Here is a 144,179-nt window from a genome sequence, read left to right on the forward strand (position 1 = left end):
AAAAGTTGTGATACGTCACAATACGTCACTTGACACGACGAGTTTGACACCTGTGAGCTAGGTAGATTAATCAGCCAAACTTTAGTGAATCCAGGGAAGACAAAGACTGTTGGTAAGAGATCCACATATATATGACTTATGTAGGTTAGGTTTGTTCTCTTTGAGGTAAAGGTGGTTAAAATTTAGCCTTGCCTCTGGAGATCCAAATCTGTATCTCTCTGTATTAAGTAGCTTATCCTGGTGTGCCAGCTGTAACAATACCACAGAAATCCCAATAGCTTATTCCCACACTAAGCTAGAGATACATAAGGCTACAACTTAACATGGTTCAAACATTTAAGTTAGTTATAATATAGCCATGATTAAATTAAACACGATTATGAAACAAAACTTGCCATTACAGTATTTTCTATTTACCTCTTACTTACATTTCTATGCTGCTTCATCTTGCAGACTCTAAGTGGCGTTCAATCATTACAAAAAAGGTTTTTACCCTCCTTTTAAAATTGCACCCACATAAAACAGAAGCAAGCAATAACCACCATCTACCAGCAAACCAGATCTTAGCAAAACCCCCAAATATCTTGTCATAACCCTGCAAAAATGCAGCAAGAGATAACCAATGTTTGAGAGTTATTTCTGATCCTTGGCTCATTTCCAGGTACAAATCAAGTAGTGTTGCTACTTATCTGTAAAAGCAGGGATAAGAAGCTAAAAGCCAGATATAATCTATCCCTTCAGTAAGGTTTTTATTTAAAAGTCTCCTAGAAAGCAAAGAGATAACTGGGATGGTCTAAACATGGAAAACAAAACACTAACATGTATCTGCACAGATGCTAAAGTGCTACACCTATAAAATACACTCGTGTAAGAATGAGAAACCCATGGACTTACGTTCCTTCAAATAATCACCTCTGCATTAATATCTGGTTGATAAATCTGCATCAAGCCGTGAGAACTTTGCAAGACAGAAGGCGGGTAGGAAAAGTGCCCCTTGCATGAACTTGATATGGATCCCTGGGCTCCTTCTATCCCCAAGACTGATAGCAAAGATTTCCTCCCCAATTTATTTCTTCTGTTCCTCCTTATATCCAGCAAAAGCTACAACTATGATGTGTTGGAATGTCCCCATATGTCCCTTGGTATGCTGGTTTTCTATTCCATGAGACTTATAACAAGTGCATTAAATATGATAGCAAGTTGCATCCAACAGACATAATTTCTCCTTGTCTCCTTTGTGCGGGATTGCACAAAAATGAGGATTGCAAGGGAGAAAGATCTTTCATCCACAGAAGAATCTCCCTCAATTACTGGTCTGGCTGCAAATTGCCTGGCTTCTGGCTCCAAGTCATATCGAGCCATTACCAAAATCGATTCCTTTGGCTCTGTAATGCGGGCTATGGAGTATAGAAGCAGCGATTCTTTTTTTAAGAATTCCAAGCTACTCTGGAAATTGTTTCAAGAGTGGGATATAAATATTTAATAAATTGAGATCACACAGCAGCAAAATGCAACTGACTTTGTGGCTGCATTTTTAATAGTTGTAAATGTCTCCAAAATGACTCAGGAGGGGAAAAAAAAAAGGACTTTAGTTCCGACATGAACACAGCAACTGTCTTCTATTCATTAACGTACCTTCACCCTTTTCAGCCGTATGAGGTATGGATAGCCCTATTAAGCAGCTCTGCCCAAGGAATGATACTCTTACTAACTAGGACTTGGACAATTTTTGTTAAGAGTTAAGAAATGTAAACCCTTTCTCACTTTGGAAGGAGACAATCCGATAGAAAGATATAAGAATACACGAGTCAAATCTTGACACATTCCATGAAATGGACTGTGCTGCTCAGGTGGAAAAATGGTGATCATTTGTCAGTTCTTCTTTCTCCTCACAAAATGTTTCTTCGGGTATTTTATAGGATTTATTAATTTTTATTTATTCAATTTCTATAGCCACCCAACTCAGCCAAGTGACTCTTCAGCTGAAAAATAGAGATCACAAAATAATCGACTTGAAAAGCACTTTGGAGGTCCTCTACTCCAATCCTCTGCAGATTCAAATACCATCCTGGACCGATGGCTGTCCAATCTTTTCTTGAAAACCTCCAGTGATGGGGCTTCCATAAGGGGGCAGTCTCTTTCAATGTTAGATCACTCTCTCCATTAGGAAATCCCTCCCTCCTTTCATATTTGGATCATCCTCTATATAGCTTTCATCCGCTATTTCCTATCTTAACCTTGAATGCTGTAAAAAAAAAAAATCCGTACTCTCTTCCCTGTGATTGACATATCTTCATGGGAAGACTGCTATCACAACTTTCCTCCTATGGCAGAACTCAAGATATAAGAGCTTGGTATCCCAGCATAAAATTCATTTCCTACTTCTTTTGTCAAATTAGGTTTCAGAGTGGAGATTGGCAGCAATTATGGCTCCATGGAAGGAATACACATTTTGGTGAAATGGTTTTTTTTTTTTATATCCCAAAAGTTTTGTGAAGTTCTTGTTTATAGACACACTAAAACCTGAGAAAGCAAATGAAGAAACCGATCCACAAGCTGATCTGTAACCACATTTGCATACCTATAAGAATGTTTTGTTTCAGGGAATCATCCTGATCATCATGTTCATTTATTAGAACAAGTATATAAATAAGCAGTATCAAAATATGAGTCTATCTTCCAGTTGTCTACTGTGGTGATGGGCAAGTAAGACACAAAACTGTCATCGTACATATTATAGTTACATGCTAGGCAATTATTATCATTGCTACTTTTAAACTCACATCACAATAAATACAATCCAAACTGCTCTTATAATACTATAATTTCTTTAACTTTCTCCAAACCAAACATAGGAATGATAAAAAACATATTTCTTCAAAGCAATTCGTTTCTTTTCCCCACCTGGCAAATTAATTTTCCAAATGAAAGTAATTACAGTTTAGAATGGATGTCTTACTTGTCTTGGTAATGTTTTCTACCTTTATCAGTATGGCCACTATGTCTTAGTGGTTTACAATGTCGGCATATTGCCCCCAATAATCTGGGGTCCTTATTTTACCTACCTAGAAGGCTAAAAGGATGGAAGGCTGAGTCAACTTTGAGCCCCTTCAGGATCAAAATCCAGACTGTAGGCAGAGTTTGCCTGCAACACTTCATTTTAATGACTGTGGCACAAGCGTTCTTGGCACTGTGCAAAGGTTTTGCAGTAAAAGGACTGGATTCTTTCATGTTCTGGATACAGGATTCACAGAATGGATCTGACTGGCCTCTGTTTATTGTGTGTTTTATTCCACGGGATGTGTGTGTGTTTGTGTATGTGTGTTACAGAATGCTCTCAAAACACTTTATAGCAGGGGGCCCCAACCCCTGGTCCATGGACCAGTACTGCATGCCAGCAATTGATCCGCATAAACAAGCAAAGCCCCATCCACGAGGTGCAGGCAGCACATAAAACCACGCACCCTCCAGTCCACAGAAAAACCTCTCTCCACAGAACCGGTCCCTGGTGCCCAAAAGGTTGGGGGCCTCTGCTTTACAGGACCAGTGGTGTTAAAGTAAGGCTAAGGGAGAAACCATTTAAAGGCAGAACAGACAAGAAGAAAAGCAGACATAAAAAAGAAGCTCCTCCAATGTTCAATTATGATTTCTTATAACAACTCAAGAGGAGAAACAATAGTACGAGTGACCACTGAAGATGGTGAGGCCATTTTTCCCTTAGCCAAAGAGATGGATCACCTCTGCTTTTCCTCTAATGTGAGAGGGGTTCTGGGCCATATCAATAGTGATTTTATTTATTTATTTATGAGACTTATATACCGCTTTTAAGTGCGAGCACTCTCTAAGCGGTATACACCAGTAAGCAATGTGTGTGTGTGTGTGTGTGTGTGTGTGTGTGTGTGTGTGTGTGTGTGTATATTTACATTGCCCCCAACAATCTGGGTCCTCATTTTACCTACCCCAGAAGGATGGAAGGCTGAGTCAACCTTGAGCCGGTGAGATCTGAACCGCTGACCTGCTGAACACAGTCAGCTAAAGTGGCCTGCAGTACTGCACGCTAACTGCTGCGCCACCTCGGCTCTTTTGTGATATTATTACATCTTTAGAGACAATAACTTGTCAGAGGAAGTACTGCATAGGCTGAAATATAAAAAGTGAGGCAACAATTGTGGAAGAAAAAAAATTGAAGCGGGGAGTTACTTGCCGTATAAACAAAAGGAATAAAGTGGCTGAAAGAAAGCACAGGAGTCGGGAAAAGAATGAGAAACAATGAATATATTCAAATCAGATATAGGATAGCATGCGTGTTGCTATTTATTAAGTGAAAAAAAAAAGTCATCTTACCAACAGAACTTTTAAGCAAATCTGATTCTTGAAGAAAATGGAATCATAAGGTTTGTGAAAACTGTTTCCAGATGCCATGAACTCCACACATAACAAAAATGCCCAATAAATTATTTAGGAAGAAATGAAATGAAGCCTAAAAGCTTTGTTTTGAAAAAATCATTTAGATCCCCATAGTTTCAGTTTAAGTTTTTAATCTGTTTTGTTGAATAAATCCAGATCTTCATCTTCCAAGCCACTTAAGTTTGTTTCATCATCTCTCTCAAATATGTCTTTTCTGTTCTGCTGTCTTTGATGCTCAGTATGCTGTAGATTTGTCTGAATTCTGAAAAAAAGAATCACAGTAATATTTGTCAGGCTTTATTACTCGTAGGGGAAAAAAAGGAACTTTATTCCCCCATGTGGCACAAATTTAATGTAACAATAGACAGATTGTAATCTGGAGCCTGGTGAGGCAGACAGAGCAAAGCAATGTCTCATGTTGGCTAAGGAGACAAGCTGGTACAGGCATAACATTTTTTCTACCTATTGTGTTCATGTCCAATGCAACACTTCACCAATGACACAAGAGATACCATCTGCTTCTACCATGACACACTGCCAAAATCTAAAACTGTTTAGTGTTCCACATTGCCAAAATCATCCATAATTTTAGCTGTAGGTTATGGGTAGAAATACACCATGTATTTCCATGAATATATGTGTATCTCACCAACAAGAGAGAAAATATTATTATTAAATACTATTTTAAATGTTTAGAATTCTAAATGATAAAATGCTTATTATTTAACGGTTTATAGAAACAATACTTAATAATTTTCATCCCAAACTGGAAATGCGAACGATTTCAAGAATTATAGAGACACTGAAAGGGAGCTACAACAGATCTGGACAAGGAACCCCAGGAAAAGGAAAATGTCACAGGCCTGGGAGATTAAAAAAAAAAAAAAAAAGGGGGGGGAGAACCCTCTTTGTACTCAGCTACTGACCTTTCTATTTGTTCCTCTTGAACATACAGTTTAGTTCAAGGGTAGGCAACCTTGGCTCTTTTATGACTCGTGGACTTCAATTCCCAGAATTCTGGGAGTTGAAGTCCACGAGTCATAAAAGAGCCAAGGTTGCCAACCCCTGGTCTAGTTCATTAAAGTTGTTCTTAAATTAAGCCATCTAGAACTGGATACACTATTCCAAATTTGACCTAATGTTGAATGAATGGAATTGTTACTTTTTTGGAGGATATATTTTATTAGTTTTTATAGGGTTAGGAATAAGGGGGGGTTGGGATTTGGGTTAGGATTAGGATTGGGGTTGGGGTTTTTCCAAATAACATTCTCAATATTTAGCAAACAGCATGTCTAGGTTCATGTGTTTAACAAACAATAATAGATAATAGTTAATTATCATAAAGAATATGTTAATTAATCGCTCAATAGTCTTCTGGAACTGTTACTTTTGATAAACCATCAAACTTCCTTTAATTTTCTTTGTTGTTGTTTTTAGTAACTGTTGTTTCACAATGAGTTTACGGTCAATTAAGATACCCTGATCCTTTTCTACCATAGCATTCCCAAGCCAGATCTCCTAATCTGATACTTAGGTCTACTTTTTCCTAACCTGAACACAAAATCTTAACTTACATACATACTTCTCTTCTTATTAATTTCAGTACAATATCCTAGCCTCTTAGAATTCTTTTGAATATTGATTCTGCCTTCTCTGGTGTCAACTACCATTCTGAGCTTTGAGTTTTATGGAATCTCTTTATATTCACAGCTAGATCATATAGAAATGTGAGCATTATCTTGTAGATATAACGTAACATAATACGCTGAACATCAGAAAGTGGAAGTAAAAGTCTCATGGCATTCTATGTTAAGCCTACTCCCCATATGTTTATATTTGCTTAAAGTAGCATCCAAACAATACTTAGCCATCTTGTTTATAAGGCCATTGTTTTTAGCATCAAATGTATATATGTTTGTATGTATGTATGGTATGCATGTATATTAATATATTTTACCAAAATCATAGATTACAAATTTGAAATCAAAATAGTATCATACACTCAACTTCCTCTGCATTTGCATTTGCCTCTACTTCCACTCCAAGCAGGAAAATCCCAGGTGTCAAAGGGTTTCTCTCCTCAGCTTGAACAAAAAAGGTATGCAACTCAGATCCAATGACTGTGGCAGTGTACAAAATTGTCACAACATAGTACAGCAAGTCCTTGCTTAACTGTAATAATTGGGACCAAAATTTCCATTACTAAGTGATGTGGTGATGTCATATGATCAAATTGCTTAGCAACAGTAATCCCAGAAGTCCCTGTTTCCATAGTTAAGTGAGAATCATGGGTTGTTAAGCAACGACCTTGCATGATAACTTGTGACTTCCTGCCAACTCCCACAGATGAAATGTCCTGGCTTCTAACCCAATGTCCCCTCTCACCTTGTCTGGTGACAAGATCTTGAACAGGCCATCTCTTAATGACCTTCTAGGACAGACAGAATTATTATGTATCGTAAGGTAATAGTTAAACAGTTTTATGGAGTTATAGGAAATCTTACGGAATCGTGATGTCTTCCCTCTTTCCACACTTAGCACACAGCTCTAGTTTGCAGGCACATGACTTGCAGATAATATGGTAAGAATCCTTTACTGTCTTTTGCAGACATTTTATGCTATTAAGAGAAAAAGAATTAAAGTTGAATTAAAATATTTCATATGGCTACTTGACACAAAGCATTATCAATTAGCAACCTGTGAAGTCATAAATAGATTTTAGAAAATTTGAAATGCAGGTAATGGAAAGATAAGTTCTCTTGGGAAGAAAATGAAGTTGTAGTGCCTAATTTGTTATCAATGTAGCACCTGATCATACTTTATCATATACATGAAGTTTGAAGTAGCCAGCAATAATTTTTAATCATATATTCAATCTGTTCATAAAAATATCTATCTACAATTAATCTTCATTAGTTCTAAGTTTTTTAAAAATCACCAAAAAATTAATTTTAAAACACAGAGATACACAAAAGCAATGGCTAGGCCTTCAAATGAATTTATATCTATACATACGTACAAAGATTTAGTTCAATCTTTTTATTAAGTAGGTTTCATCATACACTGCAAAGTAATCCCTTATGGGATAAATCCAACTCAAGAACAAAAAAATTGGAAATTTTCCAAATTCCACATTTGGAAGTAATTTCCAAATTTTTTTGTTCTTGAGTTGGATTTACTCGTAAGAGATTACTTTGCAGTGTATGATGAAGCTTACTTGTGGATATGAATTTCACAATACCAGGGCATATTTGTTTATATTCTAGTGCATCTTTCAATAAACCTTTTGTCCATTTCTCTGGCCATATTTACTATTTGATAGAAAAATACTTAATTTTTCAAGTATCTATGAAACTGAAACTGTAAACTGACAGATTTAAATATTTAGTAGCAGTTGCCAACCAGTCTCTACTATTTTTTAGCAACAACTATATTAGGCATATTCATAAACTGCCACAGCTGATCGTAGAGCTTTTCTTTTTTTGGACAGCAGATAATCCTATTCATAAGTGATTCTGTGTCTTGACTGAACAGAATCTAAGGCAAGCGAGGAGTAAGAGAAATGTGAGGCCAATCTTTTAAAGGCCTTGCCAACCATGTTGCAGGAGCAACATGTGTAGCAATACATGTAGCCTGTGTCCTGCGAGATTTCTTTTTTTAGCTGCCAAAAGCCATTAATGCAACTCTGAATAATTTTCACACTATTTTGTTAGTAGTATTAAAAAAAATATCCCCAACGAAGTACAGAAGCTTCTTAAAGTTATGTTCTTCTTTGTTCTATGCACAGGATTGAATTAAGGCTTGTTTTGAGCACATCCTTTCTACTGGAAAATACAGACTTGAATAATACTGATAAGACACATTTTAAACAGAGTTAAGCTCAAAGGTTATTTACAACTCCTTTGCATGAATCACCTGGTGATGCACTTGAACAGAAATGCATGTTTACAAAGCCTAGATATGCGGGTTTTCTTAAATAAAAAACACCTCCAAAAGTCTTAGAACAGACAAGGGTCACAGAAAAAACTATCCTTAAACTATCTTGTGCAAAATTGCTTCCTTTGTTATCATGGAAAGGACTGATCATCTCTCACTGTTTTTGTGATTAAAAACATAGCCTCCTGAGGCTGCTTCTCAATTGCTCCTAAAAAATAGAAGAACCACTGTTACTTATTGAACAAATGTAGGCTTGCATTTTCATACTTAAACTATTTACCTATTTTAGGTTAAGGAAGGGTTTTATGGCTGTGGCTTAATTATAGTTTTCACCATGCAAGAGGCCTTTATGTTAATCTTGCCTTAGTGTACCTTGTTATTTACTAATGAAGCTTCATAAGTATACAGCAGTGCATATTTCTAGTGTAGGTGACTCTTAAATTATTTTTGCTCCCTTTAAAGCAGGGGTCACCAACCTGTGGACCACAACAGTGCATATTTCTAGTGTAGGTGACTCTTAAATTATTTTTGCTCCCTTTAAAGCAGGGGTCACCAACCTGTGGACCAGGCCACAGCTCATTGGCCACCGGGCCACGTGAGTGGCTGGCTGGTGCGTGTGTGTGCATACAGGAGTGCAAGTGTCATCGACATTCGTCGCCTCACTCATGTGTCACCAGGAGCCCATTCACACAAGCGTCGCCGTGTCACGGGCGTTTGCAGCCCCACTCGCGCAAGCATTGTGGGCATTCCCGGCCGCACTCACGCAAGCTTCACAGGTACTTGCGGCCCACTTGCACGAGTGCTTACGGCCCCACTCATGTAAGCAACGGGTGTTCGTGCATGCGCATGCGTTCTCCCCCTCACATAACCATCTCTTCTTTTCCCCCTCCCTGAAAGGTTGGGGAACTCTGCTTTAAAGGATGGGAGGTTCTACACAGTCTGATCTCCCTTCTCTTTGGCCACAATTGATTAGGTTTCCATATCTGCTGGAGTAACCGTACGGCTTCTACTATATTAAATAACAATTTACTCACCATTTTTTAGCTTGCGTTAATGGCTTATATTTGTTGAATTTTACCCGCCATTCCAGGACCTCCTTACAGTGTTGACAGAGCCCTTCATGGAGTTTTGCATTGATTTTCTATGAGAAAAAGTTGAAAAATCAGATTTAATTATAAGTACTCATACTTCAAATCAGTAACAATTCAATTTTAGTTTGGCTGTTTTTTTTTTTAAATACTTACTAAAAGTTTTCTACCACTAGACACAAACTACAAAACATGTATTTCCTATATCACATTTTTTGTTACAGCATATCAGCAGCCTGTCATTCCTGTGGAGCTTTCTGGTTAGGCATTAACTCATGGAAAGGACAGGCATGAGGAATCATGTTTAAATTCACAGTTTGATTTGATGGTTTGTTTTGGGGAAAGCTATTAGTAAGATTTTAGGGCAAAAATTAATTTTTATTTGTTTTTATCATTTTAAGGCCAACTCATCATACAAATTCAGTTTTATGAGACTGTTAACAAAATAAACTTACTATGAAATTGAAAGTAAATCCCTCTCCCCCCTGCTGGATTTTATATGGTTTCTTCCAAAAGTAAGCCTAGATATAAGTGCTAGATATACCTCAAGTAATTATGTGGATTACAGCCAAACAACTTGGTATTTCTAAGTCAGAATTTCTGAGTCACATTTCTGAGTTTCAGTCAGATTTCTGAATTTAAACTTATATGCTTATCTCATGCCATCTTACAGTCCATTTCTGAAAATACTCTCAAACTGAATTTAAAGAAGGTCACGTGGCATGGGAATTTATTCTTCAAAGAGCTTGAACATTCAGGTTTGCCTTGAAAGCACAATATTAGGTTTAATTTTTTGCATAGTATATATATAACTGTAGTGATAATTAGCTTACTTGGCACTTTACCATTTATAATCAGCCCAATTCTACCGCATTATCAAAAAAAAAAGTGAGCGATTTGAATAATTCAGAACCTAACAGCTATTCTAATCCTAAAATCAAGGGCTTCATACAAAAGCGTAAGCTTTCCTTGCCCAAAATCATCTTCAGTCAAGATTAACAGATAAAATTGTAAATGCTGATTAGTAACCACCATGTATTAATTCAATAGCAATATATTTACTACTACATTTCAAACAATCATAAATATCAAGCTGCCTTTTATGAGCTAAACCATCTCAAGTGGAACAAGCTACACAGAACAATACTCTTCCTATTGTATTATTCTAATCAAACTTGTGAAACTATATCAAAAGCATTCTTTTCAGAGCATTACAGCTTTCATTAGTATTTCGCTTTCATTTTCCCCCCATTCATCATAGTTGTTGAAAAGATTTTTTTTCTTGTCATCAAGAATGTGCAATACAAAAATAACCTTTGAACTCAACTTGATTTAGCTATGATGTTAGACTGACAGCATATTGTCTCCAAAGAAAGGCAGAGCTTTGCCCATCTTGGAGCCCAAGTGTCACACTAGGATCAATACTACTTCTGAATTATTGAAACTTACAGCAATTAAGAATCTTCTAAAGATTGAAGCTCATTATATTTCAGATAAAAAAAAAGACCCATTTTCTTCAGTGGAAAAGTGTAGGGTTGTTTGTGTTAAAATGTCCTCTTATGATTTTTGTGGTCAATCAAACATACATAAGTCTAATGCTGTATTTGTTGCAAATGATAAAATCTTATTATCCAGTAGACAGCAGCCCTTTTTCAGATACTAAAGAACTTTAGAGTCACTGACTCTCCCTTAATACCAACAAACCCAACCCACCTAATCATTGTGCATGTGACTATGCATGACACAATAAAAAACTACTTAATCTGGTGATTCTTGGAACTGTAATTCCCAGCACGCCCAGTCAGATTGGCTGAGGAAGCTTCCTGAGAGCACTCTCCCTTCTCTCTTGGCTCCAAATAAGTTACCCTCTTGTTTTGCAGGAAAATATCCAGATCATCACTGTGGATTTACATCAGGGAAGGGCAATCAGTAGCTATTGAGCATCTAGTGCATTCAGCTTAATTTTAATGCAGTCCTTGGCCTAATTTCAAAAGCTTTCTGTAAGACATCAGCCAGCTCTCTTCCATTTAAGCGTGAAGAAAGCAATGAAATGAAACAAGTGTAGAAAAATATATTACCTTGTCCCTACCCTCCACGTAGCTCCAACAGATTATCTGAAGAGAAACTGTGTCTTAATGGGATATCCCTTCCTGCTTTAACTTAAGAAGGAAGTGGCAGAAGTGACAAAAACATTCCTTACATTAACCATTAAATTATATAAATTGGAAATCCATTGGTAATCCTATTGGTAATTGGTTGGCAGACATTTTACTCAAGCCTGAAGTAGGATTTACTCTACTCCACTGCTTGTACTGAGAGCCAAAGAGAAAAGCAAGGAGAAATACTTTCCAGTTGTGGGGATTTCATGGATCATCATAAATCTTACTGTACTAGGGAGTATGATATATCCCATTTAGTGTTGGCTCTCAAGTTATTCTGGCAAATTTTAAACATTACTGTTCTTGGTTGATACAAAAAGCACAGAATTAATGCAAAGGATATTAACTCGGATTCAAGTTATATGCTTATTTTATTCTATTATATTTATATATCTGCTGTCTCACATACATAGCTCTGGGAAGCACACACCATCACTATGTTCTTAAGAGAAAAGAGGCAAATTAAACTGCAGAACTGAAGAGGGCATCCTGTTGTTCAGCATCTCAATTGTCTGCTCTCCTTACAACCACCCATCCTATCTTATCAATCTGTCCACCTTGAAGTCAGGTAAGCACTCCTGAAACAAAAACATTATCTCTTTTTTCATAATCTTTAAACTTTTTCTCTACTCTGGGCCCAATAGCTCGATGCTGGGCAACAGACTGCTTTATACAGCAGAAATAATTGTTTAATACCATAGTTAGGAATAGCACTTCTGCACTGATGCTTATGTAAAAGAAAACTAATGATGAAATTTATTTGGGAAACAGCATGATCACAGAAAAGCAGCCAATTGGGTTTGATGGTTAGGAAACCAGGAAACAATGAGTTCTAGTCACACCTTAGGCACAAAACCAGCTGGGTGATCTTAAGCCAGTCCCTCTCTCTCAGCCCTAGGAAGAAAGCAATGGCAAGCCACTTGTGAAATCAATCTAAGAAAACTTCAGGGCCAGTTTGCCCGGGAGGGAGGGAGGGAGGGAGGGAGGGAGGGAGGGAGGGAGGGAGGGAGGAAGGAAGGAAGGAAGAAAGGAAGGAAGGAAACCCTGAGTTCCTGAATTCTATCGACATCTAAAAGCCTATGGTGTGCTGTCCTCCATTATGGAGGGACAGTGAATCCTATGAATACCTGAACTGCATAACTCTGAATTAGAAGAGAAAGAAGACTGAATTGAGTGAAGAAGGAAATTATGAAACTCCTGAGAACGAGTAGGAGGCATATTCCATAGGGATATGCAACATGAGTCTTTTAGGCAAGGAAAGCAGATAAAAACGCTTTAACAGTCCTTCTGTTGGCTATCTCTACATCTACTGGTTATAATGCTCAATAGCTTTATATGTGCAGAAAATCAGTGCATGAAAGTCAGTAAATAACAAGTAGAAATACGAGCTGCTAAAAAAATAAAACATGACATTTGAACATTTGTGGTCTGAATTCCACATTTGTTTCATCTGTTATTATAAACCATAAGCTATGGCTGTGCAAAGCATTCAAAACACATGCTTTGCAAAGTTTATTAGCATAGCAAAACACATTTATTTGAACCATAAAAGCAGCCATCTCCTGTAGAAAGCTCATGTAGTTGCTTTGGAAATTCTCCTCATTTGTCTATGTACATATGTATACATTTCTGTCACAGAAGAGGATGTGTATATACAGCCTTGTATTACTGCAGTAAACTCTCTTTCAAGTGGCCCTGGAAGACTAATTCAAAATTGCAATTAATATAAAATGCATCAGTCTACCTGCTGATAGGTACAGGATGATTCAACAGCAACACCGTGTTTCCCCGAAAATAAGACCAGGTCTTATTTTATTTTGCCTCCAAAAGAGGCACCAAGTCTTATTTTCAGGAAGTGCCTTTTATACTCAACTCTGGCACCGACAGCCCTGCCCAACTGGCCCACTTCTTCTGACCAAAGGAGCAGCTTCATTCTGCAGTGCATTCCGGCCTGCATTTTGCAGTCAGGCCTTTCTGGAAGGCCTATACAGCCGAGTACTGAGCTATGGATTCAATCCACAGGTCGGTTCTCGGCTGCAGTGGCCTTCCGGAAAGGCCTGTGACTGAGAAATGCAGGCCTGGCTGCAAAAGATGCCACAGAAGAAGTGGGCTAGCGAGGAGAGACCTGGCTGCAAAGTGAGCGGGTGCGGGGCACATGGGGCAGCTCTACCCCTCTACCCCCAGCCTAGTTTGATGTTTAGGTGTGCGTCTTGCCCCAAAACTAGGACTTATTTTGGGGGGTAGGGCTTACACTAGGCCCACCCCCAAAAATCAAGCTAGGCTTATTTTTGGGGTAGGCCTTACTTTCGGGGAAACAGAGTATTTTAAAGGTGCTGCCCTGACTTCCTGTAAGTTTCTAAGTTCAGTTCCAAGTGCTGATTTCAATCTATTGAGCTTTATAGAGTAAAGTCCAAAGCTTTCTATTATAGATAATTTTTATTATTCTGTATAGCTGTTACATCCTCATAGGCCACCGATTGGCCCTGTGTATATAGCCAGAATAGTTTCAAGTGCAAAACCGTGTTTTCCATAAACATGCACCAGCTACCACCTCGTGGCATGTATCTTTCCACGGTTGTGACCTTTGTTTCACAAACAGTCTATGTTCATAAATGGCAACATTCTCAAAAATACTGGTAATAGCTTGTCTTATAAGTCTAAGTAGGATGTAGGGTTAAATATTAAACAGCCTGATTTGCAATCATAAGTAAAGCATACCTTTTTTGTTTTTTACAGGCCTCTAGAGACTAACAATTACATTTTGTTTCCGGTCTGATTGGTGGTGGGGTACTTTAATTATTATTGGATAATAACAAGGTTTATGTTTATGCTTTTTATTACTTGATCTGTGTATAATCAAGCACTTCCAAGAAGGAAGCTATGTAGCAGGATCGGTCTATTCTTTCCTTAAGCAGTGCAACCCAAGTACAAGAATATCAAACATGACCCAGAGGGTTACCAGAGTCAAGAACATATGTTTACAAAACATAATGGATTTGCCTTATTATTGCATGATTTTGGTCTTCTTTCATCAAAATAATGCCCATTTATCAGAGTAACTGAGAAGAGTGGCCTCATGTGAATTTAACAGTCAATTAAGAATTTCAACTCAGTCCAAACCTAACATCTTATTCAAGACTATTAACTGTAGTAAGGGAAACAGATGACAAAATTAAGAAATGCATAGAATTTCTTTTCTCTCTCATATACTGTAGTACAGTGGTTCTCAACCTGTGGGTCGGGACCCCATTTGGGGTCGAATGACCATTTCACGGGGGTCAACAAACAACGCAGTCCGCCATTTTCCCCCTTTTCCTTAGCTGTGCTGCTCCCTTTTATTCTATTGGCTTTTGAAAGCCAATAGAATAGACTCTCTTGAATAGAGTCTAATTCTATTGGCTTTCAAAAGCCAATAGGAATTGTCTAGGCTGTCTCTGCCCTGCTGAGCCCGCCAAAAGTCCCATTCTGAAAACGGTGCTGCACCAGTTGAGTAGTCCTCGACTTATGACCGGTTGAGTAGTCCTCGACTTACGACCGGTTGGGGGTCGCGGCATTAAAAAGATTGACAACCACTGCTGTAGTATGATGAATAAGTTAATGGATATACGTACAGCCTAAGAAAACAGCATTTGATTTGAAAGGCAAAGATCTAATATTTGGACGACAGCACTTTTATCCAAAATGTGAACTGCACATGTAAGTGACAGGGGCCACTTAAGTGGTTCAAGCTGTTGTCTCTCAGAGTTGACAATACTGAAATAAATTAAAAAATGATATCTTCCTATGTTATTTCAAACACATCATAAGTATTCAGAGTTTAATTCTTTTTTGTGGGGGGGAGGGGAAACCAATAAAATTTTAGTGATAATAAAATCTAAAGTTATCTATAGGAACCTGAAACCATGATATCTGTCAAAATTTTAAACAGCCTACATTAATTTGAGGGTTGTCCTAGAAAATTAAGGATGATTTATAAATCAAAAACAAGATTATTCAAGAATGCTAGATGGCCCTAACCACAGGTTCCAGTCATAACTACTACTCATTCAGTACTGTTGAAAGTTTGAACAGACACTGAACAGGTAGTCCTTAAATGAGGACCATCTAAAATCAGAGTAGGTAAAGGATGGAGCAGTACAAAACTCATGTAGATATGAAAAAGATTTAGGGTTTTTAACAAACTTCAGATACAGATAACACTATTTATTCTCCACAAAGATATATTTTTATTTTCACTGAGTATATATATTAAAAGTTAAGAAATCAGCTCACATCCAGTCATATATCACATCCTGTCAAAATTATGTATTTTGTTATTTTTAAAAAACTAACCAAGAAAATGCACATTCGTTTTGACATCTAACTCCAAAATATATTTATATATGTACATATATTTTGATGCAATAAATACTTTGGGATACTCATCATCAGACTCTGTAAATCATGTGCCAGTTTGTACCTATCATATTCTGTTGGGTGGAAGATACTGCTTTGCTTGAAATGAAGAACTGGCACCAGAGAGGCCCAGACTCAAGTCCACCCTCAGCCATGCAAACTCACTAGGTGTCTTTGAGTCAGTCTTTCCCTCTTAGCTCCACCTACCACATCTGGGCGATAATGGGAGAAGGGAGGAGCCCTATCTACACCATCCTGGGGGTGATAATGGGAGAAGGGAGGAGCCCTATCTACACCATCCTGGGGGTGATAATGGGAGAAGGGAGGAGCCCTATCTACACCATCCTGAACAAAGGTAGCTATACAAATTTATTAAATTAATAAATCAAATCCGTAAATGATTTCACTGATTTCCCCACTAAAGATTTCAGGATGAAGTCATCTACCCCTAATTTATTTAAAGAAGGCTGCTAGGAAAGAGATGCGTAGGCGAGCCTATCACCCTTCTTTCCCCAAAAAGTATTTTATATTAATTTTTGTATTAAAAAAATAACAGAATATTTTATATATTCCTGGAAGTACATCAGCGTCATTGACAATTTTGGGGAGACAAACAGCAAGCTTCAAAAAAAAAGTTCAGGACCAAGCATGAAAGAAATCTATGATGCTCAGCAATGATCTTTGGAAGAATAAAAACAGACTGAGCTTTCCTTTACTATTTTATCAATGGACTATAAGATCACAATTGAAAAGGGAAATGTTTCTTGCTAAATAATGGAGAGTCTAGCCTATAATATCTGAATGTATGCAAAAAGGCATGCCCAGGAAGGTTTCAATGTGTGCAGTTCTAAACCGATTGCATACTTTTTCCAACAGCTACTTAAATATCAATCATGTAACTTGTCAAACCAGAATCTATAGAAAGGCCAAGGTGCATTATTTTAATAGCAACATGAAATATTGCAATTACAAAACAAAAAATCTATCAGAAGTCATACTCCAGTTCCTTAGCAGGACAGAAAGGATAATATCCAAATCATGCTTCTATTTATGAAAGTAATTTCTCCAATGGAATTTGAAGAAGCAAACATTTCTTTCTCCAAGTAGCTTCCTATTCATTCCCAAATATTCTGAAGTGCTACCATGTCTCAAAAGCAGACCTACAGGGATGCAGAAATAAGGGAAATGGAGACCCACTGTGAAAGAAATCAATTTATATGACTCCAGGTTTCACCCAAAGTCCAGTTTAAGATACGTGAGACAGGAATTCAAGGCAATATACTAGACTATATATATACTACAGTCTAGTATTTATTTGTATTGTTACCAGTTTGGTCTAGTTGGTCTGGAAACACTAAGCAAGCATGAAAATTATTTCTACACAAATGCATCCAAAGTATCAGATCAATATATTATTATTCTCCTGCTCTGTTCCCTGTACAGTAGATCTTAAGGGTGAAAGTGACACAAATTTGGACTGAGGTGAAATAGTTTAATCACTAAAATATGCAGACATGTGAAGAAACAGACTAATTAAGGACTTAAATAGTCACACATCAGTTTGTTTTTCTAACACTGTATAATTTAGTATAGAGCAGTTTTGATCGACAAATGGCCAGGACTCTTTAAAAGATAGCCATAATTCTTGGTAAGCCATACACTTCTTGAATTATCATTTACAACTATTTGCTACAGGAAAAAAACCCCACTGCAAATACACAAGGAAAAATATGTGACTTCTATCATTAGAAAAATGCAAGAACAGAAATTTAAAAAGTAAGCATTACAGCAGTGCATAGTTGTGCCATATCACTGACTCATAGGAGGAAACTGAAATTTAAATAGGCCAACTGTAGCATATAAAGTATATTTCACAATTATCCTCCTCTTTATCTTTTAAAATGTTTGTTCCGTATCAATGACTATATTTTTTTTGATATATATATATATGGGTTTCACTGCCTTTCTATAATTATACAAACTAAACAACACAAGAATTTCCTTTAAATGCTTCCAGTGAAAAAATCATTTGTTTTTAAAGGGCTGAAAATCCAGTGCAACAAAGGCAAATAAGGAATTATTTATACATTAGCCTACAGCTATCTTTGAATAATGCTTAGGTGTACATTTGTTCTGTAATTATAATTAATTACAGAACAAATGTATACCTAAGCATTATTACCTAAGCATTATTTCAACCTATTTTATTTGCCACAGGTTATGACACTCCACCTTTGTTACTTGTTAAGCATAAAGCTAAAACTGGCTCTTCCAGTATTAATATTGTTCAGGAGTATGACCAAAATCAGGCTATTGTTTCCGGTGCACAAATAACTGCCATCATGCCATCTGTATGCAGTACTGGACAATGATTAATAAACAGAAAAAACACAACATTATTGGCTACTACATTGTTGCGCAAATAAATAAAGCATTTTTGGAAAAAGGGAAGGAAGATCTTTTAATAGGCTTTAACATACATTCAGATCAGCAAATTACATACAAGTGAGCATCAATAACATAATACTTATATATATTTATCATTTGCAGAATGTGATGTAGCTTTATACATTATACAAAATAAAGATACAATAACATATTTTTTGCTATTGTAGTATAATAATAGCTGCCTCTAGAATCATCCACGGAAACTGAATGATGTCAAAAGTAGGATAAACACATAGTTCTGAAATCACATAATTGAAGCTGCCTATCATAAAATGCAGCAGCTTTATGTCACCAAAGTTTACAGAAAGAATATTTACTGCTTTCTAAATAAAAACCATATTCTAGTTATTATGGATCAGCAGCAGATGATTATTGAACTTATAACTTGTTTTCAGACTTCCTATAGGCATCTAGTCTATAGAAAATGGAAAGCAGAATTTGGTAATAGGTAGGTGTTTACCCTGATGGAACACGTTAATTTGTAACAACAAAGCCATTTTTCATCTAGTAGCTACAGTTATATTGCACAATATTTTAAGGGAATGTGTAACAGATTCCTGATACAGCAGTTGTACACATCCTAAGTATGCACGCCCTCAGTCATTTACCTCAGTTAACCATTGTCATTCTAAATACAGAACAGTTTAGGCTTTAAAAAGTCTTCTGTTAAGGACAACAGGATAGGAAAGCAAACAAACGAACTTTATTTCTAGTTGGAACAAAAGCCATTATACATGTTCATATACTGATATGGAGCACACATGCATATATGTGCTTTATAGTACCTATATTCTAATTCTCCTGAATGCAGTTTGTTTCTTTTAATAGCTTTTTATATACTGTCAGAGTGCTTGTTAATGTAACAACAAATATGAAGGTTGGGTTCACAATTGCATTAAGCCATGCTTCTTTGTGTAACTATCTTGAAGGTGACTTTACTATCTAATCTAACTCACATTACATTTTTAGCCTCTGATCATACAACAGGTAGTGATGTTCTTGAGTTGAGCTGACTCCTGGCAGTTCTACAAACACAAATACAAAGAACTACCTTGCAACAGTACAGAAGCAATTTGACTTTTCTTCTAGGATACTCATTCTACCTCCCACTCTAGCCTAGAGCCCACATATTTCCCCTGTCATCTCTTATAAAGTAAGAAGCAAATAAGGTCATCCAAATGTTGCTACCTGCTATTTTATAGTCATTTTTTTTATTCTTCCACTTCTACTGAAAACCAGTAAGATTTAGATAAAGATTGACACAACCTCCTTATTTCTGATTAAAATTGTGTGTGTCTAAGAATTGCATCAATTCACAAGACTGCCAATGATAGATACGTTTCTCAGGCCTAATTCATAAAGTAAAAATTTCTTTTCCTATTAAACTAAAAATTGCCTAGAATTAGATGCTAGTAAGAAATATACAGTACAGTAAATAGTCATTGCCTTTTACATTTATACAGATTCTATCATCATATTTGTGTTTTCTTCACAAATGTTATTCATTACTTAGAAAAATAACATTTTATGCCTGAAATTTTTAGGCACTTAAGATTAGCAAATAAACCTCCTGATCACGGTCAAGGGCTTGTTCTTGAAAACATTCTTCTACCATCCTGGAAACATCTCTAGGATTTGAAGAGACCTTTTTTCACATGATATTCTTTCTAATATAAACTTTCTTACTGCCCCAGGCTTCTATAGGCCATTCAATTTTAAATTGATAGTATTTACTGCATTTCTACTGTTCTGCCATTATGTGTTTATTTGGATCAGATTCAGATTATATCCACTTAACCTACCTCCTTTCAAATGTACCAGGAATTAAATCACGAGTCCACTTTTGATCTTAATACTGCTTAAATCTGACTAATCTAGTTTGAATCTGACATTTTTATCTTTTTATCATTATAGCAGGATACTTATTTGTTAAACAAAAACATAAATTGTGATTTTGCAAAGGTGGTTATTTCATTGATGTAAACTAATTTAGTATGTTTTGATTCCTTTCTAAAGGATGGCCAATTAGTGGCTTAAGTAAATGTGTAATTCAATTTTTAAGTGAAACAACTTCCTCCCATTTTCTACATAGTATAAATTAGGGTCACCATTCTACCAACCACACCTAACTTCCACCCTAAGCTTGATTAATGTAGCATATTTCTTTAACTCTAGCATATTAAGTGGGTGGTTACAATGATGAGTATTTCAAGTGTATTCAAAAAACGCTGCTTTCTCAGCCATACCCATTTAGCCAGGCCGTTTTAATGAGGGTTCGTGCGTGCGTGCGTGTTCTAAAACAGACAAACAGAAAATGACCAGGTGCAATCAAAAATTTCCAGGCACTGTTCAAGGCACCTCAAGGCACACGCATCTTCTGCCTCTTAAAATAACTGCACGAAAACTCCCTCATTATTTTCAAAAAGTGCAGAACCTCCCAAGTTCTTTTGCAGGCCGCCCTCCTAGAGAGGGGAAACACCGCAATTACGACAAGTTTACAACCTGTGGACATGCCGGCTCAGGAATTCTGGGAGTTGAAGTCCACAGGTCGTAAAGTTGCCATAGATGCCCACCCCTGACATTAGGGTTTGCGCATCTAAATTAAAATAAACGAGTCTGGGTCCAAGATATTTGATCGACCCACGAAGAGATCTGCCGCCGCCGTCATTTCCAATAGGCTGAGACCGAAAGGAGGGGGGGGGAGAAACCTCCTGAAACCCGGCCTCATACCTTGCGTTGGGCGCTGGAGTCGTACTTATCATTCCGGAAGGCTTGAGCGTTCTGGTGCCGTTGAGCTCGCGTCCGAGACACGTTCCCTCTCTGCGAGCTCATCTCCCATGCCTCTCACCTCGCCCGGAAGCAAACCGGCTCCTCACATCCGGCGAAGAGATTTGTCGGAGCGCCTCAGGTTACCTCGAGTGGCAGAGCGGCTGCGATTGGCTTCAGTCAGGAAGATCCCGCCTTCCTGCCAGGAAATCTGACAAGAGCACACAGCTGGGAGATGTGATTTTATTGGTCGGCTCCCGAGGGCTACCGGTCAGAGAGGCTTAAGTCCCGCCCCTCGCCTCGCTTGGCAGGGGTCTATACCTCTGCTTCTCTCTGTGGCTTATTTTGTTTAGTTCCCCTTGGGGTGGGCTGGATTTTTTTTTTCCTCCCACGGAACGCGCACCGGAGCTTCTGCCGCGCTTTTAAGCTTCGTTTTTGTTGTTTTTTTCCTGAGGCGCTGAGGAGAGGAAGGGTGGAACTCGAGCCGGCGTTTTAGGCCGGCGTTGGAGCCTCGAGATTGCTCGGCTTAATTGAACCTTTTGGCTTTCGAACGGCGGCGCCCCGAGAGCTTTGGCAGGAGCGGGCCGAGCGCTGTGGGCGAGCCGGGAGCGAGCGCCGAAGCGCGCCCGCCACTCTGCTAGGCAGTTGGACGCGGCCGTGCGCTCTCCGCGGAGCGCGAGTCCGGAGGTGAGCGCCTTCTTTGTTGCCTCAGTTTGAGGGAGGGGGAGAGTCGCTAAAGATAGTGGCCTCGCGTCTCGCCAGCAGTCATGGCCGAAGTAAAGGCGGGGGGGAGAGAAATTCTTGTCTGAGGTATAATTGAGGGCGCCTGCGGTTCTGCGGGCTTTCGGGGGGATCAGGACTAGGACGCCGAGAGAGCTCTGGGAACGGGAGCCGCTCTGCTGGGCCCGCGAAATCTGTCCCGCATGGAGTGGATAGCGCCCTCCTCCGTATGTCCCCGCAATTGCCCTCCATCTCTCCCTCTCCCCTTCTCTCCTCTGCAATACACCGGCCTTCCACTGCGGCGCCAGGACGCGGGTCCGTGATTTCGCCTTCGTCTCCCCGCGAAATTCCGGGGTACCGTGGACGGAGCTTCGTCTCGTCTCCCGGTGTGAGCATCGACACGGCTTAGAGAGCCGGGCGGTTGAGCCAGGGGAAAGGGGAGGAAGGTGCTCGTCTGGCCGAGAAGTCGAGGGGAGCGCTGGCATGATGAACGTGTGTTCTGCAGAGGGGAAAACTCGGGTCTTGGTGGAGAGAATGACCTACGCTGTGCTCGTCCTTCTTTTGTATACGAGGCAGCCTTTGGAAGAGAGAGAGAGAGAGGATGAAAGGCACACTGTTCTAGGGGATAGAAAAGCGCCAAGTAGTGCTGGCCGTGTTTCTGAACAAAGCTTTTCTTCCCACTAGCCTCGCCCCACTCCTGCGACCCTGTTTGGATTTTCGTAAGATCTAAAGAAGTCTTTGGATGAGAATTTCTTTGAAGGACTATACTGTACTGTGGTTTTTTTAAAGACTTTTGTTGGAGGCTTATATTGCTAGCTTAAAACTAATATAAACAAGTAGGTTTCTCATTCTTATTGGGATCCTAAAAATTTCCTAAAAATTTAGCCTTTTGAGGGTGTAAAATGACCAATTTGGAATGACTAACATACCTACAAGATGGGGTTTCTGTTGTTATGATGGGGTAGATTGTGTTTCTGTTTGTTAACAGTGCTGTCATGTGTTTCTTTTGTATGTGCTAAAATTTAAACGAGTTCAGTTGAAACTCTTTAAGAGTTATTTTACTGTTTAAATTATTTTGGGGGAGGGTCTGTTGTTTTAAAATTTATTTCAAGAAATCAAGCATTTATGTAGCTTCACATTTTGTCAGGGTAAGACTGATATAGTCTAGTTTCTTATTTCTTCTGATAGTTTATCCCATGTGTTCTTTGATAACATATATCATCCAGTCATGCATCCTATGTTTGTATGTTACCAACTCCAAACTTAGAACAAATTCATATTTTACTTCCAGTTTTGAATGCATATTAAAAATGCATGACAATCTGTATGCCATGACCCTAACATTCCATTTTGATGACTTGTTCATTGCATTCTAAGGAAGAATGGCTAAAAGGAAATAGCACAAAATATTCAAGTTAGTTATGCTAGCAACTAGCTTTATTATTTATTAAAGGACTTTCAACATGCCTAGGTATCTGGTACATTATTTATTTGTAGAAAGATATTTGTGGGGAAAAATATATCAAGGTATTTCTCTTCCACAAAATACCATGCTAAAATATTTCTTTTCCACAAATAAGATTTTCAAAAAAATATGGTCCTGACTAAACATGAGAGTTCCCTGAAGCTTAACTAAGAAGAGCATGTACAATTCAAAATGTTATCTATAACAGATTTGGGCATTTTACGGCCTTGGGCCAATCTTTTGGCTGTCCCTATCTGGTCCATGTGAGGTTAATTGGAAATTAGAAATCAAATGTAAATAAGTGTATGCCATGCATGCAATAAACTGCATTACTTTTATTTTGAAGGAGATTACTGCTTTTTTAAAAATTTATGTATGCGCGGGTATGTGTGCCTATGCACTTTCACAGTCCTATTGGTTCAGCCCTCCACAACAGTCCCAGCTTCTTATGTGGCCCCTTGAGAAAATTACCTACCATGATCTACACAATGTTATCTGGGTCTGGCTATCTATGGAATTGCCTTTCTCCAAATGCCCTTCCCCATCCAATAAGATCTGACCATGTAGGTATGGTTCAGATCCTTTCAGTAAAACAATGACATCTTATGGGATCCAGTAGTGTACCTTCTCTGTTGTTGCTCCTCCTAAATATTTGGCACAAATCTGGCTCTAAAAGGTGTAAAAAAGTGACTGAGCAGACTATGGAATGAAGTGTTTGTGATCATGCTATAAGGTGATTGAAACTTTTTTATGTATTTCCCAATAGTGTTAATTTTTTAATTACCTTTTGGATTCTGGTTATTTTTATTGAGTTTTTAATGTAAGCCACTTTGAGTCTTTCCAGTTTGGCAGACATGTAAGTGTAATAAATGTTTAGTTTGCGAAAGCTTTCATTAAATGTGAAATGCTCATCATATAGTTTAATTAAATGTATGTTTCACACACTAAATAGAATAGTATATTTCTGAATTTGAATGAGGCTACCAGGAGAGAAGAGCCAGTTGCACTCTTACTGGCATTAGTTCTTCCTTGATTTTCAAAATTAATAAATGGAAAAAGGCACCCTATTTCTTCCTATATAGGAAGATAGGAGAGCAGAAATAACCATATGTAAAATAGTATGACTAGTTAGATATTGTAGAATAATCTAACTGAAGCTGATTGGCTACTAGGCAGAGTTATTTTCAAGTGGGACTGTGAAAAAGTGATAAGCCACAAAACTACAATTCAGCATCCTTCATTATTGCAATGGACATTGCAGTGAGGAATAGTGGAGCTACTGCACTTGAAGATAAAGATATATGTTGTTTTTGTTTCAGAATATTGTTAAAATGGAATTGTGTGGCTATACAGTACCCTCGTTCTTTGCAAATAAAATAAAGGTCTTTCCTGTTTCTTGTTGGAAGAATGGTGTTAAATTTCGGTGTTAAAATTGAGAGATACATTTCGTCCTCATTCAAAGTTACAATAGCACTGAAAAAAGTGACTTGTGACTGGATTTACAATCATTGTAATATCACCCTAGTCGCCTGGTCAAAATTTGGGTGTTTGGCAACTGGCATGTATTTATGACAGTTGCACTGTCTGGGGTAATGTGATCACCATTTGTAACCTTTCTAGCTGGCTTCCAACAAGCCAGATTCACTAATGACCATATGATCACTTAACAACTTCAGTGATTCACTTAACTATGGCAAAAAGGTTGTGAAATGGAGCAAAAACTCACTTAACAAATGCCTTGCTTAGCAATGGAAATTTTGGGCTCAATTGTGGTCATAAGTTGAGGACTCCCTGAACTTTTTGTTTTGTGCCTCTTTTATATTGATAACCTTTGGCTGTTTCACTTGTAGGCTGAAGCCATATCATATGACCCAGGGAAAAGGTTAGGGTTGTCAAGTGTGATATGTCACAGTAGGGTCAGGGCCTTTTGTGTATACTCATTTCTCATTCTCTCTTGATTCATAGCATGGATCTGTTTAGAAGCTTAGGAATAAAATTTAAGCAAACTTTTTGTAATTTCAAAGCAACAACTGGTCTTTAACTACTATGGCTAGAATATCAGAGAATGTCATTTCAGTATCTGCTGGTTTGAAGACTGAAAAAACTAGAATCTCATCTTTTTTGAATGTACCTAAAAAAAGTCATGAAAGATCCATCTGCTTTCTTCTTGTGCACACATTGGTGTTAATCCTGTTGAATTAAAAAGGATGTGATTTTGAATTGGGTTGATTTTGGGTTGCAAGATTGATCTATAATCCCTCCGTTTACTATTTGCTCAGGTTCTATCAAACATTCAAATGGAAGTCTTATAAATGGATGAGGTTGTGAGAAAAGATATATTTAATGAAATAGTCTTTTTTCACCTAATCTGTAGTACAGAAATGTCTCTGAATTTTATATTGTAAATATTAGGCTTCCATTTTTAAGCATGTACATTGCTGAGCTAACTGCATAGTGAGAATGTGCCTCAGTGCACTTTAATATTTCTTAGTCACACTTCTAAAGGAAGTAGTATTAGCATCATGGGTGCTGCTATCAAATTCCTTGTTATGCAAAGATGTTACACCAACTCATATTTAATATAGCACATATTGCACATGTGTTAAATTTGTTAGTAGCTAAATAAGAGAAAACAGATTTAATATCTAAGTTATTTAGCAAACTAATAGAGAAAGAATTGCTAGAATACAATTATACCAAGCAGCAACTTCCATGAGAATTATTGTTCAAAGTAATTATGGAATATAACATACATTTAGAAAGTACAATTTTTACCAGTTTTCAGTAAAAACATAATTTGAATTATTTTAACTAAAATTCATTTGTCTAAAACTAAATGAATTCCTTTTTCAAAAATGAAAGTTTCTGTTTCTATCTAAATTTCTGCTTAGTCCGTAAACTTGTTTTGGAGACTTGTGATATATTTTGTGTGATATTTGCTATTGTGTGGTACCATTGCTAGTGCTGTAATAAAATGTACTTAGACTTCTGAGAAACTGTTCATAGATTTATTGTGCATCTAATTTACTTTTTAAAGAAACCAGACACAAGAATTGCAGACTCCTCAGCTATGTTCAGCTTTGTTTAATTCCCGAGGCTCTTGTTTTTCAAGGAGGGGTAATAAATGCACAGCATAATTTTTTAAAAATACTTAATCAAAAGTTTTATTGTTAAGGAAGATCATAGCATTCTTGGTACAATAATATGTTCTGGTTAGAATAGTGTGTTCGATGCAGTGATCTTTTTTAAGATACCAATGCTATTAATAAGATTTTTAAAATTTATTACAAGAACAATAAAAATACAACAGAAGTTACAAGCATGTAGTTGAAACAGAATCAAACTAAAGCCAATTAAACGCCAAACAAAACCACTCTGGTCCCTAAAGTTATGTGTGAAAACAATAAGTAGTCAGTATTCAGATATAAAACAGACAAAAGTGTTTGGATTCAGCATAGCAACCCTGATGGATTCCTCTCTGTGACTGCTCCTTTTGCTGGTATCTCATGATTGCTGCATGGGTTTAAGAAAATTGGATATTAAAAAGTATGGTTCAAGCATGGTAACTATGATTAAAGTTACAATTTAGTTTGTTTATATTAAAAAGTATAGTTCAATCATGGTAACTATGATTAACATTGATTTAAAGTTACGCTTTAGTTTGTTTGAAATATTCACATGTACTAATAAATAGTAAACAAATGTGATGTGCTGTTGGAATTATATAAAATGCTTGGCTTGATTTCGGCAAATTCTTTTTCACCTGGTATATCTCAGCAACTCTTGCATTATTTAGTCAAACAGCACTTCCTTAGGTGGAAGTAGTAATCCTTTTGTCAAGTACTGTTTTGAAACAATTCATTATTCCCTGTTTGAACTTCTTAAAGAATTAACAACATAAAGATTTTTAAAAAGTTAAATTAAAAATAAAATAAAATAAATCTGATTGAGGCAAATGAAAATCATTTTTTTCTCCTAAGTCAAAAGGCCTCTTCAAATTAGTATTTCAGCTTGTGTACTATTCTGTGCATAAGGCACTCTTTAGCAGAATTGCTTTATTATTTGCTGTCTGATCATAGTTATATTTTATAATTTTTTTTCTAAGTTTTGCAATATATTGGCAGTTCCTGAAAAAAATGCATTCAAAAATTCAGTTGATTATGAATGTTACACCTGCTGTATTAATCATTGCTTTGTCATACTTAAGTTGGTTACAACTTACAAGTGGTTTCTAAATAACTCAGTGTTGTGGTGTTGATCTATAACTGAGCTATTATAAGTAGAAAGCTAAATAACATTCCTAATGGTGTTATTAGATTCCACTTCAGGAAAAAAAAAGGAATGAGTTTACCATTAAACCAGTTTTTTTTTTTTTAGAACACTAATTCCTTCTTAATCAAAATTTTGATTTGAAGGCCCTATGCTGGCTGTTTTAGCAATAATTATGTGGTATTGGTATTATATGTAAAAGTTCAATGTTTTACTGAAAATCATATGTAATGAATTTGATCTACTCCTTTTAAATTTTTCTAAAATTCCTGGTACATTAGTATTTGATGATGATGATGATGATGGCATTCCTACTGGAAGGTAACATCCTTTCCCTCTTATTTCAGATTGGAGGATGAACAATCTTTCATTTAGTGAACTCTGCTGCCTATTCTGCTGTCCACCATGTCCGGGAAAAATAGCTTCCAAACTGGCATTTTTGCCCCCAGACCCCACCTATACACTCATGTGTGATGAAAGTGGGAGTCGTTGGACTCTACATCTTTCTGATCGAGCAGACTGGCAATACTCTTCTAGAGAAAAAGATGCTATTGAATGTTTCATGACTAGAACCAGCAAAGGTAACAGGATTGCCTGTATGTTTGTGCGTTGTTCCCCTAACGCCAAGTATACTTTACTTTTCTCGCATGGGAATGCTGTTGATTTAGGTCAGATGAGCAGCTTTTACATAGGACTTGGTTCACGGATTAATTGCAACATATTTTCATATGATTATTCTGGATATGGAGCAAGTTCTGGAAAACCAACAGAGAAGAACTTGTATGCTGACATCGATGCTGCTTGGGTAGCTCTTAGAACAAGGTAAATAGAGTTATATTATTTTACAAATTTAGTAGAATTTTTGTTTATTCTCATAGTGAATTTGTGCGCATAACAGGCCTAGCAGAAGCCCTCCTGAAAAAGTTTATCTGAGCATCGGGAAAAGTCTGCAGAAAGGACCAATTGTGGCATGGGGACTGGGGAAAGGTAGAGTGAATGGCTGTGTGCCACAGTGACTGTAACTGTGCTCACATTTTTTTCCTTGCCAATCCCCTATTCCAAAGTCTATGTTATTTAGATTTTTTCAATCCTCAGGAAGGCTTTATTAGAGACTTGTAAAAAATAAGACATGAGGAAATTGGACTCTACTTGCCCTTGTTTGCTCAGCCGTTTGAGAGATTTTACATTAAAAATCTGTTCATATTTTTTTAATTCACTAAGTAAGGTAAGGGATATATTACTAATTTGTGATAAATAATGCTTTTGTTTACATTGTGGCAATGGAGTTCAGTTCAATAGAGTATAGATTAGTAAAATATTAATATTATTGATATATTTTTCATTGGTAAAGAAAATCAGGTGCTACATTCAATCAGTGCTTCAGATTAATTCATATCTTCAGAAAATAAATGATTGGAATCAAGCTAATTTTGCGTGGTAAGGATTCTACACTGAACGCTTCTTTATATTAAAGCATCATGGTGTAAGTTCCCATCATTCTAAGCCACAGGTGTCAAACTCGCCACATCACATGACGTGTCGTGATGTATTGCGACTTTTTTCGCATTGCCAGAGCTGGGGTGGGCATGGTCTCCGCATGTTGCAGCTGGCCTGCGGGACAGCAGTTTGAAACCCCTATTCTAAGCCATCATGTAGTTTATTTAGGTGTAGCACTGTATTACAGAAATCTAAACATTTTGATTTGTAAACCATGCTCTATGGCTTGTTGTTATATATGAGCTATATCACTAGAGCAACAATTAATTTAAAATAATGGCATAGTATTAACAGAGCTATTGTGGCTCTTCTGTAGCCTGAACATTGAGAATGAAAGTTTTAGGCAGTCATTCTAATATGCATATTTGGAGACATATTTAAGGATTTTTTTTGACATGCATATTTTTTAAATAAAAATCTGGCTACCTCACAGCTAAGACTTCTTATCTTTTTGCTCTGTTCATTTTTATGTTGATAAGATACATTCCAAATTTTTATTAATTCCTTTGTTTTCCTACATCCTTTCCAACAGCACCTGTGCCATCCTTTCCGCACTGATTATAGTACAAGCAGCAGCTGTTGCTGTTTTTAACTCAATGTGTGTACTACTTACCTGAATATTTCTGGTTAAACCACACATGCAGTTTCAGCATTATCATAGTAGATGGTTGCACTGTATTTTTCATTCTTGTGGGTGGAGAGGAAGAATATCTGTGAACAAGCTGTTGTTATGCTTCTGTTTATCCAGAGCAGTTACTGTTTGCTCCAGTTGGTGGTGGATTATCTTTTCTTGCTGTTACTAGGCATGATGTTTTTTTTTTTTTTTTTTTTGCAAACTAATTTCTTAACCTTTTTTTTAAGTAATCTAATTAAGACTGATGTTTCCAATGCATTATTTCTGTCTTCAACATTCCTACATTTTTCAAAAATATTTTTGCACTGTAAGGTCACTCTTCATGTTTTAATTATTTGGAAATGCATATAGAAATAGGGATTTGTTTATTTGTCCTTAAAAACTTGCATATGTTGACTGAATAACCCCTTTGATTTTATTGACTGTGTATAGGATTGTATGTAAGTCTTAAGTCTAGTAATAATTAAGTAATTATTGGGACCTCTAGTTTGAAACAAGATAAACCGGATCCTTGCCTAAATACTTATAAATTAGTAGGTCAGTGTCTCTTGTGATTTTATGGTGGAGTAGGGATAAATAATAATTTAAATCACTTTAAAGTTTGAACATACTTATATACTTATTTGTTTTTAAACAGTAGATGTTAGTAACATAGCAAATCCATTTTAAATGGCTTTTTATTCAGGTGACATTGAAGTTGAGAATTGTATACTCTCTCTGACTTTTTATAGTTTTGAGTAGTTCCTTGATCAGAATACTGCCTGATATTTCTTAATTAGAAATTGTGCAGTTACTAGTACACTTTTTGCACATGTTCTAAGATGGGGTGGGGTAAGGGTTACTGATGCTCTAAATCAGTGTGCTTGAATGGAACTGAAATTTCCAGGGTGTGTAGACTTCACATCACAGAATTCCTTAAGCAGATGACAGCCGATGAGAATTCTGTTAGTTGCTCCACACACCTAGAAGTTGCCAATTTAGGAAAACACTGTTCTAAATATTGAAATACTGCTTGCCTCATTGCTTGTTTGGCTTCCTGGCTGGCATTCTAGTTGGCATAAAACGGAAGTTATCATTCAGCAAAAAAGGAGCATCATACATTCCTCTCACCAGAAAGAATGAGGTGTGATTCTGTGTATGTAAAACCAGTTTAGAAAAATCTTAATTGGATTAATAAGCTATATGTGCTCTTAAATTTTCAGAAAGCAATATAGACATTGAACCGCCATCTGAGAGGACAGATATTTATCAAATGTTGAATGTCATTTTTATAAGCTCTTTTTTATAATCTCTGTTTAAAAATATACTAATGACTATATTTTTTAGTTTTAAAAGTATAATATTCTTGATACATTTCACTTAAAAGTATTTGCCTGAATATAATTGTACTTGTGAAACTTTTTACCCTTCATAAACGGGATAAAATGATTTATTTTTTACATTCTGTAAGATAGAAGATTTTACTATTTTATGTTCACTTGAATATTTACTTTATTCATAGCATATTTCATCACTGAAATTACATAAAAAACTACTTTTTCAGATATGGAATTCGCCCTGAAAATGTGATTATATATGGCCAAAGCATAGGAACCGTGCCATCTGTGGATCTTGCTGCTCGTTATGAAAGTGCTGCTGTAATTCTTCATTCTCCACTGACCTCAGGAATGCGAGTAGCTTTTCCTGATATAAAGAAGACGTACTGCTTTGATGCATTCCCAAAGTAAGTTGCTGTACTTTTTTAAAAAAATGTAGTTGGAAATTAGTTGTCTCATCCATGTGCTCTTTTACTTGAATGTCAAAAGAAAAGTCATTAAATTAGAAACCTGTTTTCAGTAACTGGACTTTGTTTTCACTTCAATCCTACTATAAATCAGACAGTTAAAATATATTAAATAAAATCTGTGGGTTGCAATAAGGCCTGCCCATCTTAATAAAGGTAGGCCTTGACTTACAGGCATTTTGTTTAGTGATTGTTTGAATGACATAGATATAAGTGATTATGACTGGTCCTCACATTTACAAGCATCGCGGCATCCCCGTGGTCACGAGAACAAAATTCAGGTTCTTGACAACTGGTACCGTGAGTCCCTGAAAGCAAGACCTACCCCGAAAATAAGCTTGAGTGGGTGGAGCTTACCATTACAGCTAGGCCTCCCATAGATCGACACTTGCCTCACCAACTCACTTCTTCTGCGGCTGAAGGAGCAGCCTCATTCTGCAGCTGAGAATGGAACTCCAGCCTGCATTTCGCAATCAGAGGCCTTTCCGGAAGGTCTCTGCAGCTGAGAACCGAGCTATGGATTCAATCTGCAGAATGGAACTCCAGCCTGCATTTTGCAATCACAGGCCTTTCCAGAAGGCCTGTGCAGCCGAGAAACGAGCTATGGATTCAATCCGTAGCTCGGTTCTCAGCTACAGAGGCCTTCTGGAAAGGCTTCTGACTGCAAAATGCAGGCTGGAGCTCCATTCTCAGCTGCAGTATGAAGCTGCTTCTTCAGCCGCAGAAGAAGTGGGCCAGCTGGGCAGGGCTGTCACCGTGAGGTGAGTGGAAAAGACACCCCCTTCCTGAAAATAAGACCTGGTGCCTCTTTTGGAGATAAAAAATAATAATAATAAGACTTATTTTCGGGCAAACACAGTAGGTATTTACAATGGTTGCAGCGTTCCAGATTCATGGGATCCCCATTTGGGACCTTCTCAGCTAGCTTCTGACAATCAATCGGTGGGAGAAGCTGTATTCACTTAATGACCACATGATTCACTTAACATTTGCAGTCAGTTGGTTAACAACCATGACAAAAAAGATTATCAAGTTGGGTGTGATTCACTTAACAACGGCCTTGGCCTTGTTAGCAATAGAAACTCTGATTCCATTTATGGTTGTATGTTGAGGACTACCTGTACTCAAGTTTTTACTTTTTGCAGAAAGAACTGGGCTACATGAAAGAAAGATAGGCCAGCAACTTTCTCCAATGCTTCCATCCTCCTCTAGTCTTCAGCATCATTAATATATTGCTGCAAAATGTCTTTTTCTTCTTTGAAACGTGAAGGTGGTGTTGGGAGCCTAAGGGGAGGTTAGGAAAAAATCTCACATTATACTGTTTCTCAGTACCAGGAGAATTCTGCTATATATACCACAGGATGTCAGTCTTGTATTTTTTCCCCAAAAGTTTAATTTCTACATGAATTTGTGTGTCCTGGTTTTGAATATCTCCACCAAATAAACTCTAATGCAGGGGTCTTCATACTTGGCCCTTTTATGACTCATGAACTTCAGCTCCCAGAATTCTTCAGCAGCATGCCTGGCTGAGGAATTCTGGGAGTTCAAGTCCATGAGTCATAAAAGGGCCAAGTTTGAAGACCACTGCTCTAATGGCACACTGTCAATAAAGCATAGTAAATTTTTTTAACTATATGCTCATGTAAGATATTGTGGAAATTTCTGTTATGTGTGTTATTTTTTTTCTGTGTTCATGTAGTATTGACAAGATATCTAAAATAACTTCTCCAGTGTTAATAATCCATGGGACTGAAGATGAAGTGATTGACTTTTCACATGGCCTAGCATTATTTGAACGTTGCCAAAGACCTGTGGAACCATTGTGGCTTGAAGGGGCAGGACATAATGATGTGGAACTTTACGTACAGTATCTTGAAAGATTAAAACAATTTGTATCACAGGAACTGGTGAATTTGTAAACTGCTTTGTTTAGTTACTTGTTGAATTTCATTGCTGAACTCCAGATCTTAATGGCCACCACGTAAAACCTGATGGTTTTGTTTTCAAATCAGGTCAGTTGCCTTCATAAATGTACAGGTAAAATGATTTGTAAACATAATTAATGAAGGTTTTAATGCCAGTATTAAGTGGAATTGTAGATAATGGAACAAAACCTGTGTAGTTTATATATTTTGTGCAAGTTTTCTTCTATACTTAAATCAATTTGCAAGTCTTTTTAAGATGTACAAAAATCTTAGAAGGAAGTAAAATTTTAATTATGTAAACTCTGATGCTATAAAAGTGTTGCCAAATGCTTTAGCATATCCCAAACAAGTTTATATACAATATTTTTAAAACATCTCAAAATGTACTGTGACATACTCTGTTGCACAGGTATAAGTGAAGCAGTTATAAAATACAAACATCCATTGCATTTGAAGGAATAAAAAAAGAATGAAGACAACCACTTGAATTTTACAGGCCTTATATGGGGAGCAAATCAGAATAAGTATTTTATTACCTTGTCTTCTCAGTGTTTTTTTCCCCTCTTTTCCTGACTAATTAATGGCCAAAAATGCTGTTTTCAAAGCACTGCTCTAAGGCCGATAGAAACTCAACAAAAGATGGAACCAATATCTCCATGATATTGGCAAGTAATCTAAGGAACTTTATATACAGCTATTTTAAAATAATCATGTAAAAATCTTCCCAAAAAATCTAAGGTTGATTTGATTTTTTTTATATAGACAAACATGCAAAGTTATAGACTTAGTTGACACTTGATTTGATTTGAATGTTTTACAATATAGAATTGTTTCAATTATTATGAAAAGTTTACTAATGTACTCCTATATAGTAAAACAAATGTTGACAACTCATCATAAAATAAGCTGCCTTTCCCTAGAATACATTTTTGCTTGAATAAAATTAAAATATAACCTGTCCTGTAAGCAAAATAATATTCAAATACACACTGTGTTTCTATTTTAAAGCCTTACTTAGTTAACCTGTTCTGCTTATTCTTGTGATTGTCTGAGAATATTGTATGATGTATTGTAAATGCTTAGATTCTGATGTGTTTAACTCTTAAGAAAAAAAATCTACAATTCTGAAGTGTTTGTGCGAAACATAAACTGTTCCTGATTAGTTCTTTCTCTGTGATACAGTAAGAGAGCACAATTTCTGATGTGACATCTTGCTAAAATCTAGTAATTCCTAAAATCTAGATTGATTTCTTGTTGCCAGAAGTTTTCCTACTTATATCATCCACTTTTTTAGGGGATAGAAGACATTTGACAAATGTACGCTCCCATTTTGAGCAAGCCATTCTGGCTTCTAATTAAATTGCTTTTTTGATTTCATAAATGAAGGACTTAATATATTAAATATATAAGGCAAAGTATGAGTTGTCACAATAGCTAGCAAATGTTTGTCAGTTGCAGTGTTAGATCTAGGAATGTAATGATTCAATCCATACTATTTAAAAATAATATTTGAATTAGTTTTAATATGTTTAATATACTTAAGCCAATCTCAACCTCTATGAACTATTTGTATCACATCGCAATTTGATCACACAGAGATTGAATTCAAGAAAATTAGCAACCAGTTCTTTGCTTGAGATGCTGTTTTACCAGTATAGATTAAAGGAAATCTTTTATTAGTACATTTAAAAATACATACCTTCTCCAATTAGACTAATGCACTAGCGATTGGATTCAGTTTTAGTTATCAGTCCCATAGACTTAATGACTTCAATGGGTGTATTTCAAAATCAATAAAATCTCAAATGCTTGGAGCTTGAACATTGATCCTAAAAATAGTGTTGATTTGAATGAAATACTGAGAAAATTAATTACATTTTGGTAGTTTAACTTCTTGACTTTCAGATTAAAAATACTACATCTTTTCTCTACAGTCCTTAATTCAAATTAAAAGTTGGTCCAAGAAAGTTCAGTTTAATCTCAGTGTTGTTTCATATATCCTTTCTTAGAACAGTGGAATAAATAGCGACATAAGTGATTATATATACCAGCCAAAGATGTAGATTGCGATTGATGAATATATGGATTACTGTTGTGTGCTGATGCAAGCAACTTGCTATTTTACAATAGGATGTTTGCAACTGTATGTATCAGTAGCAAGCTGATTTATATTATGATTATATTGCCCTACATTTCAGATTGTATTTATAAAGAATGTAGAATTTGCCACTCTATATGATTTGTTTGTTAGGCAATGAGTTCTCCCCTAGTTGCTATTACCAACAGTAATTTACAACTAGCTGCTCTGTCTTAACAATCAACTGCATACATATAGGAGAAGTATATGGGTAAAGTTGTGCATTTATTTACTAGTAGTAAAGAGGTAAGTACTGCCTCAAAATGTAGCAACTTAATATAAAAGATGTAAACACTATACTTCCGTCCATTCCATTCATATTGAATAAGCATGATATATTTAACCTTACCAAAACAAATTAGTGATGACTTTTAAGTAATCTGAATTATGTATTTTTGATGCACACTGGCTCTTATGGCGTGGGAGAAATATGATTCCTTCTAATAGGACGCAAGAATACTGTTAAGAAATAAATTACTTCAATTTTACTTAGCAGTAAAATTGTACTCCTAAAACATACTAAAATGTACAGTAATTTTTAGAAGATGAGGTAAAGGGTGGCAAATTGCCTTTTTTCACCAAGAGATTTTAAGAATTTGGTAAGCATTTAAGCAAATACTGACAATTCCAGATTGAATTTGTTTCTGGTTCTTCATTATTACTGACAGTCATGGTAATTTCTGCAGAACCTTACATGAGATAAAAGCCATTAGTGAAAAAACAACTTGCCATCTTTATTATGGAATTATTGTTGTTTTTTTAAAAAAAACTCTGTACACTAATAAATATTCACTTTTGTGCTGCATATTATAAGGATCACTGATACACTGCCTAATTGGGTTGCTATAGTTTGCAAGTAAATGGATGTAATTGTCTGGTTTAATACTGCACACTACCTCAAACTGACCTTATTACTCTTCGGTAGTTGAGCCTCCACTTTGGAAAGGTGGATACAAGGTAATTACAGATATATACATTATTCCAGAAAATAAAACAATTTAAAGAAGTCTTGTAAATGGAAACTATTTAGATGAAGTTAAATCTTGAATGTTAATCTTTACTACGTTTGCTTGTGTTTGTCCTTTTGTTTAACATTGGATTAATTCAGAGTCAAGGCTATCCGTAAGCTTTACTCTGGAGTTATTTCTATTTTAAAAATCCTGCTAATCATTGTACATTCAGATAGCTCAAATAAAAACCTAGCTTTTGATTACAGTGTTTCAATTTTTTATAAATGGTAATGGAATCCTGTTTTCAGCAGTATTGTTTTATAATTTTCACCATCATGTAATTTTGGTCTTTTTTCAGAAGATACCTGGAACATATCAGTATGGTCTAAATTTATGAGATATTGCTTATGGAACTTCTGTTGTTTTTGGGGGGGAAGGCAGTGCAATTGAAATTGTTGAAGTGGGAATAATTAAATTTCTTGAATGCATGCTGGTGTTGGCTGGTTGGCTATTAGCAGTATAAAAAAGTTTAATCAGTGGGAACAGTCTTTTTTTGTGAACTGTAAAATTGAACCTAATTATGGGAACTACTATACTGGTATAGTAATAAATGTATATACAGACTGCTGCCAGTGTGAAAAAATTCAGGACTGAGGCTAGGGCAAGAGGAAAAAAACCCAATTAAATGTATTAATATTCTCATATATTTAATGTCCCCTTTTTATCCATTAAAAATCAATTTGGTGATATTTTGTAGCCTATTATGTAGGTTTGCCGTTGGAGAGGATGAATCCTCTGTTTTCATTTATTCACTTATTTTCTTTTAAGCCAAATCATCTTTATGCTTATCTGGTAGTAAAATAAAATAAAAAATTTTCCACTGTTAAAAATTTGGCAGAGGAATCATAACTCCAACTCTTCCCTTCCTTCATTATTCATCTTCTTCATGCTACCAAACCTGAGTTTTATACTCTCAGTATCAGAATGCATGTATGAGAAGAACTTTCAGGGCTGAGTATTGCAATAGATTGTGTGTACTGAAAAATAAAACCCCATTAAAATATGTAATTTAATTAAGGCTTTCAGTTTAGTTTCTAAGTGAGCCCTTAATCTCATGGATGTCTCTGCTAAGAGAAACTTAAGTATATTTGTTGAGGATTCATCCGTTCTGGTTCATATTTATACTTGCATACAAAAATTTAGGTGCCCCAGGTAGATTTGTATGTTTCACTAAATTTCCAAGCAACAGAAGATAGCACAACCTTTACATGGTACAAAGTTAAACATTATCTTTTTCTGCAAATCAGTATGCTTACTATTTATTTGCAGATTCAAAATATAAGTTTGAAAAGGACTGCCTAAATTTTTTGCATGAAACTATATATGATTGGCAAGGGTTCTGTGAAAATGCTAAACAGTATTCATTTAGCAAAGAGATTCAAAAGGCAGGATGGACCATTAACAATGAAGAAAAATGAAAATTCATCACCAAAAAAGATCTGGTACAGAATATTTTTTTATATATACAGTGGGGCAAAAAAGACAATCAAACAACGTGATTATCTGGATTTGTTTTCTCATTTTGTCTCTCATAGTTGAGGTCTACCTATGATGACAATTACAGGCCTCTCTCATCTTTTTAAGTGGGAGAACTTGCACAATTGGTGGCTGACTAAATACTTTTTTGCCCCACTGTAGGTATGCATTATTGGAGAAAATGTCTTAATGAAATTTTAAAAGAGAAATACTGTACATCTCAGAGTGGAAAAAATATGAAATATCAAAAGGCTGATAATAGGCAACTTTTTCTTATACTTCTTCGAGAACTAAAGTTTGAATTGAACAAATAGTATTGAAAGGCATAATTGGATTAACACCAGAAAATGTATATTATGATAAGGCATCAGTATTTAAGCTAATTCACCCCTACAGTTTTTGCCATAACACACCAATTTTCTTTAGTCAAACCATTGTTAGGGTTATGTAAAGAAAGCATATCCATTTTGTGTTTTGTGCAACAGAAACAAAAAATGTCTTAATCATTTGCTCAGCAGTACATTTTTCACAAAAGCTAGTTTGGTGAAACAAGCTGAAATGAGACAGTAGACCACAACACGGCTATGCTTCAAGGAGAGATGTCAACTCAAAACTAGCAAAATGAAATTCTTTGCAAAGCTTGAACACCTGTGAAAAGGTGTTAAAATAAGACTGCATTTCTGAAAGAATGCAAGACTAAACTTCCTCCCCAACATTTCACTTTTTAGAGAAAGATAATTTGTCTTATTGCTGTCTGAATGAGACAAGATTAGTAAGAACTAGATTTTTATACTGTACCAGGCTTTATTAGAATATTTTAGTAGTAGTTCTTAGAATGAATGTGTGCCCTCTACTGACACAAATTTGTATTGCTTGGCTGGTTGGTATTTACCAGTATTTTGTTGCTTTACAAGATAAAAAAAGCTAGCTTAAACTCTGATTAATGATGCTTATTTATTTAAAATAACGCATTCTGGAATATTCTAAACCACATTATATTTCAATAGTAGAAGTATCCTAATGGGTTTTGCTTGAGTTTGTCTCATATTGCCATAGTTTTTAAAAGAGCAGTCTTAAATAATTTTTTCAAGGGACTGTATTTCAGAAAACAGCTTCTTCAGTTGCCTTAACTCTACTAGGCTATCATTTTCCTTTACTAAAGCATTGATCTCTTAATTATTAAATTATAACATAATTTAGAAATGTATTTTAATAATTGTTCTTTTAAGTTTTAGAAAGAGTACAAATATTCTAAAATTACCATTTCCATAAGCAACAAAGATTTAAAGAGTGAGTGCTTGGTTAGTCCAACTAATTATTCAAGAGGATGTAGAATTTTTAAACTTTCTTCTGGATTCTGCCAAATGGCAAAAAGTGCTCATATACTAACTGTTCACAAAAACAAATGTCAAGCTCTTTACTCAAAATATTACTTGTTTGTTATTTTTCTGTATTGTTTGGACTAGGGTTGTTGACTTTTTTTGGCTAGTAACAATAGCCAATGAAATATCATACTTTCATGGGTATTTTTAAAAAATATTTTCCTACCTTTCAGGGAGTTATACATTTTTTCTTGGGCTCATTGGTGGGATCTGGCCTGCTAGCAACTTCACATATATTAATATATCTGTTACAGTGTAGCCATGTTTCTACACAAACAGGTTTGTGAATGTCAAACATTCTGAATGGGAATGCTAAATAGCAACCTGTGTAATACATACACCGAAGTAGATGATTCTTACTCCAGTCTATGTTGATTGCAGAAGCAGCAGTATTTCAGAATGAGTATGATGAAATGCCAGATTGGTAACAGATCACTGTACTTCCTGTTTTTGTGCTACATTTGCTAACAGGAATGATGCATGAGTTTCCAATAATCCATTCAGTTAAGTGACAGTTGTAACCAACAGAATAAAAGGCACATAATGGTACAATGACTGTATAGAAAATGACACTATTGCTAAATCATATGAATGGCACAGGTAAACCGCAACAGGAAATTTTAATAGAAAATATGTGTTCCTTCAATGCTACACTATACTAGCAGCCACAAACATTTGTCATTTTTATACTTAGGGTAAGGAATGTTACAGAAGAATTAATTAAATAGCATGCATTGAGACTGGTCTATGTAATTTGTTTAGTCACAAAGAGTTAATTCAGTGTTTAAATTGAACTACTAAACTGAATTTTCCAGAACTATTTTATGGAAGTGATCATTTCTCCCATATTACCTGATCCTATTAAAGTTCACTATTATGTACCACAAAAATACAGGATTCCAGTTCCAAATTCATCCTTTTTTGAAGGATTAAATGTCATATCTGCAGAGATAATTATTTTGCATTTGCTTCTGCTTTTTTTATTGCATCATATACCATTAGCAGCATTTGTGCTTTCTAAACTTTGTCTTCTAAAATCCATTATCTATAATATAGGTAGCTATATATATTAATTGTATGTAAAGAATCTTTAAGGACTGAATAAGAATACATTATAAACATTTTAGCTTTAGGTTTACAAAAATGGTTGACAGTGGGTGTGCATAAAAGTTTTTCAGAAAATGTATTTTATTTGCTGCATTTTTCCTCTCTTTTGAGCAGAACATATTGTCTCATAGAGTACCTCATAATCATAAAAACATAGACAGGAAAAAACATACAAAACATGTGGTGTACTTTACAGTGAAGCATGGCCCAACCAAGTCTTGCAAAATAAACATTTATTATAGAGAAAAAGGAGGGAAAGCAATAAGGGAAAACAGATCTGGGCCTAGCTTAGCAAATATGCTGAATCATAATAGTACACTGAACTCAATTTAAAGAGACAAGACACTAAAGCAGGCATGTCAAACTGCTGGCCCGCAGGCCTGATACATCACGCTGAAACTGCACCAACCCCATTGCCAGCAATGGGGGAAAAGTCATGATACGCCGCGCGACATCACGAGTTTGACATGCCTGCACTAAAGAAAGCATGTCAAGGCCAGAAAGCAGTGAGGCATTTGTTGGCATTTATGTATAATCATTCAGTTCACCTGAGGGGTTTGAAAAGTTCATTTAAAAAGCAATTTGTTCCTCTTGTTCCTTGAGCCCAGGGGTGTCACACTACCGGCCTGTGGGCCGGATGCGTCATGTCGAGACCGTGCCCACACCAGCTCCGGCAATGGGAAAACAGTCACAATACGTTATGTGGTGAGTTTGACACCCCTGCTTTAGCCTTTGGTTAGGGCAGGATATGCTACTTTTCCAATGATTATTTTGCCATGTTTCAAATTGGAAATTAAAAAAAAAATCTAGAATCTACATCCATGGATTAGTGGAATTATAATTACATAGGTTATATATTTCTTAGTTACAACTAAAAGGGTCAAGAGGGATTCCATGTCATTAACATCTTTGAGATTCCTGCCATTGGTACTCAGATGCATTTTATTGCTGTATTGCTGGGCAAGCAATACAGAAGAATATGAATTAAAATATAGCTCTTGTATCCGAAGAATATGATGTGGAAGAAAAACATGTTTTACTGTGTGCTATAAACTCCAATGCAGAAGTTACCGGGTGTTATGTCATAGTGTGGTATCACGTCTTACAAGAAACTATGATGAAGATAAAAATGTGATAAATTATTTGACACAACAGTTTATGAAACCAGAATAATTCAGAATATGGGTTTTTCTTGTCATGTTACTTTAACATTCACTTAGACAAAGCTTCTCTTACAACAGTAAATTTTCTGATGCTGGAAGCAACATTGGGTTCAGATTATTTTAAAGCATAGTATTGCTTTATACCAGGGTGTCAAACTGCCGACCCGTGGGCCAGATGCGTCATGGTGAAACCGTGCCTACCCCATTGCCAAACAATGGCAAAAAAGTCACAATACGTCCTGACAAGTCACATGAATTTGACAGCCCTGCTTTATACCATAGAAGAAGAAGTCCATTATCTCTTTTCTTCCTCCCTTGGGGTGCCTACGTGACCACAGTAATTGCATTATTATTAAAGGAGAAGATATTATTTATAAAGAAAGCTGGATTTTGCATATGGTCCTATCTGTGAATGAGGGGGGTCGTTGAGCTTGGTTTTTTTGCAGACATTTCATTACCCAAACTAGGTAACATCGTCAGTGCTGAATGTGAATAAGCTCTATGTAACTTAGTGGACTCTCAATAAAAATGCATTAAATTACGCTGTTAAGTCACTTAACCTTGAAAAGTAAAATTAGCAAAGGTGGAAATGCTCGTGATTCTAATGGTTGAAAAATCATAATATTTGGCTCACACCAGGGTGTCACATGAGACAATTCCTGTTTTTCTAAGTCAGAAAAATAAGAGTTTGGCATGACATCCTGAACACAGAATCTGAGAGATAATGCTCTTCCTGTACCAGTGTCAAGCCTGGATATTTATTCTCTGAAAGCAAGGAGGACCATTTGCTTCATTGTTGACTACCCATATAGAGACAAACAATTAAAAGTCTGCTTCAGGTCTCTGCGTTCTCCTTATTTCATATATACATGCTATCATCAAGGAGGTAAGCATTAAAATACTTTATTCTACAATGTATTTTAAATTTAAGTCTATTTAAATCATGCAGTCTGATTTTCACAATTACAGAATATATATGATTCTGGTAACTGAGAGTTCAGACTTTTTATAAAGTCATTTTGTCTCAGAGGCTGTTTCTAATGTTCACAGCTGTTTGTATTCTTATGACTTTTCCTAGGTATTTTTTTTTCTTCAGATATGTAACCTTATTTGCTTTTGAAAATGTATTTTCAGGGGAACAAATAATATTGTTCATAGAACAGAACTGTATTTAACTATGTACTGAGCCTAGATTTCCCTCTACCTTGTATTTGATAGCTCTAATTTAACAAACAAATCATATATAATGATTTACATATTATATGATATGTTGAATGTGGAAATATATTAAAATATTTGAAAAACTCACAGCTATCTGAAATGCAGCATTTCCCTCCACTAAATTCCACCACTGAATTTCATTTTGTTAGATAACGCCTAGTGTTCAAGTCTGTCCAGATCCTCCTGGACAGGAGGATAAATTTAACATAATTTAAACTTAACATAATTAGTCTAAATAATTGGTATCTGTTTGAATTACGAATATCAATTTAAAGAAAATAGATTTTTGGAAAATATATGCTGGGTTATTGATCGTTTTTCTGCTCAGTGTCAATGTGGAACATCAAGAACAAACAAAATGTTGAGCAAATGACAAAGGACAAATGGATTTTTTAAATCATCCTCAATCTTGTGTAGAGTTACACTGGAGAATAAGTCATATATGCTAACATTCTCTTTAAAAAGAGAAGCCAAGCTATTTCTTTGTTTCAGTTATTGAGAAACTGCCTGGATATCCACTAACTTCACCCACTCATGGCCTTTAGGTATAATACGTTATTAATTCAGATAAATTGACTTATGGCGATTTACAGTAAAAACAACTCTGATCAAGTCAAGGATACAACTTTATGTTTCCAAGCAAGTCATTTGTTTTCTGTGCTCCTGAAAATAGACATACACAAATAGTGCTTTGTTACACTAAAGGCTGTATTTTTCAGAATCTTTATGGGGATTTTAGAAAGCTTATCAAGGAATCCTAGGACTAACTGATGCTGTTTGGGTTGGCCATCCTACACTGTAAGCTAGAAAGGGAAAAGCCAATGCTATCCCAATCAGTGGCAGCCAATGATCTGAAGCAGCAAAGGATAAAAGACTGCTTTGGGCTGCCATGAACTGAACTAACATGGGGCCTTCCATTCATAGGAGGCTATTCTATGACTACAGTGTGCTCAAAAACTACTAAATATATAAGGAAAATACTGGCAAAGTTAATACAATAAGTACACAATATGTGCAGTTGTTTCTTTGTTAAGCTAAATTCATTAAGGAATAATTCAGAAAATATATGAAAAAAATACCTTGCCACTCCCAAAAATATTAACAATGGGAGGAATAGAACATTAGTCTAAAGAAGGTTTATCCAGTTGTAATGTTTTTTATTTTTGCAATTGAAGTCCTTGATTTAAAACTATTTTCAAAACCTGGTTATGGGCTTGTTAATAACTGCATTAATTCCTGTGGAGCCATTCACTGTTGCAGGGCTGAGATAGTTAGGAGATAAGGTGCTTTCTGGACAACCCTAAACAGAGAGAAGTCCTGGATTCTGTAGTGCAGTGGTTCTCAACCTTTTTAATGCCGCAACCCCCCCCCCCAACCGGTCATAAGTCGAGGACTACTCAACCAGTCGTAAGTCGAGGACTACTCAACTGGTGCAGCACAGTTTGCAGAATGGGACTTTTGGCGGGCTCAGCACGGCAGAGACAGCCTGGACAATTCCTATTGGCTTTTGAAAGCCAATAGAATTAGACTCAATTCAAGAGAGTCTTTCAAAAGCCAATAGAATAAAAGGGAGTAGCACAGCTAAGGAAAAGGGGGAAAAAATGGCGGACTGCATTGTTTGGCGACCCCCGTGAAATGGTCGTTCGACCCCAAATGGGGTCCCGACCCACAGGTTGAGAACCACTGCTGTAGTGGCTGTGAAGTTAACAAGACCTGAGTATCCTAATAGAACCTGTTCTTTGCTAGTTTCTCTGTAGAAATTCAGGAAAACTGTCTCGGTTTGGTGGCAGTTCCTGCATTTGACAACTGGAGGTCATTGAGGGGGGGCCATGCGCCCCCAGAGGCAACAACCACAAAACCGGTAGCATGACAGGGTTATCTCAAAACCACTTGTGGGAGGGGAAGCCCTCGTCTATGGCCTTGCACTAACCAAAATTTTCATCACAACTAGCAGTCGCCTCCATCTGTTAGGATTAAGGGACAATAGCAGTCCTGCTAACGGGCTCCTGGCTCCTTACGCAAGCTCCGATTGCTTCATGTAAAAAACAAAGGAGCGAGTGGCGTTCGAGGAATAAACCCTTCCGTCGTAAAGCGAGGAAATAATTTTATAAAACGGGCTCGCTTTCACCACCGCGACGGGGGAAAGAAACAAAGTAATTAGTGGAAGATGAGTAGATCTTTTGTTAACTATGTGGAGTAGATTCAAGATTGGCCAGTTCTTTCGCACATTCTGAGCTCTGGAAGGCAACCACCTCAATCGTGAGCACGTTGCCTTGCAGGTAGCCAAGTATTAAATGCAGTGAAACTGCTTCCGATTAAATCGGGGGACGGACCGTTTATTTCAATTTATTCTCAGCTGCTGTATTCTCGCCCGGCCGCTTCCAGTCTTAAGGAGCCCGTAACCCAGGGGGCGGCGTGAAAACCGACGACAGTAGTGTAGGAGGAACGCGTGTCAATGGACTTAACACGCCACATTGTGCCTAGCCGTTGGTCAAAAAGGCATCAGGTGTTGTTTGAGGCTGTTTTCCGATCTTTAATCTCCCCATCGCTTCAGCAGCAAGTCGCTGCAAGACTTTGCATTGTTCAAAAGCCCTGCAAATCTAGTTTCGCCGGAGGCGAAGCAGCAGCAAAAACAATGCGAGTGGGCGAAAGCTGGCCGTGCCTTTTGCTTGGTTAAGGATTTCCAGATCGGCCGTGCATCCTTCACGCTCGTTGCAATCCGAGGAGCGCTGAGGTAAGAACCCCCCCCCCCCAAACACGCTGAGCCCTTCCTAGCTGGAAACGCGAGCGGTCGGAGTATTAAATCGTTCCCGAAGCCGATCGCGATTCCTCTCCCGCAAATAACCGCCGCGCGCCGCCCACAGCGACTCCTTTCCAGGAGAAGGGCGTGAAGCCTCCCTGGGCGCCGCTCTCCCTCTGTTCTCCCCCCCCCCACAGCCGGGGAGGGACTTCGCGGAAGGCTCCACCCCGCCAAGCTGAGGGAAGAAAAGAAGGCCGGCAGAGTCCCGCCGAGGACGCGGGCAAATGCTCTTGCGGGGAGGGGGGAGGAAAGAGGGCGAAGGAGGCGCTTGCAGCCGACTGGGCGGAGCGTCGGGCAGGGCTGTTTCTCCGCCAGCGGGGCGCGAGGTGGGGGGTTGGTGCCATTGGGAGAGGCGGCTGCGGTGTATGAGAGGGGACACCATGCCTCAGCCACCTCCGCCCTGAGCTCCTTACCCGCCGTCTCCTCTTCCTCTCGCCGTCCTCGAGGCCCCGGTAAGTGCCGCCTTCCTCCTTCCCGCTGGCAGGCGCTTCCCTCCGGGATTTTTTGGAAAGCAGCAACGCGCCCCGCATTCCTGGAGAGCTCTTCTGGGCTCCCTTCCCCCCCCCCCCGCCGCCGCCGCCACACCAACTGGACTTCCCGCTCTGCCTCCTTCCCCATCCGGCTCTTTCTGTCTTCCTCGGGATCTTTTCTCCGATACCTTTTTTTTTTGTTGTTCTTCGCTCGCTGCCTGCCTCTCGCCTCCCTCCTTGGCTGCAAAGGCGCCTGCTCGGTATCCCGCGAGCTTTCTTTCAAATGCAGAGCAGCTGCCCTGCCTCCTTGCAAACTCCGAAGGAAGAAAATAAAAAGTTGCCCCAACCCAGAGTTGGGGTCACGCTCTCGCCCTTTTCCTCCTCGCTGAAGGCCAAAATATGCCTGTTGTAGCAAGCGGTGGCCACGAGCTGCCCTTCTCTCCCAGGACTGTTTTGTTAAGCTAACCCCCTCAACAGTCCTCCCTTCTCTGAGTGCCCTACTCCAGCCTTTTCACCCATTTTCTCGTTGGCGGTTGGTGTCTGGCTTCTTGCTAGCAGCTGCTCCTACAGTACTGCTTAGCTGAGGGAGAATATTTCAGAATTCACTTTTTTTTTATTTATAAAGAATGTGGAACAAAAACATAAACCCATTTTTTCACCCCCCCCCTTTCTTTAGAAATTCTCCACCTCAGTTAGGAGGTCTTTGTGGTCTACAGCTTCCACATTCCTTACCAGTGGCTTACCTCAGGCAGCTGTGGCCACTAGTTGATTGATTATGTGCCATCAAACCCAAATCAACTCTTGTCAACGCTTAGGTTTTCTCCATGATGATGTGAGTCTCTAACCTGACCTTCCAGATCTTCCAATGGTCCAGCTATCATCACCGAAACTGAGTCCACCCTCCTTGCTGTTGATCTCTTTTTTTCCTTCTGCCTTTTCCAGTAGAGCAGTGGTTCTCAACCTTTCTAATGCCGTGACCCCATAATACAGTTCCCCATGTTGTGGTGACCCCCAAATGGGTGTGGCCACCAATAAGAGGGAGTAGGACAGCTAGGGAAAAGGGAAAAAATGGCAGACAGCGTGGTTTGGTGACCCCCGTGAAATAGTCGTTCGACCCCAAATGGGGTCCCGACCCACAGGTTGAGAACCACTGCAGTAGAGGGAAAAGACTGGACATGCCTTTTAAACTTACAGTTTAAAACTTGAACTGAAACTTAAGCTCTTGCTTTTCATCCAAAGATAATTGGGTCCTTTTTTTGAGCTCATGGAAGATCAGCTAAATGCTCCCACCTAATTGGGCTAATTGAATAATGTTGTTATAAGAACCTTGACATTCTGTGTATATACATGGTCACTGAACTCAAGAAGGGTATTGGGAATATGAGAAGAGTGCTGAAATTATTAGAAACTTAAAATATGTAGACTAGAATTGGCAGCTTTTACCTCAGGGGGAAAACACATGTGGTATGGAAAGAATTCTTTGTCTTCTCTCAATATTAAATCTTGGTGTCATCTACTGAAACTGAGATTCAAGATAAATCATAGAAAGTCCTTTTAAATCTGCCACAATTGATTGCACCAGCTTAAGTGGTTTTAAAAGGGGTCTACCCAAATTCATGGAGGATCAACTTCTGGTCTTGATGGTTGTAGCTTAAATACTAACCATTGCACAGAGTAGAAGTGGAGATATTAAATTTCTTTTTGTGCTTTTGACATGAATTGGAGGAGAAGTGGTGTTTTATGTTAAGAAAATCCTTTTAAGCTGCTGTTGTTGAGGAGGAATTGTCTTACACCCATGTAGCTTAATCCTGTCTATACCAGAATTGTATAGACTAAGGATTCCCAATTTAGCAATTTTAAGACATGTAGATTTCAGCTACCATAATTCTTCAGCCAGCCATGCTGATTGGGAACAACTGGTATAGACTATTAATCAATTGCCATTGATTATTGATTATACAAAGTGGGATTGATGGAAGTTGTAATCTGCATCTGAAGAATTCCAGGCTAATCCTGGATTGGGCTATGTAGCTTCTCTCAAGAATCTCTAGGAAAGAAACTCAACATAGAAACACACAAAGACATACACACATACATTCATACATACATAAACTCATACATATACACACATGTTCTGTGTGTTGTAGTCAGTCCATCTATTGCAGATGATATACTATTCAAGAATGGCAAATGGGATGTCGCCCGCAGATTGGTCCCCTTGATGGCTTATTGTCACAGGGCCACAATGCCAGCATTCCGTCATCTCTGCCATCTACTTTCCAGGATGGAGTTGCTAGGGAGCAATATGAGCACTTGGAAGTTATTGACCTGCCAGCATTTAGATCCCTAATTAGAGAGCCTTCAAACAAGCTCTTGCTTGATATTAGCTGCCCTACACTCTTGATTTTGGGAAAAGTGATAGATGGCCAAAACAAATGCATTTTCTAACATCCTTTTGGGAAAACCAAGAAATGGCCAAGGATAGAACTGTTCAAAATTCTCTCTATTAGACACTGCGTTTATACGCACAGAATTGAACTGTATGAAATACAGAGTTGTATCCAACAGACAGTGAAAGTTCTCATGAGCCAAAAAGCTATGTCTTTTAAAATTCTGTTAATACATCTTGAATTCTTTAATGGAAAGTACTACATTCCTTACTTGTGCCAAGATGGTGTGTGGGTACTTCTGGCATGTGCATTCTTGCTGAAACAAAATGAAGACTTTTCCTAGCCAAAACTAAGTAAAAATATTCAGTGTGATAAAATTAGGCAAAAGGAAAACTTATTCTTACAGCTTTTGAGATGTTCTTCTCATGTGGGAATACTCAAGCATTAGATAGGCTCCTATCTAGTTTTAATAGTTAGCATGCTCATTCAATTATAAAAGATAATACTGACAATAACGTGTAGAAATGAGTTTTACAGTGATAATGTAATATGCTGGCATTAACTATGACAGTATAAAGCTAATTGGTACAAAAACTGTGGGTGAAGGCATAATTAAGACTATAGCCAAAGGCTAGTTTGAAAGTATCTTTTATTTGCACTCAGCATGTGGCATAGTCAACATAGAATTTAATTATCTAAATAGGCTGCAAAGTTTAATTGATTAATTAAAACTTAATAGGAGTCCTTAATTCTTGAAACAATGCATTTTTAACACAAGTGCTTCAAATATTTACAAGTAGCTGATGCTGAATGAACAAGGATTCTCATTGGAAAGGAAGAAATTGCTGTACCTCTTAAAGAATACAATGTTGACTGTGGATAATCTAATAAGCACAATTGCAGTCAGAATTTCTGTTGCTAAGCAAGGCAGTTGTTAAGTGAGTCATACCAAATTTACAACCTTTTTGCCTTGTTAAGTGAATCAGTGTATTAAATTAATCATGTGGTAATTAAGTGAACTGGGCTCTCCCCTTGACTTTGCTTGTCAGGAGCCAGTTTGAAAGATTGCAGATAGCAGTCACATGACCCCAAGATTCTGCAACAATTGTAAATATATTCTGGTTACCAAGCATCAAATTTTGACCACATGACCGGTGGGGGGAGGGGTGCTGTATTGTTCTTCCATTAGCAGAAACTCTGTAAAATATATGCTGAAGCTTCTTTCCTTGTGTACACAACAGCATAAGATGATCACTCAGTGCCTCTCGCTTCATTAATTCATTCTGTTAAGCATCTGGGGCTAAATGTGTATATACATCTTTACGTCTAAGAGTGAGGGCTGTTTGCAATAAACTCTTAAGAACTGACAGTCTTTCAACTTTATCATTTAAAGAACGTTAAAAGTCTGATTGCACCATGTCTCTTTTGATAAGTGTTTGAAAATCAGAGTTTAATATTGAACAGTCTACTGAAACGTTCAAATAAGAATAGCAGAAAAGGTAATATCAAGGAACTAATTGTTCCCTTTGTTACCTTTTAGATTAAAAGCCTGAAGGTGGGAATTAGGCTGTATTTTTTTGTAAAGCCCCAGAAGAGCCTTTGCTCTGAAAAAGAAATTTCCAGAACTTTTTTCAGGACACAATGACACTTGTGTTATCAGCACATGTTGTAGTTAGAAATGCATGCAGTCATAGCTTAAACCTGTATTATTTTTAAAAGTTCTAAAATGCAATCCAATTAATTGTTGATATCAACATTGTTTCTTACTTAAAACAAAGGAATAATCCATATAATTTGCTTTCAGAATAAGCTATTTTCCCACCTATCCATCGGTCCCAGTGATTGAGGTTTTTTTTTTTTAAATTGTTCTTGAACTGATTATATATGGAAGGAAGTTGCACTTCTTTTTACTATTTTGTTCTGGGTGTGTGCCCCTCACAAACATTGTCTTCTCTGAGTTGAAACATAATGGTATATTTCCTAATACATCTATATTGATGAATTGCAATTTTGAACTGGCCTTTTTGATATTAAAAATAAAGCATGATTATACTTGAACTGTTAGACTTTATTGCAAACAGTCCTCACTCCTTAGACAAAGATATATATACACATTTAGCCCCAGATGCTTAACAGAATGAATTAATAAGGTGAGAGGCACTGAGTGATCATCTTATGCTGTTGTGTACACAAAGAAAGAAGCTTCAGCATATATTATATGGATCAACTGGAGCTGGAAGTAGCTTATTGAGAGAGTTCTGGTGCCATATAGTTCTTGCTGTTCTGCAGGTTTTAAAATTTAAGTCTTTGCATGTTTATAAATTTGAAAAGATCTGATTATATATATCCAATAATTTATGACTAGTCATCTTGTTGGTATTGTGAAACTTCCAAGTATTGAGTCAACCTGTTTCTATTTCAATTGCTGATAGGCTGTGAAATGGAAGGACTTGCTAATATTTCCATTTTTTTAAGTTTCTGAAGATTAGTTTCCTATAGGACTTCACCTTAATTCAGTAGGATCTTTATATAGTCTTTATGTCGGGGGTTCCCAACCAGGAGTGTGAGACGATCTTCCACAAGATGCAAAAACTTGGGCTTAGAAATTTCAGAATTATAGTGTATATGCATAATTTGTTGCCATTATTTTGAACTTTTGTAAGGGGTGCGAGAATATATCAGAAGCGTTCTAGGGGTGCAGGGTATAGAAAAGGTTGGGAACCACTGCTTTATGTATTCTTCAATAAAGCATGGCCTACCTTTAGTGAAGACATGTTACCGGTATATCAAATTAGCTTAAATATACCTTCCTGGTGCCTACTATATGCTAATGCAAATTAGTGAAGTAGAAAGGCCAACACATCTAGAAAGCACAAGCATGGGCAAGGTTGGTATAGTAGATTTATAGATGAATCTAAAAATTTAAGATCAGATAAAATCCAAAGGAACTATTTACTTTCATTGTGTGCCAGTATAAAACAATTATTTTACATTCAAATTTATCTGCTTTATTTTTAAGTCATCATTAAGACTAAGAATGATATTAAGAATGAAAGAATAGTAATATTTGAAGTGACAATGTCATATGTGATTAGAATATGTCAAGAAAAAAGTACACTGTTGTACCAATTTTGATACCAATAAAATAATTAGAATCTCTTATTTTCATGGCTTGGTAGTGAGCCAGACAATAGATTAGAAAATGGTATTATCAATCACTATTTCACCGACATCTGGTGAGGATTTTCTTGCCTTCAAGAAAAATATTCAGTAAACTAGTTGATATAAGCAAAGTATTTACATATTCTGATATCTATTCATGAGCTAGGACACAGATACCTTCTTAGATTAGCATGCAATTAAAAGAAAATTTATATATAAGATTTATGGTTTCATTACTAGACTTCTGTTCTGATCTTCACTGACCAAAATGACTGCCACACCTATATAAATATATACACAATCATAATCCATATTTATGATAATCATTTTCTCATATTCCAAACCCAATTTTTATAAGCATGTTTTAATTATTCCAGTTTTGAATATAATTGAATATTTGTTGAATTATTTTTGCATATATGGATAAAAAAGTCCACAATGACCTGAAAGGCAAAAAATATATATAAATCTGTATTGATTATCTAACACTTGCTTCCCTGTACCATGATAAATACAAAGTTTAAAACTTGCACCAATCATATTCTAAATAAATCACAGGCCGAGATAAAATTGTATTCAGAATCTAGAGTCTCCTAGTATTCTGTGCCATCATTCTAAATAGTTTGACAAAGAAAAACCTAATATAATTTAGGGTACATGAGGTAAATTTTGATAACACTTCATTAATGGATTTCTCTACCAATGGATAAGAAAGAATTTACAGCAGGGGTCCCCAATTCCCTGTCCACAGACCTGTACCGGGCTTTGGCCCATTGTGAACCAGGCCACACAAGCAGCAGGTGAGCGCACAAAGATCCATTTGCGCAAGCGGATGTGCATGCAAAACCATCCCCACTGCCGCCACCACTGCCGGTCCAAGAGCCAGAAAGGTTGGGGACCGCTGACTTACAGAACATCCCAATAGTGTGTCATATTATATTATTGAATATAGTGATTGAAATGGTTTAAATCAGTGGTTCTCAACCTTTCTAATGCCGCGACCCCATAATACAGTTCCCTATGTTGTGGTGACCCCCAACCACTTATACATCACCGGGTGCCAGGGGTGTGGCCAAAGAAAAGGGGGAAAAAATGGTGAACAGCCTTGTTTGGTGACCCCCGCGAAATGGTCGTTCGACCCCAAATGGGGTCCCGACCCACAGGTTGAGAACCACTGGTTTAAATACTTGTGAAATTTCCAAACATGTTTCTTCAAACCTATGTTTTTATTTGCTTGACAAATCTCCGCATATATATAAAAATAAATTGAGGTCAGGCTCAGCTTATATTGGAAAACTAGTTTCATGTTTTTTTTGGTATGTTATACAAAAGATGGGCCTCCTTTCATTGCGAGTAATTTTAGATTTTTCTTTGAAAATCATGTATCCATTCTTTCATCGCTGTATTAAGTTCAGGGCTGCTTGAATAATCCTTCTTATTCTGGTTCTAGTGATTGTATAACATGCACACCGCTGGTCCCAGGGGAAGCTCTCCTTCCTTCCTTCAGGCACAGAATGGAAGTAGCTACAAATCTGGTTACGTCCCAGGAAGAGTTGTCCCACTCCGTCCTCCACCACCTCCAAATAATCAAGCTTCAGCCAAATTTTCCTGTGCAAGACAGGAAGCTCGTGCCACAGTAGCCTCTCCAGGAGATCGACAACGCTATCAAGCGGAAGCAAGCAGAAAGAATAGGCACAAAAATACATTTATTTGCTTTGCCATGTCCAGCTTTTCATTTTTTATTGCACTTGGAATTATTTTGGGCATAGCATCAAAGTATGCTCCTGATGGTAAGTTTCAGTAGGTTATGCTCTTTATTGAATATTGCTACTGATGGGGGGGGGAACCAGTTTTTTGCTGTTATGTAAAGAAAACTATACAGATTTTAAGAATGCTATTTTATCTATGATAATAAAGCACAAATAATTATCCTTAAATTGGAAAATAGCAATTTTTAATGATGACAGTATTTAATAGATCTCATTTCTTTGATACATGAAAAATCACAGAAAATATTTTAATTGGTACAAGAGTTGGTTAGCATGAATAACATGAAAAACCAAAGTTAGTCTTTGGTCTTTTTCTGAACATATATTTGATGCAGTCTCATCAACACATAAATGTCTCTCTCTGAAGTACAAAACTGCATATTATACTCTATACTACATCACATTTGCCACAAATGCTCAAGAAATACAAGCTTTACCTTTTTTCGAAGCCACTTAATTAAAGAATCTGGAACTCAAGCCAGTCTCAAAAGGGCCACCAAAAGTTGCTGCCAAATTATGACATTAAATAATTGGGAAGATAACCACTATATTTAATAAAATTAATGTTAATTAGATTATAATGTAAGCTAAATTTAATTTCCATGCTTCTGTAACCTGGACCTGACTTATTTGTACCTGACTTTTTTCACAAAGTCCAAATGTCATTGGATATTTCCAGTGTAGGAGTGACTCTGATACTCACTTTTTAAAAAATGTTAATATACACACATATCCATACACACAGTTATATAAATATGCATACACACATAACCTACACACATATACACACGTGTAAAGGATGTTCAGTTCAAACTCATTTCCATCTGTCAGGCTTTTTGGAAGTGTAGAAGTGCAATGTGCAGCTGACTATGATTCATTAAAGCACCCGTATCTTTGCAGGAATGCATGGCTGCTATAGGGAGGCCTCCACATTCTGCATAAATCAGTGTTTGGTTTGAGGGTTAGCTTAATATGTAATATTAATATTACATATTAATATTACATATTAAGCTAATATTTAATATTTACTTAGTTTGAAAATTGGTCACCTAACATGATAACATGATTTGCATCTTAGAGCTCAGTATTTATTACACGGGAATGAAGACACTGTGGCCTTAGTCAACTTTGATTTTAAAAACATGATTTTAAAATGTTGATGCTGAGATTCAACATGCCTGCCCACATGCAATGCCTCTGTATCTTCAAATGCACTCTGAAATACTCTGATCAGCATGACTAAAGAGTATCAATTCTCTGCAACCTACCCCAAAACCTAACAAGCCATCAACATCTCTTTTAACAGTTTTCTGTGCTGATGGGTTACTTCGGTTTGGTTGGTTGCTTGAAAAACCCATTCTGGTTTGGTTTTGTTTTTTTAAATTTGAAAAACTAAAAGAAATAACTGACTAGTTTGATAAATGTTTAGAATTCATGTGATGACTCTTCAACCCTCTTTTTTTAGAAACTTCAGAGTGCACTTAAAAGTAAAAAAAAAAAAAACAACAACGACCTCCCCCTATTCTGATTTGTAAATTTAAAAAGTGCGACGTCTGTGTTACACCCTTGTGCATAATGGATGCAGTCTTTGTTACAGTTTGCTGCAAAGATTCATTTGAAGTTTTTCTATCCCTTTCACATTTTAACTGCAAAATAAAGAGTTACAGTACTTTGCTGAGTAAGGATGTACCCATGATTAGTAGGGATTCCTTTGTTTTGTCTGCTACTAAGCAATGTAAATACAGGCAGCCCATCAGGAAAGGGTGACTTTTTTTTTGTTGATTTTCCAGGTGGAGACTCTTTCCTGGCCATAGCAGCTAACAATTCCTTCTGTAATTTCCCATTCTGTCAGGCAAAAATTGCAATAGTTGAGGGATCTAGATACATGACTAGCCTATCAATGAGAAGGATTAGTGGGGACATGATAGCTGTCTTTCAGTACTTGAGGGGCTGTCACAAAGAAGAGGGGATTGACATTATCTAGGGCAGGGGTAGGCAACCTTGGCTCTTTTATGACTCATGGACTTCAACTCCCAGAATTCCTGAGCCAGCTGGCTCAGGAATTCTGGGAGTTGAAGTCCATGAGTCATAAAAGAGCCAAGGGTGCCTACCCCTGATCTAGAGCAACAGAGAGCATGACAAGAAATAATGGGTGGAAGCTTGTCAAAGAGAGATATAACCTAGGGGAAATTTTCTGACAATGAGAGCAACCAATCAGTGGAATAATTTGCTTCTTGGGGTTGTTGGGTATTCCATTACTGGAGGTGTTCAAAAATAGACTAGAGAGCCATTTGATCAGGATGGTATATGGTCTCCTGCCTTGAACAGGAGATTGGATTAGAAGACCCTTCCATAGGTCCCTTCCAGCCCTATGATTCTATGATTTTTTACAAAGCCAGTCAATGCCAGGGTGATGGGGGGGGGAGAGTAAACCTGCAGGTGGTTCTTTAAATGCTTGGGATAGGAGGAGCCTGTCTTTGTTCCCAACTAGGTAAATGTTCTTGTGTGCACAACTTAGGTTGTATATTTGTGCATGTATGTGCTTCAAATGTATTTGCAACATTTGAAACATATACATGCATATACCATTTGAGTTAATAGACTGGTATTCATTTTCTGGCCAGGTGGTCCTCATACCCCAGATAAAGCAATTGATTTGAAAGTTGGATGAGAATAAGACAGGGGAAGAAGTCTCCCTATGTTTTAGAGAACCAACCTAGTCATGTCTCTTCACATTGCTTCAGTTAACACATCCCAAAGAAAAAGAAGAAAGTTAAAGCAACAAGGTGGAGGGGAAAGAGGAGAAAACTAATGGAATTTTTTTAGAAAGTACTGAATTTATTCCCCTATTTATTCCAGTCTTTTTACAAGGTAGCTCCCTGGTAAAATTCAGCACAAATGTCCTGCCTCATCTATTAGGATCATAAAATTAAAAAAAAAGGTAAAAAAGACTTCTGCGTTACCATTGTTTCCTATGGTCCAAGCAGTCAAAACATCTAAAGTTTTGTTTCATCATATGTGGAGGCACTTAAATTTTTCTGCCAAACCTCAGGCAGCTTGACATGTTTTAATGGAATATTTTAAATGAGATGCCTTGTTTCAGGCTCAGAACAAAACACATTTTCCCATTTATTCATATTCCTGTAAGCCAATATGAAATGTAATATAAAGTGGGAAGTCCTGTGGAATCTTAAATATTTTCGGATTAGGCGTTTAGGATTCAGAATGTTTTATGCACAGAGTGATGTTCAACTATTCTTACATGTTTATTGCATCTGTTGCTAATTTATTGCATCTATTGCTAATACCTCACAGATAGTTAACAATAGTTAACAATGTAACAATCTCTCCTAGTGGGTAGAGAAATCTGTTGGCATTCATTGTTCAAATAATCTTTTAACAAAAAAGAGTTATTTTTATTTTGTATTGTTTAAAGCGAAGCTAAATTAGTATATGCATGTCTGGGTAATAAGGATCTGGACACCAGGTTTGTTTTTTTTTTGTTAAAAATCTAAAAAATTATACAAGACCTCCCCAGGAAAAATAATTACTACAACAATGGCTTCCAATCTAGGAGTATTTACACAAATAATGCTAAAATTGAGAGTGAAGAGACGGGTTTTTTTCGGATGTGAAATACATATTGGAACAGAGAAGGGGACTACAGAATTTAGCAATTTCTGTCACTAAACAGTTTTTAAGATCTTGTAGAATAAAGGCCCCTAATGCCATGTCAGAGGATCTTCAAGTGACTTTAGTAGTGGTTAAATTTGTTTTTCCTGAAACATTTCCCAAATGCTGAAGTTGTTAAAAACTGAAATTATTTTTAAAAGCAAATGAGTTATTTTATTTACTGATGAAAAACCAAGGGAGGACCTCTTAATAGTTTCCTGCCTAAATTAGAGGGGTCCTAAATTAGTAGAGCTTGTTCTGGAAAGAAAGTTTGGGGTACATACCTACTTCAGTAAGACTTCTCCAATCCGCACCTTCCCTGTCGGTACTTGTTGAGAATGATCCTTGTTGTCCCCAGTCAGGACTTCAGCTACATTTAATGACAGCGGTCACATCAGTCAGTGGCTATGGCATTTGTAGATGATTGAGAATTTAGTCCAACATGTCTGGAGAAGACTGATCTACAATGTAATTTGATTTCAGTACATCAATTGCAAGAAAGGGCACCTTACTCACCAGACAAGGTTTTGTGGGATATTCAAAATTTAGTGGAGTATAACATGAAAATATCCATTCATCTATAGGAATTCGTTTTCAATTGTGGGCATTTTAATTTGATTAAAAATTAGCATAGTTGGTGGTGTGTTATCACTGCTGTACTACTTTTCTGAACACTATAGTACTTTAATTGTAATTATTATCCCACTGTATTACAGAGAATTGTCCAGATCAAAATCCACGCCTTAAAAACTGGAATCCAGGACATGATAGAGAAAAGAGAATCGTAGTCCAAAAGGGAGATCTCTTCCGTCTGAATGTGGATGCCACTGTGCATTCCATAGTTATACAGGATGGAGGTATGCAAAGCTGTTCATAATGCTAAACTGAATGGGACGAGGGCAAGTATTTTTATTTATTTATGTGTTAGCTGCAGTTATTTGCTGAATAGACCAGGCATCTGGAAAAAAAATCTGCATTGTGCATTAAAAGTTATTCAGGTGACAGAAGCATAGTTCTCACCCATCGTTCTTTAATCTATGAAAAGTTTTCCCCAGCTTCATTCATTTTTGTCCAGAAAACTGGCCTTTTGGGATAAGATGGGTAAATCCATGCTCTTAATTTCTTTTACAAAAAATATCTCCCTTAGTTTTATGCCTGAATTGGGCAATCATGTACAATCATGTACACAGTTAATGCATTTGTCTCCATTATTAGACTTTGGCCCTTGACATTGTCTTTATTTTATCTGAATAGTTGTGTGTAGCAGTACTGCTATTAACTGAAAGGAAGAAAAATGAATAATTTTTTTGCCAGTTTTCTTACAATAAATAACATTCATTGGCACAAAGGTTCCATTTTTGTCATTGTTATCTACAAAGAAACCTATTTTGCCAGAGAAATCCATAGAGTCTTATGGCAGTCCTAGCCATCATGTTGCATTTTAAAATCTGGTATGATTAAAAAGACCAGGGAAACATTCATTGAATTAACGTAGTATGAATTGGCTCATTGCTAAGATTGTTTTTCTCTACTTTGGGTAGTTACAACAATTATCATGTTCATTGTTATTTCATTTGACATCTTTTGAAAAACTATCTGTTCAGGCTATTAATAGAGTTCCAAGAAATTACAGCTGTCGTGCTGCCAATTACAAAAATCCACATATGTCAGGATTGCTGTGCATTTTGGCAGTTATCCATATTTACCGCAAGTGATATCTGAAGAAGGAAAAAATGGTTGAATAACCACATAAGTTTAGAACAGATACTTCAAATAATTTTATCCAGAAGGAAGTCTCCTCCCAGTTCATTTCCTGTCCTTTGGAGAGGAACACACAGCTAGTCTGATAAAATATAATGGTGGTTGACCAAGCTGTCTCCTAGAGGGTTTGAAGTGAGAATTTCCAATGTTCCGAGCCAGTAGAAACAATTTGGAAAAGTTGCTCAAGAATATTTCTGGGAAGAAGCAAAGGGAGAAAATGCACACTAAATTACACCAGTAAACTCTATAAAGTGTAATGTAGAAAACAATGGCAAATAAGAAGATGGGTTCCCCCTCACCCTGATTATTTGTCCGAGAACACTGTTTTTTCTCTTTTTCTCATTTATATAAAAACTCTACCAGGTATTCATTTTATAACTTGTTTTGTTTCTGCCATTTGTAGCAAGTTTTGTAGTAGTTTTCTCTTTCTCACTCTGACTGTAACTGTAGTAAATAGGACATCATTAAGTAGATATTAAAACTGTCTATCTCTAGCCAATCCCTTTTTTTATTTAAAACCATCTTGGTCTATACATCTGCATATGTATTTTTTTGCTTTGCCCTTTTCTGCTCTTGTGTCTATTTTTAGCCTTTATTACTATGTGGAATCTTTTATTGTATGCAATAGTGGCAGATATTTGTAGCTCAGGTGTAGGATGAGGGTGAAGGTTTGTTCTCCAAGCATCATCACTATCATCATCATCAACAACAAGTTGGAAGGGACCTTGGAAGTCTTCTAGTCCAACCTCCTGCTCAGGCAGGAAACCCTATATCATTTCAGACAAATGGTCCAGTCTCTTCTTAAAAATTTCCAATGTTGGAGCATGCACAACTTCTGGAGGCAGGTGATTCCACTTGATTGTTCTAACTGTCAGGAAATTTCTCCTTAGTGCTAGGTTGCTTCTTGTGGTTGAGCTTGTGGGTTCGTTTCCAAACATTTTGTTACCAGGCTAGGAAACATCTTCAGTGGAGTTTAAAGGATGTCAAAGTGTCAGTGTTCTTCTGTTTATAAGGGCCTCAGGTATGGGTGTGTCGAGTGAGGGTCTTGAGATGGGTATTGTGATGGGCCAGGTGTGAGTCATCAGTGAGTCTTTTAATGGGTCTTGTGGGTTATAGGCTGGTTGTAGGTCAGTGTGTCGATGGAATTGTTTGTGGTGTGCTAGGCCCTCAACCAATCCACGCAAGCCCCCCCCCAGCAGTTTACCTCCCAATGACCCTGACCTGATGTAACCCCCCCACAAGATCCATTACAAGACTTACTGATGACTCACACCTGACCCATCACAAGACCCTCATTCTACACACCCATACCTGAGGGCCTTATAAACAGAGCACTGATACTGACATCCCCTAAAGTCTGCTGAAGATGTTACCTATCCTGGTAATGAAATGTTCAGAAACCAACCCATAAGTTCAGAGAATGAACCTTCATCCTCATCTTTACTGTATTTCTTGCTGCTCTGCCAGATATACCAAGCAAATTAAATACTGCTTAGCCATCAGTGTTTTAGGAACCTTACACAATAAGCTTGACTAATAACTTTACGAGACTGTGACCATATTTAGCAAGACAGCATACAATATATCTTTAAATTTTAATGCATATTTACATTTTTCACTGCTGTTTAGTCCTTGTCCATCATTTGTATGACCAAGCCTCAAGAATGTACTTCTTTCATACTTTGAATTAAATCCACACTCATTCATTGCCTATTTATTATAGCATATTGCTTCTTCTTCTACCACTCACGTTTCTCATTGCTTTCAACTTACTTATCCTGATACGTCCAGTTCTCACTTCAGCCGAACAAGTCGGGCAGAAACATTCTCTTACACATTCTCCTATCTTCTTTGCAAAAGATCACAACACAGTACTTTTGAATCTGCATTTCAATCATCATTTGCAGACCTTAATATTTCTCTATACATTTCCCCATCTTTAAATGAAATTTTACAAAAGGTATAAAAATTTGTATCCTTATTCTAGATTTTTGCATCTAGCTAAAGCTTTCAATTCATCATTCTACCAAACATTTTTCATACGGCCCATTGGCGAAACTCAGTATTCTTCTATGGCAGGGATAACCAACTTTGGCTCTTTTTTTTTTTTTTTTAATTTAATTTTTTTCAAAAATTTTACAAATAAACATCCACCCCCCCCCTCCCAAACCACCCCACCCTCCCCCCCCCTGACTTCCCAGAACTGAATATAGGATTATTGAACAAATTTTAAAAAATAACGTATACAATTTATAAGATAATTAATAATAATAATAAAAATCATAATAATAATATATATAATAATAATATACGTAACATAAACTTTAAAGTAAATAATATATATTAAAAAAAAGGGAAGAAGAAAAAAGGGAAAGAGAAAAGAGAGAGAGAAAGAAAAAAGAAAGAGATAGGCGAAAAATAAAACATATATAAAAAAGTATATAAATAATAATACAGAAGAAGAAAGAAAGAAAGAAGAAAAAAAAACAATCATTACAAATTATAAAAAGGCTAAATAATATTTTTCCATATCCAAATTATGTTGCATAAAATTTATCCATTTTTCCCATACCGCAAAAAATTTCTCTTGAGATTGCTCCTTTAAAAAAGCCGAAATCTTTGCCATTTCTGCCAAATACGAAACTTTATAAAACCACTCTTGTAAATTAGGCAAGGATTCCTTCTTCCAATATTGTCCTATTAACAGCCTAGCGGCTGTAATCAAATTTAGCATCAATATAACCTCCCTAGCATCACAATCAGTAACAATACCTAATAAAAATAATTGCGGAGTAAATTTTACCCTCCTTCTAAAAATTCTCTGAATATTCCACCATATCTTAATCCAAAAAGCTTTTATATGCTTACACGTCCACCAGATATGATAATAAGTAGCATCCAAGTGTCCACATCTCCAGCATTTCGGCTGTAAATTAGAGTACATAATGGACATTTTCTTTGGATCAAGGTGCCATCTATAAAACATCTTATAAAAATTCTCTCTTAAATTTTGCGCTTGTGTGAATTTAACATTTCTTATCCAAATAAGTTCCCAAGTATCCATTGAAATCGATTCACCAATATTCTGTGCCCATTTAATCATACAATCTTTAACTAATTCAGATTCTGAATCCAATTCCACTAAAACCCCATAAACTCTCTTAATATGGGTTGGCCTTTGATCTCTTACTTGTTTTAGGAGAGTTTCATCTTCTCTAAGCCAGCCCATTTTACAATCCATCTTCCATCTGTCCACTATTTGTCTATATTGGAACCATGAATAAGTTAGATTTTCATGTATTAGTTCTTCCAAAGATTTTAACTGCCAGTCTTGGCCATCCCATCTAAGTAACTGTGCATAAGAAACCATATCCATATTAACCCCTTTCCTTATACCTTCTATGGCATGCCGAGGTATAGCCCATAATGGTATTTTAAAATCAAATTTATAATACTTCCTCCACACTCTAAGCAAAGAGATTCTTATAATATGAGACTTAAAAACCCAATCCACTTTTTTATTAAATATTAAATAGGCATGCCATCCAAAAAGTAAATCCCAACCTTCCAAATGAAGTATTTCTATATTTGTTAAATTCACCCAATCGCTGATCAATGTTAGTACTACAGCAGGGGTAGGCAACCCAAAACACTCAAAGAGCCACTTGAACCCGTTTCCCACCAAAAACAAAACACCGGGAGCCGCAAAACCCTTTTGATATCTAAAATGAAGATAACACTGCATATATGTTTTTTTACCTTTATTATAGGGGTGTGTGCATGTGTGTGTGTGTATGTATACACACACACACATATTAAAAATAAAAGTAAAAATATGACTCTTGGGAATATCCATACTATTAAAACAATGATCACCAACAGAATGCTTTAATGCTTTAAGAGAATAAAATTACATACACACACAGGTAAAAAAAGGATATATGCAGTGTGATCTTCATTTTAGATGTCAAAAGGGTCTCTCTCTCTCTCTCTCTGTCTCTCTCTCTCCCTCCATCTCTATCTGCCCTTGGTCTACCAGTCCTCTTCCCCCACTCTCTCTCTCTCTCTCTCTCTCTCTCTCTCTCTCTCTCTCTCTCTCTCTCTCTCTCTCTCTCTCTCTCTCTCTCTTTCTCCCCCCCCCATCTGGTGCTCACCTGGCAAGCTTCAAGCTGTTGTCCAACAAGCTCAGGGATAGAAAACCTCGTCTCTTTTATGACTCATGGACTTCAACTCCCAGAATTCCTGAGCCAGCCTAGCTGGGCTAGCTAGCTCTCTCCTGCCCTTCCTGCTTCCTGCTTCCTGCAGAGATGCAGCAAAGGGAGGAGCTCCGCCCAGTAAGCTTTTCAGCTCCTCGGAGAATAATGTGAGTGCACTCTCTTTTACACATACACACACACACACACACACACAAAACACACACACACAAAACACACACACACAGAGAGAGAGAGAGAGAGAGAGAGAAGCAGGGAAGCGCAATTGCCTCTCTCTGTCTCTGTCTCTCTCTGCAAAGGCAGAGGAGGCTGGGAGCCACAGGGGAAGGCTCAAAGAGCCGCATGCGGCTCCGGAGCCGCAGGTTGCCGACCTGTGACTACAGCATCATAATACAATTTCATATTTGGTACCTTGAGTCCACCTCTCTCACGAAAATCTTGCATTATTTTAAGTTTCACCCTTGGTTTTTTCCCTGCCCAAACAAATTTATTAATACCTTTTTGCCATTCATCTAAATTACGATCACTCTTTAAAATAGGTAACATTTGAAACAGAAAAATAAACTTTGGCAGGACATTCATTTTAATAACTGCAATTCTACCCATAAGGGATAACTGTAAATTGTTCCAATTTTTTAAATCCTTCTGTATCTCCGTCCACAACTTTTCATAATTATTTTTATACAGTTTTGCGTTGGAAGCAGATAATGTAACCCCCAAATATTTTACCTTATCAACAATTTCAAAGTCTGTTAACTTAACTAGAACCTGTTTATCACCATTAGTCATATTTTTAGCTAATATTTTGGTCTTATTATTATTAATTTTAAAACCAGAAACACGTCCATATTGTTGGATCAATTGTAATAATTTTACCACCGAACAAATAGGTTGAGACAAAGTAACAACCAAGTCATCTGCAAAGGCTCTTAATTTATATTCTTTTTTATTAATTTCTATTCCTTTTATTTCTTGAGACTCCCGAATTTTAATCAACAATATTTCCAATGTTAAAACAAACAATAACGGGGATAACGGGCATCCCTGTCTTGTACCTTTTTCTATTACAAAAGCCTCTGACAAACCCCCATTTACAATAAGTTGAGCAGTCTGTTTTTGATATATATTAGATAGTACTTGTAATATATTTTGTCCAAAATTCATCTCCTTAATTAAACATAACATAAACTGCCAGTTCACTTGGTCAAAGGCTTTTTCAGCATCCAAAAATATCAAGCCTGCAGAGACTTGGTTATTCTTTTCTAAATACTCTAATAAGTTAATAATTTGTCTAACATTATTTTTCATATACCTTCCAGTTATAAAACCCGATTGATCCTTATGTATAATCTGCTGCAAAATCCCCATAAACCTATTAGCTAAAATTTTTGCAAAAATTTTATAATCCACATTTAAAAGAGATATAGGCCTATAATTTTTAGGCAATGTAAGATCTTGATTGTCTTTTGGAATCAGTGATATAAATGCATTACGCCAAGATGGAGGGATCTCTAACCCCTGTAATAAGTTATTAAACAATTCACACAACGGTTGAGTCATCTCTTCTACTAGAGTTTTATAATAAATAGATGTCAACCCATCCGTACCCGGCGCTTTGCCCAATTTCAATTGTTTAATAGCTGTAACAATTTCTTCCTTAGTAATTAAACCATTAATCTCTTTTTCCTGATCTTCTGTTAATTTAGGAAAATTAACTTTACCTAAATAATTGTTTATATCTGTAGTTTGAATATTAGTACTCTTGTATAATTTTTGGTAGTATTCTAAAAAAGATTTCTTAATCAATTCTTTCTGATAAACCAATTTACCATTATAATTTATTTTATCTATATTCCTCTGTTTCTGTTTCTTTCTTAACTGATAAGCCAACCATCTCCCTGGTTTATTAGCATTACAAAATGTATTTTGTTTCATAAATAGTAAATTGGTTGCAACTTGATCAGCCATCAACATGTTAAATTGTGTTTTTAACAGTTTTATAGCTCCTTTCACCTTTTCATCTAAAGGATTTAAAATTAGAAGTTTCTCTTTTAATTTAATCTCCTCTTCTAAATTTTTACGTTTCTGAATCTGTTTCTGTCTATGCAAGTTATTCATTTTTATCAAAATACCACGCATAAAAGCTTTACTTGCATCCCACACCATTGACATTGATGTTCCCTTATTCATATTTAAAGCAAAATATTCCTTTAAACATTCCTTTAGTTTATGGACATTTTTTTCTTGTTTAAATAAATTCTCATTCACCCTCCAGGATCTCCTGTCTTCTTTCTCAGCAAACAGTTCCATCCAAACTGGACTATGATCAGACAATGTCCTAGGAAAAATTTTTACATTCTTCACCCTGTTGTATAAATCTGTTGTAATCAAAAAAAAAATCAATTCTTGAGAAAGATTGGTGTCTATCTGAGAAGAAAGTAAAGTCCCTTTCTTCCTGGTTACGTTCACGCCAATAGTCTCTCAATTCCCAATCTTCTTTCATGTCAAAGAAGGCTTTAGGTAGCTTAGCCTGTTTAAAAAAAGTAGAAAAGCCTTTTTTATCCTTTTGTATATCTAAGACGCCATTCCAGTCTCCCATTAAAATCACAGATCTATAGTCCAACAAGGTTATTTTCTGATGTAGCAACCTGTAGAATTGCTCCTGTTGCTGGTTTGGTGCATACAGCCCCACAATAAGAATTTTCTTGCCATATAAACCAAGTTCAAGCATAACATATCTTCCATGAGGATCTGATTCTAACAGGATAGCAGATAAATTCTTCTTAACATAGATTACCACACCCCCTTTTTTCCCAGGGGCGGGAGATACAAAATGAGATCCCAAACGAGGATTGTTTAAGTATTTTTGGTCTTTAGATGTAATATGAGTTTCTTGCAAACAGATAATATCATTGTTGTGTTGCTTTAAATAATGGTAGATTTTTTTTCTCTTTTGAGGAATATTTAATCCATTAACATTCCAGGTCAGGAGCTTTGCCATCTCCCTTGGCCTTGAGCCTGGAGAAGATCCCCTCAAATTCTGCTACTGAAGAGTATGTTGCAGAGCTTTTGGGTCTTGCTCCTCCCACCGGCATTGAGACAATTTGCTGAGTAGATTCTTTAATTTCTTTTTCTTTTTTCTGTTGTTCTTTTTCTTTGCGTTTATGTGCTGCACGGGTCATTCTCTGTTCTTTAACCTCTGCTTGAGACATCCATACCACCTGTCCAGCAGTCATCACACCTGTACCTTCAGGTTTCTGTTCCATCTCTTTATCACTCAAGACTTTGTGCATCATGGGCAGAGGTGAGCCTGCACCCAGGACCGTTTTGTAAAAATCCTTAGCTTTAGCAACTGTATTAAGTCTGTAACGTGTCCCCGCATGGCTCAGGACAATACCCATCGGAATCTCCCATCTAAATGGCATCAGTCTTGCTTTAAGTTCATTTGCTAAAAAAGCAAAATCTTTTCTGCTTCTTAAAATTTTAGGTGGAATTTCCTTTAATATAATAATATCTTGGGCAGCAATCTGGAATCTTTTGTTGTAGAAAATTTGCAAAATCTGGTTTCGCAAAGACTTCTTAGCAAAATATATCACCACATCTCTAGGCAGATTCTTCTGTTTTGCAATCCAAGAATTAACTCTATAAATTCTTTCCACTTCCCCACGTAACTCATCTTTATCTATGTTCAAAATAACAGCCAAGTCATTAATCACCATTTCCATCAAGTCTTGGGTTTTATCTTCTTTCAGGCCTCTTATTCTCAAAGCATATTCCATCTGTCTATACTGGAACATAAGAATATCATCTTGTGAAGCTTCCACTTTTTTCTCCATATCTTGGAATTTATAATCCAAAAGTTCTACTGTTTCTTCAATTTCCTCCACTCTAGAGTCCAGCTTCACAACCACTGAGGCCACTCCAGATAAAGCTAAAAGTATATCATCCCTCAAAATAGCATTATTCTGTTCTAAAAGTTCCTTCATCTCTTGCTTCATTTCTTCCTTACTTTCAGATTTATTCTGTTCCAACAATTGCTTCATTTCCTCCCTAAACTGTGACACAGCATTTACCATTATTTCTTTAATGTCTTGTGCTGATGTACCAGATGGGGGAGGTGAAGGTGGAGTAGTTTTAGGTTGCTGCACTGAGGGTATTATTTTAAGTTGTTGTTGCCCAGTAGAAGTAACAGGAGAAGAGATTACCTTAGGAGCTGTAGTAGCTGGTTGTCGTTTTGAAGCCATTTTAATTTATCTTCCTTTCTTCATAAAAATACCAGTAAAAAATAAAAAATCCAAAAGATTAAAAATAAAATAAAATAGAATAAAATAGAATCAATTTAGAAAACTCCCAGAAGATAAAATAAACTTAAAAAAGAAAACAGTATTAAGCAATAATTCAGCCAGTCCGTCTTTCAAAAGAAAAACTTTCAAAACGCCATTTTACTTTCACTCTCACTTTTCCGCCCGCAAGAAAAAAAAGAAAGCTCAAAAAATAAAAAAAAAATCAGCACATACTAAATTAAGTAAACTAAAAAAAAATAAAATAAAGCTAAACTATAAATAAAGTCCTTTAAACAGTTCTGTCCGGTTTAAAATTACTCACGGTTACTTTAAATACGGAGATGGTAGCGGCGTTTCGCTTTGTTTCCGAAGAAACAAAGACAGCTGAGAGGCGGAGAAGGCAATGAACTCCGAGGGAGCACTCTTTCTACCCCCCTAAAATAAAAATCCAGGGAAGGTTAAGAGGTTCTACCTCTATTCATGCGATCTCTACCCCTTCCCTTCGCCCGGGAAGAGGATTGCGAGCCGCGGGCCAGCTGATGAACGCTGTGCTCGGCGGATCTAACACCATCTCAGGAGGACGGCTACAAAGTAGCCGCCATCTCCACCGCCTTAACCACCGGAAGTCCAACTTTGGCTCTTTTATGACTCAGAAGATTCCTGAAGAACAACCATAAAGAACCTTACTACCCACCTTGCTTTTCGTAAATAATTTTATAAAGAATAGTCTTAGGTTTTTCAGCTTTATCGTACCGATGCTATATTAGCATTTATGGCTAATAGTAAGAAAAAGTTACCAGTTTGTTTGGGGATATTTTGGCAAGTATGCTACAAACATATCAAAAGCTCCAGTTTAACCCCAAATGTACTCATGGTATTTTATGCAACCTGGGATCTCTACTCTAAAGGTTATCTGTGTAGTGCTAGTCAGAGAGTACCCAGTGATTTGCAGTCCTCACGTAAAGCAATATATATGTTGTTGTTTCATATTTAAGAATTGCTTACCTAACGATATTATTTCCTACAGGATTACTTGTCTTTGGGGATGATGAAAATGGATCTAAATATATTACCCTGAAAACACGTTTTATCCTGATAAAGGATGGTGGAATGCTTCATATTGGAGCAGAAAAATGTCGCTATAAGTCCAAAGCAACTATAATCTTATACGGCAAATTAAACGAAGGTGATTATGTGCCAACATTTGGTGAAAAATTTGTGGGCGTGGGCCCTGGTGGAACACTGGAATTGCATGGCTCTCAGAAATTATCATGGACTTCTCTGTCAAAGACTCTGTATTCTTCAGGGCTGGCCTCTGGATCCTACACATTTGAAAATGAGTTTTTCCGAGCTCTGCATGTGAGAGTGATTGACCAAGACACTGCAGAGGTTTTGGAAACGGAGAGGTTTGATACTCACGAATCTCACAATGACAGCAAAAGACTTGAGGATTTTCTAAAGACTCAACATTTTGGTCGCATTGTTGCTATTGCTGTAGCAGACTCAGCTGCTAAAAATCTACTAGAGGAAACCAAAAGAATCATTCAGGATCTTCTGGGAAGTAAGCTCGTTAAAGGATTGAGTTATAGGTAAAAAAATGCTTTTGCAAAAAATCTCTTGGTTAACCAATTCTTTTAAAGGTGGTCCTTATATTAGTTGGGATCTGACCTCAGCTTATTTTAATGCATAAATATAAAGACTAAACACATTTCTGTTGAGTATGATTTGCAGAGCCGCATCAGGAAATTTCATAACAATTATCAACACTTCACAATTCTGATAATCCTTACAAAAGACATTAAACTACCCCTAACTCCAACCTAAGTGATAAATTTATTTTTTGATGCACATGGCTAGCCACTTGCCATTAAATTCTGAGTAAATAATACCTGGTTGAAGTGAGCAAAAGCAACAAAAATAAATGTATACCCTCTAAAAACAGCGTCAGACAACTTAACTTTCCTGCTCCGCATCTAAGGAAAAAATTATATATTTCCTACCTCCACCCCAGGCCAATTGATTATGGCATGAAAAATACATAAAGCAATTCCATGTTCCAAACCCAATTGCACAGTATATATTTAAACAAATGCTGTTTATTTTCTGTTCAAATTCACACCCCAGTCTCCCCCCTCACATTTAATGTTACTGCATTTCGCATTAAGTATTAATGCTGATTGTTGAGAAATGGTTAAGCAGAAATATCTCCATGTTGGTTTCTTCTGAAAAATTGAATGCATACCCATTATTAGGCAGTATTGATCATTTGGTATAAAAATAGATTTCCAGGACACATTCAGATATCCAGGACTTCTCCCCTGATTGGCAATAAAAATGTTCTTTGAAAGATAAGAGGCCTTGCTGGGTAGAAATGATTGAAGACTTGGGACCTAAAGGGGAAGGATATTGCAGGATAGTGGGCAGGGCATCCTCTATAGAGCCAAATATATTGTTGCCCAATTTTATTCAATATTTCCCTTCCTATTTTGTACTTGCAGTTTAACTAGTCTGCTCAACGTTGTCTCTAAAATTCAAGAAAACACTTTCAGGGTTACTCAAAATAGGAGGATAGGATAAGAAAATTTTAGTTAGGTTAATGCCTAGATTTAATCCACAATATTTTCAGTTACATGTATTAGCCTACTCTGGCAGTAGGCAAAGAAAACAGACTCTTACCCTTCTATTTTATTTTTATTGCAAACTGTTTTATAATCTGTATGATTTGATTATACATTTTAATAGCCAGCAGTGTGAAAGTCAGTTCTGCCCTTCATAATGCACAAGGCAACCAGATGTTTTGGCTTTGACAATTGGGAAATTAATGACTCTACATGTACATCTAAAGGAGGCATGCACAGATGGATTTGTTAAGAGTGGCATTTAAACATATTTATACAATCTAAATATGTATTTATTGCCTACTCGGGTATATCTATTCTGAGAAATCACTTAAAGACATCGGCCTGATTTTGAAATTATTCTTTTAATGAAATGTAGAATAAGAGTACCTCTTACACTAATTTCCTTAATATTCTAAAAGAGGATAAAGACCTATTAAAAGGGTTTCTAAGAAGATAAAAGAATGAGAATCAAGCATCAGTGAAATAACATGTTATGCCATGACTACATTTATCTTCTGTAGTCCTTAAAAGAAGATAAAAATCATCAGAAAAGCTTGGTTTGAATGTCACAGGTCATAGATACAGCTTCTGTCTGTCAGCAGCAGGGAGATGGAGCAGAAGGGATTTCCTTCCTCCCCACATCCCCATGATGCCCCCCTCTGTTCTGGAAGGTTGATGAACATCATAAGATGCTGTAGTTAAGGATGCAGCCCAGAGCTATATGGAAGAATGTCCAGCTTGAATATTTTGTACATGTTATGATAATAAACTGTTCCTTAATATTTGTTAATGCATCAAACAACAACCTATACACCACACACAAACACACAGTAAAATAACTGCGCAGGAAAAGAGAGCAGCTTTAACCTATTTGTAATTTTTTTAAAAGTGGGGAGGGGAACCAACCAGCCTTTGACAAAAATGCCTAAAACCATAAAGTTTCTTTCAAAAGCTGTGGTGTTCTTTACCAAACTTTTGGGTAATTTTTCTTAGCATCTAGGAAACCTGGTATTTCAGGAATAGATATTGCTGCTTGATTTTAGTGTGGCTCCATCTTTGGATGCATTTCTTGTGTAAACCGTTTGATCCTTGCAGAGGAAAAGTTAAGAGTTTAGCATGTAGGGTTGTAAGGATGTAGTTAGAGCCCTGTAAAAGCTTGATGTCCAATTGCACCAGTTTGAATTGCATGCCTAAATTTTCAAGGCTGCCATTTATCTTGCCTATCTAAGAACCAGTATGTTTTGCATAAGAGTATAAACTGGTATTACTAACTCCTTTTGTCCTTCAAATTGAAAGTAAAATTGCTGATTAGTCCAAAAATCTTAAGCATTGGAATAAACTGAGCAAATGCTGATTCTTTAAATCTTCAATCATCTCTCTCTTTTCTCTCTCCCCTTTGCAAATTATGTACAATTTTGCTTTGATCAAGTATTGTGATGTTCACAAAGCACATAGCTTTCTTTTCACAGTTTGATTGGTCCTAATATTGTCTTACAGTGGATTTCTTCAAAAATTTCACTGTGCTATACAGGTAGTCCTCGACACAATTGAGCCCAAAACTTCTGTTGCTAACCAAGACAATTAAATGAATTTTGCCCTATTTTACAAGCTTTCTTGCCACAGTTGTTAACTGAATCACTGCAGTTGTTAAGTTAGTGACACAGTTGTTAACTGAATCTGGCTTTCCCCATTGACTTTGCTTATCAGAAGGTCACAAAAGGTGATCACATGACTCCAGCAACTGCAACAGTCATAAATGTGAGTCAATTGCCAAGAGCCTGAATTTTGATCACGTGACCATGGAGATGCTGCAATGGTAATAAATACGAAAAACAGTCATAAGTCACTTTTTTCAGTGCTGCTATAACTTTGCACGGTCACTAAATGAACTGTTTGTAAGTTGAGGGCTACCTTTAGTAAACTGTTGCTTTCAGTAAAATAGAATGGCAATTAAAATAATCTTTCCCAAATCAGATACTGTACATTGACTATAATTCCAAAATTTCTCAGCAATGATTATATTAATTAGGGCAGAGGCCCCCAACCTTTTGAGCACCAGGGACTGGTTCCATGGAGAGAGGTTTTTCCGTGGACCGAAGGGGGCATAGTTTGTTTGCATGGACCGGTTTCTGGCATGCCATGGACTGCTGTCGGTCCATGGATCAGGGGTTGGGGACCCTTGAATTAGGGGATTCTGAGAATTGAAATCTACACTTCCCAACACTAGGGAAAGCTGTTAAAATGTGTGGTTTATAAATCAATAGAAATAATTGAATTGTAATTATAATGATTGTACAAGTGACTGAATATCTTCAAGCAGTTGTTATTTCTGATTGATTTGTGGGGGATTATTGTGTTTGATACATTCCTCACTGGAGGAATTACTTCATAGCAACATTATTAGTTCTGACTGCTGTGGGATTTGTTGAGCTGTAGAGATGAGCCATCTGTTAAGTGGAATGAGTTTAATGATTACTTAAGCAGCCTTTCCTACTAACTGTTTAAAGATAAATTAATAATAATAATGCCTAATCCCAGAGAGAAACATGTTAGGATTATGTGCTATACCCAGAAAAAAATGCTTACATTCCATTATTAAAAATAGCTGTGAATTGATTATGAGACTCTCTGTATCTTAATCAAACCTGTGCACTGCCAACACAAAAAGGGGGGATGTGTGTGTGTGTGTGTGTGTGTGTGTGTGTGTGTGTGTGTGTGTCTGAGAGAGAGAGAGAGAGTAGGAAGGAAGGAAGGAAGGAAGGAAGGAAGGAAGGAAGGAAGCAAGCAAGCAAGCAAGCAAGCAGAGAAAAGATAAAGAAGGAGGAAGAAAATTGCAAATTCAAATGTGTTTTCAGGACATCTTAAGAATCTATATCAGGCCATAGCTGAAACAGTCAAGCAAACACAGTCTGTTTAGAACAAATAAATCATAAATCGGGCCCCAAAACATGGTTTTCTAACTCATGTAATTCCATAATGATGATGTGCAAATTGCGAAGTTATTTTGGTAACATGCAAAGAACTATTTTGCATATTGTTACTTAACCAATTTTTGTGCTTTACTAATGCTTTGAAACACTCAATTTGAGATAGCCCTAAAACAAATAGAAACAATCTGGGTGATGTGTTTTAACTTATTTTATTTGGCTTATAGGCTGCTCAGTTTGCAAATGACTCATGAAAATTCCCTGAACTAATTAGGATTTGATCATAAAAACCATCATGTTCAGTGTATTAAATTTATTAGAGTACCAGTGGCATATTTCTGACAATGAGAGCAGTTTCATTAATCCTCCTCTAGAAATTGAAACTGTAAAAATGTATTTATTCTATCCTCAAAATTAGCTATGTCCTCAAAATTAGAATCAGAAAATTCCACTTTTCAGAGCAGATTTTGAGAAGTGGGAGAAGGAAATTTTATTGTGCTAGAGTTTATTAAAATTAGACTGAATTCCATCCACAAATGCAATCTGTGGTTTTTTAAATCCTTTGGCTCAACTGAATATTCTTTCCTTTTTAGTTCCATGTTGTCAAAACAGATTAAATCATATTGTTATTCCTCTTTGCATCAATCTGCTGCCTGTCATCATCTTGACTTTGACCTGGAGTTGAGGGTCTTGGAAAATGAGGTTTCATTTTTGCTTTAAAGAGGCCTGAAATAGCTGTAGCTTGATAAGCTACAAATCAAGCATCTCTTGGGGAATTTTTTTTAGTTCAAGAGAAAAAGGCAGTAACTTAAAACTGTGGGAAATTTTAACATCATAATAACACAAAGTTATTGTATATTCTGACCGTGGTCTCTTCTAAGCAACCATAAAATTTAGCCAAGAGTATAGAAACTGAGGTACCAAATTCTAGATCCAATATTAACAAGAGAAATAGTTATATGTAAATAGAAACTTGTTTTTTCCCTATTTTTAAAAAAATGGTTTGATGGAAACAGAAATACATCTTACTGTTGCATTTGAAAATTGTATCTTCAGCAAAATAGGAATTGTAATGGACTTAAACAAACATCAACTACATTTCTAAAAGTTATTCATCATTGTAAAATAATATTTTATAATTCATCCTATTTCTTAATTAAATCCCTGAAATATTATTCTATCATTTCTGTCCTAAAATTGCTCATCTCTTGTATTTACAGAACCAAAGTTATAGTAGTAGGATTCTTTTCCTCTTGTGTTTAAGACTAAAACAGGTTTTTTTTTTTAAGTTAATTAGATGGCATGTTTGCCAAACAATTTTAAGGACTTTTTTTTTTAAATGAAAACAATTCCTTCCCCAACAGCTCTAGATATTGTAAGTGAAATCATTTGCTAGAAATGTTAATACCTGTAAGCACACAATGAAGGGGGGGGAAAGGTATGGTGGAAAGAAAATGGAATCTCTTCCGTTCTGGTCTTATGAAATCAAAGGTGTCTTAAAGTAGACCCAATATAGAAACCAGGAGTAGCTGTAAAGACCAAAACTTCATGTCAAGAATTTATAGATTTTCAGGAGATAGGGAGGAGTAAGAGAGGTTGATCTTGGTTTACTTTCTAGCTTGAAGAAGTAATTTATAGGGTATCCACAATGAAGCCTTCACACCAGCTGACACAGACTGATTCATTTCCTCTCTCTCCCCCGCACCCCACCCCAGGAAATGGATAGGATATTTGGGGGTATTTATAATTTTGTTCTTATATAATCTCCCTGTTTGAGGAAGTATCTTCAGTTCAAAGTTGTCTTCCTTTTGGGTAAACAAGCATGCACAATGCTTATCTCCATACTAAAAACTTCCTTGACACATACTGCCTCCATCAATCTTTTACAATATTTTAGAAAGACTAAACCAATAAAACAGTGGTATTTTTTTTTTTTAGAAAAATGATACCCTTTGGTCTTTTACTAACTTTGTTTTATTATCATAGAAGATTCACATATACAGTAGTGGGTTTTAAGTTAGAGTAAGTGGAAAGTGCCAACTTCCAAATTGTGAAATTATTTGAAATCTAGTATTTCTCTGTAAGCACCTGTAGCTTGTTTTTTTGAACTTAAGCTTTTATCTCTTTTGGTTTGCATGTGAGCTTAGGAATGTGAAGACTTAAATTCAAAAGACTTCTACAGTCCTTTCTCGGGAATTAATACTTGACTACATCAAAACAAGCTTCTCCAGCCATGTGACTATCTGATATTTGTCAAAATGAGAATATTACAATTACCATTATGCCCCAGACAATATGTCAAGTGTTTATGACTGGTTGGTAGTCATATGACCATAATAAAAACGGAAGCACACTAAGCTGGGGAAAGCTACTTCTGATAAATGAAATTGAACAACTAGAAAGTATTTCTTAATGCATCGAAATGAAGAAGTATTTTTATTTGGAAAATTAATGAGGGATTTTTTTATACTGATATTTTTGCATGCATTATTGTTGTTTTTTAAAGGAACCCTGTTTAGGATAAGTATTAAAGCTGTGCTCTCTTTTTACAGGCAAGCCTGGGCTTTAGTAAGTGTAATTGGTGACGGAAATTCATCTTGTAATGAATCTGTGAGAGACTATGAAAACCACAATACTGGAGGTCAGGCTCTTGCAGAGAAAGAATTTTTCACAGTGGATGGCCAGAAATTTATTGTGAGGGCTTTCAGTGAATGGATTGCTGGTAGGAATATGCTATTTTTATTCTTTTTCTTTTAGAAAACCAGATAACAAAAAAATATTTTGGTTATCTTGTGCAGCTAGCTTTGCTATATTTTGAATACCTCTTATTGCTATGTACCTTGTGTTGATCATAAGAAGCTGTAATCTGGAGACCAGAAGTAAAAAAAGAAAAATCTAAAGTTTATATAGCTATTTTATGTCTTTGTTTTAAGAAGCACATGAAATATGGAATGTGGGGATAAATATAAAAGTCTACTGGCAAGAAAACCCAGTATTGCTTTGCTGTTCAGGTTTTTTGTTTGTTTGTTTTTTGTTTTTTTTGAGGAGGCATTTTTTTTTTACAAAACGTCAACGTTTTTAAATTTGTGGAAGAACTGTTAACTTGTAGCTATCATATAAAATCTTTTTTTTATCTTAAAAAGGAATAGAAATTAATTAAAATGTTTTTTTCCATATGGCCATATGCTACCTTCTTACTTTTAAATAGGAAAAATAAATCATGGCTTTGGTAGCTCTTTAATCAATACACTTAAACCATAATAATTTATTAAATATTCTTAAATTAGAAATGAGCTTTATTGAGATATATCAAGCATGAAAGAAAAAATAGGTTCTTAGATTCTTGTCTGTTACAGATAGGCAAAATTGGAAAGCTCATAGCCAGTAGCAATCTAGATTTTAAATTCAAATGCTTTGACTATATTAATGAATATCAGGTATTCCAGTTACATTCTGATGTGCATTCAGTCATATTACATACAGCACTCCCTGTAATCCAGGGGTGTCAAACTCAAATTTCATTGAGGGCCGCAGCAGCATTGCGGTTGCCCTTGGGTGGCTGGGTGGGTGTGGCCAAGGTGGGTGCAGCCTACTGGGTGGGTGTGGATGGAGTGGGTGTGGCCTACTGGGTGGGCATGGGCAGCTCTACATCGTTCACGTCAAGGGTGCCTGTGGGAGCCTGGGTAGGAGTGGGACAGATCTGAGGGTCTCTGGCAGAAAGGGGTGAGACTGGGGCAAGTGCCAAAGCATGGTGCATTTCTTCATTCCTCACAAAGGGTGACACTTCCCCAGCATACACCCAGGGGGCAGAGCCAACGCAGCAGGGGCTGGTTCCTCGCTGTTTCTGGACGGCCTTGTGGAGCTAAGACTGAATGCATTTCAGCATAGATGGCCACCACAAAATTGTACATTGGCTCCCGCCGGCCTGAGCCAGGGTCAAGGCAGTGGGGGCCGTTCTCTCACTGTTTCCAGGATGGCTTCGTGGGCCACATGAAACCATTTTGCGGGCCGCATACGGCCCCTGGGCCTTGTGTTTGATATGTCTGCTGTAATCCCTTAATTCGGGGTAGAGTTGAGCAGTTGGATAGAGCTGAGCGCTTACTGGTCAGATGTCCTTCCTAATGCCACAAGGAGTTCACAGCAAATAGTTTCTTTGCACCCTAGGAGAGAAACATCTGCTGCTACCTAGGATTGAACTTGTAACCTTCCGAGTGGGACGCGAGTGTCTTCACCACTAAGCCACCATGCCACTCAATATTACATACAGTTCTGGCAGATTATATTGTGAAATAAAAATAATATGAATTTCGGAGTATTCTGCCAATGCAGCCTTGTTTTTTCATCTAAGCAATCATTTTCTGTGTTTGCTGAGACAGAAATGGGTTAAGTAGTAATGACACCTGATGGACTGACTAATTCTTTCCTCCATGCTTTATTGCTTCTCCCCAGTCTGAGTGAGGTAGCCCCTTAGCATTAGGTAAAAGGAAACTTCAGCTCTGCCCATAGAACCAGGCCTTAATTTAAATGGCATGGTACAAGGAAGGGAGAAGATTTATCTAGGATACTGCTGAGAATGTTGGACTTGAAATCCATATATCTTGGGAACCTCAAATTGGAAAGACTGTTGGAGAGCTTTTCTGACTTCTCCATAATGTTGACTTGGCATTCAAAGTTATGCACATAGCAGTGTAGCAAGGAGAAGGGTGAAAAATCATAGGGAGTTACAGAAGAAAAAAGTACTTAACAACTTCAACTCTAGCTCTGTGCAACCTTTGGTCTTGCTATTTGATTTGCATGTACATTAAATTGTTTTGATATAATATAGTTTGAGCATTTGCAAAGGTGGTCACTTTTTTAAAAAAAATAATTGAACCAAGAAAATTATTAATTTTTTGCTCCAAGGTGTACCAAAATGGGGTTTTCAGGTTAAAGCTGTGCATGGAGTGATAATGGATTTGTCAGAAGATGTTAGCAGTTGGGAGCCTGGAGACCAGATTGTTGTAGCAAGCACTGATTACTCTATGTATCAAACAGAGGAATTTACACTCCTTCCTTGCCCAGAATGCAACAAATACCAAGTCAAAGTGAAAGGTAAGAGCTGAGAAGTAAAAATGAATGTATCTAGTAAGCTTTGTATTTTTTCATAACGTATGGTTCTGCTATTTGACTTTTTGTTTTGAGAATATTTTTCAAGGTGCTTAATATCCACCACTGTCTAAAATCCTCAATTGACTCTGATGTGGCATGTGTGGCATTGATTCTGTAGGCACAATGCTTATGAAAGGAAAGACTGCTTTAAATTTATTTGCACGTAAGGTGTGAAATGAATTTGATTTGCTCTGGATGTCAATGCTGCTAACATCGGATGTTCTTGCTTTGACAACAGATGGGAATGTAGCCATCTTTTCTCTTTCTTTTTTAGAGTTAGTTGATGCTGGGAGGGGGGATGTGGATGAGAGTCCAGTTTAACCATAACAATAATAACTCAGCCATGGGAATCCAAGGTTATTGTGCCCAGGGCTGGAGAACTGGGGAGAAAGGCCGCACTTCAAGCTAATTGGGGACTGTGATTTATGACTGTTAATTGGAGGAGGGAATTGTGCTTTGCTACTTTGTGCCCAGGGGAGGGGAATTCAGTTTTTGGCTTTAACTATGTAGTGCTGATACTTTGTTTCTCGAATAAAAGATTCTTTAAAGTAAACAATGCCTCGAAGTTATTTTGAAGAGTTTCATCTGTCAGAACTATGACATTGAGTTGATTAAACTTTTGCATCCACATACACGTTTTTATAGTCCAAATGATGAGTCTGTTCAACTAAAATTGGATCAATGCCAATGCAAAAATGTCTATTATTTTCTCCAGCATGAGGATGGATAATCCACAGATGGGTTTCCTGTTGTCCTTTCTACCCAATAGACTAAGTCTGAGAGTTTGCCACGCCTCCCGCTGGTCTATGCTGACCCAGTTCCGACTTAGTCTGATACCCAGCAGGACGTGTTGGTTCCCTTTCAGTGGCAACAGGTTATATTATCTGTGAATTATCCTTCGTTTTCCTTGAGAAGCTTTAGTTTTCTCCAGTCTGTTTCTTTCCTTCCCCTTACGATTTTAGATCTGCCTCTTTCTTCTCTCCCCCTGCCTTTCTGAGCTACCTAAGCTCAAACGGCAGTTTAGGACAGCGCAGCCGAGCCGTGGCTCCGCCGATCGACTCAGCTAATCAGCGGACTCCGTGGAGCCCCTAAATTGCCCGATTATCAGCTGGGCTTCAGTCCAAAGATTTTCAGATTCCCCGGCCCACCACGCGGGTAGCAGCCGCCATTTTGGGAGCTGCAAACGGCCGCTTTCATTGATAGAAGCCATCCAAAAGGTTTTTTCTTTTGGCCTGCTTTTATAGCAGAGAGGGAGAGAGATATTCAGGATAAACACCTGACTTTTGGTAGGGGGCTTACCAAACTGCAAATTGGCTATTTAGAGTGCCTTAAGGAAGCCTTGTTATCGCCTCAGACGTTGACGGCCACCATTTTAAATAGCGTTTTTTTTCGCACCATTTTTATTTATCCTCAGTTTTACCTTCCAGAGCACTCAGGCCCATAAATACCCAGCCACATTGGTTTAACATTGCCTTTGGCAATTTTTTCGGCGATTTGGAAGTTCAAACCCTTCTTCCAATTGCAATCCTTGCCTTGCATCTCATGCCTTTAATTGCATCAAGGTGATCCAGCCCAATATATTCCTATTCCAATGGACATTTTGCCTCTCATAATACACTGTGATTCACAGTAGAATTATCAGGAGCTTACACTGGTTTTACCAGTTTTCAACAGTTAACAGTCCAGGCCTCAGCTCCTATTCCCATTGAGGTCCATTCTCAGTCCTGTACTGAAGGATCTCCAGCAAAATGGCTGAAGATAAACAACCCCAGATTGCCTTGTCTACTACCAGCCCTCCAAGTAAAAAGATGTGCAAATCCTCCAAATTGGAGGCGGCAGGGAAGCTGAAAGCTAAGGCCAAAGCGTTATCTAGCAAAGCCCCATCCAAAGCGGCCGAAAAGGAGGCCACAAGGAGACACCTGGCTCTAGAGAGACAATTTTCAAAGGCCCAAAAGGAAATTCCAAGGGAAATTCCCCTTCCTTCCACGGCTACATCAGAGGGCTCCCTCTTCGGTCCTCAACTAGCAATGTCAATTCAAGGCCACAGACCATTATCCCCGGACATAGAGACCGGGCAGAAGCCCATTATTCCTGTGGTTCCAGATCCAAACAGCAATTGGGTAGCCCTTTTGCCCAGTACTCAACCAGGGCCTTCAGCTACATTCACACCCATTGCTGCTGGTCTCTGTCCCGATGTTCCTCAAGCAGTATGGCCAGAACAGCTCCAATCAATGCTCACTCAGGTGTTAGCACAGAGCATTGCTTCATTGCAGATACCCAAGCCTTCATCCTCCACTCATTTCCACTCCAAGCCCCCGGAATATGCCTACTCCATTGCCTCTGATCATTCATCTCAAGACAGAGAGTCATATTTGGATGCTGAGGAAACACGGGACCCACCTTTGTCAGAGGAACCCTCTCCCTTCATGGGATTGTTTGATCCCACATTATTCAGATCCCTTCTATCTAAAGCCACCACAGCTGCCAAGATTGCACCCAACCAAGAACCACAACCCATCCCTTCCACCAGTCAAGCTCCAGACCCTCTATTCTCCGAACCGACTGTGACCCAAAAACACATTCCGTGCCCTCCCTTCTTCCTTAATACCATAAAGAAACAATGGGCTAGCTTCAATGCTCCCCCTGCCCCAGGGGTCACTGATAAAAAACTTTTCAATGTTGCTCCTTTGCTGTCAGATTTGCTAGAGGTCCCGGCGGTGGACACATCCTTAACTCCTATCTTTTCCCCCTCCACTATACCAGGCGATATGGTGGAAGCCTTGAGACCAGAGGAAAGAAAATCAGAATTTTCTTTGTGCAGGTCTCATCAAGCATCCGGCTGGGCAGTGAAGGCTTCCACTTCAGCATCTTTCTTTTCCAGGACCTCCATCATTTGGCTTCAAGAGCTTCAGGCCATGATTCCCCAGGAACAGGTACGGGCTCACCAAACTTTGGGTAAGTTGCTTGCGACGGCAGAATACATGGCTGATGCCACACTTCCCACAGCCAGATTTTCGGCCAGGGCAATTGCCGCTAATGTATCAACTCACTGGCTGCTCTGGCTGAAACTGGCAGGCGGACTTAAAGTCCAAGTGGCGTCTAGCCACAGCATCTTAACACTGGCAGTCATTTGTTTGGGGAAGCTCTCGATCCCTGCTTGGTGGAGAACCAGGACAAGAAGAAGGTGTTAGTCCACCAGACCAGGCGGGCGGACAAGAAAACTAGCCCATATTATCATAAACAGTCATTCCGCAGCACTTCGGGGACAGAGTGGTCCCAACAACCCCGATCCTTCCCTCCTGGGGCCGATCGCCAATCGGACCGATTTGGATCCAAACCCAGGCAGCAATTTCAGTCCAAACAGCCCTTTTGAGGTGCCGGGGGCCATCCCTTTAGGAGGAATAAGTGACTCCAGGGATGGACCCCCCCCCATTGGTGGCAGGCTTTCCCTCTTTATTCACAACTGGGAAGCCACAACCACAGACGTTTGGGTTCTATCCACCATAGAGAATGGCCTATCGCTGGAATTCCTATCCAGACCACCAGATTGGTTCAGACCGTGCCAAACCCCCCTGAACCCAACCAAGAAAAGCCTCATGAACGAGGTCATAAATCACCTCTTGGAGATAAAGGCCGTGGAACCAGTCCCAGCCGAACAGATAGGGAAAGGCTTCTGCTCCATCCTCGGGAGGATGGAGAGCCATTCTTGATCTAAAAAGACTAAATACCTACCTAATTTATAAAAAATTCAAGATGCAGACTCTACAATCTATTCTAGTAAGCATCAGAAAGGGCAAGTTCCTGACGTCTATCGACCTCACGGAAGCGTACCTACATGTTCCAATACTTCTCAATCATTGCAGATTTCTCAGATTCTGTTACAAGTCCTGTCATTATCAATACAGAGCTCTTCCATTTGGCCTGTCATCCGCTCCGAGGGTGTTTATGAAGATCCTGACGGTTCTGGCTGCCCACCTGAGACTGGTTCCAATACAGATCCAGTCCTACCTGGACGACATTCTTATACAGTCCAGGTCAGTTCAGACGGCAAGGTCAGACGTAGTACTCACCATTGATGTTCTTCAAAACCACGGTTTCTTGGTAAACTTCCTAAAGAGTTAATTCCATCCACTCGTCTCCATTTGGGGGCGGTCATAGATACGGAACAGTGCATGGTCTACTTGTCACCGGACTGCCAGATCAGTATCTGGACCCTGATGCATCAGGTCCAACACGTCCATGTTGTTCCTCTAGTCACCCTCTCCCAACTCTTAGGGAAGATGATCTCGTGCATTTCCATAGTGCCATGTGCCAGATTCCACTCCAGGGCCCTACAGTGGTTCCTTCTCCCCTTTCATTGGTGGAAACTCAGATTTTCCAACAGAAAAGTAAAGGTCCCACCTCAAATATTGAAGTCGCTCCGCTGGTGGTCCTCCCAATCGGTAGCCAGAGGTTCCAGTTTCAAGGAACCGACTCAACTCACCCTCACAACTGATGCCAGCCTCTTCGGATGGGGGGCTCATCTCCAATCCCAGTGGGTTCAGGGATGGTGGTCCCGACGGGATCTGAAGCACAACATAAACTGGTTGGAGCTCAGAGCCATACACATAGCATTACAGCATTTCAGCCACAGGGTGAGGGGTCAGCATGTTCTAGTCCTCACAGACAACATAGCGGCCAAAGCCCATGTGAACCGGCAGGGGGGCACACGATCCGAGTCACTCATGACCAAGGCCCGACTGCTTTGCTTCTGGGCAGAGACCAACCTCTCCTCCCTCAGGACCGAACACATCTCGGGAGAGACAAACAAGCAGGCAGATGCCTTGAGCAGAGCAATGGTGGTCACTCCGAGTGGCACCTGCGTCCAGAGCTATTCACAGAGATAGCGAAGAGGTTCGGCTACCCGACACCGGATCTGTTCGCATCTCTGGCGAATTCACAACTCCCAAGGTTCTTCTCCCATTTTCCATCTCCGGGGGCAGAGAGAGTGGACGCCCTATGCAGCCCATGGCCCAGGGATCTATTTTACACATTTCCTCCACTCCCTCTAATGCCAGCGGTCATACGCAAACTGTTACAGGAGAGAGCAGAGATCATACTAATTGCTCTGCACTGGCCAAGGCATCCGTGGTTTGCCGACCTCATGAGTCTTTCCACCTTGACTCCGTGAAGGATCCCTTCGGATCGCATTGCGCTCAGTCAGGGTGCACTTCAACATCCGGACCCGCAATGGCTCCAGCTAACTGCCTGGCATTTGAGCGGCAGCGTCTACCTCAAGAGTCCTACCCAATGAGGGTGATCAACATGATCTAGGCTTCGAGATGCCCATCTACCAACAGAATTTATGACTCCACTTGGAAGAACTTTTCCACCTGGTGTACCAGGAACCAAATTGATATTTCATCCATCACTATCCCTAGAATTTTAGAATATTTGCTGGATGGACTTGACAAAGGCAAGTAGCAGCCCTGGCTATGGTGCTGTCATGTGACGGTTCTTCTTCTCTGGCCCATCACCTGATGATCCGCTCCTTCATCAAGGGAGCGGTCAACTCAAAACCACCCACGGTCCCATAGATACCCCTCGTGGGATCTTTCTTGTGTATTACAAGCTCTTACCGCGACACCATTCGAGCCCCTTAAGACTTGTGATTTGAAACTCTTGTCCATGAAGGTGGCCTTTCTTATAGCAGTGACATCAGCCAGGCGTATTTCCGAACTGGCAGCACTCTCTGTCATGGAGAATCTATGTGTCTTTCGTAAGGATTGTGTGATCCTAAGATTGGACCCATCGTTCATTCCTAAGGTAAACACCTTATTCCATAGATCACAAGAACTTATATTACCAAGCTTTTGCCCTCGACCATCTCGCGACCTGGAGCGCCATGGCACACCTTGGATGTACGCAGGGCATTAAGACAGTACATCAAGCGGACTTCTGCCTTCTGCAAATCAGAAGCGCTTCTCATTTCTTTCCAGCCCTCTTCCATGGGGCAGAAGGTCTTGTCATCCACCATTGTCAGGTGGATCAAGGCCTGTATCGCCACGGCTTATCAATCCCAGTCCTTATCCATCACTAACCATTCCACCCGCAGTGCAGCAACTTCAGCGGCTTGGGCGACTCAAGCACTCATTGATGAGATTTGTCGGGCGGCGACTTGGTCGTCACTCTCCCCGTTTATAAGACATTACAAAATTGATAAATTTGCCTCTACAGACGCCTCTTTTGGCCGGAGGGTGTTACAACGAGTGGTGTCGTCCGGAGGGACACATGCCCTGACTATTTCCCCCCCCCCATACGGACAGAACAAGCTTTGATATGTCCCATCTGTGGATTATCCATCCTCATGCTGAGAAAAAGCATTCAGGTTAGACAACGCCCCTTTTGTTATCTGTAAATAAAACTTTCCCTTTTTATTGTTCCTGCCTCCCATGCATTTTCCTTATTTCGGGTGGCTGTCTTAAGCATTGAAGTATTTAGCATACCATTGTTTCTTTATGTAGTGTTTGTCTTATGCCTGCTATAGAGATAAATGACTTCTCATGTTGGACAACAATGATATTATGATAATTCACTCTCACATCAAGCAGTAAAACTTTAATACAGGTTTCTTCACTAAGAGATTGGGGTCATTTCCCCCCCCCCACTCTTTGCCCTTCTCTTATCTTGGATTTCTAACACCGCCTATAACTATATCTAAAGCTGGCTAACCAGAATTTGATGCAAATTTTTACTCAGAAAGACAGGTGTGTTCTTCACAGCCTAATACTTCTAAGATATTAAGAAATATAATATTCTGGTAGAGAAAAAACATGCAAAACAAAATAAACAATTTTCTATGAATTTTGTGAAATGTTGCAGAGGTTGGAAAATAGTGGAGATCTGCCCACTCCCTCAAAATCATATATAAGTGGGATAGACAACAACACCATCAGATGGATCTGTCGCTGGTTGACAAATCGTACTCAGCGAGTAGTCCACAATGGTACTACATACACATGGAGAGAAGTAAGCAGTGGGATACCACAAGGCTCTGTCTTAGGACCAGTACTCTTCAATATCTTCATTAATGACTTAGATGAGGGAATAGAAGGGGGACTCATCATATTTGCAGATGACACCAAGCTGGCAGGAATAGTCAACACCCTAGAAGGCAAGCTCATGATCCAAAAAGATCTTGACAAACTTGAACAATAGGCTCTATCCAATAAAAAGAGTTTTAATGTGGAGAAAAGCAAAGTTTTACATTTAGACAGGAAAAATCAAAGGTACGTATAGATTAGGTGAGACCTGGCTCAAAAAGAGCAACTGTGAGAGGGACCTTGGAGTCCTAGTGGACGATCACTTGACTATGACCAACAGTGTGCAGCAGCAGCCAAAAAAGGTAATACAATCCTGGGGCATAGAATCAAGATCACACGAAGTATTAGTGCCACTTTATAAAACCCTAGTAAGACCATACCTGGAATACTGCAACCAATTTTGGTCACCATACTACAACAAAGATGTTGAGACCTTGGAAAAGAAGAGCAACTAAGATGATCAAAGGCCTGGAAACTAAAACACGAAGAACAGCTGCAGGACTTGGGTTTGGCTAGTCTAAAGAAAAGAAGAAATAGGGGTGACGTGATAGTAGTATTTCAGTATTTGAGGGGCTGCCACAAAGACGAGGAGGTCAAACTATTCTCCAAAGGACCATAGGGAAGGATGAGAAACAATGGTTAGAAACTGATCAAAGAGAGAAGCAACCTGGAATTAAGGGGAAACTTCCTGACAGTGAGGACAGTTAACCAGTGGAACAGCTTGCCTCCAGAAATCATGGGCGCTTTTAACAAGAGACTGGACAGTCACTTGTCTGAAATGGTACAGGTTCTCCTGCTTGAGCATGGGGCTGGACTAGAAGAGCTCCAAAGTCCCTTCCAGCTCTATTCTATTCTTTTATTCTGGTCCTCATAATTATTGTTCTTAGCAAAAAGCATGGCTGTTTTAAAGTAACTGTTAAATGATCTTAAATGTATGATTTGAAGGTGTATTCAGATTAGGGGCATCCATTTAAGTTGAGTTATGCTAGTAGTAATTATAATGCCTAGATCGGGTAAGTGTAAATTTGAATTCTTTAATTATAATAATGGTGAATATGAATATAATCATTTATTTATCAAATTTCTATACTGCCCATCGCACTTGCATGATTAAATGGTTAACATCTGATTCTATAATTATTTTGAAAATTCATGATTAATATTTAGTGAAATCTAATTTTTAATTATGATTTGAAGGTTTAATAGTAGTTTAGCTTCTAAGAGAAGAGCTAACTTTTAGTGAACCGTTTCTTGCTTTATTTCTAATTTATCTTAAAAATCGCAAGAAGAATTAGAATTAGAAACTGGTGGACATGTCACCTCAGAAGTGATTTTGCAATGGATTGAATGTGTATTATTAAGGTTGTGGAGCCTGGATGTAAGAAAGCAGGAAAAGATGATGTCATCCCAGCCAGATTATTACTGTGGTGAAGAAGAGATTAGAGGGGACTGAAGATAACACAGGAATAGCCCTAATTATTGCAAGAATCAGTGATATTGAAATTTCTGTTTCCCCAATGCCTTTAATTTCAAGGGAATCCTAAATATTCTCGGGATAATTTTATGTTGCTGTAGTGAGCTGTCCCTTCTGCTTGAAATACGGATCTCATCCTTTTACTAGTGAAATTTTATTCTTTGCTTCTCTTAGTCCTCAGACTTCAGCATCTGAAGAAAGCTTGTGCTAGCTCTCTCACATGAATGAGGAAAGGCAAGCAAACTATTCCCATATGGAAGCAGTTCCTCGGCTTTCTATTCATTTAATATCCAGTTTCCTTCAGTGTTCCAAAAATCTGTCAAGAGCTTCATACCTTCCTACTTCGCAGGCATGTACAGTCAGGCTGGATTTTTGTGCAAGAAACCAACTTCACTTTACCTGTTAACATCCATCACAGCCTCTATGCATTAAATGTTCTTTTTTGTAACTGTTGTACTTTGCATGCTAGTATTAATTAATTCTGAATTAGATCTTAACATCAACTGGTTTGAAGGATTTGTGTCTGGGGAAAAATTATATTCTATATATCAGGAGTCCCCAACCCCCAGTCTGTGGACTGGTACTGGGCCACAGCATGCCAGCAACCGGTCCACACAAACAAGCAAAGCCCTATCCGCAGGATGCAGGCAGCACACAAAACCACGCACTCTCTGGTCCATGGAAAAACCTCTCTCCATGGAAACGGTCCCTGGTGCCCAAAAGGTTGGGGGCCTCTGCTATATATGATTTATTACCAAAAAAGCCATAATGAAGCCGCCATAATGAAAGAGCCATAATAAAGCCAAAGGTCTGCTATATTATGAATTTGCTAAGATTCAACACATTAGTCTTATTCAAAAATAAGATAAAAACAGCATGTTGCTTCTTTTGAATAAGACATTAGTCTTGTTCAAAAATAGTAATAAAAATGATTTTTCCATAGCAAAAGGTCTACTCAGTGCAAAGAGAATTTTCCGTTTATAAGGAAACACGACAATTGTATATTGTAATGAGGAAACTGCCATTTTTATGTAGAAATATTTGCTTCCAATATAGAAGATAAATTCATAAAAAGTAAATTGGAATGTTCATTACATATTTAAGTATTTTGATAATCTACTATTATTCCAAAGAGCTTCTCTGACCTATAAAGACACTTTGTTCTATTGCCTGTGGGTGTGTTCATTTGTGAGCGCACCTGTGTGTGAGCATTTGTATGTGTGCACGCATTATATGTATGCATTCTATTCTAATGTTTGGGGCATAGTTTAAGTTTTTAACACACATTTCAACAGCATATGGAATTTGGAAAAAAGTAAATCTTCGGTGCCTCATCAGATTCTCATTTTCAGTTGGATTGTTCATGTTTTAGTTGGTTTGTAGGTGCAGGCATATTGAAAGCTATTTTTTTCTGAGAATGCTGTCTTATGCAATTTTGGTAGTCCTCGACTTACAGCAATTCATTTAACAACTCTGTAAAGTTATACCAGCACTGAAAAACATGGCTTACACCGGGCCTCACACTTACCGCTGTCGTAACTTTCCCTCAGTCATGTGATCAAAATTCAGGCATTGGGCAACCAGCATGTATGTACAGTGGTTGCAGTGTCCTCACATCACACGATTACCTTTGTGATCTTCCCAGGGAAATTCCAATAAGCAAGTCAGTGGGAGAAGCTGGATTCCCTTAACAACTACTCCAAACAAGTTCATAAAATTGGGTGCAACTACTTAATGACCACATTGCTTAGCAACAGAAGGTCTGGTCCCTGTACGGTTGTAAGTCAAGGATGACATGAATGATGGATTGGTCTACAGTTAAGCATGTGGGCTAGCTGGCATTTTTTTCCCTTATGGCATCAACTCATAGAATGCACCTCTGCTGATTTTAATCCCTTTCACTAGTCAAGCCCTCATTCTATGTCTAGACCAGGGGTCTTCGAACTTGGCCCTTTTATGACTTGTGGACTTTAATTCCCAGAATTCCTCAGCCAGGCACGCTGTCTGAGGAATTCTGGGAGTTGAAGTAAACAATCATAAAAGGGCCAAGTTTGAAGACCCCTGTCTAGACTGTCCAGTAGATTTACATAACATAATTAGAGGGATAGAAATGCTATGATGGGAAACAAAGTGAGGTGACCTTTGGCCACTCTCATGTACTTCACTGGATCTAACCCACCAGGAACATCAATAAAATAATGAAGTTTTGAATGGTCTTTATTCAAAGTTTTAGATGGAGAATTGTACGATTGTAATATTTCTCATCAATTCAGATCAATAATCCATGCATATGTATTATGCGTTATTGCCTTGAATGCATATTTCACATCACTCTCAAGTTGAAAACAATTCTTCCATTACACAACCTTTGCTTTGCAGAATTTCTCAAAGACAAGGCTGGCACCTGTAAAGTATCTTTATCTACAGTCATTAGCCCTGTGCTCCTTCACATGCATCTACATGTGCTCCTGGTCTTATATTGGATGCTAAGCTTTTTGCAGATTCTCTGCCTTCTGGTGTTGTATTTCTGCAGGCAATTGCAAATCTAAGGAAATTGCTCAATCAGCAAGTCCGAGAAATATTGAAATAAAATAGCTAAGAATCTGAGTGGTTAATCAAAATGTTCTTGGCTGTAATCTTGCTTTAGCATTAAAGTGCCTTTAAAAGCGTCATTTTCCTTATTCTCAGTCACTCTGTCTGCTACCCAGGACAAAGTAGTGACTTATAACACAATTGCAGACTGCTTAAACCAGAGGTCCCCAACCTTTTGGGCACCAGGGACCGGTTTCGTGGAGAGAGCTTTTTCCGCAGACCGGAGGGTGCGTGGTTTTGTGTGCTGCCTGCATCCAGTGGATGGAGCTTTGCTTGTTTGTGCAGACAGGTTGCTGGCATGCCACGGCCCGGTGCTGGTCCACGGACCAGGGGTTGGGGACCCCTGCTGTAAACCAGCGGTCCCCCGCTTTTTTGGCACCAGGAACCAGTTTTATGGAAGACAATTTTTCCACAGACTGGGGGAGGGAGATGAGAAGCACACAACCTAGATCTTTCACATACGCAGTTTACAGTAAGGTTCGTTTTCCTATCAGAATCTAATGTCTGATCATCTGAGGTGGAACTGAGGTGATGATGCTAGTGCTGGGGAGCGGCTGCAAATACAGATGAAGCTTTGCTTGCTCGCCTATTAGTCACCTCCAGCTGTGCAGCCCAGTTCTGTGATCCGGGAGTTGGGGAGCCCCTCCTGTAAACCTAAATGGAACAGAACCCTAAGTACTATGATTGCTAACGTTTGTATGTGTCCTATGAATTCCTGCCAAAATGACTACTGTGCAAAAAGGTCTATTACACCAGGTTTGTGTAAGACATGCTTGAGCATTACATCAGTATAGACACATGTTGTGTGAATGTACAGGTAGTCCTTGACTTATAAGAGTTCATTTAGTGACCGTTACAACAGCACTGAAAAAAAGTGACTTACGACCATTTTTCGCATTTACAACCATTGCAGCATCCCCATGGTCACATGTTAAAAATTCAGATGCTTGGCAACTGACTCATATTTATGACCGTTGCAGTGTCCTGAGGTCATGTGAGAATGACGTCAACGGGAAGCCAGATTCACTTAACAACTGTGTTACTAACTTAACAAATACAATGATTCACTTAACAAATGTGGGAAGAAAAATTGTAAAATGGGGCAAACTCACTTAACAAATGTTTCACTTAGCAACATAAATTTTGGACTCAGTTGTCATTGTAACTCGAGGGCTACCTGTAATTCATTGGAAGCTTGCTAATGAGACCAACTTTATGTCCTATCATTCCAGTTAAAATGCCAAAGATCACAGAATTTGCAGACAAAAAATCATTTTGTATCAGCAAGGGCACTCTCAAAGGGAAATCAACAGACAAACTGGATATTCAAGATGTGGCATTCAAGACCAAAAAATAATTATGGATGGTCATTTGTTGATGGTCAACAAAGCAGATGGTGGCCCAAAACTTTTTCACAGTATTATATATTATTGTTCTAGGACATCACTTAAAACAAGTCTATTATTTTAAGAAGTCACTCAGGTTCCCTGGTAGAACTTCTATTCCCATAGTTTTCTTTCCTTTCTAGCAATCATTTTCTATACGAAGGATTAGAACTTTAACATTGCTTTCATTCCCACTATGGAAACATTTTTCTTATTCTCAGAAGAACCTTTTAGCTGTATATTCACAAATAGTATGAATAACAAAGAGATTCTAATTTTGCGTAGTCTTGTCATAGCATGCCACAGTCTTTGCATTCCTGTTGCTCATTGCATTCATCAGCTGGTGAATGAGACTGTAAGTTCTTCATGCTTCAGATAAGGTGTCAGTCAGTAAAGCATTTGTTTCATTGTTATTGAAAATAATCATTTTTCCTAACTGGGGAAAACTTGGAATTTAGGGCCTGCCATTAAGAGATGATGTGATATTTAGTCAAGAACAACTTTTTTACAAAAGCAATCATGTTGAACACAACTACACTATGGTAAGCTGCAAGATGGAGAGCAGAAAAGAAAAACAGATAGACATAAGAATGTTAACATATAAATAAGATATCTCAAGTGACCTATAAACCTAGATTATGAATAATATTCTAAGCCTGGTAAAAAAAATTTTTTTCCAAAGAACAAGAGTTCATGTAGACAAAATCCACTTTTTGTCATGTACTAAATGAAAAATATATGTATTGATAGTAATGGAGGGTGTGTGTCATTTTCACCCTTTTCTCATTTGTGTTCTCTTTTGAACCAGAAATGCCTCAGTTCTTGCATATGGGAGAAATCGTTGATGGAGTGGATATGAGGGCAGAAGTTGGAATTCTTACCAGAAACATCATAATCACAGGAAAGATGGAAGATTCCTGCTATACTGGCAAAGACTGCAGATTCTTCAGTTATGATACTTTTGGTGGACATATCAAGGTATGGAAGAAAAAGTTTAATTTCATCGTATCAAGACACCAGTGGCTTTTGATCTTGCAAATAGGACACAGTGGAGGGAATTCCATCCTGTTTCATACTATTTAATGCCTGCTGCCTGTTAAGCATTAGGTTGAGCCAGCTGTGTGAAATATTGATCATGTTGCAGCATCGGTACTTCCAGATCCATTCATTAAATCTTATTGATTTTTATGGCATGAAGAAGTAAAGCTGCCTTTATACAGAAGCCAAATTTAACCCACTAATTCTATTCTGCAACAACTCAGTTGCAGTGATACTTCATTTATATACTGTAGAGATGATGCAGCTTATGATTAAACAGAGATTATTAAACAGAGGAGCTTTCCACCTGCTGTTCTATATTTAATTTCAGGGTTAGGTTACTTTAAATATTATGTTTGTGGTTTTATTAAATTAATACATCAATTAATTGTTAGTAGGCAATACTTAAAGCAAGGTGTACAGCCACATCATTTAAAAGGAAAAAATCTCTTCCCATGTTACACAGAATTCTTATAGCAAGTATGAGTTCTCTTGAAAGCCTTTAAAATTACTGTCTGCCTCATGCAGTGACCAAATAACTAAAAAATAACTTTGCAAGCAATCTTTGCATTTATGATTATTGCAGCGTGCCGTTGTCCCATCTTCACCTTTTGTGTGTGGTGCAACTGACTTGCCACAAGCAGAGTTAAGTTTTAAGTCTTAGTCATGTCATGCTTCTCCTAATGACCAAAGGAGAAATAAGGTTGCAAGCTCAGTTGTGCTCATGTGATTTTCTATTTAGCGACCACAACATGGTCTCAATTGTCGCTAAGCGAGGACTATCTGTATAAGAGGATCTGTCAGCTTAGAACACTTTGGTATAAAATTCCCTTAAACTCCATTTTATCAAAGCATAAATATTTGATTATAAACAAATCATATATGGTACTAAACCTTCCTACAATTTTGCATTCTATCAGTCGAAGACTTTATAGATTATGTTGGAAGGACCACAATTAAGTTGGTGTTTGATTTTCTTTCCTGCACATGCAATTCTCTCTCTCTCTTACACACACACACACACACACTTCTTTTGATTGAGGAAATAGTAAACATTGCAGAACTTACTTTGGTAATTAATTCTAGTGGCTTTATTGCCCATCTTATAAAATAATACAGTGTGGAAAATTAAATTCATTTATTATTAAATAAACATTGAAAAAGTAAAAAAAAATCTGGATCATTAATATTTAATAAAGTTGGAAATAGCCCTGGCAGAGAAAGTTAACATAACAAAAAAGAGAACCCTAAAAAATCTTTTAGTTTAGGAATTTTCTCTTATAAATGGTCTCCTTTTTAGTAATAAGTTACTCTTTGTAATATTTACTTACCCTTTTTAGTACTGCTAATATAGTTAATCCTAGATTACTTGTATTTACCCAAATGTTAAGAGTTTAAAGTGGAAATTTAAAATTTGATATTTTGCCCTAATATCTCTCTCTCTCTCTCTCTCCCTCCCTCCCTCCCGTGTATTGGGGTGTTTTGCATTATGATGCATATATTTTTTAGTTTATTGATAATGCCTTGTTTGTTTAAATATTTTTCTAAGACGTACAAAGCATTATCATTGAAGAAAATGTGAACAATAAGTTGGATTATTTTTGCATATTCTTCCAGATTTTAAAGAATTTCACATCTGTTCATCTCTCTCATGTGGAGCTGAAGCAGATGGGTCAACAAATACCTGGCAGTTACCCTGTTCACTTTTACCTTTGTGGCGATGTGGATGAGAAAGGAGGATATACGTATAGGACTTACGTAGAAGGCCTCTCAATTCACCATTGTTTCTCCAGATGTGTGTCAATTCATGGCACAAATGGTTTGCTGGTAAGAGCAATGAAAGAATGAAAGGTTTGGAAACTGAATGTGCAAATAACCAAAGTGAAATAGGTCTTTCGGTATTCCTGATTTTGCTGCCTGATTTTGCTGATTGCAGAGGTACAGAAAGAAATGTTTTTCCTTTTTAACATCAAACCATTATGTTTATGACATTGCTTTGCTAACAATGATTTCCTCCAAACCACAGATTATAACCATATTTAGAAATGTAATTGAGATAACCTAGGCAGTGCTATGTTTATATTTCAAAAGCAAAGTGAAAAAAAAAACGTATGTATTAGAGGGCTGCCACATTCATAATGTTGTATCTATGACCTTTTCTAGATTAGAGACAAACTTTTAAGCCTTTTGATTCTTCAGCTTGCATTGATCATGCACATCATAAATTGCTGGAATCATCCCTGTCTATAGACTCAGGGGACTATCTTATTGGAGCAGAGCAGAACAGAATAGAATAGAATGGAAGGGACCTTGGAGGTCTTCTAGTCCAGCCCCCTGCTCAAGCAAGAGAGCCTATACCATCTCAGACAGGTGGCTGTCTAGTCTCTTCTTTAAAATCTCCTGTGATGGAGCACCCACAATTACTGGGAGTAAACTGTTCCACTGGTTGATTGTCCTCACTGTCAGGAAGTTTCTCTTTAATTCCTTGGTCAGTTTCCAGCCATTGTTTCTCGTCCTTCCCTCTGGTGCTCTGATGAACAATCTGATTCCCTCTGCCTTGTGGCAGCCCCTCAAATACTGAAATACTGCTATCATGTCTCCCCTTTTTCTTCTTTTTTTTAGACTAGCCAAACCCAAGTCCTGCAGCCATTCTTCACATGTTTTAGCCTCCAGGCTTTTCTCCATCTCATAAAAGAGAGAATATGGGACAACTCTTTGGCAAGAAGTATAAACATGATTTCTAACACTTTGGGACATTTCATGTGTTAACATGGCAATGCCATAGCTGTTAGTGACTAATTATTTTGTGAAATAAAAAATATTGTCAGAAATTAAGCTAGTGGAAACAGATTCAAAGACACCCTGAAGATTTGTTTACCATGGATTTATTTGGGGACATAGGAAAAACATAAGGAGAGCCGTGTCCCCATAGTTATATTTAGAACTACTTATACAGAGAGATCTGATGAAACATTTTTTTTTATTTCTGCAGATAAAAGATACTGTTGGATACAATACACTAGGCCATTGTTTTTTCATGGAGGATGGTATTGAGCAAAGGAATATATTGTTTCATAATCTAGGACTTGTCACCAAACCAGGCACCCTTCTTCCAACAGACAGAAATAGCACAATGTGCACAGCAATCAGGGATCATGTCTATGGAAACTATGAACCCGTACCAGCCACGGATTGCATGTGAGTAAGTTAGAGAGATGTTTGAATGCTCTGATTATGGTCTTGATGGTCTCTACATAAGACATTCTCTTTTGAGAAAATGTACATATCTGACATAATTGGAAATAAGGTGAATGGTATACTAAGTAAATCTAGATTCAAATCACATGTAATTCATTAGGAGATTTTAGGCTAGTCTGAGAGAGAGAATCTGAGTCAGATTCAGGTAACTAAATATACATTACAGCTTTCAAGGTCTACCTGAAGAAGAACCTAAATAGGGTGGCTCTTCCAGAATCAGAAGGACTCATTTCATTATCCACTATTCTGGTAGAAGGTAGATCACCGTTGGTCTACTTCTGCACTGTTCCAGAGGACTCACCAACCCTGTAAAGTTGATTTACAACAAAAATCCTTCCCAATGTTCTGAACAACATTTTCATGTATTACTAATGCAGTGGGGATGGTTCAAGATGGTTCATATCACAAATATGTCATATAATCCATTTATATATATATATTTAGTCTTTTATTCTCAACATTAAAAAACGAGTATTTTTGTAAGAGCAACATAAAGATCTCACAATCTTTGCTAGAAAATCGAATTGCTGGAGATCTCTCTTTGTTTCCGAATACTAATGACTATTGTTTATGTGACTGTATTTTCCTGTTACTACACTTGAGTCTTCTAAGGATCTGTCACTCCTAATTGTGTTTCACCAATTGTTTGTAGGGCTGTATCAACATTTTGGATTGCTCATCCCAACAATAATCTTATAAGCAATGTAGCTGCTGGCTCACAGGTGAGAGGTCTGACATATTGCAATAACTAATGGGGGTTTATTTTATTTATTTATTTATTTATTTATTTAATGAGACTTATATACCGCTTTAAGTGCAAGCACTCTCTAAGCAGTGTACACCAGTAAGCAATGTATATATATATATATTTACATTGCCCCCAACAATCTGGGTCCTCATTTTACCTACCACGGAAAGATGGAAGGCTGAGTCAACCTTGAGCCGGTGAGATTTGAACCGCTGACCTGCTGAACACAGTCAGCTAAAGTGGCCTGCAGTACTGCACCCTAACTGCTGCGCCACCTCAGCTCATTTTGGGGTGCACCAATATATTTATAAGGTCATTTGCTTTATTATGAATTTCATTTTGGTTAACTAGTTCTGTAGCATCCTAAATGATAAGCAATCTTTCTTAGATGTATAAAAAAGGTTAAAATCTATATTTGCATTGCTGATCATATATTTTGTAGAGCAGTATTTTTATCAGCATTTTCTGATATACAGAAATATATACCTGTGTGTCTTTCATATCAGTTGAATTGTTCAGCCAACACACTGAAATGTTCTGTTTCCAAAGAGAACAACTATTTTAGTTAAAAGTGAAGGCTTCAATTATTCATAATGGATTAAACTATTTCACACTTCCTGAATATCATCAAGATCTGAATGGACTGATTTATTTTAAAACATTTGACATTTTAAAAGTTTTAAAACATTTGAATTTATATTAATACCGATGAAACATGAACAAGCTATTATTTGTAAAAAAAAAACAGTGAACTTTATATAAAAAGTTTTATTTATATATAAATTATATAAATTTATTTCCAGTTGTGTGTGCTATTATATTATATTGTATACAGGTAGTCCTCAACTTACAACCACAATTGAGCAGAAAATTTATGTTGCTAAGTGAGAAATTTGTTAAGGGAGTTTTGCCCCATTTTACGAGTTTTCTTGCCACATTTGTTAAATGAATCATTGCAATTGTTAAATTAGTAACACGGTTGTTAAATGAATATGGCTTCCCTATTGACTTTGCTTCTCAGATGTTTGCAAAAGATAATCACATGACCCTGGGACCCTGCAACTGTCATAAATGTGAGTCAGTTATGAAGCATTCAGATGTAAATTGTGTGACCATGGGGATGCTGCAACGGTCATAAGTCACTTTTTTTAGTGCCGTTGTAACTTGAAATGGTCACTTAAGCAAACTATTGTAAGTCGAGGACTACCTATAGGACAGAGATCAGTGAACTAAATGCTTTTTTAATGACCTCCCAAAATCTTCTATTCATTTGTCAAAGTAAATAGTAAAACAAGTATGCTAACCCTTCCAGAGACTTTTAAAAATGGAGAGAAGTAAAGCACACACACACACCTCCCCCCACCTCCAATATAGTCCTAGCCTGCCTCAATATTAGACTGCTTAATAGCCAACTCTGTGTAGCTAATCTTTTGTAATGTTTCAATTTATTTTTCTTCAGCATGTGAGCAAGGCAGCGGTGCTAACATACACACACACACACACACACACACACACACACACACACACACAAGAAAAACCCCTGCTCTGGATTATGAAATACCTCAGCAGGAAGAATTGTTTTTTGCCTTATGCCAGAGAAGGAATGCAATTTTGGAACTCAATTTCCTCAGGAAGAGAAAATCAAAAGAGTCTATTGCTAAGAGTCTTGTAGCAGCTAGCCAACTTTGTCTGATCTTGAAAAGCTAAGCAGAGTTGGATCCAGTTAGTACTTGAATGAAATACTACCAGGAAATTTCAACTCTACACTAGCTTGGGAAGTCAAATAAACATCCCAGAAGGAGTCGGTGGCAAACCACTTCCTTATGTAGCCAAGAAAACTGTGTGCACATGTCCACAAAATCACCATGAGCTCAGCTCAATTCAAAGGAGGCTTTATCTTAAGAGCCAGAAAATTACCCAATAGATAGAAACCTAGTGTTTTCTTTGGCCACTGAATAATACCAATTGGTATTTTTTTTATTTTTTTAAAAAAGTATATAATTTTCAACTTTTAAAGAGAAGAACTGTGCTCCATTAACTGTAGTCCAGTATTTTGATCACTATGGCAGCTAACCACTACAGTTAATGATGATAAACCTTGTGGAGCCAAACTACAATTTGATTTTAAAACAGCACGGTCCTTTATTGTGTTCTGGTTTTCTTACCCAAAGTTAAATGCAAGAGTCCCAAATGGTTTAGTACTCTAATGATGGAGATAGAAATAGATCTGAATCAGGAGGTTGGCAACTATGACAACTTTATGACTTGCGGACTTCAACTCCCAGAATTCCTGAGCCAGCATGGAAATGGGGAATGGCAATGTTGTGTATATTATCTTGAACTCCTGGAGATAAAAATCCAACAACAAAACAAACAAAATAGGGTGGCATATCCCTGAAGTTCACTTTTTATTCCTAGGATGCTGGAATATGGTATATATTTCATAAAGTTCCTACAGGAGATTCCCATGGATTGTTCCTTGAAACAAAAGCTGAACTTACCCCCTTAGGAATTTTCTATAACAACAAAGTCCACTCCAACTTTAAGGTAACTGAACCTCTTAATGGTTTATATGTTTATGAATGTATCATGATCTAAATTAAACAAAACTGGCTGTACTCACGCAAGACAAATCATACAGTTTAACTAAAGGCATTCTTTAATATGTTTAGGTAAAAGGGATGTCCTGCTGTTTCACTATAACTTGTTTGTAATAAGTGTGGTTGGAATTATAATTATGATTCTCAAGCCATTCTGTGTTTCATTACACGGATTCATTTGTTCATTTTTAAATATTCATTATGTTTATTTATACAATCAACCATATAATACAGAAATGTAAGTATGCATGCTGCTAAAATCTTTACAAAGATTTACTATTTTTATATGCACATCTGATATGGTATTGTGTGCTTACAGGGAGCATCTTGTAGAAATAATTTCAGGAGAGGTTCCTAAAGAGCTTAAATAAAGTATAAATCTATATCGCATTATTAATCCTGTAGATTACATATATTAATACTAACTTATATTAATATAGGTAACATATATTAATACTAACTGAAACTTCATAGTCTCACTTGTAAGCAATCAGATACTTCTTTTAAGATTAGCTCATCTGAACATTTGACTGAAAATATTGAGCAGGCACAAAAAACCCAAACAGAATCATTTGGTTAATATTTACTGAAACTTGGTTATATACCGTATTTTCTGGTGTATAAGACGACTTTCTAAACCCTGAAAATCTTCTCAAAAGTCGGGGGTTGTCTTATACGCAGGAATATACGGGTAGCTGTTCTCTGGATTTAAAACCAATCTGCCCCCTAGTGGCCAGCCCTTTTTTTTTTTTTTTTTTACAGAAATAAGCACTAACAGGACAAAGCTTTCTAGCAGCAAAGGAATGGAGTTCCTATTGTGCTCATCTATAAACAGAAATTCAATATTGTACTGCATTTTTTGGCGTATAAGACGACTTTCTAAACCCTGAAAATCTTCTCAAAATTTGGGGGTCGTCTTATACGCCCAGTCGCCTTATACGCCAGAATATACGGTACTTTTTTAGTGGCCAGAACTACTTGTCTGATATATGCTTTGACAGTGGAATGCCTTTATCTACAACTTAACCTGTCGTATAGCTTGTTTTTGAACTTCCAGCAACATTTTATTTATTTTTATTTTTTATCATGTATCGCTCCAAAGGCAACACTAGGTGGCTTACAGACTTTGAATGAAACGCAGCATAAAACATTAAAACAATAAATAAGGATCTTAAAATTCAATTAAAGTAAAACTAAGCAGGATGGAGAAGAGAGGAAGCAAAGTGTGTACAGGGAGAAGGTGGGGTGGTTCAAAATACCACACACACACCCATCTGGGGCCCAGGCTAGTTGGCACAGCCCTGTCTTCAAGGCCTTTCAAAAGGCCAAAAGGGCAGACGCAGATCTGACCTGGGGAGGGCAAGATGTCTCACATGGCAATGAAGGCTCTTCTTCTGGACCCTGCCAGCTGAAATTTCTTGGCTGATAGGGCGCTCAGCATGTCCCTTCTGCCAGTGCGGATGGGATGGGCTAACCCCATTGGAGCAAGCCAGTTTCCCAGAGAGCCTTTGGGGTTCTTCCAACAGCAGTCACCATAGAAACAGGCTTCATATTGTTTTTGGCTAGCATACTTAAATTTTCAATGTAGGAAAAAAATGCACAATGATCTTTTCTAACCATCTTCTTTGTCTTGGTTTGGAATTTTAGTTAAGCATATATTTTTGAAATAATCTCTTCTCTACTGTACTCATAAATGGCTTTTTGGAAATAAGATGGAAATGGCATCAAATTCTAGTTAATCTTTTTTTTTTTTGAGATATTAGAATCAAAGGGATTGTTTTTCTTCCAAGACTATAAAAACCAAGACTATTAAAACCAGTGTATACGTTGCAATTGCAGTATAAATGGTCCTGTATAAAATACTGAATACTATTTTAAAGAATGTGCAGATTACATAGCTTTGTTAACATCAACCCAAAGTCATATATTGGTGAGTTTAAACAGGAATTAATGTTAAGATAGGACAATCATACCTTTTTTCTTTGTTCTTTTTATGCCTTTGCCACGTTTTGTTTTTACAGGAATTTGAGAGAGATTTTTTTTTAAATAAAGAAAACAATAAACTGCTCATATCCTTTATAATCCACAACTCATTATGTATAAGCATTTGTTAAGTATGGCTTCCTTCCTTCCTTCCTGAACAATTTGCCACTGGTTTCGATGAACATAATAAAAGTTATGTATCTCTACTTAAAACTAATCTCCACTGAATGCAGTGAATCTGGTCTCTGAATAAATATTGCAATGTGTATTCAGCATCAGGATATGCAAGAACAATCCATAGTTTCCCTAACATTTTCAGATGATCAAAAAACAGGATGGCCTCCTTGTCCCTATTCCTACCCTTAGGAATATTTTTTTGTTTTGTTTACATCCTTTCAATGAAGGTATTTTATAAGCTCTTTTTCTTTGAAAAAAAGACATCTTAATTAGTAGATAGTAACCTGGCACCTGGTACTCTTTTCAAACTCCCAAAGAAACTGATTTACAATCTTTTAAAACTTGACTTCGTAGTCATTTTCCTTTCGTTTGAATTAAAAAGGACAGATTAATTGCTGAAAAATTATATCACTAAAAATGTTGGTCAATTTAGATATGTTGAGTTTACCTGTAACTATGCCAATTATCTGGTTGGGAGGGCAGAATGGTATTATACAAGTTGTGTGTTCGGCTCAAAAGGAGTATCTGCCTCTTGAGTCCTTCATAAAGGGTCTTTCTGAAATATTTAGTGTGCGAGATAAGACTATTTTTAATATATGTTAATATGAAGGAACCTCAAGTACTTGGGAAACCTAGTTATTCCTTGTGAGAAGGCACCACTAAGATTCGCTAGATTATCCACAGATTTTTCAGTTGTGGAAAAGGTTAATTTGTCTCTTTTTTTTTTTTCCTTTATTGAGGCTGGCTTATTCATTGATAAAGGAGTAAAAATCACCAATGCAAGTGCTACAGATAAAAGGGAATACCTGTCTTTGGACACTAATGCAAGGTAAAATGAAATTTTGGGATGGGATGCAGAATGGTTAAAGATTACATCTGGAAAGTCTTGCCCAGAATTTTAATATCAAAAGACAAAGTACGTAGCAATCTTTCAGACAGAATCATAGAATGCAAGAACTAAATATGGACCATGAAGATTCTGCCTCTGGACAGTTCAGAGTCCCACTACTACAGTAGCCTAACAAATGGCCAGTCAGCTTTGGTTTAAATCCACTGAATCAACCATCTCCCAAGACAGCCTGTTTCATTGTTGAACAGTTCCTAATATGGAGAGGTGGGGTGATCCCCAGTGTCCACACTTTTAATTTAAACATATTGTTTCTTCCGGAAGAGCTACAGTCATTTCTTTCCCATCTTCTGTATGACTGCTCTTCAAGTGAAACAACCTTTCTTTCTCTGCAGCTCTTTGTTTCTCTTTGCTGGATACAACCTTTGTTTCTCTGCAGCTGTCTATAATCAAGGCACAGTCTAAAAATGCCTGTAACCTCCCACCTGTCCTCATGAACTTTCTTATATTTATTATTCTTATATTCTTGGTTGCTGCTCTCCAGTTTATCAGGGTCCTTCCTAAAATGCAGTACCATAACTTAAGTCTGAGCAACACAGAATAACTTCTCTTGATCTTGGCACTAATAATAATAATAGTAAAGTTGGAAGGGACCTTGGAGGTCATCTAGTCCAACCCCCTGCTCAGGCAGGAAACCCTATACCATTTCAGACAAATGGCTGTCCAGTCTCTTCTTAAAAACCTCCAGTGTTGGAGCATTCACCGCTTCTGGAGGCAGGTTGTTCCACTGGTTAATTGTTCTAACTGTCAGGAAATTTTTCCTTAGTTCCAGGTTGCTTCTCTCTTTGGTTAGTTCCCATCCGTTGCTTCTTGTCCTGCCTTCAGGTGCTTTGGAGAATAGCTTGACTCCCTCTTCTTTGTGGCAGCCCCTGAGATATTGGAACACTGCTATCATGTCCCCCCTCGTCCTTCTCTTTGTTAAATTAGACATACCCAATTCCAGCAACTGTTCCTTATATGCTTTAGCCTCCAGTCCCCTAATCATCTTTGTTGCTCTTCTCTGTACTCTTTCTATAGTCTCAACATCTTTATTACATCGTGGTGACCAAAACTGGATGCAGTATTCCAAATGTGGCCTTACCAAGGCATTGTAAAGTGGTATTAATACTTCACGTGATCTTGATTTATTCCTCTGTTAATGCAGCCCAGCACTGTGTTGGCCTTTTTGGCAGCTGCAGCACACTGCTGGCTCATATCTAGGTGATTGTCCACTAGGACTCCGAGGTCCCTCTCACAGTTACTACTATTGAGCAAGGTACCCCCTATACTATACCTGTGCATTTGGTTTTTCTTGCCTAAATGTAGAACCTATTATTGATAAAACCTAGGATTATATTTGCTTTTTTAGCAGCTGTATCATACTACTAGCTTATGTTTGGTTAGTGATTCATCAAGCCAGCTAGGTCCTTTTTGCAGGGTCTACTGTCTGGATGTTGTCCCTATCTTACACAGTATTTATGCCACTGAATTTTTTATCCAAATGAAGGTTTTTCCATTTGTGCGTCTTGAAAGAGTGCTGCCTCTGCTTATTGTTCCAAATAAGAAGATGCGCTTGAATCTTAATGCTGTTCTGTAAAGTATTTGCTGTCAAATACACTGTGCCATCTAGAAGTCATATTTTTAACATGTCATTTAAGTTACTTATGAATATGTTGAATGATACAAGGTCTAGAATGGAGCCTTTGATCTTCAGCCAGATGGTAATGTAGTTTCTAGTCTACATCTTGCTATCTTTTCTATTAGGGACATATAGGAAACTTTATTAGATGTTTTCCTGAAGTGAAGGTAATTTTGTCTACTGCACTCCACTGATCAACTAAAATTACTTCGTAAAAAGAGAAGTAATGATGTGGCATAATTTGTTATAATTATTGGTAGCTACAAAGCAATGCATTCTTTTCTGAAAAAAGATAAGTAGTCACTTAGACAAAAAGCCCTTTTTGTTGCTTCTAATTTGTTGCTTGTAATTTTGAATTACAAGCCCACATATTTTTTCGCAAGTTAGTGTTTATGATTTTCTTTCTGCAGATATTAGCTATATATTAGTTATTTTCTGCTGATACCCCTCAGCTAAATAATAAAATATTCCAGTTTTCATTTTTATTCTTGCCTCCTTGGTCTCTTTGAATGCTTTCTGCTGCATCTCTGATGGCTGACTGCTGTTATGAATAGATCTGTTACTGCATTCCACTCAGGTTTTTTGTCCCCTGTTTTTTTGTTCTCTGTTGAACTGCTAAGCTACTTGATGTCCTGGTGACCACACTGTTAGAGATTTGGCTTCTTCATTGCAACACATTGCGTTACGCCATAGTACATTATATTAGGCCCTCCGTTAGAGGTATTTGAATCACCACTGAACGTTGTCTACAAGTTAGGTGGTTGCTCATAACTTCGGTGTATCCCTGCTTTCTTATAAAGAAATTGGGAAAACAAAGAATATAAGGAGTGTAATGTATGTAAATATTATAGTGCAGAGTTCTCTTTATTTCAGTGGGAGTTTACTAGGAGAAAGTAAATATTGTTTAGGTGAGAGGGTGGAAGTAGACTGCTATTGGAAGATAACTCATGTTAGACTTAGCTAGCGTGGTAGTTTGTAGTTTAACAACTATGGTGCCACAAAGATCTTCTGTCTCTTTTTCCGTGTCAAACCCAAGCTAATCTTTGGTTCTCTATTTCATTTCTTCAGACATGTTTAATACTGGAGCTGATCTCCTGTGTCAAGCAGTAGTTTTAATATTTTGTTCATGTAGGCAGATTTGCTCACAGGCCAGTACAATTCTGTCTGTCTTTCATTTATCAGGTTTCGGCCTCATCAAGATGCAAATCCTGAGAAGCCCCGGGTTGCTGCTCTTATAGAAAGACTAATAGCTTATAAAAACAATGACCACGGGGCTTGGGTCAGAGGTGGAGACATCATCATTCAGAACTCAGGGTGAGTCCTCCAGAGCAAATGTGAGCATGTTGCTAAAGTAAATTATTTTGAACAGCAGAGCTGACTACATTCATTAAATCTATTTGCGTTGTACTTTCTGGGAAGGTAGCAGAAACATACTGGATGTGTGTGTGTGTGTGTGTGTGTGTGTGTATTGCTGTTCTCTGTTTTAAGTTTGCTTTGAACCCGCCGCTTGCATTTGAGGAAAATGGGTTCCACTGCCAAGCTCTGATTCAGCATTTTCTACCTTGCCTGGATCAAGTTCTGAGCTGCATTTTAAAAATGTATTTATTTTAATGCTAATCAAAAGAAGCTGTTTTCTAAAAACAAGTTATTTTTTCTCTCTCCCCTAGATTTGCTGACAATGGAATAGGCTTAACCTTTGCCAGGTTAGTACTGTTTGGCTTTATTTTCAATGGTTGCCATTTATTGGACTCCCCTGGACCATGTGTACACACAGAATCTCATTATATTTCGTTTCTCCTCTAAAATAGATCAGGGTAGCACACCATCTTCCTTAATTTCCTGACAATATTGCCAGATAGTGGGTTTCAAAAAATTTACATCTCACCAGATATTAGTAGCCTAGTTCTCTCATCAGGCCATCATACAGATGAGGTGAAATCACCAAGACAAAACAAGGCAAGAACCCGGCGCTGGTCATTTCTTCTGTTAAATGTGGCACGAGCCTTGCTAGAATTGGATCTTTTACATCTGCGAAAAGTCTTTGGTTTTGTTTCTGATAGTGATGGAAGCTTTCCGAGTGATGAAGGATCCAGCCAAGAAGTCTCAAACTCTCTTTTTGTTGGTGAAAGTAAGAATTACGGCTATTTAGGAGGCCAGAACAAATATTGGGGGACTGGAGGAGTAAACAATAAAACACGCACATTACCTAGAAACCGGTAAGTGTTCTATAGCCTGGATATGTGGGTTTATCTGACTGATTTTATTATCTGGCTGATTTTATGGCCCTAGCAAGGATAGCTTTTGACATGACTTTATTACTTAGTTAGAAGCCTACCACAATTTAGTTTTGAATTTATACTGCAGAATCCTCAGAAATTTACTATGATTGTTTTGCAAAAGTGAGATTCAAGGCAATTGCATCCCATCTGAACGTTGGGGGAAACCCTTGGCCTGATATATCTGATCACCTGTATGGGCTTTTTTTTTTTCATTCTTTAGAACAGTCCAGAGAGGATGTCCAGCTTGTTTAAGAAATTATGCATCTTTTTTTTCTTTACAAAGAGGACAGTATCCATTTCTTTAAAAGAGATGATAATCAAATAGTTCCTGAAGAAACTTAGGTTGCCCCTGCAAGATGTAAGTTGATGGGTGAATACCAGCATAGATTTCTTGACAAGGAGTTAATGTGGATGGTTGCCAGCCACTTTCACTCGTTCTTCTGTTACTCCTAAATAGAGCAAAGCATAGCTAAGATTTGCAGATATTACCATGTTATTTTCTCTTCTTATAATACTAATAATAATGATAAAGTTGGAAGGGACCTTGGAGGTCATCTAGTCCAACCCCCTGCTCAGGCAGGAAATCCTACACCATTTCGGACAAATGGCTGTCCAGTCTCTTCTTAAAAACTTCCAGTGTTGGAGCATTTACTGCTTCTGGAGGCAGGCTGTTCCACTGATTAATTGTTCTCACTGTAAGGAAGTGTTTCCTTAGTTCTAGGTTGCTTCTCTCCTTGATTAGTTTCCACCTGTTGCTTCTTGTCCTGCCTTCAGGTGCTTTGGAAAATAGCTTAATTCCCTCTTCTTTATTCTTTTTATTAACCTGTTAGTTTTTTTCAAGATTCCTAATGCTGCATTCATAACTGAGTCCATCCACTTTGCACTGGCCACCCTCTTCTTCTGTTTCTTTCCACCTTTCCCAGCATGAGAATGTTTTCTAGAGAGCTGGGCCTTCACATAACATGTCCAAAGTGGGATAATATGAGCCTTTTGAATTGTGCCTCAAATGAGAACTCACAGTGGATTGTTCATTGATGCATCAGTTTGTTTTCTTCGCATTATTGGGAGTCTTCTCCAAACCAAAAGTTCAAGGGCATCATCAATCTTTCTCTCCTGCTACTTCAGCTTTTTCTTCTATAGAGTGTAAATGGAATTCGGTGACTTGCTCTGATCTTTGTAGGTACAAGACCCATCAACACATCTGAACATCTTTTCCAAGGTTTCTTCCATGGCTGTTCTGCTGAGCGCAAGTCTGTGGCCTGTTTCTTGACTGCTTGTTCCTTTACAGTTGATGGTTGATCCTAAAAGGCAGAAACTAATATCATTTCAGTACTTTTATTTCTCTTGGATCTACTAATTTACCAGATTTACAAGATCTGTGCTTATCTGTTCTCAAATGGATTGAAAATATGACTGAAAATTAAACCATCCTCCACCTGTTCTTTGATATCTTTTATCTATATACTTATTCTTCCTAAGAAGCTTCAGGAGATTCAGTAGCTTCCACTTGCCATTAGGATAATCAGTGGGAGAAGAACAAAGATCACATTCATTAATTGCAGTTTTCTCATTGAGAGGGGAACTTTGTCTAAAATATAGATACATACGTATATACATTTATGTCATCCTGTCTGAAATTATTCCTTGGGCCAGGAAGGTCCAGTAAAATAGGGGCCAGAATAAAGACTACATTTAAAAATACAGCATGCAAATATTTTCATAAATTTTGCCATAATCTAAAGCAGTGGTTCTCAACCGTTTTAATGCCACGACCCCCAACCTGTCATAAGTCGAGGACTACTCAACCGGTCGTAAGTCGAGGACTACTCAACTGGTGCAGCACCGTTTGCAGAATGGGACTTTTGGCGGGCTCAGCAGGGCAGAGACAGCCTGGACAATTCCTATTGGCTTTTGAAAGCCAATAGAATTAGACTCTATTCAAGAGAGTCTATTCTACTGGCTTTCAAAAGCCAATAGAATAAAAGGGAGTAGCACAGCTAAGGAAAAGGAGGGAAAAAATAGCAGACTGCGTTGCTTGGCGACCCCCGTGAAATGGTCGTTCGACCCCAAATGGGATCCCGACCCACAGGTTGAGAACCACTGATCTAAAGCTTTTTTCACAGAGTCTCATTATATTTAATAGCTTTTATTCCCTAATAACTCTCCTCTTACCTGCTTATTCTGTAAATGTTTATATCAGCAGGGAAAGTGATGTTTCTAATCATTTTTCTGCTTATACAGGACTTACCCAATCCGTGGATTTCAAATTTATGATGGACCTATTCGCCTCACCAAATGTACATTCAATAACTTTGTGCCAACTACTGATAGATTCACTAGTGCAATTGGGTTCCCACTGAAAAACACCTGGCAAATTACACCTCAAAACAATATTTCCCTGGTGGCATTTGGTGAAAATGTAAGTTTTTTAAAAAAAAAAATAAAGTTGCTTTTTCCACATGAAAAAGGAAAGGATTTTGAAGACAATAATGGTAATCAGTGGCATTAGACTGATGTCTCTGTGAGGGAAATGGACAATTTATAAATTAAATAACAAATAAATAATAATGTACTTTTTGTCTTGTAAGGTTTCTTTAAAAGTCTTCTTTGGAAAACCTGGCCCATGGTTTGAAGAAGCTGATCAGGACGGTGACAAGAATTCAATATTCCACGATGTTGATGGATCGGTGACGGGTTTCAAGGACACTTACGTTGGTAGAATGGATAACTATCTGATTCGACATCCAGACTGTTCCAACTTTATCACATGGAATGGTGTAGTCTGCAGTGGAACTTTTGCTCAGGTTAAAAGGAAGATGCAAATGTTGTGTTGTATGCATGAAACATGAATAGCATATCCGATTTTCTAGAGGAAAAGGTTGAATGATTGATTTGCATTTACATTTAAATTCAGCAGTTTGAATATTTTTTAGCTGAGTATATATGTACTATCTTTCTGTCTTCTCACCCACACTCATACAATGGCTGTGTTTGAATTATTGTCTAAACCACAAATTATCCTCCCCGTTTTATCCTGTGGGGCAGCTAGTTATGGTTCAGTGTAAACCCAGAAGATTAAGTTAATTCAGGAAATGAGAAATAGGTTAACATGAATAAAAACAGAGCTACACAAAGACTGTAGAACCATTGACTGAGGTGGATGGCTATAGAACAGTGGTTCTCAACCTTCCTAATGCCGTGACCCTTTAATACAGTTCCTCATGTTCTGGTGATCCCCAACCCTAAGGACTCTCCAAGCGCGCACTGACGCCACTCACTCACCCGCCATGCCCAGGGCTCAGCACGCCTCGCCTGTCCTCACCTGACTTCTGAAGGTCGCCAGCCTGCTCGGCTCCAGCTGCCGGCTCCGCCCAGCCTGGTTGGAGAAGCGCCCAGGCAGGGAGAGGGAGAGAGAGAGAGCCAAGAGGGCGACAGCGCCCGCAGAACTTAGTTCAGCCTCCTCTGCAGAAAGGCTGCGAAGCAGCACAGCCTCCCTTAGGAGATGCTCGACGGAAATGAATCCGGCACTGGGACGGCCCCCAGCTCGAAGCCGTGCGGAGACAGATAGAGGAGCGATGTCTCATTCCTAAGACCATCGGAAATACGTGTTTTCCGATGGTCTTAGGCAACCCCTGTGAAAGGGTCGTTCGACCCCCAAAGGGGTTGCGACCCACAGGTTGAGAACCGCTGCTATAAATAAATCAAATTAAATAAATAAATGCATCATTCATTCACCACCATCTCTATTTCTATGTTTTTAAATAATACTAATTAATATAAAACACTAGCATGAATAAAGCAAATATAGGGTCAGATATATGAAGAAAGAATAATTCCATTATATTGTTTTTTCCATATCATATTCACAGTTTTTCTGTTCCTTAGGACATGAGAGAGGGAAGTATGAGTAACATGTTGATGTATCTGTGCTTGTTCTGTAATAATATTGCTTTGTTTTAATAATGCACTTTTCCATGTGTCATATTGTGTATAAAGATTAGAGTATTGCTATGACTTCACACGGAAGAGATTATGATGGAACTAATCCTGTTCAAATGTGGCTTAGAGGGTTAGAAAACTTAAATATCTCATAGTCTCTCCAGCATTCCTGACTGCGGTTTTCTTTCTGACTTTAGGGCAACCTAAAGCTTAATTGCTCCTCCAGTCATACAAGATTACCAGTCAAATCAGAAAAACAATTCAACCCATAACTTCTATTTTTTTTTTATTTTTATTTCAACGTATTATTAGGGTTCAATAACAAAAAAGAGAGAGGATAACTGCTGACAAGGAGGATTTGCTAAGCCCTAAAATCTATATCCACCCCATAGTTTTAATTGAATCATTCTTATTATTGTTTTCCTTAGATCATATAATTCTTTGTAAAAATAGTTTTCTTCCTTCAGAGTTCTTATGTAATTGAGATTTAACTTGTCTTACATCCAGGTCATTTATATTGCGTGTGTTTTTGATAGATCAGGTCTTTGTCATTTCATAGGACTTAGCATTTCCCTTTCTTCTTGTAGGTATACATCCAGACCCGGAACCCACAGAATCTAATCATGACTATGGTACGAGACGAATATCCTTCCAACCCTATGATACTTCGAGGTATTAATAATCAAAAAGCTGACTTCCAGCAATACCAGCCAGTGGTAATGCTTCAAAAGGGCTACACGATACATTGGAATGGACAATCCCCACAAATAACTTTCTTATACCTCATTAATTTCAACAAGTACGTTTGCATGTGGTGTTCTTTTGTGGTAAATTGCTATACTATTTAAGCATGTAATCAATAGTCTTTATGGGCTTTAAATCCTGTGGAACCTGACAGTCCTCAGGAAAATGTAGGTAAGGATCTTTATTGTGGTCAATCAAAGGTCCATAAAACATACTTGTGTATATATTGGTAATATTTGATAGCCAGTTAGATACACAGATCAACCCAATTTCTGTGTAACTTACATATTACACAAATAATTGCAACCATACTTAAGAAAATAGAATCATTTGAATCTGAAAGTTAAGGCTTTAAATAAAACTAATAAAAGTGACCAGGATATTTAATTAGATGTGGGGTAACGACTCATGACATGTACTAGCATTAAACGAACAGCATAATGAAACTTGTTCGGTGGTTTCAAAATCTTTTTCACCAGATAGGCAAAGTCTGAAATCTAATGGGATGCCTTCTATCTCCCCTTTAAAACCACTGTTAAAGCACATCAAATCATGGCAAAGTTGAGGTCCTCCTTTGAAAACAGAATTTGGTTAAATACCTTCCAAGTGTATAAGGGCTTTGAGGACTACATAGAAATACATCATGAGGAAGAGACATCTGCTCAGTCGGTTTCCCTAAAGTGTTGTTTAATTGTCTCTGCTGTAATTGTTTTTTCTCTGCCTCAGCCCCCTAATAAGTGGCACTGTCTTTTCTTGCAAAATTTCCAGCTCTCAAATAGTCTTTGCTGAATAAGAATGTTAAATGCAACAAAGAGCAAATCAAAAAATCATAAATGACAGTGTTTTTTATCAATTCTCTTTTAGGAATGACTGGATCCGAGTTGGCCTCTGTTACCCACCAGATGCCTCTTTTCAAGTAACCTTCGATGTATTCCAGAGACAGGCATCTGCTTATTATAATATGGAGGATTATGTTGCCGTGTCTTCAATGGCTGAGCTGCAGAAGAGACGAACAGAGAAAATTTTTTATTTTGATGATAGCACTGGGTAGATGTTTTCCATAAAATTAAAATAATGACTAAAGACTGTTTGGTCTGGCTGTCTAAGAGTTGAGAGATGTAGCGTGGATGCAGTTCTAAGAGAAATCCTTGTGGTTTGTGGTTATGAACAGATTTATGACTGAAGGGTCATTTTTCTCAAGGTTAGCACAAGATAGGCTGTTAAGAACGCCCAGAAATTATTTTCCATTCAGTTTGTCAATGTCATTGTCTATCTTAAATAATTCTATCCAGGACTGCATCTTGTCTCCTCCATGAGCTTGAATGTATTTATTCACACAAACATTGTTCCTCTCATCTACACATACATAGTGTGTTAGAAAGAAGGAGCTCTCATTTCTAGCAAAATGGCTGTTATAAATGGCAGAATGAATGTAATTCACAGTCTGAGTGGGAAGTTGATCATATTTCAACAAGAAAAATTAAATTAATAGCATTGGCAGAAGATGCATAAAGTAAGACGTACAAGTAAACAGTTGTGCCACTGTAGCATCCTGTGGAATGGCGTGTGCTGTGTTTAATATTTCTCTACTTCTGTATTCCTTGGCAGGCTGTTGTTTCTGTTCCTGCAAGCCAAATATCACAGAGAAGGGCACAGTTACTGTTCATCTCAGGGATGTGAAAGAGTCAAAATACAGGCCAGCTTTCAGTCAAAATCTTACAGTAACTGCTCAACAAACGCTTATCCAAAGTACTTCCAGAAACCAACAGCTGTGAAAAGAATGCCCACAAAAATAACTAACATCTGTCTGAAATGTGGCTCAGATCAGGTGAGAAATGATTGTGGAGGTAAGATTGTATGAAACAAAAATATTGAATGGTTTATTCCATGGTTATCTGTCAGGTTGGCAGGTGAGTTGCAGAAAGAATTGAATGTATTTTTCAAGGAAAATAGGCATGGGAACTGTCAAGCACAGTTCACAGAATGGTTGCTTGTGTTTAGTAGAACTAGAAAAAGATTATTATTTTATTATTACAAAATTTATTTGCTGTCCATCTCAGGTCAAATGATTCTGGGTAGCTTATAATGACATTAAAAAAACATTAAAATCATAAAACAAAGCAGATTAAAAACTCTTCCAAAAAGAATGGAAGAGTTAAGTCCAAAGTTCTTCCAGTAGAACCTGGATGTTCTTTAGAATAAGAGCAATATTTACTATTTGGAAGATCCTTCATTTCAGGTGATGATGCTGATAATATCCCAGGACCAGACTACGGAATGCTTCAGAGTACTAGCTGGTCCTAGCTTCCATCAGAGTTTGCATGGGTCAAAATAAGCTTAAGAAAGAATCCCTGCAAGATGGACATGTTATTTGTCAACATTTGTCAGTGTGGCCTGATCCAGTTCCAATGCTGGTTCACACTTCCACTATTTGGAAGTGGAAAATGTCTTCCCAAGGTATTCTTAAATCTGTAGATGGAGATCATCTACATGGGGTGGGTAGCCATGGGTTACTGTTGTTATTGGTTTTATACTTCAGTTGTAAACTACCTCAAACTCTAGGGTGGACTTTTGTATGTAAAGGTAAATAATTCCCCAGATATTTGACACTATAATTTCTACAATTCTTCTCAGGAATTTTGCCAATTTAGGCTTTGGAGTACAAAATCCAAAATAATTGATAATTATTAGATAGCTTGCCCTTATGGTGGTCATAAAATAGTGGTCAGTAAAGTAGAAAGAAAGAAGCAGCTTAATTGCCAACAAAATAATTTATTGTTGTTTGTAGAGGCTCTTTTTCTATATGTACTTTTTATAATATCATGACTTTTTTTCTGTATTGCTTCATTTCTGAGTTATCATCTAAAAATCTTTTCTTAGAAAAATTATAGTCCGATTTATATTATTTTTACAGTAAACCACCAGTTTAATGGACTCATGGGAAGAGTCGGTATTAGAATGTAATTTTATCCATATTATAAAATGACAAATGGGTTTTATACATATATAAAATTGAACAGGATTTTACCAATGTGCAAATCTGTACAGGATCCAGTACACCCCAGGACCACTATATCTTAATTCAAAGATGTATTTTTCCGTGATTCAACAAAAAATGCATTCTTTCTCATCTTACATGGATGTTTGTACATCTTAGCATGATTTTTTTTTTCGCCAGTTCAATAGTCTGTTCCAAAACGAACTGTCAAATAATACCCAAAATTACTAGTTTTAAATATATATGGTATCCTTAACATTCAGGTGGTATTTACCAGTGATCCTCATCAAACCTACATCTTTGTGAAAATCCAAACGTCAGAATCACAAGAATATTCAATATCTGTAAGTATTCTTGTTCTTTTCCTGGGCCTTACATTCCTTTCAGTGTGAGAAAGTATTTTAGAAACTTGTGGGGATTTGACAGCAGATGGTTAGGGCAGGGATGCAAGCCCTTGCCACTTCCCTGGCAGGGTGTGAGTTATCTTTGCTTGCCTTCCAAGAGAAGGCAAGGAAGCCGTGGCTGCAGACTACTTCCCCTTGTAAAAATCTGGCCAGCCCAGAGTACCATCTCCTGCCTGCTTCATGAACAGAACAAAGAAGATCTTGCTTCGTGAAAAGTAGAAATTTGTGCTTCTCCTTGCTGTAAGTTAGCTGCTCACCCTGCCTGATACACAAGAAAAACAACAGGCAAGAAACAGTCTGAAGCATGAAATTGAAGGAGGCTCCCAGGCATCTCTGCTTATCTCAGTCTGATGCACAGGGGATAAAGTGGACTCAAGTTAGTCTCTTCTCCTATAAGGAAGAGAGCTGGATTTAGCACATACACACAACACACACCGAACTGGATCTGCTAAAACTGCTTAATCGGCTTCACACATTTCTGCAAACAGGAGAAAGAAAATAAGTGAGGGGATTGACATTTTCAGCATGCCTGTTGCTGCCTATTTTGGCACGATTGGTTTTCAGAAGCCTTTGATAAATTTCCGTGGGAGAATTTCTACACTAACACACAGTAGTGACATTTTAATACTCCTCATTCTTAGAAGAAAAGCAGTTGTTTTAAATGGGGGGGGGAGGAGGTAGCATTAATTGATCTCCTTCCGTTTTTTCTACTTCAGGACTGAATACAGAACTTCAGAGTAAATCTTTCACTTAATTGGTATTTATGTCCTAGAGCTTAATTCAAACATTATCCTGACACTGTGATCAAAAATCAGGATTGGAGGAGGGAAAAAGTAGACTGGGGGTTTACTAGTGAGAGTTTTATTTAAATCACAGGGCAATTGAAAGGAAGGCATGAACTGCAGACCACAGTTCTACCATTAAAAATTCTAAGTAAAATTATCTGTACAAGGCTTGAAACAATTCTCTTTTCCAGGGTTCAAAATGGGTCCCCTGCACACACAGGTGGTTGCCATAAAACATAGTTTTTAAAAGGAGTCCATTAATAGTTTCTTTGTAGGTCGTTAATAGTAATTGTCCATGGTCAGAAATTCAGCACAGATAGTCCTCAGCATATGACTACAGGTGGAACTGGAACTTCCATTGCTAGACGAAGCGGTCGTTAAGCAAGTCGCATCAAATTCTACAGTTACATTTTGTGCAGTCACTAAGTGAATCTCAGGGTTGTTAAGTGAACCTGACGGCTTGTCGACTGTGAAAGTCCCAAGTGACCTTGGGATGCTGCAACCCTTGTAAATATATGGCAATGGCCAAGCGCCCAAATTTTGATCTGTAGGGGACACTGCGATGGTCATAGGCGTGAGGACCAGTCATCAGCCACTTTTTTTCAGCACCACGGTAGCTTCAAACGATTGCTAAACAAATGGTTTGTAAGTTGAAGACCACCCGTATTGCCATTTATAAGCCAAACCATGGTTAAATGCAGGGGCATTCTGTTAGTGGCAGAAGATTAATGTATTTACAAATAATTCTTATAGGCATGAGAAAATAAATGCTTTTAAGAGAGTTTTTTTCTTCCTTTCAGGTCAATGATGTCAAGTTTCCACTGAAAAAGGTGGGCCTTCTTGCCATAGTCATTGATGCCTGTTTGGGTAAAGTAACAAAAGAAACATTTTTTCCCGAAGAGAAGATCAAGCTCATAGAAAATTATATAAAAACTGGAATTCCCCAAAGGTAGGAAATATAGTATAAAGCTATAAACTAATGTAAGTGGATAGAGAAATGCAAATTTAGTGTTTGTGTTTAAAATCCACAAAAATGCTGTCAGAATAGTTAGGTGCTTTATAAAAGAATAAAGAACTTTCCTTATTGCTGTGAACCGGTCATTTTTTTAAAATTCAGAATGCTGGAAGAACTATCATACTCTTTTGTTAAAACTGCTTGGTCATGCGTGACTTGTGCCTGAAATGATTCTGCAGTTTGATCAGTTTTGGAAATTGAGCATATGGACGTATTGTTCTGTAGATTTAATTGTATTCAATAGATGGGAAGTCTCAAAACAGCACTGAACATTTCCAAAATCTTTTTTGTTTCCGCTTAGCTTCCAAGACCTCATCACTTTTTTTAAAGAAAAGAATCTTATTTTTTAAAGAAGAGAAAGAAAATAGAAATTCTAGTATTACAGAGAATGTACCATGTTATGTGTTAGTACAACCTGTAAAAGAGATTAATATTTTCAAAGCATATTGAAATTATTTCTGCAGCTTTCAAGATCTCCCACTCAAGATTCATATTTATTAGCTGCAATAAGTCAGTGTTCTTCTCTGCTCTCCAACTTCATCTGATCCACATTTTTCTCTTAGGTCTGTAGTTGTATTAACCAGCAGAGGGAACATAACAAGCCTTAACATTTCTGAAGCCTTAACGACCCTGGGGGTAGCAAAACCACCAAATCTTCACAATGCAGGTTTGTTTGCTTTTGTACATTTTTTTCCACAACTTTTGAAATCAAATTCTAAAGGGTATGCAAATTAGAACTGATATGTATTTTATGAGATTGGGGCATTTTTCAAACCTGCAGTATTACTAGAACAAAACTCTTTTTTTAAATGATATAATTATTTGTTGAGAATAATTATGTCGAATATCATTTAGACTTGTTATTATTTTTTCTCTCCTGTCTGTTTCAGAGACCATTCGTTTTCTGGGATTCAGAGGGAATTTTAAGCCATCTTGGGTCAAGTTCTTTACAGGTTCTGCCGAAGAGGACTTAGGTGCGATTGAAAAGTACATCCCTTTGCAACTGGAGGAATATGGTTGCGGCAGAGTGAATACAAGCAAACGGAAAGATCTTGAACTCCTAAAGCAGGCTCTAAGAATACAATAGGAATTAAAAGTGCCTAGGAGTACTGAAGACAATGTGAACTAATTTATTTATTTGTTGGGATTTTAAAATATATTATCCCACTTGCTGTTTTGATCTGGATATATGCCTAAACCAAATGCTTGAATGGCAGCCTGTGCACCTTTGGATTGTACAAAATATTAAAGAATAAAAAAGTATTTGTTAAGAATATGAGTCCTTTGGTAGTAGGTATGCTTCTGTTATTACATGTTTTGTTTAAAAAGTCTTTCATTTGAGAGATGGCATTATAATCTCAAGAAAAAGAAGTATTGGAGAATTAGGATTGTTTACTTTGGATTGCTTGAAAAGCTTAGCTAAAGACTGGCATATTAGTGCGTTATTCAAAAGCCAGTTTTATTTCCAGTTTTGGAGCTTATTTTTCTTTTTGAAAAAAAAACAAAAACAAAACTTATCTTTGTGGCTATGCACATGAATAATGAACGAGTCAGACAAAAATTTATTGTGAAAATAATTCTCTGGATGAGGAAAATTATGGATGCTGTTTCTAGAGCGTTTTGTCATCTCATTGGGGTATAATTGGATATAGATAAGACAAGTTAGGAAACTGAAGCCCTATGTAACAAGCAAAATGCAATTCAGTGGTGAGAAAGGTAAGGTTTTATCCTTAGGCAAGAAAAACCAAATGTAAGGTATAGAATAGGTGATACCTGGCTCAACAGCAGTAACTGTGTAAGGGATCCATGAGCCAACGGTGTGCTGCAGCTGCCAAAAAAGCCAATGCAGTCCTAGGCTACCTCAACAGACCAATAGTATCAAGATCATGTGAACTATTAGTACACTGATCTATAATGCTTTTGGTAAGACCACACTTGGAATACTGCATCACCACGATACAAAAAAAATGTTGAAACTCTAGAAAGCAGAGAAGAGCAACCAAGATGAGTAGTGAGCTGGAGGCTAAAACATACGATGAACAGTTGCAGGAATTGGGTATGTCTAGTCTAATGAAGAGGAGCACTATGGGTGAAATGATAACAGTCTTCCAATATTTGAAGGCTGTCACAGAGAAGAAGAAATCGACCTATTCTCCCAAGCATCTGAGAGCAGGACAAGTAGTAACGGATGAAAACTTCTCTAGAACTAAAGAGAAATTTCCTGACGGTGAAAGCAATCAGTGGAAAGCTTGTCTCCAGAAGTTGTGGGTGCTCTATCACTGGAGATTTTTTAGAAAGAGATTGGATAGCCATTTGTCTGGAATGGTAGAGGGTTGGACTAGAAGACCTCCAAGGTCCCTTTTCAGTTCTGTTATTCTGTTACTCTGTTTCTATCCTAGCAGTTGTATTGGAAGTCAGAACATAATAGGCCTAATGCCTCCAAATAATCAAGAAGCTGATTTAAGTACTGTAGCATACAAATTAGGCATGAACTTAGCAGATGATGCAGAAAGCTTGCAAACAAACCAAGGCACCTTAGAAAGATCTGAACTGTTTGCAGATAGTCTGGAACTAAATGCCAAGCAGATAGTTTTTAAATTGTACACAGCTATTCTGGGGTCCTAGTAGTCCTAGATTTTTTTTTTATAGCATTTTTCCTGTCAAATATTCCTTTTTGCACAAGATACACCAAGGTGCAATGTTGAATACGTCTCAGTTCTGCTGGATTATATCCTCCATCACTGTCAGTCAATCTGATATGGGGATTGTCCAATAAATTTGGAGAGCATCCACTTAAATATGAAAACCTTAAACACTATAGAACCTTGGGCATAACCAACAGATGTCTTGTAGTAATAGCTTCCTTTTATGCTAAAATGTTTTTGGCAAGTGTTTAACCAAGTACTCTGCAATCAGAATATATAACAATTCAAGCTGATGAGTCTTTGCTGATTATGGCAATATGTGACAAATACATTGCTCACCGGTTGAAATAATGAGGAAATAAAGGGTTGAACTGAGTTTTTACTCTGCCAGCGGGAACAAATGCCAAACAACATTTTGCTCAGAAAATGCCCTCTAGCAAAATAGCCAGAGACAATTCTCAGCTTTGAAGAAGACCTTCTATTTCCCTGATGCTGTATCAGAAATCTGCCACAGGTGCTGCTCATGAAAAGCTTATATAGATTCAATCCAAGATGATTCAGACATGAACAATTTGCCTGAAGCCTGTCTTGCATAAACATCACATGTATAACACAGCCATTATGACCGGCCTTCACTTTTGATCAGGAATGGTACAATAAAAAGGGGATGGACAGTGTGTTATTTTGTCTCCATTAGTGATATTAGGACAATATTCCCTGCCTTCAGTTTTCTACTAGATGAGTTGCAAATCATCAGCAGGATTAAAGGTCAGAAGAGACTGAAAAAATAATTAAACTCTTTTATCAGTTCATAGTATTGTACATACCGGTTGGTTGTTGAAGCTACTCTAGATGCATTTATTTAAAATATTTAATTTAGTGATCTAGCTCACAAAGCAACTCTGAAACCATATAAAATTATATTTCAGTAAAATGAGGCATTTAAAACAAGGATAGAATAATTAAAGTTAAGGCTGGAGGGGGGGGGCCTTCAAGGCACCAACCAACCTTAAGATCAAAATCATCCTGATAGTTGGAAATATGGAAATTAATTTGTTTCATTTGAAAAAGATCTACTATATTTATCAGTGACTGTAAAACCCTTATGAGCTATTTGCTGAAAAAAAAAATGTGATTTATGGGTTTGAGGATTAGAAAGGATTGCTTACGGAAAGAAGGAAATTATGATGTGTCCTTGGAGAAAGGGAGGGTAAAATATAAACACATAACCACTGTCAAATGGATTGGAAGCTACATCTTTATAACCTTTTTCATTTTTCACTTTCTCACTTATTCACTATTCTTAATTCCTGTGTTTCTTTTCTAATATTTGTATTTTTTTTAATCATTAAAAAAATCTTCAGTAACAGTATATTTAAAAAAATAGATCTCCATAGCTTGGATTAGAAATTCTGAGGTCTGAAACTTGAGTAAGTATATTCTATGAATTATTTTTAATATCACTGATTCACCTCTTGTACTAGTCTAGTTCCAAGATATCAACGTCATGACCTTTGTTCTCCTTCCACCCACTGTGGTAATCGAACCCCAAGTATATTCCTGGATTCTCCTTAGGCCAGGTGTGTTTAACCTTGGCAACTTTAAGATTTGTGGACTTCAACTCCAGAACTCCCCAGCTAGCATGGGAGTTGAAGTCCATTCTCCGAGTCCACAAGTCTTAAAAGTTCCCAAGGTTGGACGCATCTGCCTTAGGCATTATTATAAAATACAGATTGGAATTGGCTACAAGGTTGGACGCATCTGCCTTAGACATTATTATAAAATACAGATCGGAATTGGCTACAACCCAAAGTTTGGTAAATATGCACATCTGCCCATACAAGAAAGATGTGGCAAGAACAACAATTACTAGTAAATTGGTGATTGGGGAGTGGCCCTATCCAATGTAACAATTTTTTTTTAACCATAACGTGGGTGGTTAAATAAACCAGAAATAACAATAAACGGCTAGCTTTAGAACCTGTACTAATCTAAGACAAAACAATATGGCTTAGCATAATGTATGAATGCATTCACTGAAGTTTGAGAACATGGTTTATAATTTAGAATGACGAATGATCAATAAACTATGGGATCTAAGCCCCAAACAGCACAATATTACTTCATGTTATGTGTGAATTTGTTACTAACTGTGAATTCTATTCTGTGCAAAATAAATATTTGGGAAAGAAATATTCAAGGATAATAACTACTATCAAAACTTATCAAATATCCAGGCAGCCCAATAGAGATTCCCTCTCTCCTGTTCATCTAGCGCAAGCCAGAATCCAAGTTCCATGCTTTGTCTAGTTCATTCACCCTTTAAGCCATGTTTGTTTAACTGTGGCTGACTAAGTAAAACATAATTAAGTCTATCCTAAGCCATAAAAATCATAATTTATATAAACACGATAAAAAAACAATTGAGTTCACAAGACCTGCCAAATCATACTAAATCCACCACAATGGGGCTTTGCCTTTCATTTTCTTTTTAAGCAATGTTGGGAGCCCACGTTGGAAGCATTATTCAAACTTGTGATCAACTAGTTCAGTTACAGTTCCTCCAAGTCTGAATTTAGAACTTACAGTTTAAAGATCATCTGGAGATCAGTCATGGCTCTTTTTCCAAGCATGTGTATAGACAGACACACAGACAGACAGATGATAGCATTTTTATGCAATAAGAATGGATGTAAACCCAAGGGTCAACATTCAGATCCAACAACACAGAGATTGCAGAAAAGCTACAAAAAGCTGAAAACTGCTTCTGTCCAACAACAGACAACAGAACCATACAATCTAGTTGTCTTTGTAAGATAACCAGATGCTATTTTTTTTAATATGGAGTTGTAAGGAATCTCCGTCAGAGAAGAAGCAAGTAATCATATTAAATAAAGAAGAAGAAAAACCTTTCCAGCTGATTTGTGTGACTGAAAAATTCTCAAGGTAACCCAATCAGTATGGAAAAAAGATAATTTCTCCCAAGAGGAAATAGTCTGACAGCAGAAACATCAAGCAACTATTAATTTCCTTCCTTTGTTTTATGTTTTCATTAAACAGCACAAGCAATAGAACACAGCCAAACTAGAGTCTTGGATTTTAAGAAAGCTAATTTCAATAAACTTAGAGCTTGGAAACGATTCCATGGATGAGAATCCTCAAAGGGAAAACAATTCAAGAAGCTTGGGAAATTTTGAAAAATGAGATAATAAAAGCCCACTTTAGCACAATACCAACAAAGAAGAAAAACAACAGCTTTCAAAAGAAACCAGCATGGCTGCATAAAGAACTCTCTGATAAATTGAAAGATAAAAAGGACAAGTATAAAAAGTGGAAAGAGGGGCACATAACTAAAGCAGAATATCAGCAAATAGTCCGAGCCTGCAAAAATGAAGTGAGGAAAACTAAGGCACAAAATGAACTAAGGCTTGCAACCAAAGTCAAAAATAACCAAAAAAAAAACTTCTTTCAACATGTAAAAAACAAGAAAAAAGTTAAGGAAATGATTGGTCCATTAGTGGGGGAAAGTGGCAAGAGGTGACAAGCAACAGTGAGAAAGCAGAACTATTTAACTCATTTTTTGCATCCGTCTTTACACAAAGGGAAAAAACAGTGCAACCTATCAAAAAGAGTACCATAAAAAATAGATTAGAGACACAATTTAAGATAGGCAAGAAAATGGTAAGTGAGCACCTATCCAGCCTAGACAAGTTCAAATCACCAGGACCAGATGGATTATACCCCAAAGTTCTCAAGGAACTGGCAGATGTGATCTCAGAACCACTGAACTATATATTTCAAAGATCCTGGAGCACTGGGGATCTACCAGAGGACTGGAAAAGAGCTGATGTAGTTCTCATCTTCAAAAAAGGAAAAAAAAATAGATCCAGGAAACTACAGACCTATCAGCCTGACCTCAATACCTGGGAAGATTCTGGAAAAGATAATCAAACAACAAATCAGTGAACACCTAGAGACAAATGAAGTCATAACTAAAAGCCAACATGGGTTTGTGAAAAACAGATCATACCAGACAAATCTTATTGCATTCTTTGACCAAGTGACAAAATTAGTGGACCAGAGGAATGCTGTGGATATAATTTACTTGGACTTCAGTAAGGCATTTGATAAAGTAGATCACAACCTACTACTTGATAAGATAGAAAAATGTGGGTTAGACAGTATCACTACCAGATGGATTCGTAGCTGGCTGACTGGCCGTACTCAGCGTGTGGTCCTCAATGGAACTGCATCTACATGGAGGGAAGGCTCTGTTCTAGGCCCAGTGCTCTTCAACACCTTCATCAATGATTTGGACGAGGGAATAGATGGGGAACTCATCAGATTTGCAGATGATACCAAGCTGGCAGGAATAGCCAACACTCCAGAAGATAGGCTTAAGATATAGGAGGATCTGAACAAACTGGAACACTGGCTGCTATCTAACAAAATGAAATTCAGTGCTGAAAAAAGTAAAGTTCTACATTTAGGCAAGAAAAACCAAATGTACAGATATGGTATAGGGGGTACCTTGCTCAATAGTAGCAACTGTGAGAGGGATCTCGGAGTCCTAGTGGACAATCACTTAGATATGAGCTAGCAGTGTGCTGCAGCTGTCAAAAAAGCCAACACAGTGTTAGGCTGCATTAACAGAGGGATAGAATCAAGATAACGTGAAGTATTAATACCACTTTAAAATGCCTTGGTAAGACTACACTTGGAATACTGCATCCAGTTTTGGTCACCACAATGTAAAAATATGTTGAGACTCTAGAAAGATTTCAGAGAAGAGCAACAAAGATGATTAGCGGTCTGGAGGCTAAAACATATAAGAACGGTTGCTGGAATTAGGTATGTCTAGTTTAAAGAAGAGAAGGATGTGGGAGGGCATGATAGCAGTGTTTCAATATCTCAGGGGCTGCCACAAAGAAGAGGGAGTCAAGCTATTCTCCAAAGCGCCTGAAGGCAGGACAAGAAGCAACGGGTGGAAACTAATCAAGGAGAGAAGCAACCTAGAACTAAGGAGAAACTTCCTGACAGTTAGAACAATTAACCAGTGGAACAACCTGCCTTCAGAAGGGGTGGATGCTCCAACACTAGACATTTTTAAGAAGAGACTGGACAGCCATTTGTCTGAAATGGTATAGGGTTTCCTGCCTGAGCAGTGGGTTGGACTAGATGACCTCCAAGGTCCCTTCCAACTTTATTATTATTATTATTACTATTACTATTATTATTATTATTATTATTATTATATAACCTTATCCTATCCTGCTTGCCATAAGTTTAACATCACAGCATCAGAAGACCAATATGCAACAACCGTTAATAACAGAGTCAGCTGTTAAAAATCAAATCTTAAAAAATCCCCCTCTTAAAGAACAATCTGTACTCTAGTCAAAGTTGATATTCATCTTATTCTGGTCAGATTGGGTAGAGAGAAGCATTCCAAAGATTGGAAGCACCCATCTTCTAGTTTGTCTATTGCAAGACCAACATCTGCTCCTCATATGTTTTGGAATATAACTTCCACAATCCCTTACCACTAACTACACTGGTCAAGGTTCCTGGGGATCAAAGTTCTAAATACCTAGAGGGCATCCATTAGTCTGTAACTGATGTAGCAGATGAACAGTAATCAAGAGGGTTTCTGATGACGATTGCTATGACCAGCCACAGGAACAGGTGTTCTTGCTAATTCACACTCACATTCCCTCTGCCCTCCTCAAATGTTTAGAGTTGTTTCATATGTGCAAGATAAGTTTCCTTGGTCGTTGACTTCTGCATACAATTGCCAATTTCAGCTAATATGGCAACAAAATGGAAGATGTTTTGTGTTTCTTAATTCAGCTAAATTGGGGAGTTCTTCCACCTGATACATACAGTACTGCCTAGCCCAGGGGTCTTCAAACTTGGCCCTTTTATGACTTGTGGACTTCAACTCCCAGAATTCCTCAGCCAGGCATGCTGGCTGAGGAATTCTGGGAGTTGACGTCCACAACTAGGCCTAGAGCAGGGGTGTCAAACTCGCAATGTCACATGACGTGTCGCAATGTATCGCAATTTTTTCCCCATTGCTGGAGCTAGGGTGGGTGCGGTTTTGGCATGATGCATCTGGCCCGCAGGCCGGCAATTTGACACCCCTGCCCTAGAGCTTGCTACAAAGATGGCTTATTGAGGTTGATCTAGGCATTTGTCCAATGGAGGCTGATGCCTAAACAGAGTTCCTAGAAGACAAAGAGATTCAACAAAGGACCACCCATCATTCTGTCTGATTAACTTGAAGCATTTTTCAGAAAAGGTCACTTTAATCATTAGAGTTAATGCATGCCTGTAATTTGAAACCGTAATGAAGCAGGGCCTTGAAATAACCTCTAGCTCAACCAAATTAACACTTCCTTGCAGAAGTTCGGGATAAAGAAATACAAAGAGCTGTTGCTATGGCTACCAGCCACCAAGATGGTTGGGTTAGAAGACAGTTTACAACAGGCATTACAAATAACTTTAAGGAAGAGATTTTCCATTTCTGTAGTTTCTTACTCTGGAGAATTAATTTCCAGATATAATTATTGTTACAAAATCTTTAGCAGATGGGAGCTACCAAAAGATACTTGTGCATTTTGAGAGACTGATTAAGTGTTAGGGTCATCCATCCCTGGGTAATAGCTAGTAATTTTCTTCTTGTACATTTTGTGGATGATTTTATGTAACAGCACTAGCTCCAGACAGTTGGCTGCCTGAAGCATATGAGCAAACATTGCTTCTTTTTTCATTCACCTAAGTCAAGCTGTAGAGTACCCAAAATCAGCCAAGAAATTTCCGTTTCTCTCCATCCTGACAGGAAGCACAGTCTGTATCAATTTTCTGCCCTTTCGTGGAGTGTGCCTTAGGTAGGATTGTTATGCAACTCAAAAAATAATAGAATAATTTTCTTGTGTGATACCACTGGTTAGAAGTGGAGTAATTTTCATGATGTTTATTCTTTTTCTAGCTAAAGCACTAGATCAGAGATGTTCAGTGTTATGTTTTCTGTTCCATGCGGCACTGAAGAGGCAGCAGGTGAAAAACTACTTTCTTTATTGAAGGTCAAAACAGAAACTAACAATCATTTGCTCTATCCCTATTTATACATTCAGCCTAGGAGGTGGCAGCCAATAGAAACACAGCATTCTCCCGTTTAAATGCATACTAAGTAGACTGCAGACAGAAAGTCTAGTCAGTGTTTCTCAACCTTGACAATTTTAAGGCATGTGGACTTCAACTCCCAGAATTCCATAGCCAGCATTCCTGTCTGTGGAATTCTGGGAATTGAAGTCCACATGACTTAAAATTGTCAAGATTGAGAAACACTGCTTGACTCTAGCTTGCTGGCCACATGGCCAGCTAACCTTACTACACAGATCTCAGCAACTAATTTCTCAATTACATTACATTCAGCCTTGGCAACTTTAAGACCTGTGGACTTCAACACCAAAAATTACCCAGCCAACCATGCTGTCTGGGAAATTCTGACAGTTGAAGTCCACAAGTTTTAAAGTTGCCAAGGTTGGACACCCCTGCACTAGCTCACCCTTTTAGATGTATTGTGTATCTTATTCAGGAGGGGTGAGGGAGATTTCCAAACCTGTTAGAGCCATACTGTTTTTCTCAGTCTTCAACACATCTTGTTCACTTCCTATTTTCTGGATTGCATTGGCAAGTCTCTTTCCAGACAGTTAAGCTCCTCAGGGCCAAATACTGATGCTAAAGGAATTGCCGGGTCATTTCCGCAAGTTTAATATATTTCTTTGGTATTTGTTTCCTTTTTGGAATCTCCATTTCAGATTGACAGTAGATACAATAAAACAATCTGGGGAGATTAAAATAGGAAAATCCCCAGCCTTGTGTCCTATTGATGTCCCTTAGCTAAGGAAGGCTAAGCAGCTGGATTGAGTTCTTCTTGCATCTTTCTGTGCCAAAAATTATCTGTGCGGAATTCATTTGTAGTCTGGAGTCATTGCATAGGATTTCTTACATATATGCCAGTATTATGACTGGTGCCTAGAACTTTATCAGCAAACCACCTAATTATCTTTTTTCTTATCTTCCAATTCCCATCAGGCAATTGTAGTTGGCAGGAGAAGAATATTCAAAAGGAAGAATCTGCAACTTATTTAAGAGTAGGTTGAAGCTGATACTTTTTGCACTGTCTTCTGCTAGCTAGGATAATGAAAATGAATTATTTGCTCTAGCAGTTCTGAAGAAGCCGCTCCTCCAAATGAAACCTTTTCAAGGAAAAAAAAAACCCAAGAAAGTCCATTTGCCTTTTGGAAAAACACCTTTGAGAATAGAGTCGAATAGAATACTTTATTTGGCCAAGTGTGGTTAGACACATACAAAATGTATCTCCAGTACAGAACTTCATCTAGCTGACCATTTCCATTTATTAATAAATAGTTCAAAAGAATATTAAATATTAAATCTGGTCTCCAGGTCAAATTAGTTAATATAATTACTGCTTCTTAGACCATAATTACTTGAGGATATTGCAAAAACATATGTTTAATGAAGCATTATTTTCATGCCATCTTCAACAAGACAATGATTCACTGCACAAGGCGAGGCCGACCTAATATGTTACTGTAAACACAGCTAAGATTCCAACAATGGCTACCTCTAACTGAAAATAATTGTTCCTGGCTGTGCACATATATGTTTGGACTCTATTGTACTATCTCAGAATTGATATTAGCAATGTTGTGAATGTTTGTGTCTTATAGTCAGATTATATTTAGTGATTCTACTTTCTTTTGTTAGGGTTACTATCTACTTATGCCGTGTTGGTTTTTACTTAAAAGAATTTCAGCATATTTTGCAGCTGAATGTTGAAATAATAAAGGACTATTTTATTATTCACCAAAACCAGAATGGCTATGCATCTTAAATCGCTCCGTTGAATGCAATCAAAATCATTCTGGAGAACATCACTAAAGGAACGTCCAGTCCACCTGCTTAGCCCACTTGGGATATGGTACCAGAAGTGAAGCTTTTTCTCCACTTTCTCAACACTTGGCCTTGGTACTTCCCATTATTTGTAGGTCAGCAACCCTAGAGAAAATAAGGGGGTGAGACTTTGAAACCATATTCCACCTAGCCCACAGAGACTATTGGAAAACTGAATCTGCTTCTGGGGCACTTTCAGTTCCTCACTCCTTTTACGAAACAGTTTTCTTCCAAGATAGCAAGCGGCCTGCCTAGTAGACAGCTGGACAAGACAAAAGCAATGTTGAGCAATGAAGATGGAGAAGGAAAATTTAATATGAAAGAACTAACAGGAGGTTTGCCACCAGGTGGCAGAAATGGCTAACTTGGGACTGAAATAACTATTTCTCACTGGAATAATACTAAGAAGGTCTTAATCAGCAAAACAAAACATGCATACCAAATAACATTCCTTCACTAAGGATTTTTAGGCCTTTTTCAGGCCTTTACGAATGAAACTAAGGAAAGCACTTTGTGGTCAAGATGTTCAGAATACTTTTGCAGGAAACCTGCTAATTTAATAATTTAATTTAATAATGGCTGCCGTTGCAAAGTCAGATACCCAAATATTAACAGAGCTTACTCTCTGTGAAGAATTCCATAAGATTAAAAACTGTCATTCTGAAGTTCTTTAATTACCGTGCTCTTATAATAAATTATACAGCTGATGCAGGGAAAAATCACATCAAACAGAAGATACCTGTTATTGTGTTAGATGCATCTGATGAAAAGAACTGCAGCTCATGAAAGCTTCTGCTTTTGATAAAATTTGTTAATGAAAAAGGGTGCTAACAGACTCCTGAATTGTTTTTTCTTGGCTGCTTTAGACTAACACAAATCTCCTCCTATGTTGTTGCAATGTAAAATGTTTGAACCATATTTCAATCTTCCCAGAAGGATTAGCCTTCCAGCATAGAAACTATTTATGCCAGTTCCCTTAACTTCTGCTTCATTAAGAGCAGAGTCATTGGGTGGCATCTAAATTTAATAAATAAATAAGAACAAACAAATTAGCTATCACTCATTTTATAAAATTGCACAATGTGACGGCAGTGTCAAGATCCCATTGTTTCTTTTAGTTCTTTGTTTATTGACTTTTTAAAGCAAGTAAAATGTTGTTGATTTTATTCCAGGCCATTAGAATATGGAGAAAAGCTACAGAGTTCAGTTTGTGAGAATGGAATTGTCTACCGGGCAATGAGTTGTGTTTTGGCAAATGTTTTGACTGCAGTACCAGGACTGTTATGTCTACAATCACGTTAATATGACACCACTACCTGCAAAGAACACAAAGGATTGCTGAGTATTGAGAAATCTTTCCTTTCTTCTTTGTCTGCCTCTTTGACAGGAGGGGAAACGGGAGGTGGTGAAAGTTTGGCCTCTGCAAGGTGGCCTGGGAATAATGCCAAACATCTTTTTTCTTCACAAAGCCACAACATGACTCACAGATCATGTTAATCCAATCTGGATTCACGACTTAAACTAAGTCATTCTTTGATTTCCGTGTTTTGTGGCTTAGTGCAATCTGTGTTCAGCTGTCATTTATAATCGTGCTGAAACACAGCGTGTCTTGGTATAATGTGAGGAACTGAAATGACTGATCAGATATGGATTAAAATGCACACGCCCAGCTCCTCAAATGAATCCGTCAGAATGACATCTAAAGGGTTAATCGTGTAATTGGTGACAGTGAAACCAACCGAACCTTAAACACAACAGAAATGGGAGAAAATATCTCTGGATATGCAAGAGGAAGCAGTGATGTGGTGCCCGGGGGAAGCATGGGAGCAATGTGGCTTCAGAGCAAATGTAATAGCTGCTGCAGCATCCAAATAATTCAGGGATTTGCTAGGCTCTCAAGTGAATCGATTGGAAATGCAATTTCTGTATTCGTTTACAGGAAGGCAGAAAAAGAGATAATGAAATGGGATAGAGATATTTTTTTTCCTTTTGACTTTCTAGCTTCACGCTCGGAGTTAAGTGGGAATAATTATTGGAAAATTGTTTACATTTCACTTGGCTGTAGAGCTCACGTAAAACTTACCCAGAAGTAATACACCATGAGTTCAGTGGAGCTTATTTTGAGATAATTTTGCCATCATGGTTCCCCTTATCTGGTTTTTATGTCATGTATTGATGTTCTTTGAGAGGGATTATGAAGGGTACCCAGTTCCATATGGCACTAATCCTTGGGGTGTGAAACACCACCAGGGTCTCACATCCTAGATTGCCTTTCATGCAATTAAAATACAAAAAGTGATAAAAATTTTTCTAATGGTTTGGTGTAGCCATGTACTATGATGTACTGTACTGTAGCCTCACTTCCTTAAAAAAAGTTCTTAACGTGCTATTAAAAACAGAAAGACAAATTGTAAAACCTGTTTTTAACATTCAAATAAACAGATTTTCAGGGCTGAAGAAGATGAATGATCAAACTGTCTAAAAAAATATATTAGAATATAATAGTCTGGACAGGCCACAAGATGGCATTTTTCTGCTACAAATTGTTTTTTTTTTCTTCCTTGCTAGAATCTCTGGAAAGATGCTGGAGAAGTATTAACATGTTAGAGATTATAATTTCTAAAGATGAAAATCTAAGTTTCTGAACACACACTGAGCTTACACACTGCTCCTAATTAGTCCAGAGAAATAAGAACATTGGCCAATCAGGCTTCAGTACAATATAGAAAGCAAAAGAAAATCATAATATCTTATGCAAATTCCTGACTAGAGGTTTTACCTATGTCTACCGAAAGAACCGTCTTCTGCAGCAAAAGTTCATCTGCTTTATTAACCTGGTCTTTCTCCAGATTCTTGGAAACTTGAAACTTAGTTTGGAGGGTTTGAGAAATGATGGAGATTCTGTGCTCTTCGCAGCCTAATAATGTCCTCCAGGATGTTTTTCTTTGTTGGAAGAGAACCAAACTTCTTATGTTGTCTGCAGAGAGAAGAGCTGGGTAACCTGACACTATGCATGGCCAAGATCTACATATTCTGGCTGAATCTGCAATCTTGTAAGCAAGTCACAATCACAACACAAACATTGCCAAACAGGATTATTATGATAGGGAGGAAGGGCAGTAACTCAGACATGTTATCAGCAGTTCATGCTCTAAGGACGCATGCTATTGGATTATAAGTTTCTGATGGCCTTTAGTGTTCAGAATCAATTTGATATTTGAGAATCAATCAAGGCCCTGGCCCTCCCAATTCAGACATCCCTGTATTTCCTTTATCTGTCACTATATGTAACAGGGAAACTGTGAGTACCCTGCCTACAGCTTAAAAATAAGCCGTATTGCTTAATACAAGGCCTCTGTATTGTTTATTTTTGTTAGTATGTCTTGTGGTTATATGGCTGCTTGCTGACTGGACAGCTGTACAAATAAAACCAAATAAACATTCAGCAATTTTGAGTGTGCATCTTTGAGTCTGTATTGACTTCTGGCAATTATCTGGATTAGTCCCTGCAATTTTTTTTTCAGCAAGATTTGCCCTTGTCTTCTTCCTAGGGCTACAAGAGAGGGTCTGGCTCAAGGTCACAACTTGGCTTTGTATTTAAAGCAAGCTTAGGATTTATGGTTCCCTGGTTTCTAACCTGGTGCTTTAATATTACACGAAACTGGCTCTCCCAGCAAATATATCTGACAATTTTTTTAAAAAAAAGTGGGACTTAGAGCAAGGCCATGGCCCATAAACAATTAGTAGGATAAACCTTAAACTAATTCCAACACTGGGACCGCAATCTCCTCTAAACCGTAAATTTTTCATCTTGACCTGAGTAAAGCAGTAATCACTTTCACTTTGTACTGGACCAAATATGGTTGTGTGGATTAAATCTTAGGATATGCTAGATAAACTGTGAGATCTGACCTGATTCAGTGCCTGGATCCAGACAATATGTTATGGCCTGGTTGTTTAGCCCTAATTAGCCAAATGCATTCAGTTGTATTTAATTGTTGGAGTTTGCATGGTGTTTGCAAAAGTTCATTAGCTTTTGTTTGCATTAACAATCCAAAATATTTCCAAGGGTATTCCCAGAATCTCCATAATTCTGTGGATTCCCCTTATCTATTTTCTTTCCTCCTATTGCACTAATGATGTTACCTAGTTTGGGTAATGAAACATCTGCAAGAAAATAACCAAACTCAAGAGAGCATCAAAGTCCCTTCATTTCAACCCCGAGTTAGAAATATTCTTTATTTCCTCTTATTTCCCTTAGACTTGACAAGCGTAATCACTTTTTCTAGCCCGTGATCTACTCACATCAAAATTCTGTTTCTGACTCCAACAAGCAGTTAGCCTTCATTTGGATTAAAATTAATTTTTATTTACTTATTTATGAATTTATTTGCTGCGCATCTTATAATGAAATTACCCTGGGCAGCTTCCAACATCCTAACAAATATCTTTAAAAGAATAAAAATAAAAATCCCAATAATATACTTAAAAGATGGGAAGGGGGGAATAGTCTTTCCAGCGGCGGGAGAGGTGAAATTGTCTTTTAATCCAACAACCATTTCCAATGTAAGGCTCTCCCACTAGGCTCCAAGCCATCAGCAGAACCAGGTCTTCAGGTTCCTGCAGAAGGACAAAAGGGTGGGAGTCAATCTCACCTCAGGGGGTAAGATGCTCCTAAGGAACCACAGCAGAGAAGGCCCTTCTCCTGGACCCTGCCAGCTGGAATTCCTTGACAAACAAGGCCTGCAGCATGCCTCTCCTGCCAGCACAGGTCAGACAGTTCCTCAAGTAGCCTGGACCCATGCTATGCAGGGCTTTAAAGATAATAACCAACATCTTAAACTGCATAGCAGAGGTGTATTATGGATCATTTTAGGCACTGCCCATGCTGTTGCAGTCTGCACCAGTTGAAGCGTCTGAATGCTGTTCAAGGGTAGCCCCATATAGAGTGCATTGCAGTAGTCCAGATTTAAGATGATCAGGTGTTTGAATGACTGAGGCAGGGACTCCTGATCCAGGAAAGGCCGCAACTGGCGCACCAGCCAAAGTTGTGCAAAGGCTCTTTGAGCAGGAGTCATGAGTCTAGGAGAACCTCCAAGTTGCAAACAGGGTCTGTCCAGGATAATGCAACCCCATACACAGCTAAGTTGGTTAAAGTCCCAGATCTTTAAGCTCCATGCTCCCAAAGGTCTTGCCAGCGTTCAGCTGAAACCTGTGGTTCCCCCATCCAGACCCCCACAGCCTCCAGGCACTGGGTGAGAATGACAACAGCATCACTTGGATCATCAGGGGTGGAAATAAAAAGTTGAGTATCATCAGCATACTCATTATCATCCTCAACCCTCACCTCAACCCCTGATGACGATTAATCTCACCCAGCGGCTTCATGTAGATGTTAAAAAGGAGTGGAGAGAGTTCCGAGTCCTGTGGCATGCCACAAAGGAGCAGCCATGGGCTGGGCCTCTCACTCCTTATCAATACTGATTGAGACAAGCCTCGGAGAAAGGAGCCAAACCAATGCAAAACTGTGCCGCCCAGCCCCAAACCCCACAGCCAGCCCAAAAGGGTATTGTAGTCAATGGTATCAAAGGCTGCTGAGAGATCAAGGAAAACAAGGATGGTTGCACCCTGTTGCATTCCATCCTGCTCTCACCAGATATCATCAAGTACGAACAAATTAATTAATCCATGGTCCATGGTATTACTAGTGACTTTCTCCAAAATTATCATATGGATATCTTCTGTCTCAGTTGTTTTCAGCATCATGTTCTTATGGCCATACATTACCACTGAAAAGATCATTGCTTTAACAACTCTGATCACTGTCATTTAAAAATCATTATCCTTTATGAACTTACCTACATTTTGCCAGCCATTCTTTTCTCTCCTTTAACTCCACATTTTTAAATCTTGTAGACTGAATCTGTTCCTTAAACTGATTTTACATTTTGATTGTATGTCCTTGGTGTTTTCTGAGCTTGGTTGTTTGCTTGCAGACTGTTCATTATCTGACCAAGTGCTAGAAGGGAGTAGTGTTTGCTCTATGTTTATACATAATAGCTCGCCCTGTCAGTGCTGATGAGGACAATTTTTTTCTCCTTGTTAGTTCCCTGAGTAGACTGTTGTTTACTGCTTGATTGTTTATCTGGTGTTCATTCTGGCACTAATCTCTGTTTATCTAGATGTTGCTTGTTGATAATGAGGTGTTTTGGTATTTTTGTTTCTGTCTTCGCTTTTTATTATCTCTTTGGTCTGTAATGGTATGTAAATGTGGTTTATCTCTATGTGTCTGTTGATGGCTGACTTTTCTGAATAATAAGCTTGCAGGAAATTTTCTCTGAGTCAATCTTCAATGAGGCACTGGAGAACATCAATGCTGGCATCAAAGTAAATGGTATTTGGATTAACAATATAAGATATGCTGATGATACAGTTCTGCTTGCCAGTAAGCATGAAGACCTTCAGCTCCTCATCAACAGAGTCACAGAAATATCTGAGATTAACACCTCAAAAACCATGATCATGACCATCAGCAAACAACCCATTAATTTACCACCAATAAATTCAGAAGGAATACCACTAGAAAAAGTTGAAAGGATCACACACCTTGGTTCCAATTTACATGAAAGCTGGGACATGACTGTTGAAGTAAAGACAAGGATAGAAAAAGCTCAAACAGCATTCTTCAAAATGAAAAAGGTCTTTTGCAGTCACGATCTAAGTCTAAGATTGAAAATCAGGCTTGTCAGATGCTATATTTTTTCTATCCTGCTCTATGGAGTAGAGGATTGGTCTCTGACAGAAAGCCACCTGAAGAGACTAGAAGCATTTGAAATGTGGATTTACAGTCAGCTGTTACGTATAAGCTGGGTTGACAAGATCAGAAATGAAGAGGTGATAAGCTGCCTGGGAAAGCCAAGGGAAATCATCAAAACAATTAAAAAACAAAAATTAGAATATTTCAGACATGTGATGCGACACCCAGAAAAATACGGCATACTCCATTTAATCCTCCAGGGAAAGATTGAAGGCAAATGATATCCAGGCAGAAGAAGAACATCGTGACTTCAAAATCTAAGGGACTGGTTTGGACAAAACTCAGCAGCACTTTTTCGTGTGACTGCTGATAAAAACAGTATCGCCAATATGATCGCCAACGTCCGATAACGGATATGGCACAAGAAGAAGAAGGGAATTTTCTTATTTTTTTGGATTAGTTTGGTCTAAGATGCTTACAGTTTCCCATAGCTGAACTATGATTGAATCTGTTCAAGTGTTGTAAGATTAAAGTGTTTTCCTTTTGTCTTCAGACTGCTAATTGGTGTTTATGGATGTGCTCTGCTAGTCTTCTGCCTGTCTGTCCTACAGAGAGGCTGTTACAGTCCTTAAACTGTATGTTGTATATGACTCCTGTTTTTTTTTCTTCTTGAGCTACTGGGTCTTTTGGTTTACTTAAGATGTTTTGGAGGGTTTTAATTGATTTGTGTGCCACAGTGATGCCATGTGGTTGTCATAGTCTGTTAGTTATGGTTATGGCTATATGGCAGTGATATACTTTTCACAGCTTGTTTTGGTTATGCTGTAGTGGGTTGAGTAATCAGGTACTTTTTGATAAAATTACATGGGTATTTAGTTTGTTGCCCATACAGTAGGCAGTCTGTTTCCTTTTTCTGGTGTTCTGGGCTGCTACAGTGAATTTGTACTTTCATATTTTCTAAAAGGGAGCTATTATGATATTTCTGGGAGAAAGGTAAAACTTTTAAGACTATGTACCATATATTCCAGCGTATAGGGTGACCCGGCGTATAAGACGACCCCCAAGTTTGACGCCGGGTCGCAAGACGATCGACGCTGAGTCACAAGACGATCGATGCTGAATTGCATGCCTAGAAAGTCATCTTATACGCTGGAAACTACCTTATTTCTGGTGCATGAAACGACTTGGCGTATAAGACGACCCCCGAGTTCGGAGGCTGTTTCAACACTCTCAAAAGTCGTCTTATATGCCAGAATATATGGTAACTTAAGTAGTTGATAGTGAAGATGCCAAAGTTCAGGAATGTAATGACAGACTCACTCAAATGTACTGTAACAGCTTCTGGGGGAAAAAATAGGAAAAAAAATCATTTTGTATTCCACTAGCTGTAGTCTCATGGGTTTATCTCACTAATGACCTTACCATAAGTGAATATTCACTGTAGATTAAATGCTACCTAAGTCAGTGAGAAAAGGTTGCCACAGCAACTGTATTCCAGTTTCCAGTTGCATATCTAAAGGCCTGAGACACGGATACACCTGAATAGATCCAAAATGAAATTAGGTGGGTTTTTTTTTTTTTTGATGGTCTCTGTCTGAATTAATCATAGCAATATTTCTCAGCTGCCCACAAGAGCAAAACATGATTGCTAGAAGTAATATGCAGAGTATAGAATTTTTAAACCAAAAATAAGAGTGAGAATATTTGATTAGCTGGGTTAAATGTTGTAATTTAGCCAAGTTGCAAACAAGACCTCAAATGCTGTTGGACAAATCTAAAGTAGCAATAGCAATATAACTTAAGCTTATATACCACTTCATTGTGTTTTCGGAATTGAGCCACACAAGTGGCTGGCTATAGCATCTGCACACACAGCTCAACCTGTGGGACAGCAGGCCAGCGGGCACTCGGGCACATCAACCCACTGCTTGCAGAAGTCGAGCTGCACTTGTGTGCATCATCCCACCACTCGCACAAGGGCTGAATGTGCACACATTTGTGTGCGCCAGCCCACCACTGAACAGTTGCCTCCCTACCAATTAGTGTTGAACCTAAACACTAAGTTTAGAAAGCACAATGACTGGATTCCCTGAGCGAAACCAAAACTGAATAACCATAGCATAATTTAATGTGAAAATTTAATCCAGCAAGTCTAAATGTGACTATAGGGAAAGTGATCTGGACATCTTTCAATGCCAGAAAATGTATTAGCAAAGACAACATTGGGTATCCTACCCTATGTGGGGTGCATCAAGTGTTTTCTCCCCTGGTCTGTGAAAATCCATAATCTTTATTCACCATCATGTATTTGCTATTCAGCATTAGTGCCCATTATTAGTGCCCATTATTGAGCCGTGGCGGCACAGTGGTTAGAATGCAGTACTGCAAGATACTTCCGCTGACTGCTGGCTGCCTGCAGCTAGGCAATTCGATTCTCACCAGCTCAAGGTTGATTCAGCCTTCCAACCTTCCGAGTTGGGTAAATGAAGACCCAGACTGTTGGGGAAAATATACTGACTCTGTAAACCACTTAGAGAGGTTTACTTTACTGTAAAGTGCTATGAAGTGCTTTACAAATGCTATTGCTATTGCTATTATGTAAATAGCAATAGAATGTGAAACTATTATCTGGATGCAGTCAACAGTAGTTTAGCAACCATTCTTAATTTTGATTTAAAGTTATCAATAATGCTTTAGGTCTCACCAGTCTTGTTCTACAGATCTAGGAGAAAAATTCCTACTTCATAATATTTGCTAAATATTTCTGCTCTGACAATGTCCCTGCCTCCCTTGCTGTTTTTTAAATGACATTGTGGTCATTATAGTAATTCTTTTTTAGTGACTACGCTTACAATTTTACTTCAGCTTTTCTGCTTTACAGCATCAGAAGGATATGACCCCAAACATCCAGGTAAATGCAAACAGTCGGGAAATTTCCAGAATCAACTCATAAGGAAGCCAGGTAAAAGGATGAAACTTATAGCCCTTGCTCTCCATTCCCCCACCCTTTGGAATGCTCACTTCATGCTGGGATAGTTTGCAAGAAGAGGATTAATGTTTATTTACATTTATTGTAGAGGAGGGGATTACAAGAGAGTAAGCAGGCATATAAAGGGGAATACAGCTTGAAAGGAATGTGCTAGTGTCAGCTGTCTACCTAGCACACTCACAGGTATGAGCCAGGAGTTGCAAACAAAAGATGCAAAAAGCCTTTAGTATAAAACTGGTTAGAGTCTTATCAATTTCAGGCAGCACCAATGAGCCAGAGCATTCTATTCAACTACTTAAGGTTGCAAAACTGAGTTTGTAAACTTGAGTGAGCACTTTTTAGGAATTTACTTTGCTGTGGAGAAAGATGGCTCAGGAAGAGATAGCTTGTTTAGGCAATCTCTCAGTTCTGCTGGAGAAAAATGGGTCAAGCACAGGAGAGCTGATACTAATTGGCTGTAATGGTAAGCACATGACAGAGAGAGACTGTAAAAATTAAATAGGGTTGCAAAACTACTTTTTCATCAACATAACTGAAAAGTTCCTGTCCAAGGTAGTCATTAAATGGGGATTACCTGTAATCTAGTTCAATAAGGCAGGTCATGGTCCTTAAATCTTCCAGTACTTTTTGGTTTCCCTTAGTCAAAGGTTTTATGAATTTCTTTTTTAAAAAATATATTTTATTGATTTTTTGCAATAATAATCTTTAGTGCTTAGTAAACAGTGTGTTGTCTGGGTTCATATATTTTAAAAAACAATAATAATTATTTTTTATAATCCCATGATCAATACATTAAATAATAGTATGTTTCCTTAATCTTCCCTTCTTCCAATGTTATTGTCCTTTGTCAACATTAGATAAATATAATATTTTCAATACATACAAGGTTGGATATAAACATTTTTTGTGTTTGTGCAGATAACAATAATATCTATATATAACATCTTTTCTAATTAACTTGTGTTTCAATTGTATTTGTAAAAGTCATTTTGTTAGATCACTATGTGTCCTGTTTTCAAAATTCTTATTTAAACTTAATTTCCCCTCAGTATTCAAACCATTCTTATCAGTCATAGTTTTCTCAAAATTAATTACCTAAATATCCAAACTTTTCATTTACATATCCCATCCCATTTTTATATTTCATATATTATAAAGATGCCATACTACTTATATATCCCATAACATCCACATATAACATCTTTTCTGAACGGCTTATATTTCAACTATATTTATAAAAGTCATCTTATTGAGTCACTGTATGTTCTGTTTTCAAAATTCTTATTTAAGCTTACTTTCCCCTCAGTATTCGAATCATTCTTCTCAGTCATAATTCTCTCAAATTTAATTACCTTTAAATGTCTAAACTTTCCATTCACATACATCATTCCAGTGTTTTAACATTTTATATATTATAAAAAATACTATACTACCTCTATCTCTTATCCCTCTTAATACAGGGGCCCTTTATATCCAAAATTATCTATTCTTTTAACTATATTCAAACAAATGTTTAATCATGTAGTACTCCATCTGGTAAGTCAAATTAGATCTCTTAAGTCTAATTCTAGCCTTCTTCTTTTGCCAAATAGCTTTCCAAGTTAGTATGTTCTGCTTGCCAGGAAGTTCCTACATTTTTGTAGGTGTTGTTGGGAGTGTGAAGGATAGGTTGTTTAGATTATACACTTTTTGTCTCTCAGACTCTGATGATTTTCCTGGCAGCTCTATAATCCATTTTGTTAAATCTTCTTTTTTATCCTCGAATTTGTTTTGAAGTCCTATCGGATAAAATATCTTTTCCATTTTCACTGTTGTGCTGTTGGGTTGGAGGGCTTCCCCCAGATTGAGCAGATCGACTGCCATCATTTCATGAACATTGAGATGCCCCTCCTTCTTTGTCACCTCTCCGGGGCAACTTTTGACCCATTTAGGGTCCCCAGGCCGGGTGAAATCAGCTGTGGGGTGCAGAGCCCCGTGATCCCTTGGCCAGATCGCTACAGGGCAGAACCAGAAGTCCAAGGGCATTATGAATTTCTGTTGGTTTAGGAAGGCTTAGACATATCACCCATCAGTAAAGAAGCCTTCATTAAAGCAAGCTAATAACACTTGGCGAGATGTTCAGAAGCAGGATGCCAGATGCTTTCAAGAGAAAAATATTTGATGCCAAATGCAAAGCTGTCAGTAGAAATATAGCTCTTGAATGCAAAACTTTTCAGTTGTAGAAAATTCTGAAAATGTTCAGGACTGCACAAAGCAGCTTGTATTGAAACAGAATAGGCTAGCACCTTGTTGTAACTTCATGGAAATATTTTCTTTGTTATGCATTGTGTTTCTAGCATGCCTAGTTACTGTTATATTTCCTCATAAGAAAGCAATTTACTGAGTACTGGAAAAATTGGGTTTTTATTTAAAAAATGATGTACTACAATATGTTGATTGACTCATTATAGGACAGGAATGGCAAGTGATGAATAATGCTGTAGAATTTAGTATGAATAAATATTCAGTATTGATAACGAATGTACCCATCATTATCAACGCTGGGTACACTCAGATTGAGTTGATAATAGTAAAGTCTCTTTTACTGTTGCAGAAGTTTTTATTCTTCAGTCCCATTGTAATCACAATCCTCCAATGTCTTTAAAAGACTTGATTCTGCTACTTCACATCTATTAAAGATGGATAATGGCAACAGGAAAGTCAGATTAACAATGTTGAAAGTATATGAACAACTCTGTAATAGATGTTTCTCTGCAAGATCAAACAAAACTTCTCTTTGGTTTGCATTGATCATACAGCAGATTAGTCTGTATTCCAGAAATAAAGCTTGGGGGGATATCAAGCAAAGAGTCTACCATGCACCACTAATCATATGCTGCTAATCCATAGGGTATGAGACCCAAAAGATTAACTTCAAAAGGCACTATCGCCAGGTAAAAAGATTGGTAGGATCTCAGTCCAGCTTCCCTCATCTCCATCTTGAATATAGGCTACATCAGTCTTATGTTGCTATGGAAGAAAGCCAAGAAGTAAGTAATTCCACCACGATCAAAGCATTTCAAAATCAGATAGAGAAGGCGATAAAATCTTGGATGTCATCTCATCAAAGAAGACAGAACTTTACATGGCTAATTTTAATGAACAGTAAACTGTTAATTGCTTCATACTTTCTTTTTGGTTTTAAAAGTGGGATTTTCTGAAATAAAATTCTACAGACCATCTAATTTAAGCACTGTCTGAGGTAGCCTTTTAGCTTATTATGATGAGCATTGAAACTTGAATGTGGGAAAGGATGTTTGTGTACTTCTAAACCCCTGTGTGACTAATCAGATTCCAATGATAGAAAGGACGTTATATGGAATAGACAGAAAAAGAGTTAAGGAATAGCAAGCCAGGAATATTAGAGAAACAAGAAAATGTGAACTAAACACAATTAATACTAGTTTATACTGGCCATTCTAATTGCATCTCCTATCAAATTACCCATATATAATATTTTGTTCTTTATCTTCTCATCTCTCCTTTTTTCAAGATTTTACCAATTGCATCCAATCTTTCCCTTCCTCTCAGATGACTCACTCTTCTTTCATATACTTGACAGTGAGATCGGCAGCATATAAATTTAATAAATAAAAAATACTTATTCTATAAACCTGTCTCATTCATGGTCTCAATGACCAAGCCACCAAAACATATTTGTTTTGTTCTGCTCACTCATTTTGAATGCAATCTATATCCACATCCATCTTCTTGACCAGGGATGGGCAACTGTGGATTTCAACTCCCAGAATTCCTGAATATTCCAGAGAATTCCAACAACCATGGAAACTTTATGACCTGTGAACTTCAACTCCAAGAATTCCTGAGCCATACTCTTATTTCCTTCTAGGGCAGGAGTGTCAAACTGCTGGCCCGTAGGCTGGTTGCATCATGTGGAGGCCACGCCCACCCCAGCTCCGGCAATGTGAAAAAGTCGCAATATGTTGTGACACATCACATGATGAAGTGAGTTTGACACCCATGTTCTAGGGCAAAAACATTGTTCAATATACATTGGCTTTAATTTTTTTAAAAAACACTAACTTCTTCACATGTTTATATGCTGTCTTTCCATCATTGTTATCACATTTCTCCATCCCTTTCCCCATCTCTTGTGGACATTACTAAGACACAGGTAGTCCTTGACTTACAATCATTCATTTAGTAGCTTCAGAAAAAAGTGACTTATGACCTGCCCTCTGTGGTCACATGACAACAATTCCAGCACTTGCAACTGGCTCGTATTTGCGGTGGTTGCAGCATCTCGCAGTCACATGATTGCAATTTGTGATCTTCTTAGCCGGCTTCCAACAAGCGAAGTCTATTTAGGGAAGCTGTATTTGCTTAATGACCATGCGATTCACTTAATGACCAAAATGGTTGTAAAATTCTGTCCAGTGACATGATGATTCACTTTAATGACTAGAAGTCTGGTCTTAATTGTGGTTATAAGTCAAGAATTACTTTTATACAAATTCATCTACTTGCTCTGTGTTTTATGTATAATTTGTGATCATTCCCTCCATGCTCCCTGACAAACACAATTATCTTGATACATTTATTTTTAGGTCTTTACTCATCGCTGCCTCATACAATCTAACATTCCCTGCCAATCATTTGACTGCTCAGCCAATGGATGTCCTGCATACAAAAATACACTTTTCTTCATGTCCCCAATCAATGCACCTCTAATATTATTGGAGAAATTGTTTACACATTTATCCATAAATACATTAAACAACTGAAGGGACAGCACAAACTACATTTTTACCTTTTTCCTGCTTGATGCTGAGCCATTTGCTAAGCATTCTGTTTATTCTCATGCATGCATTATTAGTGTGATATACCGCTATTGTCACCTACAGAGATCAATCTTCAATTCCAGTTTCATACCAAGCATTCCGTGGTTCAGACTTATTAATTTTAACATATACCTTTACAAAAAAAATAACAGATTTACAATAAACTTTCTTTGTTACATTTAAACATAGCTTAATGATTTCCCGAAGAGCAAAAATCCTCTACTTCTTGGCATATAGCTACATTTTAATTCCCAAGTTTTATCTTACTTTCACCTCTTTCAATTACAATACGTCAACTTATTTAATTAGAATCCTGCCATTCAACTTCCCAAGCACACTTAAAATAACTCCCCTCTAGTTTTTACATTCTTTCTTGCTATTCCTATAGTTGTGCAGGGAAAAATATTGACATTCTTTAAATTACTAGGCATAAATGCAGTCTCCAAACATACACATGCCATTAAATTGTTTTCACAGCAGCTATATGTATATTTTAATAATAATCCAGTTATACCATCAACACCAGCAAACTTCATGATCCATTTCAGTTTCATTGTTGGATATATCAATATTATTCCTGTAGAGATGACTCTTCCTAGCAATCTCTCACTTCAATTTCATTAAAAAAAAATTGTTTCCATTTTGATGAACATTTTTAAAGATGAAAATAGGTTCAGCCATTCACTTGGCTGGACATTCTTTGTTTAGCTCTGTTCACTTGTTTTAAATTTTCCATCAAAATAGCTTTTGCATTTCTCTCTCTCTCTCTCTCCATTACATCTTTCCATTCATAATATTTTTGATTTGTTTTCTAATACTTTGATTTTGATTTCTTGTCTAATACTTTTTCATACAGGGTTTGTACTGTTTCCTTCTGTGCTCCTTTAGCATTTTTTCTAGTTTCTTCTGCTTCTTCCTTTTTCTTCCATATTCCCAAGATCCAGTTTTGACACTACCAAAAATGAACACTCCTACATTCAGAACCTATCACTTTGTACCCTTAACTAGTTCTCTCAGTCCTTCATCATAAATAATCTAACCAACCATCTATGTAGATGTATATTTCTTATTTTTCCATCTGTATGCATGAAAAGACTTTAGCTTTAATCTTGAATTTGGAACAAAACTTTTTCAAACTAGATATACAAGTACATTTATGTTTAAACCACATACTATATTCAAAATGAAGAGGTGTCATTCTCGTTCATTTTTCTCCAGATGGCCCAATAACTTTTTTTCTAATCTCTCAACTCATTCCCACCTTCCATTCATGTCATGTAGCACAATATTTTCCCTCTAAATTGTATTTGTTTTAAATATTGCACATATTTTCTCCATACACTGCACATATCTAATTTTTTATTATTACTACTCCTTAGAAACTCACATTCATCTTTTAGCAACTTATGAATTCTTTTTTGCATACATATCTCAAATAAATTTATAGTTCCTGCCATCACTTCTACCCTTTCATTTTTAATTAAACCTACATTTTCCAGCTCATATTCATCAGTTCTATTTCATCAATTCTACTCCAGCTCGTATTTATCAATTCTACTGGTTTTGGTCAATTGGAGCTTTCAGATACTATAACGCTTTTTAATAAGATAGAGGAAGAGTAGTTATCAGCCTTAATTATTTGCAATAACATTGTGTATAACATCTTCAACACAGAAAATAATTTGCTCCTAACTTTGGGGCTGATTTCCAAAATACTCTGCATTTCTCTTGAATTTCAAAAAAATAAATAAATGCAAGAAAGTCATACAGAGCAAGTTTTAACTATTAAATATTTTATATAGCATTTATTTGAGAATTTTCAATGGCATATACACTATATTTATCATTTTTAATGCAGTGAAGTGAACTATTAAAGCCAATATCTTAAGAATGTCTTTTCCACCTCTTAGCACAGTTTTATTGTATAATTTATTTTTAAGGTGGAATAAAATGTTTAATGCAAGCCAATTGTCAATGAAAACATCAAATACAAGTAAAAGCATGATTCATCCATCATATTTGATGTTTTTGCTATTTCTGTTGAGTAGATTTCCTCTTTTGTCAGAATCAATTCTGGAAGTTTTGTTTTAAGTATTTAACTGAGTAAAATGTGGTAAAGATAAATCATTACTGAGTAAAAAGATATGATGACTAATATGATGTATAGATAGATATGGCTGGTAGGCGGGACGTATCATCTCGTTTGTTCATGCTGTGTGGGCATTTTTCTATCTTGAAGTTGGTTCCTCTTTTTTGACTGAGCAATCAGAGCACAGCCAACCCCCCATCCAATCAGAGCACAGCCAACCCCCCATCCAATCAGTCAAAAAAGAGGAACCAACTTCTTCCCTGATCCAACACTTTAAAATCACAGGACATGAAATTGACTTTAAAAAGACCAGAACTATTGCCAAAACTGAACACTTTAATAACAGAATAATCAGAGAAGCGATTGAGATAGAAAAACGCCCACACAGCATGAACAAACGAGATGATATGTCCCGCCTACCAGCCATTTGGAAACCCGCCCTTATTGACAAACAAGTCCCTAACACAAAGAATGACACCAGACCCACACTCACTAAAGCCACACAGGAGGTCACCACCACACGTCCACACAAAAAGCAAACCCAAATCCACACCGATGATGAGACACGACCACAAACCAGAAGCCAGACCACAGGTGCATCATTAGCCACTTTAAACCCCTCCAATCTATACATGAAGCAAACTG

At 37.5% G+C, this 144,179-nt stretch overlaps 3 protein-coding genes across 6 annotated transcripts; 2 read left to right on the forward strand and 1 right to left on the reverse strand.

Annotated features, from left to right (window-relative positions):
• Nucleotides 1-4,255: 4,255 nt before the first annotated feature.
• On the reverse strand, nt 4,256-21,299 carry CUNH9orf85 (chromosome unknown C9orf85 homolog). The gene is made up of 4 exons (XM_039361645.1): nt 21,164-21,299; nt 9,378-9,484; nt 6,912-7,025; nt 4,256-4,669 (listed from the first exon to the last, which is right to left on the reverse strand). The coding sequence occupies exons 1-4, from the start codon at nt 21,263-21,265 to the stop codon at nt 4,537-4,539; spliced, it is 456 nt and encodes a 151-aa protein (XP_039217579.1). The 5' UTR covers nt 21,266-21,299; the 3' UTR covers nt 4,256-4,536.
• Nucleotides 21,300-21,460: 161 nt separating this feature from the next.
• ABHD17B (abhydrolase domain containing 17B, depalmitoylase) lies at nt 21,461-36,839 on the forward strand. 2 transcript variants are annotated; one of them, XM_039361659.1, is made up of 4 exons: nt 21,461-21,886; nt 28,001-28,475; nt 31,328-31,507; nt 33,267-36,839. In XM_039361659.1, the coding sequence occupies exons 2-4, from the start codon at nt 28,009-28,011 to the stop codon at nt 33,484-33,486; spliced, it is 867 nt and encodes a 288-aa protein (XP_039217593.1). In that variant the 5' UTR covers nt 21,461-21,886; nt 28,001-28,008; the 3' UTR covers nt 33,487-36,839. The 2 variants fall into 2 exon arrangements, with proteins under 2 accessions (XP_039217593.1, XP_039217602.1); XM_039361668.1 differs by lacking the exon at nt 21,461-21,886 and adding an exon at nt 21,999-22,307.
• A 5,670-nt stretch (nt 36,840-42,509) lies between these two features.
• On the forward strand, nt 42,510-116,510 carry CEMIP2 (cell migration inducing hyaluronidase 2). 3 transcript variants are annotated; one of them, XM_039361691.1, is made up of 24 exons: nt 42,510-42,653; nt 53,261-53,600; nt 57,968-58,108; nt 68,537-69,098; nt 75,610-75,779; nt 77,960-78,148; nt 91,547-91,716; nt 93,394-93,603; nt 94,769-94,974; nt 95,687-95,756; nt 98,201-98,329; nt 101,283-101,371; nt 104,250-104,381; nt 104,735-104,770; nt 105,128-105,283; nt 107,588-107,765; nt 107,935-108,150; nt 109,873-110,084; nt 110,894-111,076; nt 111,638-111,857; nt 113,291-113,371; nt 115,017-115,165; nt 115,795-115,898; nt 116,122-116,510. In XM_039361691.1, the coding sequence occupies exons 2-24, from the start codon at nt 53,273-53,275 to the stop codon at nt 116,316-116,318; spliced, it is 4,128 nt and encodes a 1,375-aa protein (XP_039217625.1). In that variant the 5' UTR covers nt 42,510-42,653; nt 53,261-53,272; the 3' UTR covers nt 116,319-116,510. The 3 variants fall into 3 exon arrangements, with proteins under 3 accessions (XP_039217625.1, XP_039217617.1, XP_039217635.1); XM_039361683.1 differs by lacking the exon at nt 42,510-42,653 and adding an exon at nt 45,969-46,240; XM_039361701.1 differs by lacking the exons at nt 42,510-42,653; nt 53,261-53,600; nt 57,968-58,108 and having other exon boundaries at nt 68,559-68,695.
• Nucleotides 116,511-144,179: the final 27,669 nt, after the last annotated feature.

This window comes from Crotalus tigris, unplaced genomic scaffold (assembly GCF_016545835.1).
Source record: "Crotalus tigris isolate CLP2741 ecotype Arizona unplaced genomic scaffold, ASM1654583v1 scf7180000017585.4430047, whole genome shotgun sequence".
Classification (NCBI taxonomy): domain Eukaryota; kingdom Metazoa; phylum Chordata; class Lepidosauria; order Squamata; family Viperidae; genus Crotalus; species Crotalus tigris.

Bases quoted from the DNA above. Each gene is read 5' to 3' on its own strand.
- CUNH9orf85 (XM_039361645.1), bottom strand. From the start codon at position 21,265: ATGAGCTCGCAGAGAGGGAACGTGTCTCGGACGCGAGCTCAACGGCAC. The intron at 7,026-9,377 runs GTGAGTAAATTG...TTCTCTTAATAG, and splicing joins TTAACGCAAGCTAAAAAATG to CATAAAATGTCTGCAAAAGA. The intron at 4,670-6,911 runs GTAAGATTTCCT...TCTTTTTTTCAG, and splicing joins AGGGAAGACATCACGATTCC to AATTCAGACAAATCTACAGC.
- ABHD17B (XM_039361659.1), top strand. From the start codon at position 28,009: ATGAACAATCTTTCATTTAGTGAACTCTGCTGCCTATTCTGCTGTCCA. The intron at 28,476-31,327 runs GTAAATAGAGTT...CTACTTTTTCAG, and splicing joins TGGGTAGCTCTTAGAACAAG to ATATGGAATTCGCCCTGAAA. The intron at 31,508-33,266 runs GTAAGTTGCTGT...GTGTTCATGTAG, and splicing joins TGCTTTGATGCATTCCCAAA to TATTGACAAGATATCTAAAA.
- CEMIP2 (XM_039361691.1), top strand. From the start codon at position 53,273: ATGCACACCGCTGGTCCCAGGGGAAGCTCTCCTTCCTTCCTTCAGGCA. The intron at 104,382-104,734 runs GTGAGTCCTCCA...TCTCTCCCCTAG, and splicing joins ATCATCATTCAGAACTCAGG to ATTTGCTGACAATGGAATAG. The intron at 111,858-113,290 runs GTGAGAAATGAT...CTTAACATTCAG, and splicing joins TGAAATGTGGCTCAGATCAG to GTGGTATTTACCAGTGATCC.